The sequence below is a fragment of the Equus caballus genome, chromosome 8, assembly GCF_041296265.1.
Source record: "Equus caballus isolate H_3958 breed thoroughbred chromosome 8, TB-T2T, whole genome shotgun sequence".
Taxonomy (NCBI): domain Eukaryota; kingdom Metazoa; phylum Chordata; class Mammalia; order Perissodactyla; family Equidae; genus Equus; species Equus caballus.
This window is the reverse complement of record NC_091691.1, coordinates 50,526,969-50,671,147: the sequence shown is the minus strand read 5'-3', so window position 1 is coordinate 50,671,147 and position 144,179 is coordinate 50,526,969. Positions and strand designations below refer to the sequence as shown.

The following is a 144,179-nucleotide window of genomic DNA, read 5'->3' as shown; positions in this document are numbered from 1 at the left end:
GATTTACTTTTTGCATATGGAGGTCCAATTGTTCTAGCACCATTTGCTGAAAAGGTAATTCTTTGTCCATTCAATCAGCTTTGCTCCTTTGTCAAAGGTCAGTTTCTTATATCTGTGTGAGTTTATTTTTGGCCTCTCTTTTTGTTCCACTAATCTATATGTCTATTCTTAAACCAATACCACATTGGCTTGATTACTATAGCTTTATAGTAAATTTTGAAATCAGGTATGTGAGTCCTACAACTTTGTTCTTCTGTTTTAGAATTTTGATAGCCATGCTATGTCCTTTGCTTTTCCATATAAACTTTAGACCAGTTTGTCAATATCTATAAATTGGCAGCTGGGATTTTGATTGGAATTGTGTTGGATCTATAGATCAACTTGAGAAGAACTGGCATCTTAACATTATTGAGTCTTCTAACTCACAAACACAAAATAACTATTTATTAGGTCTTCTTTGATGTCTGTCACCAGAGTTTTGTAGTTTTCTGCATAAGGATCTTGTATATGGTTTTTTAGGTTTATCCCTAAGTATATAATTTTTTGGATGCTATGGCAAATTGCACTGTGTTTTTAATTACAAAATTTCAATTATTCATTATTGGTATACAGGAAAGTAACCAAACTTCGTATATTAACCTTGTATTCTGCAACATTACTTGTCCTTACTTATTAGTTTCAGGAGGGTTTTAAAAAATTTATTATTTGGGCTCTTTTAAATAGATAAGCCTGACATCTGTGAACAAGGACAGTTTTATTTCTTCTTTCCCAATCTGTATGTATTTTATTGCCATATTGCATTAGCTAGGATTTCCAGTATCGTGTTAAATAGGAGTGGTGAAAGAGGACATCCTTGAGAAGATCAGGTTAGCCTATCTTAGGAGGAAAACATCCAGTTTGTCATCAATAAGTATGACATTAGCTGTGGGTTTTTTGCAGATGTTCTTTATGAAATAGAGTTCCCCTTTATGAAATAGAGTTGCCCTCTATTCTTAGTTTGTTGACAGTTTTAATCATGAATAAATGTTGGATTTTGTGAAATGCTTTTCTGTGCAAATGACATTATGCTATGATTTTTCTCTTTTAAACTGTTGATGTGATGGATTACATTGATTGATTGTGGAACGTTGAACAAGCTTTGCATACCTGGAATGAATACCAATTGGTTGTAGTGCATGATTCTTCTCATAATTTTTTTGGATTTGATTTGCTAATATTTGTTGAGGATTTTTGTATCTATATCCATGAGAAATAATGGTATGCTGTTTTCCTTTCTTACAATATCTTTATCTGGTTTTGGTACTACAGTAATGTTAAGCTCATATACTGAGTTGGGAAGTATTCTCTTTGCTTTCATTTTCTGTAATAGATCATGGAGAATTGGTATATTTTCTTTATTAAATGATGTTTAGAATTCACCAGTGAAGTCATCTGCGTCTGATGCTTCTTTTTTCAGAAGTTTTTAATTATTGCTAGATTTCTCTAATCTTTATAGCCTATTCAAATTATTTACTTCTCCTTTTATAAGTTTTGGTAGTTTGCATCTTTTAAGAAATTAGCCTGAGTTGGATATTGTTTTTTCATCCACTCTGACAATTTGTGATTTCAAGCCATTCATATTTTAAGTAATTATTGATGTAGTTGGGTTTATATTTGTCACGTTTCCATTTTCTAGTCATTGCATTTGTTCTTTGTCCTTTTCTCCTCTTTTTTTGCTTTCTCTTGTTTTAATTAGGCATTTTATATAATTCCTTTCAATCTCATCTCTTAGACATAAATTATACCTTTTTAAAAAACTTTTATTAGTGGCTAAAATTCTCATTTATGAAAATTCCAAGCTAGTTAGGGTGAAGAAGAAGAGGTAGATTTTTCCTTTCCAAATTTCCTCTCAGATAGCGCTTGGGTTCTTAACTTAAACAAATCACATGCTCCTACCTATAAGCTTGCCGTCTAGAGGAAATAATAAAAAGAAGAAAAAATACTTAGCTCAAAATTCTATCTGAGGTGGTGGCAGTAGCATCTTGTGTCTAGAGGCAGGGATGCTAGCAGTACCATGCAATGAGTCAGAACAGCAGTGTTTCAATGATGGTGGCATAGAAACTCTAATGGAGGTGTTGGCAGTGGTAAGTTCCAGTGTCTTATGTACACACTGGTGGTTATCCTGGCAGCAGTGGTGGTATCTGGTGTCACAGTGGCTGCCATGCCACTGATAGTGGCAGTGGCATTTTCACCAGATTCATCCGATGGCATAATTTCAACTCAAGTTTCAGTTGCTTGGTTTCCATTCCTTCTTCAGGCTTTGTCTTGATTCTGTGAGATTTCTGGTATTCTTTAGTTACCAAAGTAACTGAACCAGAACTCTGACTAGAACAGATGGAAGCAGAATTTAAAAATAAAATCTCACCCAGTGAAATTTCCAAAACAAACGGAGAATAATAGTTTCAAGTAGACCCTGGTCATGCTTCTAATTGAGTTACTCCATATCAATTTTTTTTTAGTTAATTGCCTCCGTAGTTGTTATGAAGTTTGAACAGCACAGAATTAAATCTTTCCAATATTCTTACCTACTCAGAGCAGCAGCTATGGTGCACATCCAGCATCCACAAGTCTGTGTTTATAGGCTTGGAAGGACAAAATTTGGTAGACTATATCTCTGAGCAAAAATAATATACAAGATTCTCTGTAAATTTACAAGTACAAGAGAAACTTAATAAATGTTTTTGGCTGTCAAGATCCATGAGTTGAGGAAAAATAAGTAAAAACTTTAGAATACTTAAGGCATTTAATGGTGGAAAGTTGTTTTAGTGTATTTTAAATATCCAAAAGTTACTGTTTTTTTTTAAACGTCCTCTACTCTTAAACAATTATTTCAAACTTCCCCTCAACTTTCTCCAGTGAGTACTAATTGTGTTCTTCTTGTCAACCGGTTCTTAGTCCTTGTCATTAAAGGTTCAGCAGCTGCAAAGGTGAAATGTTTTGACAAATATTGAATGTCATACATTTTATACTGTGGATCAGCATGGATGTTTTTTAGCTTCTTCAGATGGTTCTGTAATGGAGTTATATTTGGAAGTTTCCCAGTATGGTGCAAAAGCCTCACAGAGAGAGGAAGTTTATAAACTGCAATTCTACGAGAAGAAGAAAGACCAGCTGCTCATTCTGCGTGATTCCTCCTTGAGCTTTTGTATTTTCCCAGCTAGACCTTTCAAGCTTCCTATTTATAAATTTATCTTTAGCATACTGAGCAGTGACAAAGATTCAAATTGGCCAGCATATTTTCACTCAGTGTGGAGAGAAGTTATTTGAAGACTGAGATAACATGTCAAGGAAAAAAATAAAGCCTGACAACAAGGAAAGATGAAGGAAAGGGAGCATCCTTGACTGTGGTTCTGACAGTCACAATGTTTTAACCTATTTACTTTACTGAAAAGATATTCTCATATCCCTGTTTGGTTTCTATAAAAATCTATAGGTTAAAAGAATTGTTAAAAAGTTTCCATATCTGGAACATTTTGAACTTTCTGTGAAAGTTTCACAGAAAATTATAATTTTTTCTCTTGCTGGAAATTAAAAGATAATGTTTGAAGACCTTTTAAAAAATATTTAGCCAATTACTGCCAGATTTGTCTTATGACCCAGTAGTATATCGATAAAATATATACTATAATAATATCAGATAATTACTAAATTATTTAGCTAGAGCAGTCAACATTGGGAGGCAACCAATTTAAAGAAAACGGTACTTCAGATTATTACTTTAAATATATTATGGACTTTTCCATTTCATTGGCAGTTGTAGGGACATTTGCAAACTCTAAAATTGAATTATGCCAACTCTGCCTACATGTTTGGAATGATCCATGGGAAGGATAGCTTGTGGGTGATAAATTCTCCTTCCAGTAGTGGATGGAGTAATATCAAGTGCCATTTCCTATTGAGTTTGTTCTCCTAGTCAAAGAAACATTCTATTTTCTAACCTTAAATGTAGATATTTATGGAAATGAAATATTTTTATTAGTTAGGTATGTTGGTTAATAGCGCTTTCTATTTGCCAGGCGTTACTCTAAGCATTTCACATGTATTTGCTTCCTCACAAAAACTCTAAAGAATAGGTTCGGTAATTATCCTCATGTTATAGATGTGGAAATTAAGGCAAAGAGAAGTGATTTGCCCAAATTTATATAGTAAATGGTAGAGAAAAGATTTGATTTCCAGAATCTGTACTCTTGACCACTATACTTCATTACCTCCAATTTTTAAAATTAACCTCATGAGAGTTTTATTCAATCTTCATGTGTTTCAAATATAGTGGCATGTTTTTATCCAAGAATATTGCTTATTGCAGTTTAACCTCAATTTGCCTCTGTAACTGATGCACAGTTTTGTGACACTCCACTTCACATTAGTGGGAGGCACAGTATAGCAAAGCCAATGTCTAATCCTAGGGCTTTCCTATTAAAGCAAAGGGCCGAGAATTAGGAAAGTCCCATCTCTTTTCCAAACATTATCATTTCCCAGCACCTTTGTAATTTAATACCATTCCCATAGCCTCAATGTCTGAAATCCTGTGACAAGCAAAGAGACAGTGAGACATGATACAGAAAAGAGGATTGTGTGTTGTGAGTGACAGAGAGCTACAAATGACAACGGATTAAACAAAATGCTTACTCTCGCTCATGAGAAAGATGACTTGAGGTTGGCAACCAAGCTATGATATGATGGCTTCACAAAATCTTCAGGGACCCTTCTAGGCTGCTACTCTGCCTTCCTCAGCACATGGCTTCTACTTCATGGTCCAGGATGTTGCCCAGGTTCCAGTCATCATGGGCAAAAGAATTGAAAAAAAGGACAATAAAGAGTATTTTGCAGAAGCTTTACACTCCACTTCTGCTGGCATCCTACTAGTTATAAATCAGTCACATGGACACATCTAGCTTCATGGGAGGCTGGGAAATGTAATATTTATTTACATAGTCATGTTCCCAGCCGGAATTGGAGGTTCTATTATAGGAGAGAGAGGGTGAGTGGAGAGCAGATGTTAAGGGACGTCTATTAGTTTCTGCCACATTCGGGGCATAACTCTGAGTTTCCATTTGTAACTTGGGAAATGGTGTGTTCAACAAACTTCTCTAATAACTAAATTTCATTACCTTAGCATTCTCTTCTCTTATAAATAACCAATTCCTTTGGTTATATCTCCAGCATCCTATGTAAGCCTTTGTGCAGTCGGAAGATAACCCAAGGCAAAAACCCTTCATTGTGGTTACTATCATTCTCCCTCCCAAAGACCACTAGACTCATATCATTTTCCCTGCCAGTCTTTTCCACTGTGCTTTTGAATGAAAGAAACTTTTGCATTCCTTTTCAGTGTTTTCTGCCCTCTCTTACCTGAAGCTAACATGGCCTTGACTCCAAAACATCCCTTAAAGAATTTTCCAGTGAAGGGGCACTCCTTCTTCTCTTCCCACTGATTCACAGAGAGAAGTCAACATATTCCTTCTTTGCTTTTATTCCTTTTGTAGTATCAGATGACTATACCTCCTAGTCCACACAAGCCCGTTGCTGTGCTCCACTCACCTTTCCAGAGAGCCTCCCACCTTCCTCACTGACGTCATCCTGTACTGACTCACTCTCCTGCTCTCCACTCCTCTTCTCTGTATCTCATCTCCTTGCTTGTCATGGGATTTCAGACATTGAGGCCATGGGAATGGTGTTAAACTAGGAAGGTACTAGGAAATGATGATGTTTGGAGAAGAGAGGGGACTTTTGTAAGTCTTGATAAATAATGCCTTTTTTGAACTAGCTTTGAAAATTTGCATGCTCCATCCTGTATATCTATAAAAACTGCATTTGTTCTCTAATAAAAAGACAGGATTTAGTTTTGTGAAGACTAAAACTATAGACTCGGAAACTTCGCTCTTTGAAACCATTTCACTAAGCATGGGACAACCTACTCTTAGATGAATGGAGTCTCTGATGCATAGAAGCAGTCTTGCAGAGTTCAAGACAACCTTCAAGATACAACATTCCATATTTATCTTAAAATTGTAGTTTCTAGGGAAACAGCCCAAAGTTTGCTTTGCAGCCCAGAACTGATATTAACCTTTTCACACAAAGTTCTGCTTCACTTTGAGCCAAGCCCTGCTTAATAAACTTATCTAAACTCCTCACTTCCTTACCCCCATCCCCAAATTCTATGATAAGTTTACCAATTTCTTTGTTGGCAAGAGGCATTCCAAGTTATTCATAGGCTGTTCTCCCTTATTGCAACAAGCCAATAAACACTAATACTTTTAACTACAGGTTGGTCCCAGGAGTCATTGTCAGAAAAGCTGTTATAAGCCCTATCATGGTGCTGAAATCCTGAGGCCAATGAGGTGTCATAGATGTTGTGAGCTAATTCTATTTAGTTAGCCTAAGACCCCTAAGGGGTCAAAGCTAATAATCTGGCAAGTCTCAGTGTGAGTAACAGTTTCCAGGCAAGAATTGTAAATAAAGATGAAAGAGAGTGCAATGGTAAGTACTTAGAGTTTGGAGTTACATACGTACGGATTTCATCTTAGATCTAGCCACTAAAATTATGTGGCATTGGTTATCATTCAATCTCTTAAGCTTTGTTTAATATCTATAAAGCGATAAATAATAACTCTCACAGCACTGTTGTAAGGATAACATTTAACTTATTTACCATAGGCTTGGCATGTGATACACTCTCAATGAGTGATAGGTGGTGGTGTTTAGTGCACTTCATTTATAGTCAAAGAGAAATGAACTCAAATCTCCACATTTCTACTTATACCTTTTTAAAAAGTCTTAGGCAATATACTCCATCTCACTCTGCCTCATATATAAAATGGGAATAAGTATGCAAACTTGACAGAGTTGTGTTATTAAATGTGATAACATAATAAACGTGTCCAGTATGGTAGCTGGTAAGTAGTAAGCATTCCATTAATGTTAGTTTCCTTTTTCTCCTTATCCTTGCTTTCTAGTTAGGTTTTGAGAAATATGATTATTGGAAAGAGAACAGTCTGAAGAGGACAATGTTTTAGTTAATATGCAGATATTGTATATGAGTAGGTCTGATATTCCCGCTCCTTTCCACAAAGTGTTTCTCTAGCTGTCATCTGGGGCAGCTACCATTCCTATAGCTGAGCAGTCATATGTGGATGTGACCCCTTCCTGACCCAGTGTCCACCAGAAAAGTGTGTCTGAGACTTCTGATAACCATACATGTGTGTGTTGGGAGTAGTGGTGATGGTGATATTCTCCTAGCAATTCCAGATACCAGCTTGATCACTATGACCCAAGAGAGGACAGATAAATTAGTCGTTAGAAATATTTAAACAGCTTTTACTCAGGGGCTCTGGTAATAAATATAAATTGCAGAGTCACAGGTAGAAGACTGAACACACTCACCTAGTATAACTACTTTTTCCCTTTGCAACAGCCGGGATTGTTGGCTTTTACCTAGGACATCCCATCTGAATATTCTCTTTCTCTTTTACATCCTTTGCTTCACATATCCTGACTTCTGCTTCCAGTGACCCAAGACGCTTCACTCAGAATTATAACGTCTCGAATGCTCTCTTCTGTCTTATACACACTTTGGCACTGTCTGTGAATCAAAGTTACGTGTATGTGTGTGTGAGTGTGTGTAAAGCCACTAAATATAGCTTGAAATTAAAATTCATTATTATAACGCATCCTTTATGGGATTTTATTTTAAAGTTGGAGCAAATGTATTAACATCTTTTTGCAACCAGATCTTATCTATTTTTTGAGGCTTAAAGTTTCCTTTCCATTTTTAGATTTCTCTATTTTGCTTTGCTTTGTTTTTGAAACCAATAAGCCCTTTAAAAAGCAAGAAAATAAACAAACAATCAAAGACATAAGCCACTGAATAATTTTAGGTCACTCATTCCCAATTTGTAGAGGCAGTTCTGATTCCAAGGTATCTTTCAGATACCAAAGAAATTAAAAAAAAACTTGAGGAAAAAATTGGGCATATTGCCGTATATAAAATACCCACTCTGGTTCAGAATAACAGATGAAGCCTTCAAGTGAGGTTTTATGGATTATTTCACAAAGTAGGAAGCATTTAGTTTATGGAACATCTCCATTTTTATACTCTAGCCTGTGTGATATTGTCCAAAGAGCCATTCTTCATAAATCCAGAGATTCTAGGAATATTTTTATAAGCAATCTTTTGCCAGGAACATACTAGAGACACTCTCAGTCTAGGATCACTTTATTTTTTGTTTTTGTTTTTTTTAATTTTATGATGCAGATGTTTCAAAATTCAAACAATACAAAGGGATAGACCCTGGAAATTCTCTCTCCAATCCTTGTTTCTCAATGTGAGCAACCTTACTAGATCTGAGTCGTGATATCCTTTGGGGCCACTTTAAACTTAATTCCTGGCCTGAGATTCTTCAGAAAATCCAAATAAATTTGAAGTTTGACTGCAAACTTCTCTGAGAGCTAATGAAGATTTTAAGTCTCAGGGGAGGTATATTTTACCTGTAATCAACACCAAGATTTGAGTTCCTCTAGTTGGTGGGTGGTGTTTTCTTCCCCCCGCCCCCCAACAAACTTGCAGTGTAGCCTTTTCTGTTTCTGCCTTTATGGGGAAGCCTGGCTAGGAGGGTGGAGTTGTTTTTGTTGATTTCCCAAGTGTAGGATGCCTCTGTTTTGTCTTCTGTACTTTCAAGATCCACAAGATGAGGAAAAATTAAACTTGACCTTATCTGGTTCAATAAATGGACTACCACCATTATTATATACTTATTTTTAGTTCAATGTCCTTACTTGTTTTTTTCTGCTCACAAATGCATTCAATAATATTAATTTAAAAATATTTCTTTGGCATTATTATTATTATTTTTGTCAGAAAAAGGGATGCCTGGATCTCTGCACTCCAGATTGCTAGAAATGGAAATTTTACCTATTAACTCTTGATGGTCCTTGTACTGGTTCACAAAGGAGGTTTTGCAGATGCAAGTTTTGGAAAAAAAGCAACTCATTCAATTCAATGAGTAGGATTAAGGGCAGTTGTATGATATCTTTATTTGTAATAACTGATAACACTGTTTTTATGTGTGTGAAAGAAAGAGAAATAATTGCTTCAGCTTTTCTATAGCACTTTATCCTTTCTTTTTTCTGCCTTGTTCTTTTCTTCCTCTAAAGATTGAGTTTTAGTACACACGATATCCTTCCACCACTTTTGAAGAATGTTACTCAATGATTTCTATTTTAGAATATTTAAAGATTATTATTGGCCCAAAGTCTTGCTGTTTTATCTACTACTCTTGTCTTATTTTTTAGCATTTAATCCATAATAACTCATGCAATTTTAATTCACATTACTGTTAGTTTATGTCATAGTTTATGAATAGCCTATAATAGCAAACAGGATATAACAAATTTTACAGCCACAGTTTTTACTCTGAAATATATTGCAATGTTATGTTAAGAGGCAACTCATTACCAAGTTATATACATTTTTATTTAATTCTAAAGAAAATAAATGCACATTGAAGCAAATTTATAAAATTGAGATAAACATTAAGAAGGAATAAAAGTATCCCATAAGACTCATCCTAGAGTTAACTATTAAGGATTTTTTTGTTTTATGTGTTTCTTATTTTAAATAAATTTGTGTATTAAAAGTCGGAATCATTTGTACATACTGTTTTTGTTTGCTTTTTTAAAAAAACTAACTATACAGTACTATTGAATATTCTTTACAGCCCTGGTTTAATGGCTGCATATTCTGTTACATGTATGCTACACTTTCATTGTTTGAACCAAATTCCTCTTGTTGAAGATTTATATGGTTTCCTGTATTTAGTGGTTTAGATATTACTGATGCAATACTCACTTTTGTACTTAAATAATTTGTATGTCTCTATTTCCTTAGAGTAATGTTTTAGAACTAGAAATTCTGGGTCAAAGGAAATTTTAAGGTTTTTGAAACATTATTATACCTGTTAATATTCCCAAGGAGTGCAAAATTTGCATTTCCTCTAGTACCTACAGATAACAACTTAAAAATTTTTCGTCTGATAAACCAACTATTAGTATTGTTACTATTATTTTGGTAATTTACCAAAACAAGAAACCATGGTAAAAGTTTCAAACATTTCATAATATCACCTCAAAAGGTTGAGAGAACGACTCATGAGACACATCTTTCTTTTAAGGTAAATAGCATTTGAAAGTGCATTGTTCATCTTTTTAACTCTCCCCAAACTCCTTCATGCTCCTTGTGTGTATTTTCAAATGTATTCAGCCATCACTGTAGAGTCCTTATTCATTCTTTCCATTTGCCTGGACTTCATCAATTCAAAAAGTTAAAAATGTTTGGTATATACTCTGATTTTTTTTATGTTTCATCATCTTAGTACATTTTAGTTGACTCACAATGTAACATTCAAAGAGATCACAATAACATAATGTTTAAAAACTCAGCCTCGAGTCCTGCTTGCATTTATACTTCTGTCTCAAACACTCACTGATTTTGGACCTTGGACAAATTACTGGAATTTTCTGTGCCTCAAAGTCTGTGTATCTAGAATGGATATAATAATAGTAACTTACCACATATGGTTGTTTTGATGAGTGGATTAGTTGATATGTGTAAAATGCTGAAAGGAATACCTAGCATGTGAGCTATTACTGTTAGTGTTGTATATTGGATCAAGAATCTTAATTTTAAATGGAAAATATAGGTATTCCACTCACACTTGACTCTAGGGTTCTGATAATGTGCATGCACAGGAATCACAGACTGCTCATTTTATTAATGTAAGCATCATATACAACAATGGAAAGTACTGGTAAAAGCTGGGTGAAAATATATTGGCTTAGGTTTGAAGATGAAGTGAAACAAGCAATAGATTGGTCTTTGTCATTACATTCTTAGAAGTGTGTAAAGAGATGTGAGAGAGAGAAAGAGAGAGAGAGAGAGAGATGGTCCTTTTCATAGCAGATTCAGGACCATCAGTTACAGTAGTGAGGATGGCACCCACACGGTCACAAATGAAAACATCCAGGATAATAGAGATAGAAAGTTCAAGAAGAAGCTGAGCATGAGAGGTGCCTTTTAGAGAATGGTATCTTAACTGCTAGTGATGTAGTCCAAGAAGATTGGCCACTATAGCCCTGGGAAGGTGCAAGTAAGTGTCCTGACAGAGACGCTAAATCTATTCTCTCCAGTATGGCCTCAAGAAGCTCAGAAAAGTTCTTCCCTCTGTGGTCTGACACTAAAACATAAGAAGGGACTATGTACCTCACTTTCCCTCACTGCGAGAATTTATAATTTCACTTTGAAAGACTATAATCCCATGAAATCTATGGCATAACCATCACAGAGTTTTACTGTTCACAGTGTAGATATATTGACAATTCTTGGTCTGTTCTTTGTGCTGAGACAATACAAAAAGTCATGAATGATGCAAGATTCAGAGTGATGTTGTCCCATGTCTTTGGTGTAGCTTCAAGTTTGCTGGCGTTTAATTTCTGCTGCCATGGAAACTGTCCTGAATAGCACAGGCTTTCGGTGATTTCCTGCAGGCAGAGTGACAACATATCTAAGAAGAGTGATACTGTCTCTATTACCATCAATCAATATTTATTGAACTCCAGCAGCCTGTCTTGAGTCACATTTGGAGCTTGCACTGAGATTTGCCCCCAGCTTGTGCATGGTTGAACTGAGACACAGGAGGTCAGACAGGTGAAGTGAAGTGGCTCCAGAATATAGCAAAGAATTAAGGCTATAAATTCTGTAGAATTAGGGCTTTAGTGGCTGAATCACTAGGGTCTTGGCAAAAATTTAAAAACACTCTAAATGTCAGAGTATGAACCAGAGGAATTTACGTTCCATCAGAAATAGTAACATTGGAATTATGTACTTTTAGAATATACATGTTTGACAGGTTCACTTTTCTTAATGTTCCTTATAGTCTTTTCTACTGTTTGATATTTCAGATTCCAAGTCTATGAATAGTCTTCTGTATTTCTGGTGTCTTTGTTATTTACCAAGTATTTTACAGAACTCCTCAGCTTGAAGCATCTGCAAGCCAGGGTGAAGTTTCTGGAGCAACTCATCCTATTGGAATTCATGTCTTAATTATTTTGTCCTGCACAAGCCACTTCCCTACCTCTTCACCCTCTATTTCTGCACATGGCCAGTTTGCTGGAACAAAGTATTCCTAGGCAGCCTCAGATGTGGCCTTTAGTCTTTCCTTAAGTTTCTCCTTTTCTGAACTTCTATTTTAGCTCTTAGATCACATCTCTTTTCTCTATTGTTTTTTCTGCTGCTTCTCCTATGAGCAATCAAAAGGTAAAGTAAAACAGTATCAAAACCCAAAACCCTCTTCCCACACTGTTCCTCTTGTCTGGATAAACTAACTGTATCTTCTTGGTCCTGACTATTCTGAGTCTATGAGTTAAAATGCCTCCTTCTCAGTGAAGCTTTACTCCTTTTCCTAATGTCTAGTTGTGTGCTCCCTCTCTGTTTCCACTATACTTAAAAAAATAATTCATTTATGGCCTTTAACCTATTACATTGTACTTACTTATTTAAATGTCTGTCTCTGCATTTCCTCGAGAGCTCCTTGATTGAAGTGGCCATATCTCATTTATCCTGGCATCTTCTGCGTTGAGCTCAGTGAGTGGTATCAATACAGATATGTTTATTGAAATGAATGAACAATGGAATATAAATTTAACAAAGAAAACAAACTCACTCTCTGTAAACTTGCTGCTTCATTCCTTTGGAGTAAGGCATTACTGTACAACTATAATCCACTAGAGGACAGGAACTGGAGACAAAAATCTCACTCTTATTGACTCTGTATGTAAGCATGTGAGACATACTGAACCAACATTAGTTTATATTAAGACAGTTTATAATATTGAGTTAAAATTGTTAAATGCTCACTAGTTAATGCCTGGATCTACCAAATGGTTCAAGGTTCAATTCCCAGCAACCAATAGTGACATCTGCAGAAGCTGTGAAATACCACTGTTGCGTTCAGAAAGCTTGATGACAAATATCACACTGCTGCATTTCAGTGTTTTTGGAGAAATATAGGTTTTGGCAGTAGAGTAGAATAGTTAATATGTTGGGGCATTCTGTTAGTGTCTGAAGGATTATACTCGTTGTTCCTCTCCACAATAAACTCATAGGTAGGTTTTTTCAACCTAGCTATCTTCTCCATTTTTCAAATGGGGAAACTGAAGAAACAGGAATGTACATGTGTTCATCAGTGGAAACTGTTATTAACACTTTAATTGTATTATCATATTCTCTACTGTAAGTATTTTGTTGGTATCATGACAATTTTGTTCTTTTTTTAAAAAAAATCACTTTCTTGAGGTATGATTGACATGTAAAGAGCTGTCCATATTTAATGTATACAACTTGATGAGTTCAGGGATATGTACACACCTGTGAAACCATCAACATCATCAAGACCATAAACATATCCATCGTTTCCTCCCATCCCTTTGGTTATTATCATTATTATTTTTTTTGCAGTAAGAACACGAAATAAAATCTATCCTTTTAGAAAATTTTAAGTATGCAATACAGTTGTTAGCTATAGGCACTATGCTGTATAGATCGCCACAACTGATTTATTTTGCATGACTGAAAGTTTGTACCTTTTGATCATCACCTCTGCATATGCCCCACCCCCAACCCCTGGCAACTACCATTCTACTCTGTGCTTCTATGAGTTTCAGTATTTCATGTTCCACTTATAAGTGAATTCATACAGTATTTATCTTCCTGTGTCTGATTATCTCACTTAGCGTAGTGTCTTCCAGGTCCATTCATGTTGTCGCAAATGGCAATATTTCCTTCTTTTTTTTTTAAGGCTGAATAATATTCCATTGTATGTGTATACTACATTTTTTAATCCGTTTGTCTGTCTATATACATTTAGTTTGTTTCCATGTCTTGGCTATTGTGAATAATGCTTCAGTGAACATGGGAGTGCAGGTATCTCTTTGAGATCCTGATTTCATTTCCTTTATCAGCATTTCATTTTGACTAGAAAAGGAAAGGTAGAAAGTTTGAGATCTTTTGCTCAGTTTGAAGTTATATTTTCTTTCCACTTGGGAGTGTTTGAACCAAAGAACCAGACAACACAGAAAAAGGCAGCTTCCTCCATGTAGGTAGGCACTTAGTCAGATAGATGGTGATGTTTCAAGGATGGGTTGAACAGGGTAGTAGAAGAAAAAAACAGTTTTCAAGACGTTGTTACTGCACAAAGGGCGCCATCTGCTCGCCGCGATACAAAAGCCAGTTGTCAAGAGGCAAGATGGTGGCAGAGAAAGGGCACTTTATTATAGCTTGCTAGCAAGAGGGAAGACAGCCAACTAATGTCCAAAAGAACTATTTTAAGGGGGGCACAGAATTTTGAAGCAGTTATATAGGCCAGTGGGTTATAGGGGAGGGGGTTAGGAACGTTGACCCTCTGGTGTTACAGGCTGGGAGTTGCCACATCAGATCTTTCAGTTGTCATTGATGATGGCTATCAGCATAGACTCTCTGTTTGAGGGGTCATCACATTCCTAAGGAACTCAAAAGAACGAAGTTATTGTCTTTTCGCAGCTGGGAGGTATATACACCGCCAGGGGTCATAAAATCTACAGAACAGGTGGATCCCCTGGAGGTCCAAATCCATCTGGGTTAGTCAGAGGTCATTTAAACTTACAACATGTCTTTTTTCTGCAATATGGCTCCCCTTATGTCAACCTTGTCTTGAGCCGGTTTCAAAATCTTACAAGTAATTTCATCATGTATTTGTGAGATGTTGTGATCCCCTAACATAACAACTATATTCAACATATTCTAATGTAAAATTTAAGCAATTTCAAAATTAAATATAGTGGGGAATTATTTGCTATTTTGGCTTATTTGCACCTTTTTTATCCTTTATCTGGATAAGTTAACATGATATTATGTAGCTTGGTGATAAGAAACAAAGCTAGCACCTAGAAAAAAATCAGAATTACATGTTAAAACTCAGTTTCTAATCTGTTGCTTGGTTACTGAGCCATGCTGTTTCCATAGCATATTTGTAATTGTCACAATCATTACCTCTGGCATTTACATTTGTAACCTACCTTTGTTTCAGTTATTTTTCATAATAATGCTAAAATATTCAGACCATTACATTAAGCCAAATGGTATCAAGCTCCTAAAATTTTTATTGTTTATTTAAAAAATCTTTAAGTCATTCCAAAATAATGTTCTAGCAAAATTTACAAGTAGAGAAATCATGTTCCTCGTGTTGCATTTCTTAAATCTTAAAAGGTAGCATTTAAAATATAACTATTATTGTTGACTCATAAACGTAGTCGTTCATATTATTATATCCTCCTGTTAAATATCTTCAAGCAAACATCTTCAATATGTTTGCTGAATGACCATATTTTTTAACATATTGAAAGCACTTGTCACCATATTTTACCAATAGGTTCCACTATGTTTTATTGCCATGAGGATCCAGCTGCTCTTTCTTTGAAATCTGTCAGAAGGTGCATTATGGAGCCCTTTCTTTTAATGCCTTTGTTCTCTTTCTTTCAATTATATAATTCTATAGCATATGCCACCCTCCTGTTGACCTGAGATGGTATTAAGAATTTGATGATTTGAACAAAGGACTGTTATCTTTTCTTTTTTCTTTTTCCTGTTTTCTAAAATGATTTCTAAGCAAGAGTAGCTACATTTTAGGAAGAAGGGAGAATTAATGAAAAAATTACTATTCATCACATAGGCTAAAGGGGGAAAAATATATGACACTTGCACACAGAGAATACTCGAGGTCCAGCATCATCTAGCTGTGACTGGTAAGCAATCGGTGTGATTGACAGAGGGAAAGAGAAAACACTATAATATAAAATGGAAGTTTTTCTCATGGTCAATTTTCAACTGTAAAAATAAGAAAAATTAAGAAAATACTATATTTGTCACTAATATCTCGATACCTTTTAATAAAATTTAATATCATAAAAATATTTGCAGTCAAAGAGGGTAAAATGTATTCATAATCCTTCATTCAGTCAACAAATGCCCAAGAACGCCTATTATGTGTGAAAAATTGTCTCAGATATTGAGTATAAAGTGCTGAGTGAGAGGGACAAAGTCTCTGACTTTGTAAAGTTTAGAGTATATCTATCTTTAACGTTACCTGTTGATTTCCGTGCTTTTGTCAGTATTTAGGTTTTCACTGTTGTTCTGTCTAAAGATGCCTGGAGTCTAAGATTTAAAGGGAAGATTGATCTGCATCCAATTTGCTAATGACTTTTCAATGATCTCTTGTAATCCCTCCTCCATACCAAGAGGGTTTTCCTTTTTATTGCTCAGCAAAGTTTTTCTTCTGGATCTAAGAAGTGAGAAAAAAGAAATCTGAAGAAAAGTAAGAATAAGAAAAGCCTAGTCATGTTTATGTTGAACTTAATATCAAGGTATCTAATAATGTGTCCTCATTGGCCTCTGCTTTAAATTCCTGATAATCAAAGCTATCATTAAATCCTTTCTGAGGGGGCCTGCCCTGCAGTGCAGCAGTTAAGTTCTCATATTCCGCTTTGGTGGCCCAGGGTTTGCAGGTTCGGATCCTGGGTGTGGACCTATGCACTGCTTGTCAAGCCATGCTGTGGCAGATGTCCCACATATAAGGGAAGATGGGCATGGATGCTAGCTCAGGGCCAGTCTTCCTCAGAAAACAACAACAAAAGAAATCTTTCTGAGAAAGAAAACAGCTGTTATCGAACCAGGTTCATTTTTGCCCATGGCCGGAAAGACAAACATTGAGAAGACAAGGTTGCAGCCAAGAGAGGGTTTAATCACAAGGCAAGCAAGTGAGGAAACAGGAGAGCAGGTCTCAAATCTGCCTCCCAGAAAATGGGGACTCAGGGATATTTATGGGGTAAAGGGGCAAGGTGATGTGAAGTGTGGAGATAGATGATAGGAGGTGAGGAGAGATGAGGTAATTGATGATCTGCACAAGCGTCGTCAGATTTCATGACGCGTCATAGGACACGCTCACAAAATGGTGGCGTTAGCATGATCTGAGGGGGGAGTTTTTAGCCTCTTGATGTCAAAAGGTCACTTATGGGACATCTGCATGGGCCCAGTTGATAGGTTGGTGATCTCAACTGGCCTGAAGTGGACAAAGGGTTCTAATTCCTGAAAAACAGTTCAAACACCCTTTACCATGGTGAGCCAGGCGCCAGGGAGATATTATCTCTAGGAACCTAGTGGGAGTCAGAGAGCGTGCTGCCTAAACAGCATAGTAAATAATGGACCGGTAAATGCTAAAAGCTATAATTAGCAACTGCAAAAAGGAAAAAAAACTTTAGTTACTATCTGCTTAGTCATCAATGGCTAACTGTTTACCAGTTCCACAGCCTCCCTCCTTGTACTTCTTTAGGATAAGATTTTTTATCTAAAAGGGAACTTGGAGATGTAGCCTAGACACCAGTGTAAGATCTCTGACAAACGTCCATTCAAGTTTAGTTTTTAAGCATCTCCTGTGATCAAAGATTCATTACTGTTTTCTGTTTTTTGGACATTTTTGGATTCTATTTTTTTGAACAAACCTTCTTCTACTGTGGAAATTATTAAGGGATTTATAGGCAAATAAGGTAATAAATAAAGAAAAATGATAATAACACCACACACAGTTGTCTGTTAGTCTCACAGTGTTTGCTTCGATTACTCAGTAGAATGTCAAAGAAATACCTCTCCTCAAGACATTCTTAATCTTCTTAGAGAACTGAGATATGTTTGTTTTAAAGATAAAAGACCTCACATGTTCTGTGACAGTAGAAAAGTTAACCAGTGCCAGTTACATTGGGTTACTGTGGTCAGGTAATACCTCTCTAAAGACATGAAATGTAACCTAGCTCGTAAGGGCTGGATAAGAATTAAACTGGTAGATTGTTGAGGACAATCAAATTAGGGTGGAAACAGGGGCGTGAGAATACATAATATTTGTTCAAGAGCAATAAGGAGAATGGTATGGCATGTGATCGCATGGCAGGGATTGGAGTGTAGGTTGCAACATCAATTTATAGGTGCTAGTGAACTTAAACCTGTAGATAGTAGAGAAGTGGTGAAAGTTGTTGGAACAGATTGATGAATGATAAATGACAGTGACTTTAGGTCTATGAGATAAACTAGGATAGAGCTACACAGAAGGTTGGGTTGGAGGTAATAAATCTCTAGGAGTGGTTGTGCCAGTAGAAATAGCATATGGGTTTCAGAGACATTAGGAAGGCAAGGAATTGGATGTGATGATGAATTTGGTAAAGGATGAAGTTTAAGACTGGGCAACTGAGCACATTGTATGAATTTACTCAGTCAGCTAGAGGGAAATAGGAAAACGGCAATGAACTGTTATTTCCTTTTAACAGGATTTTAAAAAATGGAATAATAGGAATAACATTATGGGACAAGAAAGATGTTAATTAACATCTCTTTAGTCCTTTCCTGTTTTCTTTACACATGAGCTTTCTTTACCACTTCTTTTAACACAATAAATAGGAATTGGTGAGCTCTACTAAGATTAACATTTCTGACCTTAAGCTGAATGTTACATCAGAAGTCTCTGTTCCAGCCCGTACAATGAGGCAGCTGGACAAACACATGATTTTTAATGTTACTGTTCAAATGGTGTACGCTCTAGCCTTAAAGAATCATTAATTATCTGTTCTGGAGACAGTCCTGACATTGTCTTCAAACAAGTCACTCATTCTAATTAATATGCAAAATGCTTTCTGACATTTGGTAAAAGGCCTATTTAAGTGGACTTTACTCGGCTGCAGCTCAGCCATGTGGGAACTACAAGGTGTCATTTAATTGACACTTTAAATCATACATAAGAGATGAAGACTCAAATGAGGTTTTAAATGACTGTCATTTTATTCCAATCCTAAAATTTGTTTTAAAACTCATCATATAATATCAATTATCTTTCCAGGATTACGAGTGGAAGATAAATTTTCTAAAAGGTGTGTCTAAGTCATACAGACAATATTTGCAAGTGCACTAGAAAACAATGCCTTTCTGTACAGAATTGTGAAATAAGCAGTATCAATTTTTAAGAAGGTGAACAACATTTTGGTGTTTGATTAAATTGCCTCTTTTGAGAAACAGCTTTGTCATGTTGCCTATGGTGTAACTCACAGTATTTTAAATAAAAGGACAGAATCATGTGTAAATATCTTAGAAAGTAAGCCCATAATAAACTGTAGATTTAATTGCACATCATGATAACATATATGATAGGCTTTTTAATATTGTAAAAGTTTCATTTGTTTAGAAAAACATCACTCTTTTACTGATAATTTAAACAATGAAAAAACTTCAATTGCGGAAATGCTGGAATGTAATTTTCAATGATAGTTAATAAAATTTTCTCTTTCATTGTTCTTATTAAACTTTGATATATTACCAATATCTATACATTACCAAGCCCCACTTATAAAATGAATATTTACCTTTATCAAGATAAAAGTCACACAGATTATATGTGGTCTAAACATTAAATCTTAGATATGACGTACTTTATATAATAATAGTAAACATTTCTACAGTATTTACTGTATTAGATACTTCAAAGACATTATTTTGTTTAATTTTTACAACTTGCAAGTTAGGTACAGTCATTATCTCTATTTTGTAGATGAGGGAACTGATATTGACAGAAACTAAGAAAACTGTCGAAGAACACACATGAACTGGGAGAAGCAGAAGTAGAAGCCCACCTCACTGGCCTGGCTGTGGAGTTAATGCTCTGAATATACGGTGTTGTGGCCTGCAGGCTGTGATAGCTTCTTCGAATTCACAGTCCACACTAACGGAGAAGTTGACCTGAATATTCCTTTTGAAATAAATAGTTAAGACATTTTAACCATATCCACATTGATAGGTACTACGTAGTTTTGCCAACTGATTTTTTTTCTTTTTGAAAAGCTGATTGGCAAAACCTAAAAGGCACACCAATGTGGCTACTGAGACAGGAGAACAGATGGGCATAGGAGGTGGGTTTCTGCGAAGGGAAGTCATCCTCCAAACTTACTGGCTTACATGAACACAGAAGGAATCTCGGGCTACAATACATTCCTGTCCTTTGACCTTTTTGTGACTTCTCCAGTAAATGTCTAGGCAAGAACTGGGGCCACTACATGGATCTAAAGATCTAAGATTCTATTTAGGGTAAAAAGCAGAGGTGTGTGAAGGCAAATGGTGTGTGTCTGTGTGCGTGTACGTTGCGGTGAGTAGGTATCTACTAAGTGTTAGGGAGAGGTTGTGCAGATTTTTGCAAACCATATCCATTAACTCCACCACTCAATCTTAAAATGCTTTCACTCCTTTTCATTCTGTCTTTCAAATTTCTTCCTTTGTATGAGCAAGTATATTATGGATTCTAACTCTGAGGCTTTCAAAACCTACTATTTACAAGAATGCAGCCCCAAAAGGAAGTATGTATTTCAAAGAACCAATTACAATCTTTAAAATAGAAAAGAGAAATGTATAATTTATTTATTTTTTTAGTGACTTTTGAAATGAAATGACCGTTAGAGAAAATTGAATTCAGAACTCCATCTCTGAACTAGAATGAAGAAGAATGATTTTGTTTGGTCATGTTCCCATGGAATTGGAATTTTCTCCGTGGAATCATTTTACAGAGATTACAAAATGAACAAATCCATGGGGGATGAGGAATTACTCTGTTTCACAGTATTTTAAAAATCAAAACGTAGCTGTCCCAGAGGTATAACTAGGAATACGGGTATGCATCTTCACTTGTATTTAAGCTACGTGACCCAATTTTAAGGCTTGAAATGTCCTTGAGGTTTTTTTTTTTATGTTTAAGTGTTTAAAAACCCAAACATATTGATTGTGTATACAGATCTCTGACAATAAACAGAAAAAATTAAATCAACTTGGATTCTCTCCCTCTCTTTCCTCTGAGTTCACTCTACTTTTCTCCTGGAATGTTGTCATAGAATTAAATTTGAATGTTCCTTCTAGATATGTCAGAAAACAGAACATGTCCAAGAAGAAGATCTCAGAACCCAGGACTAGCAGTAACAGATGCAAGCACTTTCTAGGAGAAATGGGAGGCTGAAATTCATCTGGAAGGATTAAGAGTTAGTGGAAAGGCCTTAAGTCTTCTTGCGGAGATGATAAACATGAGTGCTTTAAAATTCTCTGCAAAGGTGGAATTAGTAGGGAAGAGGATTTTGCCTGTTGATATGTTTTTGGTGCATGGCATTAAGTGAAGATATGTATGGATGGAGGAGGTAGAAAACTATGCTCTGTCTGGCTTTTTGAATCAGTTTTGAGCCCAATGAGGAGAGCTAGTAGGCCCAAAAGCTGGAGTAACTGTTTCAGGGGAAAATTCCAATTATTCCTTGACCAAGGCCAAATTTCACTGTGAAGTACAGGCTTGAGGCACAGACATGATTCCAACCACTTAAGACTAGAACCTAGAGCCACTCTATCACCTCAAAGTCTGCCCTCTTGTGGAAGGTCTGGAAACAATGCCCTATTTTTGAATTTTCTCAAGGAGCTTCATGGGTGAAAAACAACATCAGGGTGAATCTGTAGCAGAAAAATGAAGGGTGGACACCATGGTTACTTTAACTGATAGACTGAATTGACAGGCTGTGATCACAGGTGAGGCAGCCCTGGGGTCTTCCAGAGGTAACTGAGAGAGCATCTCTTCCCAGGAGGCTGAGGTCCACATAAGCTGATGAGAGCTGGAACAGAACAGGTGATGTGTTAATTTTAATGTAGACTAATTGGAATAAATTCTTCAACTATGCATACTGGGGAAGTTTGTGATACAACTGGATTCCATAGATATATATGCTAAAAATTAAAATTTTATAATTTTGTATACTAGTTTTTATCTTTGGCATTTCCCTTTATCATTTAACTCTTCTCCAAAATTATGATTATTGCTGGTTTCATAATAGTCAATTGCATGCATGTACAATCCTCTTAATCTTGGTTATTAGATTTGGTTTTAATTTCTCTGTTTCTAGTTATATTAATGATATTTATATATTTCATACCTTAAGAAGTACTTTTTGTATATATCTATGTTATTTAAATCTTAATATCTTCCTACCAAGTACAGACACTTATTTTTCCCCTGTGAAAAAACTAGGTGTCCAAAACTTGCTGAAGTCTCACAGCTTGGAGAGTAGAATTGGTCCTGTGGGCTCTGACTTGAGAGACTGTGCTTATTTCTTTAACGGCTTGCCTTCTCTCACATGAATGAACTAAAAGCACATCTTTCTAAATGTAAGAAATCCATACTGGATGCCACCAAGGCCAGACAGATGATGGGCATAAAGCAAGAGGAGCACTAACACTCCAAAGGCATGGGAAATCAGTTGAACATACACACACACACACACACACACACACACGTACACATGTACACATATGTACACAAACACAATCCTGCAATGCAACTTCAGGGTGATGATCTTGTCTTAATGAACAGGTTTAAAATATACACTTACATCTCTCCGTTTATTTGGGCCACTAAGTTAACGTAATATAAATCAACAATTTAATTACATGATTTTCCTCCAACTTTATAGCTGGTATACTTTAGTATTATAGAATTTTGTGAAGAGGTATTTGAAGATGTGTTCACTGTGTTTTATAAATTAATTTTTATGAATTATTATGTAATAAATATTTTTATGACTAATTCTCAGAAAATTTGTTCTGAAAATCAAGTCGTATTCTTTCTTGTAAAAAAAAATAGCTATATAACAAAAATTAGTCTTTCTTTTAATGTTGACTTTTAGGAAAACTAGCCCAGTTCAAGAGGCAATTGTGGTAATCGTTTTATCTCAAATGTCTAGTGGTATTTCTTCCTTTAAGTCCAAAATGTGATTTCTGTGTTGATACTTATGTTCAAATCTTTATTTTTTTAAATAAATAGATACAACACAAATCTTCAAGCAAAGAAAGTAAAATTTGGTTTAGTTTCATATGACTTTTAAATTTTTAGAGGGCTGTAAGTTTCATTGAGACATTTTAGTGCCTGCATTTGCTCTACCTTGATGAATATTTTACTCAAAAAAATGTGTACTCTGTATTGTCGAGTTTAGTGCATTATACATGACAGTTTGGTGCTTTGCATATTGTTCCAGGCTTTTATACACTTACTGATTTTTTGCTTCCTTGTTCCATCAATTACAGAGAGAGTTAAAGTCTCCAAATACATTGTGTTTTTTGCCTGTGTCTGCCTTTAGTCCTATCAATTTTTGTTTTATGCATTTTGAAGCTCTTATTGGTGCGTGAACATTAAGGATTGTTACATTTTCTTGATGACTTGGCTCCTTTGCAATTAAGAAATGTCTCTATTTCTGAAAATTCTGATAATACCTACTTTGTCTGATACTAACATAGCTATACCAATTTCTTATGCATAGTGTTTACATGGAATATCTCTTATTTTCAACTTGTCAGTGCCTTTATATTTAAAGTATTTTTTTAAAAAATCAGTGTATTGTTGAATGTTTCTCTTTTATAGCCTTTAAATTGGAGCATTTAGTCCATTAACATTTAATACAACTATTTATATATCTCAGTTTATCACTGTTTTTTTTTTCTGTTTCTCCTTCCCTACCTTCTTTTATTTACTCTACTGTATTTTAGCTTTAAACTTTGTGTTATTTTTTGATGGTTGTCATAGAGATTGCTATATGTATCTCTATAGCTTATCTGCAAATCATGTTAGTGAGCAATGGAGCTAACTTCGCAACAATATAATTCTATTTACTCTCTCTCTTGCTTTGTGTTCTCATCGTCATACATTTCACTTCCACTTATGTCATAAGTCCCACAATATGTTATTATTGTTGATTTACATAGTCAGGAATCTTTTAAAGAAATTTCAGTGTGTGTGTATAGCTATGTAATTTTTTTATTGAGGTATTGACATACAACATTATATTAGTTTCAGGTGTACAACATAATGATTTGATATTTGTATATATTGTGAAATTATCTTCATGAGTCTAGGTGACATTTGTCACCACACATAGTTACAGAATTTTTCTTTCTTGTGATGAAAGCTTTTAAAATTTACTCTATCAGCAATTTTCAAATATGCAATATGATATTACTAAGTATCGTTGCCATGCTGTGCATTATATAACCATGGCTTATTTATATTATAGCTGGAAGTTTGTGCTTATGACTGTCTTCACCTATTTTTCCCACTCTCTACCCCTTGCCTCTGGAAACCACCAATCTGTTCTCTGTATCTATGAGATTTTTTTTTTTTAGATTTCACACTGACATTTCTTTTACCATAATGCCATCAAGATCCATCCATGTTGTTGCAAATTGCAAGATTTCATTCTTTTTTACAGCTGAAAATATTTCATTATATATATTCCGTTATATATATATATTACATTATATATCCATAATATTCCATTCTATATATATGTATGCACCACATACACAGCATATATACACACCACACCTTCACCTATTGATCAGTCAATGGACCCTTAGGCTGTTTTGTTTTCTTGCCTATTGTAAATAATGCTGCAATGAACATGGAGGTGTGTATATCTTTTTGAATTAGGGTTTTCAATTTTTTTCAGATAAATAGCCAGAAGTGGAATTGCTGGATCATATGGTAGCTCTATTTTTAATTTTTTTTGAGAAACCTCTATATTGTTTTCCATAGTGTTTGCACCAATTTACATTCCCACAAACAGTGCACAAGTGTGCCGTTTTCTTCACATCCTCACCAACACTGGTTATTTCTTATCTTTTGAATAATAGTCGTTTTAACAAGTGTGAGGTGATATCTCATTGATTTGCATTTCCCGGATGATTAGCGATGTTGAGCATCTTTTCATATGGCTGTTGGCTCTTTGGAAAAATGTCTACTCAGATCCTCTGTCTAACGTTTAATTGGAATGTTTGGTTTTTTGTTATAGAGTTGTACAAGTTCTTGCTATATTTTAGGTATTATCCTCTTGTCAGATATATGACTTGCAAATATTTTCTCCCATTCTGTAGGTTGCCTTTTCACTTTGTTGATGGTTCCTTTTGCTGTACAGAAGCTTTTTAGTTTGATGAAGTCTCACTTGTTTATTTTTGCTTTTGTTGCCTTTGCTTTTGGTGTTGGACACTTTTTAAAAATATCTTTTATGCTCAACTACTATGCCGAAGAGAGCCAAAGATCTTGTAAGAGAGTGGTTGTCAACTCTGGTTGTACTTTATATTTATCTCTGTGAGTGGGACACTGGCTTCGCCATTTTTAAATGCTCCTTTTGGTGTTTCTATTGTGTCCATAATTAGCTACCATAAGAGACTTTTAAAGGTACCATCTTTGCTCTATGAGTTTCCAGCAGTCATTGGCAAACTGTTCTCACAACACGTTTTTAAAAGCTTATGTTTCACAAAGTCTCATAGTAAAATAAATGTTTACGATGGAGGGAAATGGTTCTAAACATGTGGTGTTGCTTACCTTATAGAAACTGGAGATTTATTATCCCCTGCTCTCCTTGCTTCACTTTTCCTTTTCTTCTACAAATCCTATGAGCTCTATCTATGGCCCCTACCTTCAAGTTGGAGAGGCAATCCTAATTAGAGAAAGAAATGTGTCAGGAGATTCAGCAACACTCTCTGATGAGTAGCGGAAGTAAGAGTTGCTGCAAATAGGTCAGGCATGACAAAGATGTGCTCTTTGAGGTGTTTGAATAGACTCTGAGTTCCAAGGTTCTCAAATTCAGAATCCTCTCAAGCTCAAAAATTCAAACCGACAGGTTTGCAATAAAGCTGCATTTTGTCTAACTAGCATCCTAATTCCCTGCTTAGTGTGAGAACCCTCATTTGAAGTCCAGCCTTCATGAGAACTCAATCCTTCTGCCAAGAACTTGACCACTCACTGAAGGAATAAGGCTGAATTCTCCTCTTCTTAGCCTCTCCTCTCCTGTCAACTCCCACCCTCAACCCTGACCCCGCCAGCCCTTGGGGTGCAGGTGCCCTAGTGTTATTGGGCAATGTGGTTGTGGAATCAGAATGGCTGCCTGACTTCCAGAATTACTGCTGCCTTTTGCATCTCTTCCTTCGCTGGATTCTGCCTGCTGGATCTCATCTCTCTATGATGTAACCATGACTTAAACCATGACTGAGCCTGCCCAGTTCTTTGAATACCATGAGTTAGTGCATCTGGAACTTTAGTTTGCGTACAAATCATGTGGGAATTATGTTTGCTCAAATGCAGATTATGATTCCATAAGGCCTGTGGGGGAATGAGGGTTGAGAGTCTGCGCGTCTCAGTTAGTAACTGTGCTGCTTGTGTATGGACTAGAGTAGTTGTAGTAACATATTAGATTGCTGATTGCCTTCTCCAGCTTAACGTCTAGTGCCTATCTCAGCTGCCTCCACCCTCCCAGCTCCTTGAAAAAGTGGAGACCTTATGTGAATGGCAGAACTTAGGTATTAATGAATGCACTGCTTTCTCTCATTGTTCCAAGAGCCTTACTACATCTGGCAGGAATTGACATTATTATAATTCTTTTCATTAGGCTCAGGAAAAATTTCTGCAAGATTGGTACAAAAGTCACCTTATTTATCCCTTTCTTCCTGCCAACAGCCACCTCCAAACTGCCAGACTCTCATTGGAGCAGGCTGCCACCTGTGAGACGATTGGTGAAAAAAACTGGGAGTTCCCTCTTCGTGTCCTGCCGCTCCTTCATTTGTGAAAATTACAGCAGGGCATTTCTCTATGTAGGTGCCTCACCCCACCTGCACTCAGTGAAAGAAATTGGCACTTTCAGATAAGAAAAGCCTAATATTCTCCCAATGTTTCAAAAAAACTGTTATATTGGAAAGATTGGCAGCTCGGTGGGGCCACAGGTCACGGAATGCTTAAGCCCTTTTTAGACTATAAGGGTCCTCAAAATCTACAGGTGAGGAGCACAGTGCTTGCTTGCTTCCCAGACACTGGTTACTTCAAACTCTCAAACACTATACAAAGAAAGTTAGATAACTTGGTTTCAGTTTTTTTCCACTGACTTTTTTTCTATTGAAAGAAAAGCACCAGACACTAGCGGGTTAAGAAAACATGGGAGAGCCACAGATCACTCAATGGCCTCAGCTGCTTGTCTTTATGTGTGCACGCTTCTCTTTTCTCCACAGCAGTGAGAGAACTATGCCGTCTGAGATAAAGGCTTTAGCGGAAAGCTAATGCCGTCTGAAGGTGGAGGATTAGCGTCCATGTTTGAGAGAGGTCCCTGAGGCCAATAAGAATTTGCCCAGTTAACAACTCTGAGTTTGCAAGGGACCGTGACAATACTGACAATATCTAAAACTACTTTTTAGCCTTGGAAAAAGTACTCCATTGAAAAGCTATAATTCTACTTTTTCTCATGTTTGATTCAAAAAAGGTAAAAATGCTACTAACCATTTTTCTCCATACTCACCTTGACTGAAGTCTTCCTTCTAACATTCATCTTACTGTTCAGACTAGTTTAGACACTTAATGACATGAAAACTTCTTGTTCTAATTGCCTTCTGCAAACATGTATATCTGCATATAAGTATTCTTCTACCTTCTCTGATATTTCCCACGTTCTAGAACTTCGTACTTCCTAAGCATCTTTCAACACATTGACAAAGCACTGACTAATGACATTTCTCTCCTACCTGATGGCCATCCTTCAACTCTGGGTATATATCTGGAATTAGTGGAAGTCTGACAGAATCTATCCTCACTTAAGATTAATACATCTAAATCACTTAGTTCACATCAATTAATTATTCATTAAGCATTTATCGTGTGTCTTTTATGTCAGTCACTGTGCTGGGGTAAAGGTTGGGGGGGAGGGGTACAAAATAAAAAATAAATTATATCACTTGACTCTCATGACCTCTCAAGCTATTGCTGAAATTAACACACAAATATCAGCCTAGTATAAAGTTTAAGTCTTTGGCATTTCTTGACTATTCTTTTTTATTTTGCTAATATCTATTTTCTTCATGATTTATATTATTATTTCATTTCATTACTTTTTTTCAGCTTTATTGAGGTATAATTGACAAATAAAATTATAAGATATTTAAAGTACAAAACTTGATGAACTTTTTACCACGGTTGAACACTATGGACACAATTACTTAGTTTTAATTTTTTTCTCAAATATTAATGAGATCTCATGCTCTAGTATCTGCTGCAATTTCCTTTATCACACACACACACACATATATATATATATTTTTTAGATATATATACACACATCTTTCAATGTAGAAAATTTAGTTTTCTCAAGATAGTATATATGATTACATTTATACACATGTTACTTCTACTTGACATTTAGCCTTAACTTGTATCTTGCATGAATTTTCAACTTTCAATTTAATTATGAATACTCATATATACCTATAACAGCAGCCACAGTGAAGAAAGTAGTGTGTTTAGGGGGTTGAGCAGCTTTTTGTTTTAAGAAATCTGTATGGGGCCGGCCCGGTGGCACAGCGCTTAAGTGCTGATGTTCTGCTTCCACAGCCTGGGGTTCCCAGTTCAGATCCCGGGTGTGGACATGGCACTGCTTGGCAAACCATACTGTGGTAGGAGTCCCACATATAATGTAGAGGAAGATGGGCACAGATGTTAGCTCAGGGCCAGTCTTCCTCAAAATAAATAAATAAAGCCTGTTAAAAAAAAGAAATCAGTAGTATATATGTGTTTTAAAGAATAGACATAAGGTGAATAAATATGTCCATATGTCTTTTTCATTGAAAAGGAATTCCTTTTCATGGTAAGAAGCATCACCAAGTCTCTCCTCAAGCTTTCTAAGCACCAACAGCACTGTATAGAGGTTGTCCAGTGCAGGTCAGGTGTCTACCTTGGACTCCTACCACTCCTGCTCATACTGAACTTTTCTGGAGCCCCAGTTTCTTCTCTCATTGAATGTAGACAGTAGCGGGTAACTTGCAAGGTTCTAATACAGACTAAGATGTTGAGCTGGACAGGAGTTGGTAAGGCCCCCTTAGAGGGTCGAAAAGTGCTAAGCAGTCAGGATCTCATAAAATTCGTGGGATGGGTTTATAATTGGCCGTGTGGGGGCTTCTCTGCTCTGGTCCTCAGTGTGCTTGGAGAGCGGGTAAAGTTTGGCATGCAAACTAGAACCTGGGCTCTCAGTTCCTGTCAAACCCTCAGCCAGGATGGGGCTTCCAGGTCAGTCCCCTGCACATCCCTTCTGTATCCTTCACCTCTGTGTTTTGATAATTTCCTCCCTGAAGTGTATTTCAATCTCCAATATTGCTCAAGAATTTTAGTTAACTTGTAGTCCATTAACTAATACAGCTATTTTCTTTTCTTTCTTTCTTTCTTTTTTTGAGGAAGATTAGCCCTGAGCTAACATCTGCTGCAAATCCTCCTCTTTTTGCTGAGGAAGACTGGCCCTGAGCTAACATCTGTGCCCATCATCCTTTACTTTATATGTGGGACGCCTACCACAGCACGTCTTGCCAAGCAGTGCCATGTCTGCACCCAGGATCCGAACCAGCGAATCCCAGGCTGCCTGAAGCAGAACGTGAGCACTTAACCGCGCTGCGCCACTGGGCCCAATAATACAACTGTTTTCTAATTCATAATTTTTACACCATCAACTCATATTTTAAAACAGTATAACCACAGCCCTTGTCAAATGAGAAAGGATTATTGAAAATTGAGAAAAAATGCAAATTGCAAATAGGACGGTTTTGTCAGGTTGAGAATTTTTTCCTCAGTGCTGGCCTCCTTGAATCGCTGCTGACATCATTTGCTGTGCAGCAGTCACTCAGATTCCTACACTTTGATGGCCTTAGGTCTGTGGTGGCCACCAGATAACCAGGGAAACTGACCTGCAGCTACTCTCTTTTCATGGCCTTCCTGCTAAATTGTAGAAGCTTTCCTCTTTCCCTGAGTTGGGACGAGTTTGCCGTGGGATGAGCGCAGTAAAGGTTTCCTATTACTCCGGAGTTTCCACTCTCCCTTCTGGGAGGCTACCTGAGGGCAAAGGAGACTTTCTCTCCCTGCCTCCCTCCCTCACTTCCTTCATTTCTTCCTCTGAAATTCTCATTAAAAAAAGGCATAATCAAAGTGACATTTAAGCAACTTTCTGTCACAAGAAACTAAAATATGTATAAAATGAGAAGGAAGCTATTTAGAAAGCTGTACAAGCCGTGACTTTACAGACAAAAATTTGAAATGCTGTTTTGTCCCTGCATAGAAAAATTAATTACGTAGATGTAAAGACACGCTTTTCTCTTTCTTTCTCCAATCTTCCCTAACCCTTTTCCCTCTCTACACCTTTAGAAAGAAAAATAATGGCTAGAGATAGATAAGCCAGGCAGTTAGCACTGAAATACAAGAATTTCTGGAGGTGTTGCAAGTGGGTCTCTGTCATCAGAGAATTCTGAAGAACAACATAGCTGATGAGGTTTTTCTCTGACAAGGTGAGGGGGAGGAACCCAGCGTATCCCAGAGCCCTGGTGTCCTTATGTGCCCTTATTTGCTCATAAGTGGACAGCATCTGGAAAACAGAAAGGAGAAACCAGCATGTGTTACCGGCATCCTGATGGTAACAGTTTCAGTAACTAAATAAGATCATCTGAGAAATGCGATTTTCTAAACAAGACTATTAAAATTGAAGAAAGTACTCTAATTTGGGGTCTATGAGTGAATACTAAGGCTAATTGGCAGTAGCACTTAAATTACATTTTTGTGGTTTACTTCTAATCTACACAAGAAACCAGTGAAAATAATTGATGTCAGGAATTGAATCCACATTAATATTTAAAAACTCAAACATGATCATGCATATCTGAAATTAACCAAATAAAATTTGAGGTAGAATGAGGTGAATTTTCGTATAAAGAAACAATGCTTTTACTCAAAAATCTTAAAAATACTTCATGTATATTTTCTTTATAAATGAAGCAAACAAACCTAAAGATATAGAAGCACTTTTCATATGGATGTAGAGGTTTATGTTTATTAGCTGAAATAAGAGAAAGAATATTTTTTTTTAACCTGGATGAATGAAATCTCTAAGCCTGGAGTGTTTATAACAATGCAATGTGTTTGTACTACCTGTTGCCATGGATACAACCATTGTCCCTGATGGGAACTGTAAAAACGCCCAATCATGCTGAGAGACTATACACTATTACTGACCAGTACCTATACAGTGTTTGTAAGTTATACATTTTCATATACATGATTTGGTTTTATGTAAAAATGCCTTAACTTAAATAGCTAGAGGTTTTTACTACTCTGGCTTTTGCAGCATAGAATAAAAAATTTCTACCCAAAGCAACCTTCTTAGCATATAATTTTTGCTGAACTAGTCTTTATTATTTTCTGATTTTGCTCATAGAATGGTGATTTCAATGTATTTGTTTTACAAATGACATTTATTTTCAAGTGAGATGACATCATCCTAATGTCTGAAATGCTAAATGTATGATTTAACCCAGTGGCTCTGTGAATCAATAGTGTGCCCTCAATATACTTTTGCCTGTAGAGTCTTAGACAAGTTACTTAGTCTCTGAGCCTCCTTTCCACAATAAATAAGGTGGGGATAATAATATTACCCAACTCATAAATCTTTTGTGAGCATTAAATGAGATAATCCATGTAAGTGCTTAACATAGTCCCTGGCTCAGGGCAAAATTCAATAACTGTTAGCTAGTAGTATACAGGGAGAATCATTGGCAATCAACTTTGCAACACTTTAAGGCAAGCTAAGTAGCAAGCCAAGAAAATCCATTGGAGACTATGCATATGAAACATTAAGTCAGCCCTGGAAATAGAGATGTCAATATTTATGGCCTTAAATATTAGTCATCTGACTTCAATATTTCTCCCGTCACCAATCAATTTCGGCTAATTAACCACTCATTCTCACCAAAATGTTTGAGGCAACTTTATTAGTAGCACAATCTAAATACATAGACTCCACTTCCTTTTCCTGCTATATTTGTGACTCAGACTAAAGTCATTATGTCTGAAGGCTAGAGGCACCATCAATCTTAGCATGAATTTAGCTGGAGCTATGGAATAAAGATGGTGAAAGTAGAAGAGCAGAAATGGACCTGCGTCTGCATCTTGCCTCTGATTTTCCATCTCTGTGCGACCTTGGCCTCGAGACTTGCTCTCCCTAAAGGTCAGTTCACCCATCCATACAATGAAATAATACCTTCCTTGCTAGTTGTGACAAGAAACCTAACAAACATAAAGCTCCTAGTAAATAGCAGATACTTTACAAATTCTAATTATTATGTCTAACATTTGAGAATGCTGGACTTCTTGATGTTTTCTTTATTCTCCTCTATTTCCTTACTTTTCCCTGTAGTAATATTTTTAACTCAGCTTTAATATTCTCTAACTGTAATCCAATTAAGTAAGTCTCAACTTTCTGTGGCCAATGAGTGACCACATCCAGTTTTGATTCATTTAAGATTTTTTTCTTCTCCATTCTAAAGAGTACTTCATTTCGTTCCCAAGTACTGTATATATATCTGCACTTCCTCTCATATTAATTTTCTGATAGTTACTAGGGACCACTTCTTCCCCAGCAATAGGGAAAAACAAAGATTTATCAGAAAAAAGATTGGGTTTGGTAGGTAGTGGTTAGGTTAGCAAATATTGATGTTTTTCCTTGAAGAATACGGTCTCATATACTCCCTCCATCTCCACTGGCCATTGAGAATCATTGTTCTTACACAAAAGGAAGCTTAATAAGCTTACTATGTGCTATTGGGAGCAATAGTTGCACAGAACCAAGACTTGAAGATCTCTGATGTCCAGGATACTATGCATCCCACTGTCAGGCAAATGGTGTCTGGGAGAGGAAACACTACAAAGGAGGGAATGTTCTTAGGATAGAGGGAAGTGGGAAATAACATAAGACCTCAGAGAAATGGAATTCTCATAAAGGAACCAGAGTATTAACTAGAGAACAGAATGGTTTAGTAGAAAATTTGTGATTTATTAAACAAGGGTGAAAGCTTGAAGAAGGAAGAGGAAATAATGTGACCATGCACACTGTAGAAGGTATACTCTATTAAGAAATTAGAGATGAGAAATAGAAGATTACTGTATAAACAGGCTATAGTAATCAGGGAATAGGCAGGCAATCCTTAGGGAAAAAGTAGATGACATGTTTTACATTCATACACTCATTCATTTATCATTATTGCTGTTATTATTGATTTAATTCTAGAGAACATGAAGAGATAAGACATTCCTTACTCTAGAGAAGCTGTATGGTTGGGAAAAAATACACGAGTACACTTTAGGCTGTGCTGTGCTGTATTTTTAAAGCTGGGAGCAAAAAATAGCTTCACAAAGAAGACCACATTTGAGTTTGGCTTTGACTTTCATGTTTATTTTATTTTTTTTTCAAGTGAAAATAGTGAGAAATGTTTTTTAGGCCAAGAAAACAATATGATTAAAGTTACAAAGCTATGCAAGTATATGACATGCTCAGAAAACCACAAAACTCCAATGTTTCTGTGGAATAAAATTTATTGGAAAAGATGGTGAGAGCTCACTCTGGACATGTAGCTTGGAGCCAGACGGTGAAAGGCATTATATGACATCTAAGGAGTTCCGATTTTACCTTGTATAGTAAGAGAGACCTTTGAGGTTGTATTTGCTTGTTTAACCCAAATCAAAAATTTTCTTTCTAATGATTATGAGAGCAACTTATATTTATTATATACCAGAACGATAACCACTGTTGATATCGGTTTATATTCTCCCAGTGTTTATATTAATTTATACAGAAAGATAGACAGATAGATAACAGCAGATCCCACGTTACGCTCTCTAAGTGCAGACACATTAGAACCATGTGCTTCCACTGCTTCTTATTTGTAACTGAATAAGTGGGGTAAACTCTCAAAAATAATATAACATGTGAAAGCATATATAAAATGCAATTGTAGTTTGAAGGAGGGAGATATTACTTCAAGCTGGAAGAATCAGGTCAAGCTTTGGGGAAAAGGAAGCATAAAATTATGGACTGATTCATAAAATTATTTGCGAGGGCTCATGCCAATACATTTTGAATTGCTCCAGTTTCAGTATACGTGCTGAGGAAATGAAGCCTTAATATCCTACGAATGACCATATTTATCCTCTGCAATTGATGCTCTAAAATTTAAGGTAGAAATAAGTCTCAAATTGTACCCATGGGAAGTACTTGTCACTTAGTCTTAGGAATTCACACATGTATGCCATTTATAGATGAGAAGCTATGAGTCACTCAGGGTTACATATGTAGTCAGTGGGGGGACAAGGCTGGAAGTACAGAATTCACTCAATTATGCTACCTTATCCACTTAGAGTCCCTTAGAAAAGGATTGCAAGACCTGTTAAAATAAAGAGAAAGAGTAGTAAGTAAAAAGGGTCTAACCATTGTTAAAGGATAATTTTTCAAAAGATTAAAAAACATGATTTTCATACAATATAACATGAACATATGTCCAAGACTGTATTGAACTCACTACATTAACAAGGCAGTAAGGTGGTAAAATGAGACTAAAGAGCCTTTGAGAAGCTAGATATTTATAGGCAGATTAGTAAAGTAATGTTAAAATAGGGTAGCTGAGTTTGATAGAAAACTGGTTACAATAAACTGTAATTTGAGGGTTTATCTGTTCCACCATAAAGAAATTATTTGCATGTCTACTAGATAAAAATTTCCAAATTAACCTCTGCTCTGATGGAGTTGTAAAATAGTTATTCAAAGTACGAGCCAAGCACTGAGAGAATAACCAGTAATCTTTTCTTATTTTCAAGTTCCAGATAATTTTTCTCACAGTAATCCTTAAAGCTCCCTAACTTTGACCCCAGCTATCCTTTCTGAAGATTATATGAATATGTTGATTTCTCTCTTATACAAAACCTTTCAAATATAAATAGGCATCATTCTGGAAATAAATAATATTGAAAGGCCACAGACTCAAGTTTCATTTTCTCAGATTTTAATGTTGTTATAAGAATCACAGCTCTAGCAAAATGTGTTTGAGAACTTGTTAGAATAAATTCCTTATTCTGCATTTATATTTAGTCAGAAGGCCGAAGATAGATCCCTAACAAACAACTAAGGAATAAGATGGAACTGGTTGAGCTTCCTTTAAACAAGAATTATATTACTATTTCTCAGTGGACCAAGGAAGAGGGGATGAGTCGCTTGCACTGAAATATGCACTTTTGAAACTCATGATTCCTTTCACCTCATTCATTCACGAGTATATTTATCTATTAAACATTTTTAGAAAACTTCTAAAAGATACTTGCTGTGGAAAATGTAAACATTTATATGAGATTTTATCATTCCTTAATGAGAATGTTTCAAAATGGTGGTAAATGGTATTCACTGTGTATTTGAGACCATCAGTCACCTACTTGGTGGCATTTCCTTATTTGAATCTCTTCAGCTTTCCTCAGAAGAAGATGAAGCCGTCTTCTCCTGTCAGATGTGGAGGCACATCAAAATGACTAATGAAATAATTGGGGATGAGTGGTTTTGAACAGTACTGTTGTTCCTCTGTAACTGATGTCCTAAAATTTTAGTTACCAAGTCTCAAATTCTACCCATGGAAAGCTACTTATGACTTATACTAAGAAATACTCCTACACAGCAATGAGTACAGTCTCATCATTTATGGATAGGGAGTTATGAGTTACTCAGGGTCACGTACGAGATCACAGATTATACTTTAAAAGAACACCATTCAGGAAAAAATATAAATGACTATAATGTAAGCTCAACGAGGCCATGGATTTTTGTCTATTTACTTCCCCGCTGTAACCCTAGCACCTAAAACACTTAAATGAGAATTATTTTATTGTTTCTCAAATGCCAGGCACATAGAAAACACTCTAAAAATATTTTTTAAAATACATTACATCACATCAAGACCCAGATTCATTCATGTGAAATTCAAAGTGAAAATATACTAGGTCAACATGCAGAATATAGAATGGTAAATGTCATTCAGGACCTGAAATAAAATAATAGGCATCTAATTTCAGATTATAACATGCATATGTAACTTCATTTTATTTTAATGTAGTTAAATTAATATATTTAATGCCACTTTAATGATTAGTGGCTCCATTGTAGTAATCACAGTAAACATATTTTGCTTGGGTTATTTCACAGTGAAAGTGAATGAATTATTAGATCTCCAATCAGTGCAGTTATAATAAGGTCTTCAAGATGTAGGATGCTCTGTCAGACTATTTTCTTTTTCTTGCCAGGAAGAAGTAAGCTAAAAAAAAATCCCCTTGGAATCCCTGAGTGATGAACACAATCTTTCCCAGAGGTGCTGAGTTTGCTTTCATTCAGAGAGTTATTTGGAAGCCTCATCTTCCAAGTGAGAAGGAAGTAATCAGATCCTTAATATGTAAAAGTTGAAAAAGAAAATGCTCCTGACCTATAGTGGTGGATGTCTTGAAAGGGAATCATCTGAAAACAGCCTTGATTAGTAAGCCGCTGGGGCCACGCTGCAAGGTGGCAGCATATAAGGATTAGAGTCCAAATATGGAGCCCTGTGGCCAAAATTAGCACCCAGAGAATGTGGTTTTGCTTTTATAGAGGTGTATACTCATTCATGCCAAGATTTAGATCAAGGAATTCTAGACTTAGGAAAGGACAGTATCACTTGTGGGAGAGTGAGTGAACCACTGAGTAGCAACTACAGCTGGTACTGACCTGTCTTCTCTAAGCTCGGACGTGGAGGCTGAACCCACGGTGAGAACACGCCTTAGTCCTCAGGATTCTTAAAAAGTCAGGACTGTGGGACCATCAAAGGAGAATGTTAGAGACATTTTGGTTAATAAGGTAGGTGAGAGCTTGAGTCAACAATTGAAACACTTCTCAAAAATTTAAGCATTTGCATCTTGAGTTGGTAGAGCAGTACATCCAGGCTGCACCTAGCCGTAGTAGGTTTAGGTTATACAATACAAGACGCAATCAAGAAAGAGCAAGTAGTTGAATAACATTTGAAAACGCAAGACACAGGATAGAACTCCAGTTGTATGATTTTCGAAATCTAAAGCATTTAGGTAACTGAAATTCCCTTTGATCACAAACACTTTCACTGAACCCACATACATGTTAAATTGTTTTCTTTTTAAATAATTTTTATTCTCAAATATTCTACTTTCTACTGCTTTCCATAGCATTGAAGAAAGAGTAGTTCCACAGATTTACGTGGAAACAAACAACAATGGAAGAGACAAAGAAGAAGGAATTTTAGTCGAAATTTCTTTACTTTAGAAGACTTGGAAGTATGCTAATTTGAATGAAGAATTCACGACTATTTAGTACCAACCTGCCAACAAGCGTCTGACTTTGATTTCATACGTGAAAAGGCTAGACCTTTTCAAGGCATGGATTACTGAGGTTAACACAAGCATCCACAGTAAGTTAGCTTTCTATAATATATAAATTTTCATTAGTTTATAGATCTAAATAATGTTTATTTGTAAGACTACAGTGTGCCATTGGTCCCTGCTTAATTTAGCTCTAATTTCCCATTTTATTTTGACCAGAAGTTCTGTACCTTTTTTCTTTTTGACATATCCTTCGTGTCCCAAAACTCCAGAAATCCCAGTTGAGGGCTGGTAGCTTTTTTCTATGGTCATTTAACTAAGCGTGGCGGAGACTTGGACTCATCAGGCTGCCAGCGATCAGGCACTTTTTCTTTTCCAGCTGTTGTATTGTGATTTCCAAGAGGTCTGTGACTCTCTCTTACTGCTTCACTTTATCATTAACATTGAGCTGGACAAAGAACAGAGCTAATTAATAAATGGGAAAATAATTTTACATTATATAAGAACTTGTGTATCTTTGCAAAGTCTTCCCTACTCTCAAGATTAATTTACCTTACTTATTCTTCCTCAGAAAACAGCAAAAAAACCATAAAAGCACAAGCAGTGTATTTATTTGCAGAAAACCCATGATTCTCTCTCTCTCTTATTTTAATCAATCAGTAGAGGGTTCTATGGCCAAAGTCACTCATCCATTTCCCTAAAATAAACTGCAGAATCTGTTTAAAATCCATTTAGAATTATTAGTAGTCATATAATAACCATATAATTTGCTTATCAAATCCCAGCTTCTTAAGATGATTGATTCAATGAAATTTTAAGATGAAATATTTTTTCTTCTTTCAGCATTTTAATCATATTTGAAAAATAGAGCCCAACTTTTACATGAAGTTGAGATACATCAATTTCCTAAAGGATGACCATGAAGATTTATGATTTCTTAACTTCTTAAAGCATTTTTAAAAAGAGATGGAGAGTGCAAGAAAAGGGAGATTTTATATATTTGATGCATTTTATATCTTAAAATATTCAATTTAAGTCATGTTTATATTTCAGTTCAGTTTACTTTGTATTTTAGGAATTGATGGCCAGAGATAAGGGGAAAAACTCCCCTTTATTCACTGTGTGGGCCTTAGGTAATTCGTTATAAGGCAGTGAATTTACATTTCAGATTCAAGAGATGGAAATCAGTCTAAAAGGTTGCTCTGTTCGTAATAACATTCATAAAGATTCTGATACTCCCTCATTGCTTTTTCAGCAGCAGCAAGTATAGTTTCTTTTGTTTCAAAAGTCTGTATAATAAAGATCACTCAGCTACTTAAGAGGGGTGGACAAAAAAAGGCTCACCCATAGTCCAATTTGGTCCCTGCTTTCTAGGGTCAAGATGATCACATTCTCTCTTTTGTGACTGAGACAACTGACAGTGATTACACCTAGTCCTATGTGTTTGTTTTTTAATTTGGGGAACTAAGAAGTATCTCTGTTCTAGAAATGAACTATGAAAGAGAATGCAAAGACAACTTTTACAGATAAAGAAAAGGATAAAATGACATACTCTTGCTGTTGATGTAAATTATTTTGGGGGTAGGGATGAAATGGACAAGACTCCAAGGCCCATAGAACCATGATTCTTGCTGTACGAAAAACTCAAGACAATTTAGCAAACCCATCCGTTCCACTAAGAATGATACACTTGAAAGTAACACATGGCCAAAAAGATCTGTGGCTTGAAAATGCAATATTCTTCAATGGTCTACTGGCATCTTCACATTCTTTACTTAGATTAGTTCCATAATACTCTGCAAACTTATGCTATTGAAATTATCCTCAATTTTTATTAGAAACATTTGAAATTTTAATTAAAAATTGAGTTAGTTCATTCTAAGGGTACAACTCGATTTTAGTAAGATCCATGCTCATTTTAGTTAGGTTTATAAATATTTACTTATTTATTTATTGACTTACTTAAAAAAGACAACCAACAAAAACGAAAACAAACCAATCACCCTTCATTTGAATATTCGTTCATTACTTTTGTATGGAGGAGCAGCACGTGGGTAATCTAGAAAACTCCCTATTTTTTCTTTCCATCATAATGCTGGGAATTTTTTCCCTTTGTTTTTATTTTCTTTTATACATTGTCAATACTTATCACAAATACAGATAATTATCAGACTGGTCTTTGTGCTACTAGCCAAAACTCATTCTGTCATTATATGTAAAACATTACTAAATTTCTGTGCAGCAATTTCCCTCCTTTATCATCAGCTATTGTTGCAGCCAAGAATAAAATCAAAGTATCAACCCTTTTTTCGCCTTATTTGAATATATTTAAAAGAAAACTCCATTTATCTTAGAGTGATATCTAAAACCAATCTGTCCATGATCATGAAAATTCATGTTTGGTTTACTGAAAAAACATATTTCCAAGGCTAAATTGCAAAAATTTCGTATTTTGTCCAAGTCGTGTAACCTGGAGTCATGGAGACACAGCCTATGAGAAAGCATTGTTACTTTGCAAGTTTACATACACTTTATCTGATGCATGCTCAGATTGAAGAATAGAACCAGTGGCCAAGATTACCTTGTAATCATAACCTTTCTGGGAAGAACAGAATTGTAAGACGACCAGCAAGCAAACATTAGTTTAATTAATCTTTACATAGAAAAAGGGCAAATAACACCTCTATTAGTACGTTTTATATAAAAGTTATGGTGGAAGGAGAAAGAAAAGGACATAGGGTAGGCTTTCTGTTAGTTATAATAGAAGTAATATAAGAGAAATAGAGGTGGATGACAATGGTATAAACATCTTTAAAACTCATATTTCATACTATATCCTTATGCTCTTAATGAACAAGCAAAATGCTCATCTGATCAATGAAAATGGAATGTCAGTTTCCAGTTCCGGATAAGAGGGAGTAAAATGCTTTACCCTCTCTCACCCATTGATAACAATGATACAACCTGGGCAAAATGACTTATCAACTATTGAACAAGTCTGAGAAGTCCATATTAGTAAACAGATCAGGGAAGAATACCAGAATTTGAAGTACTATCCAATCAGCAGTGAGTTTACCATTTTATTTTTCTCCAGTATTCCCCAGTTTGAACACAGGCTGAAACTAAGAAGTAAGCACTGTGGCATAGACAGAGAGAGTTCCAGGAGAAGCCCTCTAACTCCGGCTTAGGGAACTGGAAAGAGAAATCCTAAAAAGCAGAGTGTGGAAATCTCCCATTTTATTCCTCCCTCTCTTTTCCATTCTATCATGTCCTAGCCCCCAAGAAATCTTGGAAATGTGCAGTAAAGGCGGATAACCACAGGTTACTGACTGGAGGAGAGAAAAAGGCTATCCCAAGGAACCAGACAGTGATGGGGAGGGTACAGAGAAGGAGAAGCTCAGGAAAGTAACCCTGTAAAGTTATTTATGAACTTCAGGACTCAACCTGAAGCCATACATGTATGCATCTGATCCTAATTAGCCTAAAAAACGTACTGAGAACTAAACTAAGGGATAGACCACCACTTGTGTGCCAATTAACCAGTAGGCTGCACCACAGGGACACATCCAAAGAACTCTAAAAAGACTATGAAAACTGAATTGACATCGGAAACAGGGCCTACAGAAGGCATGTTGGATCTTGCAACCTAAACCTAAGTCAGTAGCGTATGAAATAAAAAATATCAACATTTTCCTTAAGACTTAAATTAGAAACAGAATTTCATAACATAGTATTAAAACTGCCGAAAATAATTCAAAATTACTCTGAGTACAAAGAACCATGGAGATTTCAACTGCATGGGAAAACACAATCATCAGATGCAAAATCTGGGGTCTACTGCTTATCACCTATGACCCCAAGGAAGTTACTGAACCCCACTAATCCCAGTTTGCTTACCAGTGAAGGGAAAATAATAGAAAATGTTCTATGGTTGTTCTGACAATCAAATGAGATCATATAAGCAAAAATATGTTCACAGTTTATCAAGTTGCACACCTGAAATATGTGGAGCTTATTATATGTCAATTATACCTCAATGAAGCTGTAAAACAATGGAATATGATTGTCATTTGACTTTATACCTAACATATTTCAAGTTTTTAGTTACTTATATTTTTATATTCATAACAGATAATACAATGCTATAAAAGCTAGAACTTGATCTGTCATGGACCAGTTGCCCTGAGGAACTCAAGGATGCCTTTGGAAGCATTTAACTGTTTTTCCAATATTTTTTTCCCTTTTGTTATGTTAAGGAGATGCCATCACCAACCATGCTGAACCACACCAAGCCTCACCACATGAGCTATGCCTATGACCTTTGCCTTACTTTTAATGCTAAGATCTCTCCAGGAGGAGCTTAGGCCTTATCACCATAACCTGCAGTGTATGTGGAAGCATGTTTTCCAACTGAGACTGTGCAAGTGAATACCCTCCTCTCTCTTTCGAATATTCATTCCCCATCCAAAATAAATGTCCCCTCTTCCCTTTGTTTGAGGAGACCATGACTTTGGAATGATTCCTTATGGTCTCCTATTTGCCTCAAATATCCATTACTTTGGGAGACAATGGACTTCTTGTGGAGAGTCTGATTTAACTCACCAGGAGGGAACCCACTTTGGTTAGGTAACAGAACTACCTAAAAGCTTAAAGAAAGAGGATGCATAGATATACTTAATTCTCTGAAATATATGTTGTTGTTCGCTTTGAGTGCAGATAAGAGATTACCTACTTCCCTATTGATGTAAAAGTATTTTCAAAATATTTGTTGAGGTATAATTGACAACTGCATATACTGGAAGAGTACAATTTGATGTTATGACATATGTATACATGTGTAAAACCAACAGCATAATCAAGATAAAGAACACATATATTGCTCCCAAAGGTTTCCTCACGACACTTTTTAAAACTTCCTGTCATTCCACCTCCTGCATCCCCTCTCCATCCCCAGGGAATCACTGCTTTCTGATAATGCTCTGTGTCATTATACTTTGGTTTGCATTTTCTAGAACTTTATATAAATAGAATCATACATTTTGAACTGCTTTTTCTGTCTGACATCTTTCACTCAACATGGTATTATAAGATTCTTCCATGTTGTTGCATATATCAATAGTTCATTCCTCTTTATTGCTGAGTAGTGTTTCATTGAATGGATGTACCAAAATTTGTTTCTCCATTTACCTGCTGATGGCATTTAGGTTATTTCCATTTTTAGCAACTACATATAAAACTGATATGAATACTTGCTTACACATAATTTTCACAAACATGTGTTTCTCTTCTCATGGTTGAGTACCTAGGATTAGAATAGCTAAGTTTTTAAGAAATTGCCGAAGTGTTTTCTAGAGTCACTGTACCAGTTTACGTTCCTGTTAGCAGTGTGTGAGGATTCCAGTTCTTTCACATCTTCACCAACACTTGGTATAGTCAGCCTTTTTAACTAACTATTCTAGTAGATGTGCAGTGGTATCTCATGGTTGTTTTTTTTTTTTTAAACTATGTTAAATGTTTTAAAAAATTGTCAGACAATAAAATTGACTTTTAAAAAATTTTGTGTACAGTTTTATCACCTTGAACGCATGTATAAAATCATGTAAGCACCATCACAATCAGGATACAGAATAGTTCTATCACTCTAAAAAGCTCCCTCTTGCTTTCCCTTTGTAGTGACAACCTCCTCCTACTCAAAACCCCTGGCAGTCATGGATCATTTTCTTTCAGTAAAGTTTTGTGTTTCTGAGATTATCAAAAAAGTAGAATTATATAGGATATAACCCTTAGAGATTGGCTTTTACTCAGCATGTCTTTGAGATTCATTTAAGTTTTGTGCATATTAATAATTTGTTATTTTTTACTGCTAAGTAATATCCCATTCATGATGCTTTTAATTTGCCTTTTCCAAGTGACTAATGATGACCAAATTTTCATGTTTCTTTGACATCTGCACATCTTATTTGTTCAAGTATTGTCTGAAATTTTTGCCCATATTTTTATTGGCTTGTCTCATTGAATTTTTAGTGTTCTGTATATCATTTGTATAAAAGTCATTCATCAGATATATGCTTGGCAAATATATTTAACCAGTTGATGGCTTGTCTTTTCATTTTCCAAATCGTATATTTGGAGAGAGAAAGTTTTAAATTTTAATGAAATCCAGTTTATCATTGTTTTCTTTTATGAAACAGCATATGTAAGAAATTTCTGTCTAATTCAAAGTCATAAAATTTTCTCTGTTTTCTTATAAAAGTTTTATAGTTTTAGGATTTACATTTAGTTATGTGATCCCTTTTGCATTTATTTTTGTTTGTACTTAACAGCATGGATTAAAATTCTAATTGTTCCAGAAATATTTGTTGAAGATTCTGTATTCTCTCCAATGAATTGTCTTTGTATCTTCATCAGAAATCAGTTGCTTGTGTATATATATGCATCTATTTCTGGATCTTTTATTCTGTTGTATTATCTATTTGTTTATTGACTTCACCACCACACTATCTCAATTATTTTAGTTTTATAATAAGCTTTGAAATCAGATAGTGTTAGTCCTCCAACATAGCTCGTCTTTTTCAAAGTTGTTCTGGCTATTTTAGATCCTTTGTATTTCCATATGAAAGTGATAAATAACTTGACAATTTATAGCCTACAATAAACCTGCTGGGATTTTGACAGGCATTGCATTTAATCTATAGATTGTTTTGGGGAGAATTTACATTTTTACTATGTTGAGTGTCCACCCGGGCACATAGTATGACTCTCCAATTATTTAAACCTTATTTTATTGCATTCATAAGTAGTTTGTATACAGCACGCAGATTTTTAAATTTATAACTGTTTCATTACATTCATTTTGTCAGGATTATCAAGAATGTTAACAATATTGAATCTTCTGACCTATGAACAAAATGTATTTCTCCATTTTTAGGTCTTTAATTTCTCTCAACCCTATTTTGTAAGTTTCATTATATTTGTTTTGCACATTTTTTGTCAGACCTCTAAGTATTTCATATTTTTATGTTATTACAAATGGGATTTAAAATTTTTAGTTTCTAATTATTTATTGGTAGCATATAAATACAATTAATTTTTGCTATAATCACTTATTAGTTCTAGTTGCTTAAAAAAATTTCATCAGATTTTCTCTTAAGAAATCCTACTTTCTTCTAATAAAATAATTTGATTTCCTCTTTTCCTATTCTTCCAATTTTATTTTCTTGCCCAATTGCACTGGCTAGAAGTATCAGTATAATGATGAATAAAAGTCACAAGATGAAATCCTTGAATTCTTTCCTACCTTAGGGGAGAAAGCAGTAAGTCTTTGATCATTAAGTATGATTTAGCAGAAGGATTTTTATAGATGTTCTTTATCATGTTAATGCCCTTTCTCAATTTTTTAAATTCCTATTTTGCTGAGAGGTTTTAGCATAAAATAGTGTTGGGTTTTGTCAAATGTTGTTTTTGAATCTAATGAGATGATCATATGATCTTTCCTTTTGAGTTTTTAAATATCGTGAATTACATTAATTGATATGAGATGATAAACTAACCTTGTATGCCTGGGGTAAACCACACCTGACCATGATATATTTAACCTTTTCATTTTAACCTTGGATTTAATTTTCCATAGGACTCACTCCCTTTGTTTCCCATCTCTCAGGGTTTGCTGTCTTTTGTTGCCTAATGTTCAGTCTCTTGAAAACCGTTGGTTTGTATGTTTCTCTCTCTCTGTCTCTCTATTTGTGTCTCTCTCCCTTGCTCTCTGTTTTGTTTTTATGAGGGAAGGTAAACACTGCTATTCCATCTTGGCCACAGTAGAAGTTTCTTTCGAAGTAAGCAGGACTTTTAAATAACATAAGGAAAAGAAGATGGCTTAAACACCCTGAGGCAAAAGAGACTTTCTGTAGCATTCTATTGTAAATAATAAATGTGGTCAGGGAATGGCCTCTTAGAGAATGAAGAGGTTTACTGCTAATGTACTTAATAGAATACTGCTGCTTTTGTAGAGTATGAGAAAGTGGCATAAATAGAGTTACTTAACATCAATGGATAGATTATTTTATAAATAAAGTAAAAGAATTAGGCTAAATGGTCACTGAGTACTTTTTAATGTTTATATCAATAAACTGTGTTCTTTATTGTGAGTTCCTTTTGTCCAAATTTTTGGTATCACATAATTTCACAAATATGTATATTAAAATGTTAGAGGATATAACCATCGTCTATTTCCTCACTGATTTTACCACCATATACTAAATAACATTGGTATTTACTGACTACTCAGAAATCTCTTATCTTCTGTGCCTATGTGTTGAACACACACGATTCTTAACATTGAAATCAGACCATTTCAAATATAGAATTCTGCAAACATGAACTGTCTTGAGGCTGGCAGAAAAATAAATGCAAAAACTCCATTCAGAGCCCAACTGACCTTTGCTGTTACTGATTTAACAAAATATTTCAAAGAAATTCAAGACTGACCTTTCTGCGTCACATCTCAGGGCTGTGTTTCTGCTCCAGTTGCTAATCAGCACAAGGCTCATTGTTCGGGAACCTGGGGAGGAAGAAAGAAAGAAAAACTTTATAGAGCAAAGACTGTAAATACACAGAATAAGAATTAAAAAAAGTCAGTATCAGGCAAATAGCTACCTGAAAACAGACATTTTTATTAGAATCTTTTTAACACCGATCCCACTCAAACTTTCCAATCGTTTTTTCTCCTCTCCAAGTGTGAGCATGGCACTGGCGAGGTTATTTTGGTATGCTTTTGAAGTCAGAAGAGAATGAAACGATCAAACTTGACAAAAATGAAGTTGCAAAAAAGTCAACATTAAATAACAGTGCAGGAAAGCTTGCAGTTAAAAAGTGAACATTAAATAAGATTTTTTGGAAGTGGAGAAGTTGAATCATTTTACCTGTTCTTATCTAGCTCTTTTTTCCTTCTATTCTCATGATTCATGAATAATAAAGCAAATAGAATAATTCATTATTCACCATAAATAATGAATGCGATTATTCTTTATTTTCCCTCTTGGTCCTTTTATACACCAGAACCAAGCGATCACATTAGATTCATCATGTGAACTAATTTAAGGAGAATTAGTTACCTAATAAGTCTCACAAATCATCAAACTTCCTGGGAGCAGGAAAATCCCATTGTTTTCTGGCTTGGTCTCTCTTGGCTTCACCGCAGTCACCAGAAACTACTCTGCCTTTTTCCTTTCAAATTATGTTTATTTATGTTGGTGTTTGCATGATTTTATCACTCCATATTTCCTGATTTTAAACATTAAATGCTTAGATACTCAATAAAATAGAAAAAAGGTTTACTTATGCCATCAATTTGGACCACAAACATATTTTCATTTGAGAAATTTACAAACAGCCGTAAAACTACATTTTTTTAAGAACATGGTGATTTTCTTCTGGTTGTAATGTCTTATTATGTTTGCTTAACCATGTTGGAAATTTGGAAACTTGCAAGTATATTCTTTCCTGGCTTTTTAGTGTTCTGTATGTCAAAGTGATTAGTCAATTAATTAAATCTTTAAATATATATATGTGTCAGACATTGTCCAAGGTGCTGGGATATGTAAAAAGAGCAATATTTAATTCTTACCCGTTAGGGAATATTAGTCTAGTAGTCAACAATAATAATTAATTTGAGTCAATAATTGAGTTGTTTTGTGGCTATTCCTGACGGGATGGAGAGATTGGGAGGGGACGGGCAGGGCATTCCAAGCAGCATAAGAGAAGGTACAAGCCTGCAAGAACTGGCAGGGTGCGTAGGAACGGAGGTAAAACCTGGCGAGTCTGAAAAGATGCTAGAGAGGTAGGAGCCATATGAGAGAGAACTTTCAATAACACACTATAGAGTTATGATTCTTGCCAGATAATTGAGACTGATAAAGGGTCACAGATAGGTGGAAATCAATTAGAATGAAGTTAAAAAATATTAATCCAGGGCTGGCCCTATGGCCGAGTGGGTAAGCTTGGCACACTCCACTTTGGTGGCCCAGGTTTGTGGGTTCCTGGGCACTGATCTATGCCGCTTGTCAGCTATGCTGTGGTGACAACCCATGTATAAAGTGGAGGAAGATTGGCATAGTTGTTAGCTCAGGACTAATCTTCTTCAGCAAAAAATAAATAAATAAAGGGAATGTCACATTGTAACATTGTATGTCAACTGTATCATAATAAGGTTGCTTTTTAAAAAAATATTAATCCAATATATTGGCTGATTGGCTATGGGGTGCGGGGAGAGAGAGAGGTGTGGGACAATTCCCAGGTATATGGTATGATCAAGAGAACGATGATGTCATTGAAGGAATTATGAATTAAAAGAGGAAAACCTCATTTTCGGGGAAGATGTTGACTTCAGTTTTGGACATGTTCAAGTTGAGTTTTCCATAAGACTTACAAGCGAAAATGCCCCACAGATGTTTGACCAAAAATGTATGCTCTTGAGTGAGATACGTGAACTCTTGGATTCAGAGACAGCCCAGCAGAGTTCTAACTCCTTCTCTGTTTCCTGATAGTTGACTAAGTCAGTGTTGCTCTCTGGGCTTCAGTTTCTCCTTCTGCAAAGAGGGATACAAAGATGGCCTGTATATTTCCTCTTCCTCTGCTCTATAATTATAAAGTTAGTTGTTGGAAATGACTGTACAGGGCTTTTCTTTGCACCATCTTTATGGAATGAAAAAATTATATTAATCCCATTCTCAAGATATAAAAAGACTAAACTGATGTCTGTAGTAAGAGATACTGATTCAGTTCACAAATCTGCTCTGTGAAAAGCAGATCATGATGAGGTCTGCAAGAAAAAATAACCATCGGTGGGTCTAGCTTCTTCGTCTAGATGTGTTTAATTTACCAGTATCACTCAAGTAGTCCTAATAAAAGCAGGGTTTATAGTTAGGGTTTTCAATATAGTTTTTATGAATCTTGCTGCTACATAATTTATCAATATTTGATATTTCGCCAGTGCATTTTACATGTACAACTTGATCAATTATATCATTGAATTTACTGATAAATACAGTCAAACTATTAGCCATCTAAATTTGAATGTTATTTTGATTTAACTAGCTGACTGGTGAAATCAAATTACTCATAACAATAAGTCAGGAGAAGAAATTTGTGTTGAGAAGAAACAAGGAACAGTGAAACTGAGAAGCAAGAGGCTGTGATATGATTGTATTCCAGGATATCTAAGAGATTCACCTAAAATGTTAGGAACAAAATAATTCAATCATTTGACTAGCTACATAGGTAGTATAAAAATAGCTTTCAGGGGCTGGCTCTGTAGTGTAGTGGTTAAGTTTGGCATGCTCCACTTCGGTGGCCTGTGTTTGCGGGTTCAGATCCTGGGTGCAGACCTACACCACTCATCAGCTGTACTGTGGCAGCAACTCACATCCAAAATAGAGGAAGATTGGCACAGATGTTAGCTCAGGGCTAATCTTCCTCAGCAAAAAATAAAAATAAAAAAATAAAAAGCTTTGAATTACAATGCACAATGTAAATATAATGTGATCACAAATTATAAAAAAAGGAAGAAAATATCCTTTTATCATAAAAACAAAACTTAAAAACAAATCCAAGAATATATTTATAGGAAAGATGTAATAAGCTATATTAGGAAATGTTTATTCAACAAATATTTATTGAGGATCCATGGATATTGTTATAGGTTCTGGGGATAGAGCAGTAAACAAACAAAAAAGTCCCTGCTATCACAGAATCTATAATTTCATCAAAGGAGATAGATGATAAACAGTAAATGACTATTAATTGTGTCAGGAGTGATAAATGCTTTGAAGGAAAAAAGCAAAGTGAAGAGTCTGGATAATGATGGTTGGACGGAGATTTCATGTGGGATCATCAAAGACCTCCCTGATGTGAAGATAATTGAGTAGAGACCTGAAGGAAGGAGGGAGCAGGCTACGCAGGTATTGAGGAAAGGTGTTCTAGATGGAGGAAACAGCAAGTGCGAAGACCTGGAGGGGGTCATTGTTATTTTGAATTTTAGTCTAAGTGAAATGAGAGTCATCAGAAAGTCAAGACGAGTGACGTAATCTGCCTTGAGTTTTAACTAACTTATTCTAGTGTCTCTGCAGCTCACGGACCACAGGGCGGCAAGGATGTTAGCGTCTCTGTGGCTCATAGACTACAGGGTGGCAAGGATGTAGCCAGGAGAGCAGTGTGGAGTGTCTTCCAATAGTCCAGGTGAAAAAGGAGTTTGGTCCAGAGTGGAAATGGTGAAATAAAGAGGCTTCAGGATATATGTTAAAGATAAAGGGTACACGATTTTCTGATTAAATTGACATTGGGTCTGAGAGAAAAAGAAGAATCAACCACGAGTCCAAGATTTATGGCCGAAGCAACAGAGTTCAGAGCGGTGGCTATTATGGAGTTGGGGAGGTGAGAGGAGAAGCAGCTTTGGGCGGGGTGGATTATTGTGTTTGGGAAGTTTGAGATGTCTACTTGTTAAACAAATAAAGATGCTGTACAGTTGGATATGAGCCTGGAATTCAGAGAAATAAACAAGGCTGGGCATACAAATCCAAGGTGCATCAGTGTTGTTGAAGGCATACAAGGGCATGAGACACGGAGATGCATATTTTAAAATTCTACTGAGAAATCAAGAGAAAGCCTTGAATAAATGTAAAGATATACCTTGTTCCTAGAGAGGAGGATACACTATGATAACCTTATTTTTCTTCTAGATTAAAAAACATGTTTAATGTGATTACAAGCAAAAAACTAAAAAGACTTTTCTTTTTTCTTTTTTTTTTTACTATAGGAGGAGACAGTGGAAAAAACAAAACATGCAAACTTTTGCTTTTCCTACTATTCTCAGCTTTTTTTTTTACTTTCCCCCCTCCCATTACACCAAAAGAAAAAAATTGACAGAAAGAAGGAACAGACCAAAAAAAATCCCAATTTAATGAAATAAGTAAATTACTATTACCTCCAAATTTAAACTATAGCAAATGCCTGTGAAATACAGCACAACTCTGACAGAGACAAGGAAACATTCTGAGTACTACAAATATCACTTCAGGCCTGAGAAAGAGAGATTTTCCCAGAGGTCAATCTCAGAATACTGAATGTGCAAGAATATAAAAAAAATCAGGAGACAAATTATAAAACAAGAAAAAATATTTGCAATACAATCACAATTTATCTAATATGAAAAAAGCTCTTACAAATCAACAAGAAATCCAAAGAATGGGACAAAAATGGAAAAAGGAAGCAATCATTTGTTGAAGAAATTAAAGAATAAAAGTGACTTAGAAGCACATAAAATATGTTTGAGATAACGTAAAGGTTAAAAGTTTGATACACACAATGTTGAATGGAGTATGGAATGTAGGTACTTTCATCCACTGTTGTAAGTTTAAAATGATCTTAAGTTGCTTTTTTTTTTCTGCTTTATCTTCCCAAATCCCCCCCTGGTACATAGTTGTATATCTTAGTTGAAGGTCCTTCTGGTTGTGGCATATGGGACGCTGCCTCAACGTGGCCTGACGAGCGGTGCCATGTACGCGTCCAGGATCCAAACCCTGGGCTGCCGCAGTGGAGCACGTGAACTTAACCACTTGGCGACAGGGCCGGCCCTTGATCCTAAGTTTTGAAGGACAATTTGGCAAAACTGTATTTGCTGTTATACAATGTGCTGATGTATGACACATATCCCAGTTTAACACTCTACTAATGTGAAATTAAACCTTTGCCTCCGTGTTTTGTTTTGCTGCACTCTTCCTATAAGAGTAGCACAGAACAACGGGCTCAACTCTAATATTCAGTGTGGACACAAAATTTATGTAATGATTTTCTATTGTGAGTTTAGTAGATAGAAAGTAAAAATAAGGAGAGAATTTTTTTAAATGATTGCTTAGCTAGGTCAGCAAATGTCATGACAGTTAAGAATGACCACATGTTTCAAACAGTAATTCCTAAAGCAATCCCAAACTATAACTGGCAGCTGGCATGATCAGTGGCACTCCAGAACAAAGAGCTCAGCTTGGGACATGACTGGCTTTTCATTCAGTCACCCTAAAGCAAGCCCCACTCAGCGACTTAGAACTTGGAAAAGCAGATATCTTAAAGATAGAAATACCATGAAGGATCTCTAGATATTTACAGAAAGCAAAGAATATGAATGAGAAAGATAAACATAAATTAGCAGGAAAAAAATGGGCACCAAAGAAAGATTTCATTCAGGAAACAGAAGAGCAATTAAAAAGAAAGCATGAAAATATATCCTTAGATTCAAGAAACTATTGTATTCTTAATAATAGCATCTCATGATGCTATGGGAAGGAAAATTAAAACCAAGATCACTGAAAATTAAAAGTGGCTTTGCAAAATAACACTGTAGCAGGGTAGAAAAATTAGGAGGTTCTATACGTGACCAGTAGAGAGATCAGAGAACATAAGGGTGGGTGGGGATTATGAATGAGAAAGAGCAGATGAATTCCCCCAGAGAAGAAGTAAAAAGTTCCAAAAAGCTTCCAGAAAGAAAAACAGATGTCTTACAAAGGATCAAGAATCGCACTGATGTCTGACTTGTCATTATCTGTGTCAGGATAACAGAGGGCACTGTAATAAGCTTTCTTAATTCTGAGGAGAGAAAAATTTAATTAGAGGTTTATATCCACACAAACTACCGTCAAATGTGAGGGAGCAAATGGCATTTCAGACATGGAAAAACTAAAACCAAACTAAAATAAACCAAAATAAATTCCTCCCATTGACATTTCTTTCATTATTTAACTGAGAATAAACTCTTGGAAAAGAAGAAATAAATCAAGAAAGAGGACAGTCATGGGATCCACAAACACACTAGGTGGACTGTGAGTGTAGTTGGTTCCCGCCCCAGTAAGATAGTAGAACTAGGAGAATCCAGTTCAGACCAGCAGTGGAAAGTGGACATCTCTACGTGGAAAGTATTCAGCAAAGAAAAGGAACTACCACCATATGCAAAGTGATTGAATACGTGACGAAGTATTCAAGACATTAGTTGGAGGGTTAAAAAACGTATGATTACTTTCCGACTTGACATTGTGTGACATTGAAATTGTAGAAAAGGTTGTAATGTTAGTACTTGGCTTGGATCTGTGGGAAATAACATATCATCATAAAAATGTAAACACTGTTTATTGTTTTTATTCTTAGAATCAACCTATGGTTAAATGGTAAAATACAGTATTATCGACCACGTCAATTCAAAGGAAATGGACAGATGATGGCTTGGAAGACAAAATCAAAGAGTTTGTCCGTAGCTGATGGGAAAAAATATTAAGGTTTAAGAATTGTTTTTAAAATTGCAAAGCTCACTGGTGATGGAGGTGATAATTGTAATTGAATTTGACTAGTTAAAGGTGGGCTTCAGAGAGTGAAGGTACAATGGAATATAAATGATCAAATCTTTATCCATCTCAGGAGAAAATGGGCAATGTAAAAGTTTGATCAATACATATCAGTGTGAGCATGATACCGAACGATATAAAAATGAATATTGGAAAAATTAAAAACAGAAATGCCCCAGATTGTTGTTGCTGGGATTTAGGACTAGAGGAGTCAGGCAGAGGACTCTCTCTTTTCGTTATAAATCTAATTCATTTAGTTGTTCCTTCACTGTTCCACCATTCATTCAACAAATGTTTTTTGAATGCTTGCCACGTACTAAGTATTTTAGGAGCTGAGGATATAGCAAAAAACAAAACAGGTAAGGTTCCTATAGAGCTTACATTCTAGAGACAATAAGCAAGAAAGCAAAACAAAAAATTAAAAGGGATAGAGAGAAAAGAAAAAGGAGTTTTCAAATAACACATGCTATCAAGAAAACCAGTTAAGATTGGGATGATGAAGGTTTCATTTTGGATTTGGTGATGATAGAAGGGTTCACTAAGGATACGGCCTTAGGTTTGAACCTGAATTAGAAGAACCAGCTAGTGAAATGAACACCAAGGAGAAGAACTCACTGAGAGCAGGTATATATATAGTTTTTATCTCCTGTTATATAATTACTAAAGGAAATATGTTATTTATCCCATAGTATATCCGAATACACATAAATGTATCTCTTTACATTTAAGTAGATGTTGTTCTCACATGATAAAAGATATTAATAAATAAAATGACTGAATATGACGTTGAAGGAAGCCTACCCTACACACACACAAAATCACCCACATTATGATGCAGCTCCATGGTCATACATAAAATGTAGCCAAAAATTAGATGAATGGCTCATTTTTTTTTTTTAAAGATTGGCACCTGGGCTAACAACTGTTGCCAATCTTTTTTTTTTTTTTCTGCTTTATCTCCCCAAACCCCCCCTGCACACAGTTGTGTATCTTAGTTGCAGGTCCTTCTAGTTGTGGGATGTGGGACACCGCCTGAATGTGGCCTGACGAGCGGTGCCATGTCCGCGCCCAGGATCCGAACCCTGGGCCACCACAGCGGAGCGCGTGAACTTACCCACTCAGCCACGGAGCTGGCCCCTAGATTAATGGTTCTTGATGTGTTAATGACATGTAGAATGTTTAAGAATAAGTCTTGTAAAAATTTGCCCATGATGTAAATATTCTTCCAATGCTTTGAATTCCAGAATATCTTTATCTTAAAATAAAAAGAAATCTGCATTATTATGACTATCAGTCTGCCAAGAAACTGTAAGATGGTTTGGCAAGTTATCTAGATTAAAGGCAGATGTCAATATTTTATGTTGATCATTCAAAAATTGATCAAAAGTAAATTTTATCTGAGTGTAGAGTGAATGTGAAACATTTTAGATTGCTCTTTTCCTTTTTTGGTATCATTATGTTATTTTGGATTTGGATGACTTGTTAATTTTTACACTCAGATATAGGGCATTGTGTTTATTAACTCCTCATTTCATAGCACAGTATGACTATTGTCCATGTAGCTTCTTTCTTGTTTTGTGCAGGTATGGATGTCTATTTTCATATGCCTATGTATGTATGTATGCATGCAGGTGTGAATGCATGGCAGTATGCATGAATGTTTGTATTCCTATTTTATCCCCATTCCTCAGGTCCATTTTTTTACCTTCCATAGGGAGCCATTATAATATACTTGATGTGTTATTTTTATATATTATCATAAAATTTTCATTGAACTTTTACATGAATCTACTTTAATTGATGTATGTATAATTGTGCTATAGAACTTATTCTTTTTCTTACTTATTTACTCAGGGATATATTTGAAGATCTATATATGTGGTATATTTAGTCCATTGCTTCTAACACCTACCCAATATTCCATGATGGGCATCTACTAAAACTTATCTCCATTTGCTAATTATAGTTAACAAGACTGACTCTAAGCTCTCACTACCACAAATAACCCTCATAAGTACCCCTTTTGACTGGTGTGAGAATTTCTCAAGGCTAGATATTCAAGAATGGAAAGCTGGATTATAGAGTATACACATATTTAATATCACTTTAAACTCCAGTATTTGGCATTATAAAAGTTTCTACTTCTTTTCCAATCCGATGGGTGCAAACTAATACTTCCTTATTTTTTAAATTTGCATTTCTCTAATTACTAATGAGTTTAAATATCTGATCATATGCTATTAACTTTTTGGGATTCAGCTTTTGTGAACTGCCTATTGACATAATTTGTCTATTTTTCTATTAGGGGTTCTTGGCTTGTTGATTTCTAGACATTTCTTCTATATCCTAAATGTTACTCCTGTTTGTTTTGCATATGGTGAATATCTTTTCTAATCTGTCATTTAAAAAAAATTTGCTCATTGAATCACTCATTGAAAAGAAATTCTTAACTTTTATGATTTTTATCCTTAGACATTTTGCCTTATGGTTTGTACTTTGGGGGTTTTATTTAGAATTCTTGTATTGAAGGACATTCTTCTATGTAGACAATTAAATCTATAATCTATCTGGAGTCCACTTTTCTATGTGGTGTAGTTAGAATTTTCTTCATACTGGGAACCCATATTCCCAGTAAATTTTACTCAAAATTATTTCTTTCCCTATTGATTCAGATGCTATACTTCTTATATATTAGATTTGCATATATTTTTGTGGAATCTATTATATTCCATTGGATTACTTGTCTGGTATTCCCCAAGTATCATGCAGTTTTAAATATGGTGGGATTTTAACGTGCTATCTGCTGTGGTCAGTCCTTGTTCTCTGCTCTTCTTTTTCAGAGTTTAGTTAGTTATCCAGGAATCTTTCTTCTTTCATATGTGTTAGCATGGGCCTAACAAATTGCTTAAAAAGATCCAGATGTATTTCTGTTGAAGGTTACATTTAATTTTATATTAATTTGCAGAGATCTAACATTTTATTTATTGAATTGTTCCCACCCCTGAACATGTAATTTCTCTCAGTGTATTCAGATATTCTTTATCCATTAATAGAATTTTTAAAATCTTATCACAGAAGCCTGAAGTCATTTTTGTTAAATACATTCTTAGATGTACTAGAGTTTTGTTGCTACTGTAAATGGTATACATTCATCATCTAGATGATTAAAGCGATTGTAGAGAAATAATACTAATTTTTGTAAATTGATTTTGTACCCCATAACCTTGTCTATTTTATGAGTTCTAATAACGTCTATTATTTTTACAGTTTTTTGCAGGATATAATTATAGGACTTATAAATAATAATGGCTTCTTCTCTTTTGTTCCTATCCTTATATCTCTCTTTTTTTTTCTTTCCCTACAACATTGGGCAGACGTTCTGGTGTTAGTGACAGGGTAGATCTTCATCTTGTTCCAGACTTAAAGTGACTATTTCTAAAATTTCTTCATTGAAGATATTATTTGCTATAGATTTTTCTTGAACAAATAAACTTGTTGTAAGGAAGTTAACTTCTAATCCTAGTTTGATAATAGAGATATTTTAATCATGTATAAATTAAATTTTATCAAATATTTTCTCTAGCTATTGAGAAAATTATGTGCAAATATTATTTTATGTATTTGAGAAATGTATCTAGTTTACCTAGGCTTTCAAATATTAACATATGGTTATTTGTAATACTTCTTTATTATTTTTCAATTTACTGCAGTGTCTGAAGTAATTTCTCCATTTTCATTCTGCATTTTGTTTATTTGGAAACTTTTTCTTAGTTTGTGCTTACCCTTTGCTCAATAGAAAGTTTCAAAATTTCCAGATGGAAATTTTCAGATAGAAGTATGTTTTTCATTGCTGTTTTTAAATAAGTTATAGTGTTATTGCATTGTGATCTGAGGGATCACAATATTTGCAGTATTACTATTTTATGGAAGTTACTGATGGTTTCACAAGTGACAGCTAAATGACAAGCATTGGACTTTATTGGTGGGATGTGTTTCTTCTATTTTCCTTCTCCCCCAAATCCTAGTACATGGTTGGATGTCATAGTTGTAAGCCCTTCTAGTTCTCTGTGTGAGCTGCCGCCACAGCACAGCAACTGACAGACGGGTGATGTGATATAGTCCAGGGCCGCAGGGGTGAGAGTGCAGAACTTTAACGGCCAGACCATCAGGGCTGGCCTGGGATGGGTTTCTAAAGGAAATTTCAAGCTGTATGAAAATAGTAAGGTGATAAACTAAAGATAAACCAAAAAGTCATTTATTTTTATGAATTCAAATGTATTTGTTCTGGTATACTAAGTTTGCTGAACAAATCGTCTCTCCAAATATGTAATGAAATTCACACAATGAAATTCCTGCCTCACTCACTCAGGTCCAAAGTAGTTATCTCTGGCTGTGGGTGTCTCTCCTCTCTCAGGTAATTCAGAGGAGTGGCAGCGATCACAACAAGCCAACAGGGCAGGAGGAGGTGTGTTGCTGGACATGTGGTATCAGAGTCCAAAGCCATTTCCTAATGGAAATCATATTTTGTGAAAGAGGAAAACAAATTTTGGTGAGCAGGTAGCCGTTTTCACCTCATCAAATGCTCTAATCTCTCAAAGCCTTTGTTTTTTGCTTTTAATTACTTTTGAGGAGAGAGACACTTTAGATTTTTTACATCACCCTTCATAAACAGTGTGCCTGTGCTCTTTCTATGTATTTCTCAAATACAGACAAACACACACATACACACACTTAAAATAACTGCTAACCTTTCGAGCAAAGCAATAAAATGATAGGACATTTTTCTTTGGAATTGGGAAAAGCATGGTCTCCCAGTTATCTAATGCTATACAAAAAATATCTTCCCCCCAAGATGAGTGGTATAACACAATCATTTCTTCTGATCATGGATATGGTGGGTCAGGAATGCAGAAAAGGCACTGTGAGAGTTTATTACTTGGAGGTCTCTCAAGCAATTGTAGTTAGATGTTGCTGGGGCTATGTCATCCAAGGGTTTGAATGAGTCTGGAGGATCCACTTTTGAGGAGCCTCACTCATAAGGCTGGAAAGTTGGTACTGACTGTTGGCTAGGCATATTGGTTCTTTCCAGCTTGGTCCTATAATGGGACTCATTCCATTTCCTCACAGCCTGGTGGCAGGCTGCCCTCAGCATAGGAGATCCAAGAGATCAAAGCAGAAGCTACAGTGCATTGTATTTTATAACTGATCTTCAGGAATCATACATCCTCACTTCTGCCATATTCTATTGGTTACACAAAGACAGAAACAACACTGATTCAATATGGCATTTGCAAGGGCATGAATCAACAGGGGCCATCTTGGAGCTAGCTACTAGATCTAAGCAAGGTGAATCAATCATCTTTTGGCACAGCGACTCTCAGAAATACTGGGACCAATGTATTTATGACTTTCATTTGAGATGAGGAGTCTAGCTGTTAACAAAAAGCCTGTTTGTAAAAAGGACACGTGGCACATCAAATGTTGAGAAAGATTTCTGAGAATCCTGAGAAATCTTGAGGCCAGCACTGAAATATCCTTGAGATCAAAGGCATTCTCTTTTATAGGTAACAAAACTAGTCGTTTTTCTTGAATGGCTTAGGGGTTACAAATAGTATGTTCTACTGACTTGTCATGTTACTAGTAAGGTTTAACCTGATAAATCTTATTTATCAAGATTTGTGTGGACCTTTCCTGAAAGTTTTAATTACTCTAAATATGACCAGCAATTATCTAAAAATCAGAATAGAATTTCTATTTATCATATTTTTCCCTAAAATTTTAAAATTCAGGTCAGGCTCACCTTGCCTTGTTCACAAATTTCTGTTCAATACCTAAACTGCGTCAATCAAACGTGTGTGTGATAGTTATTTGTTAATTAACTTATAACCATCTGCCAATTCATCCTTGCCTCTAGCTGGACAAAAGGAAATTCACAATTTGATTGCATAAAGTAAAATTTGTCACCCCCTCTGTTCCTTTCACATTTGATGGAGCATAGTGATGATGATATGATATCATCATGTTTCGTGACAAGAATGGTGATGATGATGGTGATCATGTGACAGAAATAGTGATGAAAGTGATCTCAATACAACTGTGTAAGATTTCTAGAACACGAAGTGCTTATTACAGGTATTATCTCTTCATTATAATTCTGTGAGATAGATATTCACCCCATTTTACATATGAAAATAAAAATATAGCTCATAAAGATTAAGTAATTCACCCAGCTTCACATATGACTCAAACATTTCTTTTAAATGAAAAATTAGTTTCTTCAGGCAATTGTTATGTATCAGTAATAGGTTCATCATTTATAACAAATGCCCCACTCTGGTAGGGGATGTTGATAATGGGGGAGGCTGTGCATGTAGGTGGGAAGGGGATGTATGGAAACTAATCTGTATCTTCCTCTTAATTTTGCTGTGAACCTAAAACTGCTCTAAAAATATAAAGTCTTAAAAAAAATAGTTTCTAGCTTTATATCACACTTACAGAGTTATCCAGCTGTCAACGTTATGAAGTATCTAAAGTATCACTCCTACAATCACTTTACTTTTGTTTGTTGCTATTCAAGTTTCAGTTCACATTTATGTTCTCATTTTGATTACCCAATAGGAGAAGAGAGGTTGGCATTATCATAATCTCAGTGGTATAGACGAAGAAACAGAAACAAAGAGGAGAGAATTAAGTCACTTGCTTACTGTCACTAAATCAAATAACGTACAAGTATAATTTAGTGTTCCATGACTTAGTAGCAGTGATAGTAATAATAAACCAGCTTCAAATTCGTTTTCACTGTAACAATTCAGTCATTTTGATATATAACTCAATGGTTCAATTCCCACAGAGTACTGCTTAAGATTCTTGCCTACACAAATTTATCACACTGCAATAATTTAGTTTGTGTAGCCAAAGAGATTGTTTAATAGCAGTTTCCTCACTAATCACTTTCTAATGACAAATTACTTTAATACAATAATTCACCCTCTACCTTAAGCAGTGAATAAATTACTATTTGCATACCACTTTTGAGTTTTTAGTATTACTTTTCAGTTCCAAATATTTATAATTCTCAATAAAATTTTATGTGTTTTGACTTATTGGGATCATTGTATTATAAAAATGCTCCCAAATGATTTAATTGTTTATTATTCAACAAAGGTAGACCTTTTACAGTGTGGATTTGTTTTTCTTTTTAATTATCTTTCTGGTTGCTCAGCGTTTAAGTACTTATTGCACCAAGGGATTAGAGAATCAACTGTAGGTTGTTAGGATCATAAATCCTAGTGACACATTTTGATTAAGAAGAGCAACAGAGACTATACTGTATGCTATGGTACGTTGGCCAAGTCCTCTAACTTTATAAATGAGGTATTTATTTCTCCAGCTGCAGGTTAGGCTCCTGACAGTTCTCAGATCAGCCCCTCTCCAGGACTTGCTCTCTGCCAAGGGAGCTTCCTTACCCAAGTCTATGCCTATTCCCGGGGTAACCTGCATCCAATCACGAGTTGCCTTGAGAGTACAAAAGCCCAGACCCAGTCTCAATTTGAGAGATCTCTGAAAGGCGGTCATAGCTTCAGAGCTTGCCATGGATATTCTGAGGGCCCTGTCGCAACTGTGTCACAATTTGACTTCTCCCTCTGTTCCCAAGACCACATCTCAATAAATCTGCACATAGGAGTGAGGCATGAATATTCTTTCCCAGCTTGAAGAATGACACTGGAGCTTGGCTTCTCCAGCTATGCCCCCTGTCAGGGAGATACAAGACTGTCTTTAACCTCCAAGGTCCCTAGTGGTTTCAAAGTCTCCAGCTGGAGGGCAGCTGTCTTTCCTAGAAAACTCCTTAAAGTGTTGGGCATCACAAATCCAGACTTGCAAGCACCAAACACTGTGTATTTCTCCACTGATAAGGCGACTTACTCATATTCCTGGAAGGAAGACACTCAGTGGAAAAGTGGGGGACTTTCAAATCAAAACCTACTGCAGAATTCTTGTCTATGACGTACGGTAAGGGGAAGATTGGGGAACCATACGATCTCTGCCTAGTGACCTTTGGTTATGTCAACTAACCTTCCCCTCATAAAAGCTATTCCCTACCCCATATCATGTGACATGGAATCTATCTGACCCATTGTACTGAGAGGACCCACCTGGCATGACCCCTTCCTCATGGGGTTATTTTGAAAATGAAATAAAATACATGAAAAAGTTTTTAGTACATTGACCTGGCAAATATAAACTATTCAATAAATAATTTCTATTACAATCATTATCATTAATATTGAATATGTTATCCTTTTATTTCTTATTGTGCTGGGCAATTAATTCAAACATTTAATAAATTTTTTAAAAAATCACTGTAGATCAGGCAGCCTTCTAGATCATAGCAGTGAATGAAAAAGACAAAAATCTTTGTCCCTATAGAGCTTCTATTGCATGGGAGATGATAAACAATATATTATATAAAATATATAAAATAAATGGAGACAAGTTCAAATGAAAAAATAAAATGTGCTTAGGCTTGGGGCAAGGGGGATAAAGGACTGTTTTTAAGAAGAGGTCATGGAAAGACTCACTGTAATATGAGAGCACAAATCTAAAGGCGATGAGGGGTAAGCACTGAGGATGTGGATGAGGGTTACAAGTGTTCCGTTTAGAAGGAGCAGAATGGTCCACTTTTCTCACTTGGATGGCTTCTGATGAAAAATCTGCTGTGTTCCTATCTTTGTTTCTCTATAACTAAGGGTTTTTTTTTTTTTCGTTTTTGCTTCTTTTGTGTTCTTTTGTCTTTGGTTTTCTGCAGTTAGAACATGATATGCCTAGATGTTGCTCACTCTCTCTCTTTCTCTTTGTTATCATACTTAGTTTCTCTGACTTTCCTGGATCTGTGATTTGGTGTCTGCATTAATTTTGGAACGTTCTCTGTCATTACATTTCTCTTGCTCTCCTCCTGGAATTCCAGTTATGCATGTGTTAAACATTTTGATGGTGTCTCACATTTCTTGGACAATTACTCTCTTGGTTTATTTTCATTTCTTTTTTCTTGTTGCATATCAGTTTGAAAAATTTCTGTTGACCTACCTTCAAGCTCACTGTTTCTTTCCTTAGCCATGTCCAGAGCTGATGAGCTCTTGAAGGCCTTCTTTATTTCTATTGCTATATTTTTTAATTTTTTTTGGTCTTTTGATTCTTTCTTAGTTTCCATCTCTGTGCTTACATTAATCATTTGTACTTGCAAGATAATCTACTTTTCCATTAGAGTACTTCATATATTCATCATGGTTGTTTCAAGTTCTCTGTCTGATAATTCCAAAATCTATGTCATATCTGAGTCTCGTTCTGATGCTTGATTTGTCTCTTCAATCTTTGTTTTTTCTTACCTTTTTGTATGCCTTGTAATTTTTGTTGAAAGTTGGATATAATGTAGTAGAGATTGAGACAAATAGGTCTTTAGCGTGAGGATTTTTGTTAATCTGACTAGAAACTAGGTTGTATTTAATGTTTGCTGTAACTGTAGGTGCCAGAGGCTTCAAATTCCTCTAGTATCATTTTTTTTTCTTGTCTCCTGACTTTGGTTATTCCTAAGTACTCTCCTCAGAGAGATGGGGTTTTATAGCTATCACAGCTATAGCTCACTGCTATTACATCAGGTCCCTCCTGGTGTGCTGGTGAAGGGTCGGGGAGAGAAAACTTCCTATTATCTTATGGTTAAATCTCAGCTTTTTAGTTGGCCTATGTCTCCGGGCAATGACCTCACAAGTGTTTCTCCAGTGGTACAGCTTCCCCAGTCCTTACATAATACAGGAAGTTTTACAGGTGCTGAAATTGGGAGGAAATCCCAAGTGAGAAACTGTGGTCAAGACTAACCCTGAAGAATAGGACTTGATTATAGATAACATTTTGGGTCTATTTCACAATAATCTCTCTTTTCTCCTCCTGCCAGAGCCAAAGGGAGATCTTTTGCAGATCTTCACTGTGAGAAACTGGTGGTAAAACCTGTAAAAGTGTATGTCTTTCATGTGTCCCTCACTCTCATACTACTCAACACTTGGTCTCCAGCCATTTGCCAAAATTATTGTTTAAGTGTTTTTACCAGTGTATGGTTCTAGTGGCTTCTGCTCCAGGTAAGCAGATATAAGCCGGGACTGTGGATTTATCTGTCTGTCTAGATTTCAAGGTGACAGTTTGCCCTGCAATCTCAGTTCTCTGATGGGTCCAGAAAAAATCATTGATTTTTAGTTTGTTCAGCGTTTCCTTGTTGGAATGATGACTTCCATGTCTGGAGTTAAAACTGGAAGTCCATCCAGGACTTTTCCTTTTATTCATCTCCATCTTAATTTTCTTGTGTTCAGATTTCTATGCCTTTAGAATTTGTTGAAACTTGCTTGGTGACCAAGCTTGTGATTAGTTTCGGTAAATGTCTTCTCTATTTGTTGGGGACAATATTCTACAAAGATCAAATAGGCCAAGAATTGTAATTGTGCTTTCTAGATTTTATATATGCTTATTCATTTCTGGTCTTCTTTTTCAATCAGCTATTTTGAGAGATTTGTTATAATATGCCACTCTCATTGTGGGTTTGTTATTTCTCCTTTAGTTCAGTCAAGTTTTATTTCATATATTTTGAAGCTATACTGTTGGGTACATATATCTCTAGAAATAGTATATTTTGCTAGTTGATTTACTCTTTTATCATGTTGAAAATTTTTATTTTTTATTAATGCTTCTTGCCTTAAATTCTACTTGGTCTAATATTGGTATAACTATACCAGTTTTCTTTTAGTTTGAGTTCATATGGTATATTTTTCCATCTTTTACTTTTCACTATTCTTATTTATTTATTTACTTTTTGTTTGAGGAAGATTGTCCCTGAGCTAACATCTGTGCCAATCTTCCTCAATTTTGTATGTGGGACGCCACCACAGCATGGCCTGATGAGCAGTGTGTAGGTCCATGCTGGGAATCTGAAACTGCAAACTCCAGGCCGCAGAAGCAGAGAGTGCACACTTAACCACTACACCACCAGGCCAGCCCCTTCACTGTTCTTATTTTTGAGGTGCCTCTTATAAGAATCATATAGTTGAGATTTTATTTTTATCCAGGCTGATAATTTTTTATTCTATTTTGAGACTCTATTCCTTTACATTTAATATGATTACTGATATATTTGGAATTATTTCTACCATCTTACTACTTGCTCATTGAATTATCTATTTTATGTTCCTTTTCCTCTCCTTTCTTTCTCCAATTTAGGTAAATCAATTATCTTATTATTATTCAATATCTTCTCTCTATTAGCATGCTAGTTATTCCTTCTTTTCCTATTCTGTTACTGATTACTCTAGATTACAAGAATTTAAGAATCTTTAACTCATTCCATTCTAATTGCTGGTTTTTGCTTTACCATATCTAAGTAAATGGTAGGATGTTTGAATACTTTAACTCCATTCACCACTCTTTAATCTTTTTTGTAGTATCATCATGCATTTTACTTCTCATGATCCCTAGTTTTATGTGTCAGCTTGGCTAGGCTTTAGTACTTACTTATTCAATCAAACACTAATATAGGTGTTGTTGTGAAGGTATTTTGTAGAGGTAATTAACATCTATAATCAGCTAACTATAAGAAAAGCAGATTGTCCTCCATAATTTCTTCCTGGGCCTCATCTAATCAGTTAAAAGACCTTAAGAGCAAAACTGGAGTTTCCCTGAGGAAGAAGAAATTCCACCTGTGGACTGCAGCTCCAGCTTCTGCCCAGCAGTTTTCAGCCTGCTGGCCTGCCCTGCAGATGTTAGACTTGCCAGGCTGCACAAGTTTGTAAGCCAATTCCTTACAGTAACTCTCTCTCTCTCTCCCTCTCTCTCTCAATATCTATCTATCTATCTATCTATCTATCTATCTATCTATCTAGGAATTGTCTGAATTGGTTCTGCGTTTTCTGGAATTGGTTCTTTAATCTGATTAGATTTAAAGACACTAATAATTCTATTTCCAGTGGTAAAGGAGGCACTGGTAGTCCATGGTTAGGCAATAGATATATACAAAATAGTGCCGTTGAATACTCCTAATTAAATACTTATAAAAGGCAAAGTTCTGATTGACTATGAATTTGATACCTTAGAACATTTTTTTTCTAACTAATCAGTGTAATGAAATTGGCTGGTTGCTTTTAACTGTGTTGGAGAAAGTGATGAAAGGAAAGGATGATTTTGGAGGCAACTTATTTCTTATTGAGTGTCCTATTGTGGCCCATTACCAAGTGACCCAAAAAAGCACTAGTCTGAGTGGGGCCCAGAACGAGAGAAGGCTCTGCCACTTGCACCACATGATCTAGCTTATTCAATGGTGCTTGGAGTGTCTGTGGCACATAGGGATGTTGTTTGGAGACTTTGGCAAGCCCCTGTAGGTAAATCAAAGTGTAGACTCAGGATTTTGGAGCAAATATCTGCCATTTCCTGTAGATAACTACTCTCCTTTTGAGAAAAACCTTTTGACTGCTTGCTTCTGGGCCTCAGTAGAGACTGGACACTTAGCAATGAGCCACCAAGTTAACATGAAACCTGATCTGAGGTAACCTCACTCCTAAATCCCCTGGTTTATGATCCAGCTCCTCACATACGTACTTCACCAAACTTGATTCCCCAGTACCAAGAGACTTACTGATTCAATTTCTACAAAGAATTTAATTCTATTCGCTTCTAGGGATGGGGGGGGGGGGCGGGTTACAATTATCTGGCTCCCTATAGTGCAGGTCGGGACCATGAATGTCTCAGCTTTTTCTATATGAATTTTTAACCGATTCCACTTTTTCCCATTACCTTTCTTCACCTCTTTTTTCAGGAATTCTAAGAACATGATTTTCGCTGGAAATCTATGACAAATACTTAGCCTTTAACTTCCTCTGACTTTTTTATGACTACTCCATCCATTCTCTATCTTCTGAAAATTATTTGAAATCTTCCTATGCTCTTGCCTCATCTCTCATTGCCTTTGTCTTGAGTACTTAATTTTCTTTTTCATTCTTCTACACCATTTTATGGGTTTGAAGAAGAAGAGAAGAGAAGTTCAGGTAGTCAGTCCATCTTATTTAAACATATCTCTTTGCTGGCTTTTTAAAGTGAGATTCTAGTGCCATTTTTGAAGTTTCAAAAAAAGTTTATAATGGGATAATAGAATAGGAAGACGAATTAAAAAGTTATTAGATTTTTGGACTAGTATAGGTATCATTAATATCAGTTAAATAGGAAAAGAAAAGAATTTTCAGTTTCATCAGTGACCTGGAATGAGCAGCATAATAAAACATTCTGGGTCTTTTTCTTTGAGATTTGTGACATTTGGACAAAATTTCCCCTTGAAGTTAGGCTGCTTTGCTTCTCTTTCAGAATGAAAGCCTGACGTTTGCCTTCGCAATCAATTCCTATTTCTTTCAATTTGGAGCTGATAAATCTTTACTGCAAATGGCAAATGAGGTCAAAAGACATCCCAGGAGACATGTCTTCAGTCTTCCAGCAGATGCTCTTTGACACTCAGGGACCTGGTGAGAATGGTCAGGAGGGAGACAGCGAAGAAAGGGTAATCACCTGCTAAAAGTTGCTTGGCTGTTTGGTTTAAGATATTGGTGATTTATCAAGCCCTTGTCAGTTACAAATCTCTGGGAGTCTGAAAGAATAAACAGCCATCTAGATAGAAGCCTAAATTCAGAGTCTACTCCTAGCCTGGAGGAGAGTTTCTATTCTATTACAAATTTCTGTTTCTGAGACCTGCCCAGTTCTATATTTTTATAAGTAACTCAGAAAAAAACATAAGAGGCATATTTAGGTAACATGGAAATAGAAACAATGATAAATATGTTCCAGGAAAGAATAAAAAAAGTAATATCTCAATAAGCTGAATAACAGGAATTATCTAAAAATAACAAACATACGTGTTGTCCTTTACATTTTCAAAGTTCAAGTTAATAATAATATCTACCACTTATTGAGAGTAAAAGTATTGCGCCAATCCAGGGTATTATGCTAAACACACACATAAAACATCTAATTGTAGTAATCCACTCAAAAATTCTTTTTTGAACACTTACTATGGACAAAACTTCCTGCTACATTGATTTATGTCTGTGTCTGTCTGACATATATCAATGAACAAAACAGATAAATATCTTGGCCCTCATACCAGCCGAGAGGTAATATCAATACTATTATTTCCATTTTTTGAGTGGAGAGACAAGGTGAGAGATACTCTGTAAATCAAAGCTCTTAGAGCAAGTGAAGTGGCAGGAAATGGATTCAATCCACTTTCTCAGTATCAGGCAAATTAAATTTCAACAAAACAAAATAATTGCATAAAGGAAAGAGGAATGTACAACACTTGTGAAATAGACAAATATAATTGACAGAAAATTCAACGTGTCAATGTTTTAATGAAGTTGCCAAGGATATACAAGGACTGTAAGTATAAAATAATGGTTAAAAGCATGAGCTTTGAGATTAGACAAACTTGGTTTCAAATCTTGGTGCCCCTATAACTAATTGTGTGTCCTCGGGCACATGTTTTGTTTCTCTGGCCTCGGTTTCTCCAAGTGTAAAATAAATACATGCTACCATCTCCCAAAATCAGGGTGAAGATTAAATGAGGTACTATGTGACGTATGTATCACAGTTCCAAGTACATTATAAGTGCGCAATACAGTGTCGCTATGAATCCTATGCCACACTAATATATGTATATTACTGAAAAAAGGGAGATTTTAAAACCTCCTTTTCTGAGGTCCACAACTGAAAAAGTCTTAAGGCCAATTTGGCATACCTAAAGGAGAGACTATGGTATTGAAGGAATTCAAATCCAATTATCAATTGATTAATTACACAATAATCATAGAATGTATTTCAGGCATTGTGCTCAAGACTGTCACATGAGAAATGTTGTTAAAGGAGCAAAGGATAAACAGCCTTGAAGTTCCCTATAAGTGGACATGATCAATGCTTTCAAACAACTGTGGGAGCAGTCCTGTGAAAGATTTACTCCTTATCATCCTAGGAGAATTAATTAGGTATAAGGTAATGAAACCACAGGTAAGCAGACAATAGAAGGCCGAATTTATATATGTTAAATTATCTAAGGATGGAAGATGATATCCAAGAAGCACATCCTATGTGACTTCTTGGGAGGGCAAGTGAACGCAAGCATCAGATATATGGTAGGAGAGATCACAGGACCTCTTCCAGGTCTGAGATGCTGTGCTTCTAGTGAAACAATTGAAATTTATACGTGTGATCAAATCTGGCATTTCAACTATGATCAGATTCTCACGGGCTAGTACTTCCTGCTCTCATTGCACTCTCTACTTACTCATAACCCCAGCATTGTTCAATTCTTCTGAAATGCAGATGCTGAAATGGAGTTAGGAATGCAAGAGGTTTGTCAAGAAGCAAAGTAAATATCAAAGAGGAGGAAGCAGGATTGAACAGATAAAACTGTTTGCCAGCAGTAAAAATCTGTAAACTATGGAAATAGAAGAGGAGAGGAAAGAAAAATGAGCAGGAAGAGTCTCAGCCAGTGAATATCTGATAAGGCCTCAGCCAATGCAAAGGAGATGCCTAGAATAAACGTTAGGAGAATCCGTGTTGTGCAGAAATGGCCAGACCTTACTACCCCCATCCCCTCCACCGTCCATGCTCAGTCATTGGCTGCTCTTGCCTGGAAAGAGTGTATGGGCTTCAGATTGAGTACAGATTGAGGCAAATCCCAAACGCTCTGTACCTGGAGGCTGTGAGCTATGTGCATTCCTCATTGGGAATCCAAGTCACTTACCTTCACGTTATCCACATCCTTATTACACCAACTTGAAAATTTTCTGTTTATTTTCCTGTTTTCCTAGATAGGTTACAGGATATTTGAAGTAATGACTGCCTTTTAATCATCATTATATCTCCAGCACACGCAATAATGTCTGTAGATGCTCTATAGTGATTGAATCAATTCATGACTATAGACTGAGGTATTTAGAGAGCTATGAAAGGATCTAAAAATTCACCCTACTCAAAAATAGCAACCAATAAACCCATCAATCTTAACAGCCTCCTGGTAATATATAATTTTAATCAAATTGGGTAACATTTTAGCAGCCAGAATTTGCTTATATGTTTAGCTGAGTAAAATCCTTTTTACAATTATCATCTCCTAGTAGAAAGTGAAGACTTAAAGTAAAAAGAAAAATGGAGGTAAGTGGCAATGGAGACAGGGAATTGAGAAAAGATTGATAATGTGGCTGCCAGAGATGATGAGAGGGCTGGATTGGGAGCATTGATGGAGGGTGTAGGATAGAGAATGCCATACAGGATTTGTACCAGGTATTTTTTTAATCCACCCAAATCACTCCTGCACTCTGTTCTTTGTCCCCAGAGGATGAGCTGTATGAATTATAGCAGTAAGTGCCTCTGTCTTCTGATTTCAGGTTGAGGATCCCAACAGAAAACTGGAGGGAGGGAAGAGAGCTAGTTCAGGGGATTTATTCCCTGGTTCTATCCTTGTAAAACTGCCCTTCTCTCAAGGTGGCCAACTCTATTCTCTCTTCTTCTGGGTTTTGATGGCTATTCCTTTTCCTTGTGCATTTAGGCCTACAATCATAACAGCCTTGTTGCTGCTAGCCCTGGGTTCCTATACTTCTGGGTCACCTATATCCCACCCATTCCTTATAGTATACAACCATGACCCTCACTGATACACAAGTTATTCATCAACCTTTTTGCCCACAGATCCGACCTTCGTGCACTACAAACAAGACTAAAGAACTTTATGATCTATTCCGTCTCCTTTGTTCTTGACCTAAGAGATCTGATGGGTCCATCCCTGGGCCACATTGACTTCTCCCACATGAATAGACTTGGCAATCTGTAAGTCAAGAGCAGATTGTTATCAGAGTATAATTGTCTATGTAAAAGTTTAGGTAGCTCAAATGGCTTGGGCAAAGGCCACAACTCACCTGCATGCACAGGGAAGTTCTGACTGCTCACAGTACAATTACCTTCCCATGACCAAACTTTCCAGAGTTCAGTGCTTCCTTTTTGCAGTAACATCTCTAATGGAATTCAGTGACATCTTTTCACAGTATAAGCACACATCCTTTCCACTCACATGGATAAAAAGAGAGCCTTAACTTTAAAGGTTAGTCTGGAGTTGCATACTCTTTGATATGTGATCCCTAAACCCGGTATTATATTTCCTTTTACTACACTGAAAAAAGTACACTCTAATTTCCCTAAAAATCATGACAAATCATTAACATTTCAGAATGGCTCAAACTCTTTAAAATCATCTGCTGTCCCTTGTTAATTTAGATGACAGCTCAGTCTAAACTGTTACACGAATAAACAAACAAACAAAAAACGCCCACAGATTATAGCTGAACGTACATTTATTTTCCTGCTTCTACCTTTTCTCATTTATTTTAGACCATACTCATGGCTGTGGAGGTCAACACTGTATGACTTTACCTTTATGCTAAAGTATTTTTTTGTTACTCCCTAAACTAATTTATAAAGGACATCTATTAAGTTCTGACTGCTACTAAAAAGTTACTGATTTAAAAATAAAATAACCAATTTCAAGTCTCAATGTGAAATTCCAAGTGTTCTTCATAGACTGAATATCAATAGAAATAAGTGACAGAAATTACAATAATGACTGCCTGGTGTATTCCCACCCTGCTTGATACCTGGGGCATTGATTAGCAAACTAAGAGCAGTAGAACTTAGTAGATGAGCCATCTCAAAATTGAAGCTTATTTGGTCTCCCAGACTGTTATATACCTGTGATGTTAGAAAAACATCTTCTTAAAAACTCTTTTTCTATTGATCAAATGTCATTGAGAGGGTTTTTATAAATTATTCATTAGAGAAGAAAGAACATCTTATTCCTTTAGTAAAGCACATTTAAAAAGAAGTTCTGTGATAATTTTCAGTAAAAGGAAAGAAAATAAAGAGGAAAAATGATCCTTCTACACTAATGCAATCTTAGCTACAATATTTACGAACAAAAGACAGTTTAAGAAGAAACAGTGAGCCCTCCCTGAGGCTGAGAGGTTAAGTTCGCGGGCTCCGTTTCGGTGGCCCAGGGTTTTGCCGGTTCGGATCCTGGGCGTGGATGTGGCACCGCACATCAGACCACGCTGAGGTGACATCAGACATGCCACAATTAGAAGGACCCACAACTAAAAATATACAACTATGTACTGGGGGATTTGGGGAAGAAAGAGCAGAAGAAAAAAAAAAAAGAAGATTGGCAACAGTTAACTCAGGTGCCAATCTCTAAAAAAAAGAAGAAACAATGAAATATCTGCCTTCTATCTACTAATCTAGGTGTATAACAGTATTTCCCAAACTACTTTTCCAGACCACAGTGGTCCCAAAGCTATTGTTAGCCTCCATCAACTATCTTCAAAGTTTAAATACCTTAAAGGAAATGGTATATTAGCCTACCATAATGCTATTGAGTGGCTTCAGATAATTGGAACAGAAATGATACTTAGAAGTGTGTTGCAGTCATAACACATTCCTAAAACACGTCCTTGTCTTGGAACCTAGCAGTGAGCAGAACCTGAGGATGAGTTTAAGATGGAAGAAAGGGAGGCTGTTGTTCTGGGGGGGCTGTCAAAGAAGCAACACTTACAATGTTGTGACAGAAAGTTTGGCCAGACTGTCACTTGCAGTAACACAGAAAATTGAAAGAGATTGTGGATCTGGCTAAAGAGATTTCCAGAATATTTAAAGTGTCAAATGTTTCCTCTAGCTGCCTATGATTAAACCTGTAGAGAGAAAGATATCCCAAAGAAAATTGTTCAAATTTTAAGCATAATTTACAGGATATACAAATGGGCTGGTTCAAAATGTTTTTTTCTTAACTGTAGTCCCTTCTCATAAAGAATCTCAAATTTAGAAATGGCCTAGGCCACTATCAGTAAAGCATGGCTTCTGGATAAAGATTGTGGGGCTGTGGATGAAAGACTATTGAGATGTCTGAAAGATTTAAGTCATGCCTATTTGGGCTTCTAAGAACACTAAGGGTGAGCCTCTCAGACATGTGTGATAGAAAAAAAAGAGATTTTCTAAAAATGATAAAAATTTCAATCACAGACATTTTAGCCTAGACAAAGAGTTTTTTAAGAATCTCAAGGATGTTTTCTCACAAAACTCTAAATTGATATTAGACACAATCCAGAAAGGGGCTGTCTTGAAGATTTTGTGGGGGATACCCTTTGTCTAAGAGAGTACGACCCCATAAGATGTATGGTAGAAACCCAAAATATTTTCTGAGGATTGTATTGGGAAAAGACCATCAATTAAAACTAAAATAAATATTTTACCCAAAAGAGCCCTCAGAACCCCCTGACTGTTACAGGAGGGATCAATCTGAGAACATCACTCAGATGCAAGTACAGCTGTAGTTTCCGTGAGAAAGGAAAGATGACTTTGAGCGCAGAGAAAGAGTCTAGAGAAAGGAACTAAAAGCAATGGCGATGGAGAAGGACTTCCAGGGAGCAAGACTGGGTCCTAATCAAGGAACTGGTAACGGCAATGTGTGCTAAGCTGGATTTCAAAACTGCTACAGTTCCTTCATCTGATCTTTTTTGAGCTAGAGTACTTATTTTTGTTATCTTACCCATGTATCACCTTTGTACGTTGGGGGTGTTTGGGTGTATATAAGGGGGAGATTGTTTGTCTCTTCAGTTGATAGACTCTTCATAGCAAGGGGACTCATACTTGAGGAGCTGCACCTGAACAACTCACCTGAGGAGTTTCACCTTTATCTAGACTTTATTTAGATAACACAGTCCTGGGCTTTGGGCTTATGCCATAACTGGGTGAGATCTAAGGGGCCTTGGGAGAGGGTGAGTGTATTTTTTTATGTAGGAGGAACATAAATTATTTTTGACTCGAAAGTAAAGATTAAAAATGGTTGTAAATTCCTTGCTACCTCTCCCATTGAGAGGTGAAGTCTAATTCCTTTAGCATGAATCTGTGATGGCCGTAATGACTTTTTTGGATAATAGACTATAGAAGAAAGAACAACCTGGAAGTATTGGGGCTGGATCATAAGATGCCTCACACCTTGTCCAGTTGGAATATTTGCTCCTAGGGCACTTCATTTCTGAATCCACCCACCATAATGAGAGAGGCTTAAGCCACATGGAGAGGCCACCAGATGTAGGTGCTCTGGTCAACAGTCCTAGCTGAGCTGCCAGTGAATAACCAGCATCAATTACCAGCCATGTGAGAGAGCTATTCTGTGTGTCCAGCCTTGGGGGTCTTTCATATGACTCAAGCCATGACTGCCATTTAATAGCAACTACATAAAAAATCCCAAAGAAAACCACCCAGTTGAGCCAAGTCAACCCACGAGGCTATGGGAGAGAATAAATTGTTGTTTTAAGTCACTAAATTTGGAAGTTGTTAGTTATGTGGCAATAGATAGAATATAGAAACACAAAGAGAATTATAGCATAACACATTGAGTTTGCTTTTTAAGGAAAATCTTTCAAAACATGGGGCAATGGGAAGACTGATAAGAAAGGGTTGATATAACTCTGTGCCCTTCTGTATATAAAGAAAACATATACAACAGTTCATAGATTCTTGGGCATCATTGATTGTAAATGCTCCCTTCTTTTATATCCCACAAAGAAAGAAAATCATGCTTTAAACTATGACACATGCTTCCTTATGAATTAGAATTTTACTTTCTGCTCTTAAAAATGTTTTATACTCTTTTGGATATAAAATGTTTAACCATTTATTACTTCTATGCATATATAAAAATGAAAATCTAAGCAAAATAAATTAAGCTTTTTCTTAAAACGAATGTATGTTGAGTCTTACATTTCTGCATCACTTTCCAACTCAGTCATTGACATTAGTGTTTTTCTGTATATTTTCCTAAGTTTCATCAAGAGCACCCATGAAGCAGTATTTCTAAAAAATGTTCTCCACTAGTGTTTCCAGGAATTCCTTGTAAGTCGTTTATCCTCATTAGGCAGATTTTGATATAGAACCTTTCTTGACTTTTACCAAAGGTTATAAATAGAAGGCATTCCACGTAGTAACCAGAACCTATATTCCTTCTTGAGATTACTCTAAAATGGTTTTATTGACTGAAATATTAAGAAGTTGCTCTTGTCCATCAGGGTTAACAACCATGTCACCATATTTTTCAGCGGTTTTATTCTTCAGTTGTTTAAATAAATGTTCCCAAAATACAACATGAACAAGAATCTCGCGAATTATATCAGGTTCTTGGCTGTCTAACTCAGATAGCTTAGCCAGTCCCTCTTTCTCTTCTCCTGAGCACTGGGGGAATCTCTGTCTTGTTTGAGGGAAAGCATTCTCCCTTCATGTTTATAAACTTATCTCCCTATATATTTATTTGAGAGGGTCTGCCATGCCTGTGAATCCCATTCCTAGGACTGAAGCTTTTCTTGTGGAAACAATGTGTATAATTCAATTGAATTGCTGGCTATGTGAACAGCTACGCCCAAGTTTAGACATGTGCAAGCAATGACATTTATAATATGACGACCACTGGACTAACAGTGATTGTAAATTGCTATTGTTGTACTTTTAAACTTCAGAGGTGTTAAACTGCAGAAAAATGTGCATCTTAAGATTGACAAAATATACTATATGAGTATTTTTTATATATGCAATATATTTGTATATGTGTATCTATATATTATATATACATACATATACATGTATAATATATACATGTAAATACATATATACACATATGCAGTATATATTATATACATATGTATACTATATATACACACATAAGTATTACACAAATACACACATACTAAAAACTGGTACTACTGATATCACTTTCAGAGGATACATAGCATTAAGAAAAAACTCTCATAACAACAATTCAGAAAGTATTTAGAAAGCACACCAATCACGATTTCAAGAATCTTTGATTTGGAAAGAATTTTAGGGAAGCATCAATTCAGGTACTTTGAGTTACAGATGACAACATTGAGCTCTAGTAAGCAAAGTGATTAGTTGAATATCACACAGCTTATGAATGTCAAAGCTGAAACTAATTTGTTCTGGTTTCTAGTTCAGTGTTCTTTTCATTACATCAGTGATCCTTTGGTGATACATAGAAATAGTCCAGGTGAATTTTTTATAGCAATTACTTGGTTTGATCTGAGTCCGCCAATGTCCCTTTAACTAAAAGGAAGCTTTTATGGGTAGAAATCCTTTAATAAAGTATTTGATGGGCCTTAAGATAGATATAAGGTTGGCAATACGCCACATTAAACCTTATTATATTTTTTGATGTTATTACTTTTCTTCAGCCAGTTTTTTCTAAATTGGTTCAGAATTGCAAATTGAACCAGTTCACCATTGTATTTAGAAAAAGGAAGATAACTCTACTAAATTATTGCAGATACAAATCAAGACTCTAAAGTAATGTGATTGCAATTTTTAGACAACTATTTCCATGTTTATATTTTCAAATCTGTGTTAACTCTTTCGAAGCAGTCCCCTTGAAAGACTATGCTTTTTCCCTATTTATGTTGTTCTAGTCAAAGTCAGGTTTGGAATTCCTTCTTGACCTTTTGAAGCCTGTGGCATATTTTCCTAAATATTCCTGGTGGTGATAAAGTTCCATCCTCTGAGGCTAGATGTATCATTTTACTTTTCTTCCATAATAGGTCATCCCAAAGTTTACTGGTTTACTTAAATGATGATTCTGTGGGTCAGAAATTTGGACTGGGCTCAGTTGGCCAGTTATTCTGGTCTTAGTTTGGTCTACTTGTATGTCTATAGTCATTTCCTGGGTTGGCTAGGGTTGTAATATATATATATATATATTTTTAAATAATGCTGTCTTGCCCAAGTTTTGAGGTTCTAGCTAAAGGCTGGTCAGTCCCCTTTTGAGCAGTTAATTAAGTCCACACCCCAACTACTTCCCTTATATGGGTGCTTATACTCCAGGCTACTCTACACGAGTCCTACCTGTCCCAGGGCCAGGTACCACACAACTAGGGATAGCCGCAGTGCCCAGGAGCCCAGGAAATTATTCAAATTAGCCAATCCACAGGAAGCCTATGAAACCTAGGTAAGTCCATCCCACTTGCCCTCTCCACCTCCAGTTTGCTGTTACCCTGTCCTTTGGTGGAACCTTCTGTCTGGCCCTGCATGGCAGCCTTTACTTGTTTGGAGCCATAAGTAACAAAAGATTCTGTCTTATCTAACTGAGTGTCACGGTGTTGTGTCCTGCCATCAAAAGGATCTTTAAATCTTATAAAAATGGGGATCTGGCTGCCTTAGTGTGGCTTCATCTAGGATGGCCTGCCTCTGTTCTATGTGGTCTTCCATTCTCCACTGAGCTGGTCTGAGCTTGTTCACATTACAGTGGCAGGATTACGAGAGAGAGAAGCAATGCCTCTTGAAAGCTAGACTTGAAACTGGCTTATTGTACTTCCCCTGCTTTCTATTGGTTAAAAAAGTCATGAGATCACCTGATCTCAGAGGTCAGGAAAATGACTCCACCTGTGCTGGAAGAAAGCTGCAAAGTCACATTTCAAAAATCATGGATACAGGGAGAGTTGAAGAATTAGAGCATTTTTACAATCAATCAACAATAGAGATTTTGATTTTAATAATTATCAAAACCTCATTTAGAGGCATGTGTGATGAATAAGATAGTTTATCAGTTTAGACAATGCCCTTCCAAATTAACAAACTTTCTGGTTTTCTATCTTCTGTACTCACCTTCTATTGCCCATAATTGAGACAATTTCAAAACATAAGTTTTAAATATGTTTTGAGATCTAGCTATCTTGGTTTAATGAATACTTTTTCAAAAATCTACTTTGCTTTTCACTCATATGCTTCATAAATTTTTTGCATATATGAATTGTTGTGGGGCTATATCTCATTGAAAATTAAAAAATTACAACAGAAAAATCAAATAACAATTGTTAAGATATTGATCTCCTATACTCAGAAATGCATTCCAAGGGGGTTAAAGGTACATTAGCAATAAATCAACAAATTTTACTAAAAACTTACTCTTTTAATTCACTTTTCATGTTTCTAATAATATTTAACACTTGGTATAAAACTAAGCATTTATTCTTTTTATTTGTGGAGGTGGGGCCAAGGTACATAGAACTGAATGAATCACTGTCTATTCAGCTCACAGTAATGCTTGTCTCTTTTGAGGATTATTTTATTATTTTTCATCCATTGTTCCCATCTCTTCCTATAGTATAACATTGTGTGTATGTGTATGTGCATGTGTAGATAGATAGAAAAATAGATACTATGTTCCTAGTGATTTTTTGGCTGTATGACTTTTAATTTATAATAATGATATCATGCTATAAATTCTATGTTTATTTTTTCACTCATCATTTTGTTTTTGAGATGTTCTCGTGTTTCTATATGTAAATTTAACTCAGAATTTGTGATAGCTTGTCCCAAACAATGTTACGATGAATAATAAATCACGTATCTTGTAATGGACTAGAGAAGAATTTCACAAAAATATATACCCAGGGCCATGACTGCTGGGTAGTGCGATATATATGGGGCTGTCATGTTCACTCTTATTTTTCACTCTTGACTTAGTCTACTCAGGCTGCCATAACAAAACACCATAGACTTGGTGACTTAAACAAAAGAAAAACAAAAGAGAAAACAAAATTTGCTTTCTCTTATTCTGGAGACTGGAAGTTCAAGATCAAGTGGCTGACAGAGTTGGTGTCTGTGAGAACTCTCCCTTTGGGTAGCAGATGTCCATTTTTTCTCTCTCTGCTCACATGACCTTTCCATTGTGCATGCACAGAGAGAGAGTGAGAGAGCTCTCTATGTCTCTTCTTATAAGGACACTAATCCTATAGGTTCAGGGCTCCACCCTTATGACCTTATTTAACCTTAGTTACTTCCTTAGAGGCCCCATCTCCAAATACAGATCCTCCTTGACTTACAATGGGGTTACATCCTGATAAACCCATCTTAACTTGAAAATATCCTGAGTTGAAAATGCATTTAATACTTAAGTTATATATTATATACATAACATTATAGCTTAGTCTGGTCTACCTTAAATGTGCTCAGAACAATTACATTAGCCTACAGTTGGGCAAAACCATCTAACACAAAGCCTGTTTTATAATAAAGTGTTGACTATCTCATGTAATTTACTGAATACTGTACTGAAAGTGAAAACCGGAATGGTCGTCTGGCTACAGAATTGTTATAAGTGTCTCAGTTGTTTGCCCTTGTGACCACGGGGCTGATGGGGAGCTGCGGCTCACTGCCTCTGCCCAGCATGGGGAGAGCGTAGGTATTGTACTTCACATCACTACCCAGGGAAAGATCAAAATTCAAATTCGAAGTACAGTTTCTACTGAAGGCATATCACTCTCATATCATCATAAGCCAAGCGATCCTAAGTCAGGGATGGTTTGTACAACCACGCTGTGGGCTAAGGCTTTGACATGTGAATTTGGTGGGGACACAAACATTCAGTCCATGACAACTATTATTTTGTATTATGTTTTCTTTCCTTCTAAAAGAGAGTGTCAGTTTTGACGATAAATTACGTGGTCACTTTAGGTATATGCATACTTAAATGCTCTAAGCCTTGTTGAATTTCTCACTAAATAGACTATCAAATCTTCCACTCCTACCAAAAGGGCCCTTGTTTCTCCACATTTCATAAGGAATTTTTATTATCTGATTTTTGATTTTTGCCACTCTTATAGATTATAATAGGCACATTTGGAACTAAATATTATGTTCTTTAATTTATAGTATAGTCCTTTGTGACAATTTCTATTTAGAGTTGAGAAGTAATGGTGTAGTAATATTAACAGCTTATTGTCTCGGATATTAATATGAGCTCTCATGTATTAAATTATTATACTACACCAAATTAACATTTGGTAAGTGAGAACTATTATTATTGTGTAAAATAGAAGAAGACTGCATTTAAGTGGAACCAATATCTTATAGTTGCATGATTTTGAGCAAGATACTTAACTACTCTAAGCCTGTGATTTTGTACTCATGTGAGAAATACTAACAAGTACCTGGTAGAGGGCGTTAAGTGAAGTCATGTACAAAGTGCCAATGGGCTATACGGTAAGTCGTCCATAAATGTGGATTCTCTTCCCTCTGTCTGGAAAGTCTCTTCTCAACGGCAGGACAATGAATGACTTAACCTTTCACATTTTACTTCTTGTTCTGAGTTCTCTAATCTTCTTTTCCAGATTGTTTTTTCTTCCTTGCTAGAAATTTTACTTAATTTTCTTGAAAGACATGGCTTTGATTCACATTTGTTTCTTCAATTGCAAAGCAACTTAAGGGGCTTAAATCTCTTACAGCTGGGAACTGATGAAACAATAAGAAAACAACTGTGTTAACTGCTCTTGACTAGAGCTTATCCTGGGGCAGAACCCTCTCTCAGACTCAGTTTGATGTCCCCATTGCTGCTTAGAAAAGCAGCGGGATCAAGCCTTCTTTGGCCACCGTCAAAAAGACATGGCTTTTCAGGGAGTCAGATGCTCTTAGCAGAGAAACGATCTGTGTCCCAGGAATAAGGACAGGAGGAAAGGACACGTGGGATTTGGAAGGGAACAAGGATGCTGAGGGGGTGGCTAACTGGAAGGGTTTGCTGGGGCATCATCTGCCACGTGCAGGTTAGGCTGTGGACAGATCCTTGCGAAATGCCTTCCACCCACCTGAAGTCTTGGATCAGGCCAGATTATCACTGAAGTCTTACCATCTCTGGCAAGTGCCTCTCAGGAATCTTTGGCATAATGTCTATTTTCTTTTGTCAATTTTCATACTAATAAAGGACTTCCGGAATGAAAAGGCATGGTTGAAAATTGACAGATGTCGATTTACATAAGCTCTCAGTTTTAGAAAAGAAAAATTGATTGCTTCCCTGCAGATGTATGCAGGTGGCCGAATCTAGTAATATGGGCTTTAATGGATATTGATTTCAACACTACTAACTGCTTTGCATGCCTCAGTTTACTCAGTTCATCTTCAGGAACTGCCACGCCAACTATACCAACTATCAAATCTTCTGGCGTAAAACTCTTTGCCAGCTTCTGAAAACTCAACAGTATAGAAAAATGATGGTTACTTCTAACAACACGTACATTCGAAGACTTTTTGCTTTTACTCTGTCAGAATAGAACACATTTATAACTGGAGGAGTTTAGGTAATGGTTTAATGTATATACCCAAAAAGCCTCTGTCCATGTTATATATACTTTTAACAATGAATTAATAAAAGACCACTTACGTAGTCAAGCTGGTGTAACAAGGTGGATTGACATTAATTACTTTGGGGACCAATTATGAGGTTACAGTAAAAAAAGACTACATAGATGTCCTGGATAGTTATAATTTGGGATTTCTCTATTTAATTCTGTTCTTGCACATATTTCTTATAGCTCCTATTAAAAATCAGTAACTTTTAATAATTGTAGAAACAGAGCTAGACAACATTACTATGAAAGAATCACTTAATTAAACTGTCTTGTGTGTTCCTCCACATACATTGTGTGTTTTGAAACATTGAATGAATCAGCAGAGACGAGGTTAAAAAAATACTATAGTGTTAATTTCCTTCTTCTTTTTACTTTAACCAGTTTCGGTCTGTTTATTGGAACTGATTAATTTGAATTGATGAGTTTTATTGACTTTTGTCATGCACAGTTTAATTCAATCAAATTGCCTTATTCCAAGTTGTGAAAATGAGCTTTATTTTCTAATCCAATTAGGGGGAGCCTATAGGATGTTGTTCACATAAGAACTTGGGAATAACTAAGTTGTTTGCTAGCAGCTGAAGCCAGAAATATGTAGAATCCTCATGTATAATCCTAAATGGTAGAAACATTTGTGTATACAAGTCTCTGAAATACTACTATCTTTGGGAGATGGTGCATCATAGCAAACAACCAGCTAAAGTTACATATATTAAGGGCTTTACTCTACTGTAGACCCCGGCATCAGAGCAGCGACCAAGATACAAGGCTCAATCAATCTGAGCCTCAAAGTCAGAAAATCAACCCTCGTACTCTCAATGCTTCCAAACACATAACCTGGAGGCAATCTTCCCCTCCTCCTGCTCTGCACTCCAGGACAAACCCCTCTCTAAAGCTGACCACAATGTCCACTTTAACCTGATTTTGCCCTTAGAGAAATGTCAAGTATTACAGGGCTTGTGGGAAATCCCGTTATGATAAAATCTATTACAGCATCTCATATGTGTCATTTTTATCTGGAGATTACAAGACGGCCTTTCTCTGGATGGTGTCAAATGTCTCTGAAAATATCTTTTCAGATTTGGCTCACCTAGGTTGTTGGGTAAAGCAGTGAGTTTACTTTCCAACTTGCCCTGATTTGTATGCTATTTTTAGTTAAAGCCACACATAACTATGTGGGATAAAGATAATTTTACTGGATTTAGTGTGAAGGCACTCTTACATAGTAGGTCAGTAAATCACATGGAAACATCCTGAGTGTAAATACTTTTTCTCTAAATAAATAGATCTTTATTATTGTGTAATAGCTTTCTCTTTTACTTAATTCTCAAAATAAAAGTACTCAGAAAGAGTATTATTCACCTAATGTTGTTAGAGATGTTCAATATAGGTGTATATCACTTCGTTTAAGCATCCCTTAAAAATTTTTAAACACTTTTAATCCACTGGAAAATGCCAGGTGATTAAATTGTATTTTTTACTAGTAACTACAGTGATTTCTCATTAGGCCCTGAAATCTTCAAAACGATAGTCAACGTGAACAAGATAGAAAGAAGGTAAAATGACACACAAGAATAATGCATTCCTAATAGTTTTGTGTGAGTCATTTGAAGTAGAGGGTGAGATTGTATTATGCTCTGACAACTGAATTTCTTGGCATTAAAGCAAAAAATGAATCAAACTATATTGCAGTCAAGAGGTCCAAATTAGACTTCAATAATGCCACACAACTCTATATTCCTAAAGAGAAAAATGTATGTAGAGATGCTTCTCGCTTTCTTTAAATATTATCAATGAATTTCTTTGAAATTATTTTCTTAATTGGCTTAAGGTTTATTCACTGAATCAAAAATATTATTTATACATTTTGGTTTATACATACTGCGTCATACACAGCTCTGCTCATTTTCCTGCTTTCTGACTAGCGCTGTGAAATTTTCCTTTCAGTGTATGTTCTCTTGATCAACTTCTAACTTTTTATTTATTTCTGAAGTAAACTTATTTTGTTGTATTTTGAGTTCAATTATGCTTTCTTTTCTTTTTCTCCCTGTGTTTTAAAAACCATTTCCTTTCTTAGTTTTTGAATTTCTGATTCCAGGTGGTTTTTAATATCCTCAAATTCATGTTTAGATATATTTAATTCAATGAGAAGTATTGTCTGACCTTTCCTCTCTCTCTCTCTCTCTCACACTTGATTCATGCTTGCTTTTCGGGAGAATTTTCCTTAGTTGACATGAATTTCCTTTTCTGATTTTTTTCTAATACTTCCTTATGGGTCTGCTAATCTTTTGCTTATTCGTTGTTGTGGAATTGGGACATTTTACATGATTTTGTGTAGTTTAATTTTTTTTCTTGCTGTTCCATGTTGATTTAGCAGCTGTTCAAATTTTGAGAAGGATACTTTAGCTAATAAATTTTAAGGCTTTAAGTTTTCAAAGATAAGCGTTTAAAGGCTATTACTGTTTTCCTTCTTGGGACTACTTTTCTTTTATCCCTCATATTTTGATATGGAAGATTTTCTTAATATTTTCATTCAAATATTTTCTAAACACATATGTACCTAAGTCTCATGCATTTTTCCTGCTATGTTGTCTGCATAATTTATCAATTATCAAGAGAAGATATTAAAATACTGTATTATGATATGTTTGTTTATTTCTGATGTTCAGTTGATTTTAGTTTATATATTTTGAGGCTGTTTTCATTACTATTTTTCTTTAACCCATTTGATATTTAGAAATAAATTTTGAAGCTGTCTTATAGTAGCTTATGAAATATATAAGAAAAAAACTGTTAGAAAAAATGTGCAAACTCCAGGAATAGGTAATTGATTCATAAAAGAGGAAACACAAATGATCAATAAAAATATAAAGCATACTTCATCTCACTAGTAGTCAGGTAATTTGGCATTCAAAGCAAGATGAGATTTTATTTCTTACTCATTCAATTGGTAAGACTTAAAGCCGACCAGTTCAAGTGTTGCAGGAGATGTGGAGCAATACGAACTCTGATACATGGCTGGTGAGACTAAATTATACATCATCTTGAGAGAGAGCACAGATTGCTAATCTGTAATAAAGCTGAAGCCATCCATACCTTATGAACACATCCAATTCTACAGGTGTAGCCTAGAGACATGTATAAAAGTGCTTACTGAAACACTGTTTCGAATAGGAAATTTTTTTTAAAAAAGAGCCACTCAATTATCCATTAACAGAAAGACAGATATATACATTGTACTCTGTCCATCTAATGAATAATAGATAGCAGGGATGATGAGTGACCTACAGCTATTTCTATCAACAAAGATAAATCTTACAAACAAAATTTGGAACAAAAATATAAATTGAAAAAAGATACATTCAAGGTGCTATCATGTGAATTTAAAAACATGCAAAACATTAATATATATTGATTATCAATTCATGAGTATGTACTAAATATATAAAAAAATGAGAAACTCCAAATTATGACAATGTTTTCCTCTTTGAAGGAGGAAGGAAAATCTAATTGAAGAAGTGAATTAAAGAGGTTTAATGTGATTTTTAAATTTTTGCTTCTTAATCAGAGTAATGGGAGTGCATATGTATATTTGTATACATGCCTCTTTTTGCTTGAGGAAGACTGCCCCTGAGCTAACATCTGTGCCCATCTTCATCTGTTTTGTATGTGGGATGCTGACACAGCATGGCTTGATGAATAGTGTGTAGGGCTGCTCCCAGGATTCGAACTCGTGAAACCTGGGCCACTGAAGTGGAGTACACCAACTTAACCACTATGCCATGGGGCCAGCCCTGTCATGATATTTTTAACTTACGAAATCGTAGATATTTCAAAAGAATTGGTTTTCTTTTTATTTTCTCTTCCTAAATGTGTCATTTCTTAGATCACTACAATAATCATATACTTTAGGATAACAGACATAATGACCAATGAGTCAATTAAACAAAAAATATTTACTTGCTGATTTTTCTATTTAAAAGTACGAGATAATATTACGTTTTTGTAATGTGCTGGGATTTTAAACTATAACCACAGGAGAAGTTTAAAAGGAAGACACTGCTGACTTATTAAACCATGAGTGTGGAAAAACCCACAAGCTACCTATTCTTATGGTGAAGCTACTATAGATGGATATCAGTGTTGCTCTTAAAGAACCTGGAACATACCCAAGTTTATCCAAATTCACTATTCATCGCTCCCTTTCCAAAGAAACCATTTTATCCAAAAGAGAAGAATAGTGTTATATATTCTGAAACAATAATTTTATATCCATGTTTTTAATCTTTGGTGTAAAATCAAACATATAGGAAGGTTGTTCAAAATACCATAGGCTAAACCCCATGAAGCCCTATTAAATAAAAAATCTGGGTATGAATTTTCCCTATAAATATGTTGAAAAATATATTCCCCAGTGTTTCCAATGTAAAATTCAACTTGTAAATAACTGATTAATGGTATCAGCACCCAATTAAGCAAAAGTAGATTATCTGTAATTAAATTTATCTTTGTATGTACTTCAGGAGAGATTTTTGTTAGACTCAACACCATGTTTAGGTAAAGGGCAATCCTTAGAAGTAAGAGGAGCCTGGAGAAATTCAATATACTCTTTGTATGCTTTTGTTCTTTTTCCTTCATTCCAGCTCTCTGTATTTTTTCATAGCAAAATATGCATAGAACATAGTTCAGAGACTATTTCACCCTAAGAACAGGCGTACTTTAGAATTAATTAAAGAGCTCTTTGGAAATTAATATCTCATTCTGATAATACAACTATTGATTTATTGACCTTTTATTTGTCAGTTTTAGTAGTGATTGATGACCCTGTTTTTAATTTTATAGATTGTAATTGTAGAGCCAGTAATAAAGCACTGATACATAATTTATGGGAAAAAAGAAGAATTAGTAACCTCTACACAATACAACTACATTTCAGCCTCAAAAGATTTAGTTCATTTTCCCAACCAAGAAAAAATTAAGGAATAGAAAATAATACATTTTATCTTCATATTAATAATTTAGAACTAACAGAGGGAGAAAACCCATTGTCCTTTTCATAATTATCTAAGTTCATAGAGTTTCAAAAGAACAGCTGCTTATTCAAAGTCAATCCAGAAGCAGTTTTTATCATAAAGGTAATGGAAGTTTGTGCCTAGTTACACCTTAGCTGGAAAAAAAAAATGACTTCTCCCTTTTACTCCTTTTTGATGTTCTGTGTATCAAAGGCCAAAAAATCCACTTCGCTTAAAGTCTATCTTGTCAGTTAATTTTTATTAATAAATGGTTATGTGTTTAAACAGTGCTTCTTTGGGAGGCAACATGTAAATAAGCCCTTAGGGGTGCCAGAGGCAAAATGACAGCAGATGTGATGATACATAACAAATACTCACCGGGGGCTGGATGTCATTTCTTCCTCCTAGGCACCTTGTTATAATTTTGAATATATTAGCTTTCTGAGGGAGAGACAGGGAAAAAGAAGGAGGCTAAAGACAATATCATGCTTTGGAGACACATACAATTTAGGGTAAATAAAAGAAAGAGATTTCCACAAAACAATGACAACAACAAGAAAAATAGATAAAAGGTAAACTGGCAGAAAGAAAGAAAGAGAAGTAGGAAAGAAAAGTGAGCTAGAATTCAGAGGACATCAACAAACAAGCTGTAGGGGTGGAGATGAAACAGCGTTTACCGCAAGTCTGCTATGTCCCAGGTGTTTTATATGCATTCTATCAATTAATCATTACATCATCTAACTGCCCTTAGGGGTAGGTAATCTTTCTCAATTAATAGATGATAAAATTTTGGTTCAGATAAAACTCTCAAAATCTGTTTAAACAAGAAATCTAATGTGTCATTTCATTTATTCCTTCCATTCATGTGAGAAAAAAGGATGTATCAATGATCAACTTCTGGCTTTTCAAAGAAAATTCCCAAGTATTTGTACCTTTGAGCAAACAGAGATATCCATTTAAATATTATTTCAGGACACTATGATATTAAGTAAAGCAATCAATTGGAATTACACACCTCTTAGAGTTTAAGGGTTAATTTAGTAAGACAACACAATAATATCAGAAGTCTGGGGGTTTTACAAGGTCTCATTATTGAATTTAAACTTCTTAAGAATAATGCTTTGATGCAGAATGTTATATACTTTTCTTGCTGGGGTAATATTTTGTCTTACATTTTGTGAACTTTTTTTTAAAACCAGCAATTGGAAAGTCTTATATTTCAAGACTAAGAACTGGAATTTCATTGGTTAACCTCAAGCAAAAAAGAGGATGCCTGGAAAATTCAACTCCTATAATACGGAAAGGAAAAGGTCAGAAGAGGATAATTAAGAAATGGTAGGTAGAGGGTGTAGTGGTCTAGATCTGTAGTGTTTTGCCTCTATACAAGTAATGCTCAGTCAAACATCCGTAAGTGATAGAACTGCTTGGGGCTCTATGTCTGCCTGAAGCCAAAGCTTCTGCTGGCTCAATTATCCCTTGGCCTCTCACATCCAAGGAGGTAATCAGTGCATATAGCCCAGAGAACGTAAGATGAATGAAAAAGAAAGTGTCATAAGTTTGACATAGAGGAAACAATAGTGGGGAAAGGATTTAGATTCATAATCAAGGGCAAATAAGAAAAGGGTAGAAACTATAGCTTCATCAAAATGGCAGAATACAGTAACCTGAAAACCTATCCACAACCTAAGAAATGCTGGATATCACATGAAAATTAGTTCACAGATGAGCTCACAAGGAAGAAAGGAAAATAGAAAGATGACAGAAATGAAGAAGAAATGAAAACAAAAGTGGAAAGTAAAATGAAATGATACTGTAGCAGCCTGGACTTTATCTTTGGCTCCTTGGGAAACTAGGAGCATGGATTATAACTTCTTTCAGGGGTGGATCTTGAGCCCACATGAGGTGGAGCTTTGAAGCTGGGCTCCCCTTCAATAAAGTTAGGACTTCAAAGGTCTTCATATGCGGTAAAATAATTCACTAGAAAAAATCTAGTCTTCAGCACAGGGTGATAAGAAGCTCCTCTGTCTCTGTGAGGGCTATTGGTGAGAAAGGTTAGTGCCCTAAGGATATATCGAACTCCATCCCTGCATTTATATGGGTCTGCATTCAAATTTCTAATAGATAAGTAGAATGGAAACTCCCCTACCAAGAGAATAATTTAAATATTATTCCTGAGTTTCTGATAGCCCAAGGTTCCTAGAAGAGCTACACATGAAACTCCTCTGAAGTAAAATGTCCATAACTAAGATTGGAAGGAATTCACATGGGAAAAAAATGCCCACTGAAAATGAACACAAAGAAAAAAATGAAGAACCAATTCGCATATGAGAGTTAGCAGACACCAAACAAAATAGAATCCCAGAACTTGAAGCCCTAAAGGGGCGTTCTTGAAAAACAAAGATTTCTGCTAAAAAATTATTGCAGAGTCAAAATCCTCCAGGGTGGGTAACATAAGAAATCAGACACCAGCTGAGGAGGCAGTTATTGAACTAGAAGTTAGACCTGGGAAAAATTCACAGAATTCAGTGTAATGAATCAAAAATATTTTAAAAATATGGAAAAGAGATTACAAATCTGTATGATAGGGTTCATACCGCTAATAATAGTTTTATAAAGAAAAACTAGAGTCTATGACAGAAAGAGAACAAAGAAAGAGAGAGACATATTTGACAAGAAAAGGGATTTTTCAGAACTGATGAAACAAAATACTCCTCAGATTTGAAACTGTATCAATACCAAGTAACAGAAAAGTAAAGAAAGTGAGGAAGATCAAAAACAAGAAAAATATTTTTAAAAGGAACTAAATTAAAAGGAGAACATATCCTTAAAGGAACAATAATTTCATTGAACACAAGCTTCACAGTAGCAAAAACAGGAAAGAAGACAATAATGTTGAGAGAAAATTGTCCAACAAAATCTGAATATCCAACTAAATCGCCATCCAAGAGTAAGGGTATGTAGACAAATAGAGATTGAGATAATTTGACATTTTTAACCCTTGCTGAAAGCATGAAAAATGAACAGTCTCCATGAAGAGGGCATCTGAATCCAGAATGAAGGAGAGAAATGCCAGAAACAATGGTACACAATAAGATGGTGAATATGTTGGTAAATCTAAACAAGCATCGACCGTGTAGAATCACAATACTTGTTACAGAAGGAGTCAATGTATAATACCCCTCTTCTCCACCTGAATTGGAATACCTTGAGAAATATTCTTAAGATCTAGGCAGATGGAGATCAAAACATCAGTTTTCATTAACCAATATCTGTATATTGGGATATATGGTTTAGGTGTAGAGCTAGACTAGTTTGAAAACCTACTGTGAAACAAACTTACTCCTCAAAATAGCAGCCACTCTGAGATTTGCAATTGGCCAAGAGCATGTGTGCACTTTGCAAGCAACCTGATGCCAAAGAGAAGAGAAAGGAGTTTATCAGCCTGTCTTCAACTCCTTCTCCCAAATTCACTAATCAGATTACTTACCACTTCCCTTTTTGGAAGGTATATCAGTTATATTAACATAAAGTATGTGGCTGTTACAAATAATGCAGAAATCTTCTTGGATTACAAGAGAAAAGGTTTATTTCTTGATCACATAAAACCCACCGTTGTTCAGCTGTGACACTACTCAATTACTTCATTCCTGGTCTTATTACCGGCTGAAGGAGAGGTCCCTCTTTGGGACATGCTATTCTTATGGCTAAGAGCGAAATAAATGCAAACCGTATGATGACTCTTCCTTTGGGAAGGTGCACAAGTCACATCTGTTTATATTACATTGGCTAAAATTTCACACAGCAAAGCCTGATCTGAACAAATAATATAACCTCCCAAAGGAGGAATGAGTGAGGGGGTAAGGCAAGAGACACCCCCATAGTGCCACTTTGTCTGTATGAAAAAGAGGAGCCAAAGAAAGGATCTGCCCCCAAAATAATAGTAACCAATTTTGTATGCATGTGGATGTGCAGGGAGACAGGTGATGTAAAGCAAGATAAAATTAATATTCTAGACAATAGAGTAGAATGTTGAGGAGTGATGAAAAATAAGTAGTGTTTTTCAAGAGAAAGAAGTACTAATTTTTGACATTGTTAAGTTTTGCATGCATGTTAAAATTTTAAGTATAATAAAAATTCATAGAAATTAAATATAGGATAATTAAAAGGGGAATAAATTAAATTTGAAAAAACAAATAGAATACAGATATTGAATGGAAGAATAAAGGAAAAGCAGGTTAATTCAAAGCACAACATGAGATGGTAGAAATTAAATCAAATACATTAGTAAGCATAATAAATGTAAATGGACCAAAGTCAGTAGTTAAAATCCAGAAATAGCCAGACTGGAAAAAACAAAAATAACTCATCTATATGTTATTTTCCTGAAATACAAGAACATGGAAAATTTGAAAAGGAAAAAGGAAAAAAAGAAAAACTAACATCAAGCAAATGCTTATCCATGTAAAGATAGGAAGCTATGGTTAATACCAGAGAAAACTGACTTTAAGACTTAAACTACTATTGTGGATACAAAGAAATATTTACTAAATTATCCATTCTGAACTTACGTACGCTAAACATGATTACAAAATATTTAAAGGAAAATTTGACAGAATGGCAAGGAGAAATTAACAAATGTATAATGATTATGGGAGATTTTAACATCTATTTCTCATAATTTTTAGATAAAGTAGACAGCATATACAAGACATCAAAGATTTGAATACAGTTATTTTTACATCTGATGAATGCAGTAACAATTATCTAAAAATCTACTTCCAACGATTAATACACATTCTTCCCTTGGCTGATGAGTGGTGAGCGTCCACGCCAGGGATCCATACCTGCAAACCCAGGCCGCCAAAGCGAGCACGCTGAACTTTTAGCCACTGTGCAGCAGAGCTGGCCCCACAATGAGAAATTTTGTTTCCTTAAATGTTTCAATAAAAATTATTTTTATAACAAAATTTTGTAAAAATTTTAAAAATTTCTTTTAGAAAAAGAGAAAAGACAAACCCGAATGATCTAATGTTTTATTTCTCAACATTTTTTTGGAACATTCAGAAAATAGATCATCTCTTAGGACAAAAGCAATTCTCAGTATTCAAATATTGGTACTATACAGACCATATATTCTCATCATGATGTTATAATGATAGAAACCAATGACAAAAAGTTAAATTTAAAAACATACCTGATAAATTAAAAACATCATTCTAAATAATTCATGGTTCAAAGAATAAATCTTAATAGACATTTTAAATATTCAAAATTGAATAATTCATAGGCTATAGCCTTTATTAGTTTTCCATTGCTGCTGTAACAAGTTGCCAAATCTTAGTAGCTTAAAATAGCATGAATTATTATCTTAGTATTCTGGAGGTCAGAACACTGAAATGGGTCCTCGCTAAATCAAAATGTCAGGAAGGCTGCAGTCCTTCCTGGAGGCTCTGGGCCCAATCTCTTTCCTTGCCTTTTCCAGTTTCTGGAAGCCACCTGCATTCTTTCATCCATGGCTCCCTTCCACCTTCAAAGCCAATAATGATCTGTTGAGTCTTTTTCACATTTCATCATGGGATTCTGACTCTCTCTTTCACTTTAAATGATTCTTGCAATTACACCGAGTCCACCTGGGTTAATCCAGGATATTCTCCCCATCTCAGGATCAGTTGGTTGGCAAACTTAATTCCACACTCAACCTAAACCCTCCCTTGCTATGTAACATAACATATTCCCAGTTTCCAGGGATTAGAATGTGGGCATCTTTGGTGGGGATGGGAGGGCATCATTCTGTCTACCACACAGCTAAAGTATTATTTTGAGGGAAAACTACACACAAATACTATACAGAAAAAAGGCCAAATATTTTAGGGAGGCATCCATTTTAAGAAGACAGAAAAAGAAAACCAGGATAAACCAAATAAAAGATGAAGGAAATATTTATGATAAAGAAAAAATATCAATGAACCAGAACACATAAATATTAGAGAAGATCACAAAAGCCAAATCTTCTTCTAGATAAGAATAATAAAAATTAAAATAAACAAATCCTTTGAAAATTCAGTCTAGAAAAATGAACTACTCAAATAAACAACACTAAAAATGACATGAGGAAGAAGACATAATTAAAATTGAGCAGAGATTAAAAACATAGAATAAAATGAAAAATTTAAACAAGTAACTTGAAAATTAGCAGTTTTTATTTAAAAAAAATTAAACCTGTCTCAAGAAAAACAAATTTTAAAGCATAAACCTATAACCATTAAAGAAATGGAATCAGTATTGAGAAATCTATCACCCTCCTGAACACACTGTAATGTTCTACGCCCGCAAGGATTTTAAAAGCAAGTTTTACTAAATCTTCAAGGAACAGACACTTCGGAGAATTGAAAATAGATAATATTCCCCAAACTCATTTTACTAGATGAGTGAATTTTTGGCACTCAAATGAGAGAAGTCTGCAGGAAAAAAAAGAAAATTTAGAGCACAGATCACTTTCTTTCATAATATAGATACAAAATCTGTATCAAGCTAAATCAAGCAAAGTATAAAATCTCAGACTGTACTAAAAATTTTTGTACCTCACAGGAAAGTAATGTTTGTTATGTCGTTAATAGATAAGTAGAAAAAATATAACACTCTTTCGTGATCAAAATTTAGCTAGGAATAGAAGGGAGGTTATTTTAATATGGCAAGTGATGTCCAGCAAACACCTACAGTAAATAACATACTTACAATTTTAAAAGAAGACAGAAAAAGAAAACCAGAATAAACTGTCAATTCTCTTAAATTCTCAAAAGAAAAAAAAATACTCACTACTATTACTTTTATTCAACATATACTGGTGGTTTTTTCAAGTGCAAAAAGACAAGATAAAGAAATATGTAAGTATTTGTAAGAAAGAAAGGTTTATTAAAATTTCTATGTAAAAGTAAATAGCCGAGAAGGTACAAGAAAATTTTGAAGAATATAAAGAATAAAAGAGGATTTGTTCCTCCATATTTAGTCCTTCCCTTTGATATTAACGCAGCAATAGACAAATAGATCAATGGAACAGAATTGACAGCCTGGAAAGAGAAATTCTCTGAAGAAACTCTTGGAAGATGACAGAAGTAGCATTAAAAATCAGCGAGCAGAATGGGCATTTTGACAACTTAAGTAGCTATCCACTTATATAAAAAATAAAATTAGAGTAATACTCAAATGCCCTTCAGAAAACAATAATTTCACCTTGATTAAATACTGGAAAGTTGTATTAGTTTCCTAGGGCTGCTATTATAAAGTACCATAAATTGGATACCTTAACCATTTATTGTCTCATAGTTCTGGAAGCTAGAAGTCTAAGATGAAAGTTATCATCAGGCCATGCTCCCTGTGAAATCTGTAGGGGAACCCTGCCTTGCCTCTTGCTAGCTTCTGGTGTTTTGCCAGCAATGTTTGCCATTCCTTGGCTTGTAGATGCATCCTTCCTATCCTGTCTTCACGTGGCATTCTCCCTGTGTGTCTTCACATTATACTCAGATAAATATTTGTATGCCAATGCTCATTGCAGCGTTTATTCACAAGAGTCAACAAAATCAAATAGCCAAAGGTAGACACTACTCAAGTGTCCATCAACAGAAGAATGATTAATATATATACATACAATAGCATGTTTCTAAGCCTTAAAAAGGAATGAAGTTCTGATATATGTTACAACATGGAAGACCCTTGAAAACATTACACTAAGTAAAATACCACCAGACACAAAAGAACAAACATTGTATGGCTCTGTTCATATGAAATATCTAAAATAGGCAAATTCATAGAGACAGGAGGTAGATTAGAGGTTACCAGGGGCTGGAGAGAGAAGGGAACGGAGAGCTATTGCCTAACGGTTACAGAGTTTCTCTTTGGAGTGATGACAAAGTTTGGAAACAGATAGTGGAGAGGATTGCACAACATTGTAAATGAAAATTAATGCCACTGAACCATACAGTTAAAAATGATTAAAATGGCAAATTTTGTTACATATTTTACCACAATAAAAAAATGAGAACAAAAAAGAAATAGCTACAGCTATGATGACTTATACTCATCCAGTTTCTCTATCTCTTAGGAGATTAGATTTAATTACTGAAAAATAGAATATTAAGAACATGATATAATTTATATTTTACTAAAATATGTTATATCTCTTTACGTTTTTCCTCCTTCCTTCTACTACCCACAATTCTAGGTTTCTTTACAGAAGTAAAAATCTTATACTATGGATTTCTCAAAACATGATACAGCTCCTCAGTAAAGGCAGTGCCATGGAGCACATCCTTTTAAGCTATGAGGCATTTATTTATAATATTTGACTTGAAGTCACCATAAAACCATGTAACAACAAACTATGTTATTACACAATTCGGCCTCCGTAATTCTAAAGATGCTGCTCAGTAAGATCAGCACCTCATGTACCTAATTTCATAATGTGACCAAAGAGGCCAATCTTGTGTGTTCAATGTTGTCCATGTTTAAAAAATCCACTTTAACATCAGATCTTAGAGGGACCCATTTAGAGCTATGGATTTCTTGTGGAAATTGTTCTATTTCCTTGAATAGCAATAGGAAAATCAACTCTCGTTCTTTCTCTAGGAGCTGAAAAAGGAATACACTTGCAGGTGAAACAAACTGTCTTTATTCTGTTGAAATAAAACTCAATCTATGTGCTCAGCAGCATATGTGAATAGCAGATTGAAACTTGGTCGCAGAGAATTTTCTGTTCCTGACAACATCTGTTATACTTGACAGATGCTCCAGTGCCAACATCGCACCAAGCAAAGTGAGACTACAAGAAAGTAGAAACTCCCAGTGTTTTAGCTTCTTTTCTGGAGAAAAACACCATTAACTCAGAAACTAGGTTCTGAACTGAATGAAATACATATAATGTTTGCATCTTGTGGATTACAAGCATATGTGATTTCAGTGATTAAAATATCATATTCCTCACCCCCCTGCTTCCTCATAGACAGAAGGTCTGGCTCCTTAATCTGACATTTGAGTTCATAACATTTCAAAATGTTTTCATTTTTTCCCTATGACTAGCAAAGTAAGAAATAGAATATCAGAAAAACGTGGAATGTTTATTCCCAATAATAAGAACAACATTGTGATGTTAATAAATGCATAGGCAAAGAACATGAACAGTAAAATTACTCAAAAGGAAATGCAGACAATAAACATGTATTAGACATGGTGTGAATTTGCTAGTATTGAAATGAATGCAAATTTAAACAAAAACGAGGTATAATATACAAGGCATGCACTTTAAAATATATAATTTCAAAAGCTACTGCTAGTACAGTATGTCCAGAGTACCGCTGCTTTGATTGTAGAACAGTAAATTTATATGTTCATTTTGGAAAGCATTTTGGCATACCAAAGGTCATTAAAAAACGTTTGTAGAACTCACTTTAGGAGCTGCTGGTTAATTTCATGTTGATAAGCAAGCACCGACTATTGACTTCTTCCACAAAATTCAAGCCTAGGGAAACTGAAGAAACAAAAGGAAAATAAGGATTTCAGAAAGAAGCCAAAAAACTGAGCAAACCATTCAGAGCATGGAGTATGTTTTGAGTTGTTTGCGTCTGGAAGATGAGCGGCTGTAGGCTATGAAGGAAGAGGGTAGATTGAAGGCGCAGTGAGGTTGCAGGTGGGAGTTAAGCTTTAATTCTTAACTTTTTTTGAAGTTTTACATATATATTACACATATAAATCACAAGTGTACAGCTTAGAGACTGATTTTAAATGTAACTACTGCCAGATCAAGACAGAGAATATTATAAGCATCAACATCAATATGTTTATCAACATCCAGAAACCTCCCTGCTGCCCCGACCCAGTCTACTTTCCCTGAAGAGGACGATCAGTTAACTTTGGCTCCTTTTGAACTTTGTATAAGTAGAGCCACACTCTTTTGCATCTGGTATGTATAGCTCAAAATTATAATGGCAAAATTTAATCATTTTATTGCATGTGGTAGTAATTTGTTATATTATTATTGTTAATATTAATTTGCATTATTTTAAATTTTATTTATCATAGTATATTTATTGTGTATATATTACCTATCATTTATTATTATATTAATTATATTATTGAATATAGCAGTAGTTTATGAAATACTATATAGTATTCTGTTGTATGAAAATATCAAACCTTTTTAAGTCATATCTTAATGGGCATTTGGGTTGTTTCTAGTTTTGGCTATTATTAAAAAAAAAGCTGCTAAAACTTCCTTGTAAGTACTTTTTGGTGCCAACACGCATCTATTATATTGAGTCTATACTTAAGAGTATTAAAATTCTTGTGTTTTCACGGAGAAAACAGGGATGATGATAAGTTTAAGAAATCACAGAAGATAAATAAAACAAAAAATATCATAAAACTTTATTTCTATTCATACATACATGTTCAACAACAGAAAACTTGATCACTCAATAGAAAGTGAGAGTGGAGAAAAAAGAGAACATACAAAAAAATAAAGAGTGTGAACTAAGACGTCAAAAATAATTAATAAAATAACAATAAATAAAACAAAAATAGATGAGTCAAACAATTCAAAGACAGTTGTTTTCAGGTTTGATTTAAAAAACTACACAGGATGCAATAAAATTAACAGGATGCATTTATATCAAAAAGTACAGTAAAGGTTGAAAATAAAAATTTGGAAAATTATACCTGGTAAATACGAACGAAAAGACAGTTGGGTTAGCTACTTTAATGTAAGACATAGTAAAATTGAAACCTAGATATGTCATAAGTTTCAAAGGATATATCTCTAGGTAGATATAGATATAGATAGATAGATAGATAACCTAGATAGATGGATGGATAGATATATAGATGGATAGATATATCTATAATAGGTAGATGGAGTAAGAGTCATATATGCATTAAGATATATAGATATAGATGCAGAATAAGAGAACTATATGAAATAAACATCATAAAAATATATACATAAAATAATACATCCACAAAACATATCAAACATCAGCTGACACAATTGCAAGAAGAAATGTATGTCATGTTATAAATTCTATTTGAAAGTTTTAATGCACTCCTCAGAAACTTAAAGTACAAGCAGATCAAGATAAGCAGCACTACCAAACTGTTAAACAATGCAATTAACAATCTATTATATACACACATATCTATATAAAATTCTACATGTAATAGAGAACAACACTTTTAGCAGGATTATAATATCAACAAAAATAGAGTCTGTGTTAAGCCACAAAAGAAGCCTCAATCAACCCCAACTGATGAACAACAAAGCATATGCTCTCCTGAAAAATACGGTAAACTTAGATCCTAAGACAAAAGGAATACTGTGCCAAAGGCCTGATCCATTAAAGGAATCATTGATAAGTTGGACTTCTTTAAAATTAAAGAAACTTCTGTTCTCTGAAAAACAAGAGAAGACAAGCCACAGACTGAGAGCAAATATTTGTAAAACACACATCTGACAATATGATCCAGTAATCCTACTTCTGGGTATATATCCAAAGGAAATGAAAATAGGATAGCCAAGATATGGAAACCCAACCTAAATGTCCATCAATGGATGAATGGATGCAGAAGATATGAGATATACACACACACCCCAACATACACAATGAAATATTATTCGGCCATAAGAAAGAAGGAAATCCTGCCATTTGTGACAACATAGATGGACCTTGGGGGCATTATTCTAAGTGAAATAAGCCAGACAGAGAATGACAAATACTGCATGGTATCATTTATATGTGAAATCTAAATAAAAGGTCAAACCCAGAGAAACAGAGAGTAGAAGAGTATTGCCAGGGGCCGGGGGTGGGAGAAATAGGGAAAAATTGGTAAAAGGATGCAAACTTTTGTCTATAAGATAAGTAAGTTCTGAGGATCAAATGTATGATACAGTGACTATAGCTGATAATACTATATTGTATAATTGAAATTCGATAAGAGAGTAGAACTTAAATATTCTTATGAAAAAACAAGAAAGAAAGAAAAAGATAAATATGTGAGGTCATGGATGTGTTAATTGACTAGGTGGGAGGAATCCTTTCACAATGTATACATATATCAAATCACCTTGATGTGCACTTTAAAGATCTTACAATTTTATTTGTCATTTATAGTTCATTAAAGCTGATAAAGAAAGAAAAAAAGACATCTGATAAAGGAGTGTTATCCAAAACATACAAAGAATTCTTAAAACAACAAGAATAAAACAAGTTGATTAAAAAGTGGGCCAAAAACCCAAACAGGCATCTCATCAAAAAAGCTACACAGATGGCAAGTAAGCATATGAAAGGATATTCCATATCATATGTTATCAGGGAAATGCAAATTTAAACAATGAGATACCACTACAAACCTATTAGAATGACCAAAATCCAGAACAATAACACTATATGCTGGTGAGGATGTGGAGCAACAGAAATTCTCATCCATTGCTGGTAGGAATGCAAAATGGTACAGCCACTTTGGAAGATAGTTTAGCAGTTTCTTACAAAACTAAACATGCTCTTACCATAGTCACACTCTTTGGTATTGACCCAAAACTAAACATGCTCTTACCAGTAGTCACACTCCTTGGTATTGACCCAAAGAGTTGAAAACTTGTGACCATACAAAAGCCTGTACACGGATGTTTACAGCAGCTTTATTCATAATTGCCAAAACTTAGAAGGAACCAAGATACTCTTTAGTAGGTGAATGCATAAATAAACTGTGGTACATCCACACAATGGAATATTATTCAGCCCTAAAAAGAAAAGAGCCATGAAAAGAAAAATAGAGGAAACTTAAAAACATATTACTATGTGAAAGAAGCCAATCTGAAAAGGCTACGTACTGTATAATTCCATCTATATGACAATCTGGAAAAGGCAAAGCTATGAGACAGTAAAAAGATCAGTAGATGCCGAGAGTAGGGGAACAGGAGGATGGATGAACAGGTGGAGCACAGAAGATTTTTAGGGCAATGAAAATACTCTGTCTGATACTATAATGGTGGACACATTTCATTACACATTGTCCAAACCCACAGAACATACAATACCAAGAGTGAACCCTAATGTAAACTAAGGGTTTTGGGTGATCATGATGTGGCCATGTAGGTTCATCAACTTTAACAAATTTGCCACTCTGATGGGGGATGTTGATAACCGGGGAGACTATGTATATATGGAGCAGGGGATATATGGACAATCTCTGTACTTTCCTATTAATTTTACTGTGAACCTAAAATGGCTTTAAAAATGTAAAATCTAAATTAAAAAAATAAACTAAATATATTTTATAAATACACAAGGCACAAAAGACAAAAAAAAAAAAAAACAACCCCAAAACATAAGGATAACTAAAATAGCTCATATGTTTGGCAGCTGGAAAATGTATTAATAGATAGCCAATATGTTAAAATAATTCACAATGGAAATCTTAAAAAACATTTTTAGAAGTCATTGATAATAGAAAACACTACAGATCAGTGTTTATGTGTTACAGTTAAAACAGTAAAAAATCATTATGAAATCCCAATCAAGATATTACTTGACTATGAAAAACTTGATGAACTTTCTCTAAATTAAAAATAAGTATGCTGCAAAAGGAAACACATTAAAGAGTTTAGGATGATGGTCTATGAGACAGAGTTGCAAGAGAGAAAATACAAAGAAAAATAAATACTTTGCTCTTGTAATTTAATTTAAGCAAATGACTTATAAGAAAAATATATATGATATATGTAATTTTATAATTCAGAAAATAATGTATGTATACAAATGGATTTATTACAGTGTTATCTATAGTGAAGATATAGTATCACTCATCTCCATGTCCAACAACAGAGAGAGAACCCAGTGGATTAATACAATGACATATTATGCAGGCCTTAAAATAACAGGGAAGATTATGTGGACGCATCCAATAAGAATTTTTAAAGAAATAATTGTTTTCATTAAAAGTAAGTTTGTTTCATAAACTGCATTTAATATAATTATTGATGTTGGAAACCCCAATTATGTGTAAAGCAGATAATATATGTATGAATAGAAAAATGAATCCGAGACAATATAAACCACTGTTGGAACTTTTGGAAGACGGCAGCATGAGAGGATCCTGATCTCATGTCCTCCCATAGACAGAACAAACTTATGACTACATGTGAAATAATTTTCTCCAAGAGAGATCTGGAAACTGGATGAAAAGAACTGCCACAACAAGGGACAACACCGAGAGGGGTAGAAGAGGTAGATACTGTCCTGCTGAGGAAAAGAACCACACCTGAGCCACTGCACTTCACTGTCAGGAGTGATCTCAAAGGTACAGAACTTCTGGAGAAGTGAGGGATCAAAGCTCCACATTAGGCATCCCAGCCCTTAGATTCAGCACAAGAGAGATGAGGCCCTAAAACACTCGACTTTGAAAGTCAATGAGGAATATGCCCAGAAAAACTGTAGAACTTTAAGGAAAAGAAAACCTGCTCTTAAAGGGCCCATGTATAGACTCTCTCAACCTGAAACCGGCACAAAATGCCAGAAAGAAAATTCATAGTAAAAGATACTCCTTTAGTAAGCTCAGAGCATCTCCTGGTGAGGCAGGAGGTGGCTGGGCCCCTCCACATCAGGAACCGAGACACTGATGTCAGCAATTTTTGTGACCTAGTTCAGTCGCAGTGACACAGATGCTGGCAGACTTCATTTTGGAATTCTCTAGCCTGTTAGTGCAGGAGCCTGCCCTGCCCACTGGAGCTCCTGAGGCAATTAAGTGCAGCCAGGCAGCACAGGCAGCCTGCCCCATAGACCTACCCCACCCACCAGTCAGCCTACAGCAGACTTGTGCCAATAGCCTCTCAACCAGCCACACAGGGGATCTGCCTCGCCCACCAGTGCACGTGAAATGATCACACTGCTGCACGGGGTGAGGGAGGAGGAGGAGGAGGAGGGGGCTAGCTCTGCCACCCAGTACACCTGAGGTGGTTTCATGCCCCTAGGCTATACACCCAGATTCAGTGGGGGCCTGCCCCACCCATCAGTGAGCTCGCAGCAGTCATACACTGCTGAACCCCATGACCAGCCACACTGGAGCTTGACCCACTCACCAGCAAGCCCTTAGCAGTTGTGTGCTATGAGACCTTGCAGTCAGCTGCAACAGGGGCCTGCTCTACTCAATAGTGCATCTGCAGCAGCTGCAGGTGGCCAGGCCTTGCAAACAACAGGCCTGGGGGCCAGCCCCACATACCCATGGGCCTGCAACAATAGTGGTCCTGCCACAAAAGAAGGGCACACACAGCCCACACAAGGGACATCCCTGGAACATTTGGCACAGGTGACAAGAGGGGAGCACACTGCTAGGCCCCATAAGACATCTACATAAGGTCACATTTACAATATTGGAGATGTATCTGATCTACCTAATACACAGAAACAAGCATAGAGAAGTAGGCAAAATGAGGAGACAGAGGAATACATTCCAAATAAAAGAACAGGACAAATACTCAGAAAAAGAACTAAATGAAAGAGAGAGAAATAAAAACCTGATAAAAAGTATGAAGTAATAGTCTTAAGTAATGGTCGTCGAACTCAGAATAAGAATAGATGAACATAATGAGAACTTCAACAAAGAGCTAGAAAATATAAAAAATAATCAGAGCTGAATAATACAATAATTAAAATGAAAAATTCACTAGAGGGAGTCAACAGTATAGTAGATGATACAGGAGAACAGATGAGTGATCTACATGAAAGAATAGAGGAAATCACCCAAGCTGAACAGAAAAAAGCAAAAATAATTGAAAAAATAAAAACAGTCTAAGGGACCTCAGGGACAACATACTAACATTCACAATATAGGTGTCCTAGAAAGAAGAGAGAGACAAAATGACAGAGGACTTATTTGAAGAAATAATATCTGAAAACTTCCATAACCTGAGGAAGGAAACAGACATCCAGGTACAGCAAGCACAGAGAATATCAAACAAGATGAACTCAAAGAGGCCCACATCAAGACGCATTATAATTAAAATGTCAAGAATTGAAGATAAAGAGAATCTCAAAAGTAGCAAGTTACATACAAGGGAAACCCTATAAGTCTATCACCTGACTTCTCAGCAGAAACCTTAGAGGCTAAAAGGGAGTGACATGATATATTCAAAGTGCTGAAAGGAAGAAATCTACAACAAGAATATTCTACCTGCAAGGTTATCATTCAGAAAGGAAGGAGAGATAAAGAGTTTTCCAAGCAAGCAAAAACTACAGGAGTTCATCGCCACCAAACCAACCTTACAAGAAATTTTAAAGGGACTTCTGTAAATAGAAAAGAAAAGGTCACAAATAGAAATTATCAAAGAAAAAAATCACTTGTAAAGGCAAATATATAGTAAAGCTAGTGTGAAGGTCAAAAGACAAAAGTGCTAAAATCATTTATATCTACAATAAGTGGTTAAGGAATACACAAAATTGAAAGAGGTAAAATTTCATGTTAAAAACATAAAAAGTGGGGTAAAGGGAGTAAAAGTGTAGCAGTTTTAGTATGAGATCAAACTTAAAAGACCATCAACTTAATGTAGAATGGTATATACATGTATTGTCATATATGAACCTCATGATAACCACAAACCCAAAACATATAATAAATACACAACAAGTAAAGAGAAAGGAACCCACACATAACACTAAAGAAAATCTTCAAATCACAAGAGAAGAGAGGAAGAGAAGAAGAAAAGAACAGAGAATTACAAAAAATATTCAGAAAAAAGTAACAAACTGTCAATAAGTACATACCTGTCAATAATTGCTTTACATGTAAGTGGACTAAATGCTCCAATCAAAAGACATAGGGTGGCTGAATAGATTAAAAAAACAAGACCCATACATATGCTGCACACAAGAGAAACACTTTAGATTTAAAGACACTCACAGTGAAAGTGAAGTGATGGAAAAAGATATTCCATTCAAATGAAAGTGAAAAGAAAGCTTGGATAGCAATACTTACATCAGACAAAATAGGCTTTAAAACAGAAACTGGAACAAGAGACAAAGAAGGATATTATGTAATGATAAAGAGAACAATCTAGCCAGAGGATATAACATTTGTAAATATCTATAAGCCCAACGTAGGAGGACCTAAATATGTAAAGCAAATATTAACAGTCATAAAAGGAGGAACTGACAGTAACACAATAATAGTCGAGGACTTTAACATCACATTTACATCAATGGATAGATCATAGGGACAGAAGATCAGTAAGGAAATATTTGCCTTAAATGACACATTATGCCAAATGGACTTAATAGACACATACAGAACATTCCATTCAAAAACAGCACAATACACATTCTTTTTGAATGCACACGGAACATTCTGCATAGATCACATGTTAGGGCACAAAAGAAGTCTCAATAAATTTAAGAAGATTGAACTAATACCACATATCTTTTCAGAACACAATAGTATGAAATGAAAAATCAACTACAAGAAGAAAACTAAAAAAGTCACAAATCTGTGGAAATTAAACAAAATGCTACTCAACAAATGTTGGATCAAAGGAGAAATTTTAAAAAAATACCTGGAAATGAGAGAAAATGAAAATACAGCATATCAAAATTTATACAGGAAAAGTGGTACTAAGAGAGAAGTTTATACCAATACAGGCCTATCTTAAATAACAAGAAAAATCTCAAACAATCTAACATTACACCTAAAGGAACTAGAAGAAGAACAAAGGAAGCCAAAAATCAGTAGTATGAAGGAAATAATACAAATCAGAGTGGAAATAAGTGAAAAAAAGACTAAGAGAACAATAGAAAAGATCCATGAAACTAAGAGCTAGTTCTTTGAAAAGCTAAACAAAATTGACAAGCCTTTAATCAGACTCAGGAAAAAAAAAAGAGAGAAGGCTTAAAAGAGGAAAATGTACAATGGACACCACAGAAATACAAAGGATTATAAGAGAATACTATGAAAAGCTATATACCAATGAATTGGAGAATCTAGAAGAAATGGATAAATTCTTAAAACTATACAACTTTCCAAAACTGAATCAAGAAGAAATAGGGACTCTGAATAGACTGATCACTAGTAAGGAGATCGAAACAGTAATCAAAAGCCTCTCAAAAAACAAAAGTCCGGGACCAGACAGCCTCCTCTGTGAATTCTACCCAACATTCAAAGAAGATTGAATACCTACTCTTTTTAAACTCTTCCAAAAAATTTAAGAGGAGGGGATGCTTCCCATCTCATTTTATGAGGCCAATATTATCCTGATACCAAAATCAGACAAGACAACAGAAAAAAAGAAAATTACAGGCCAATATCCCTGATGAACATAGATACAAAAATCCTCAACAAAATATTAGCAAATCAAATACATCAGTACATTGAAAGGATCATACACTATGATCAAGTGGGATTTATTTCAGGGATACAAGACAAGGATGCCCACTTTCACCACTCTTATTCAATATAGTATTGGAAGTCCTAGCCAAAGCAATTAGGCAAGAAAAAGAAATAAAAGGAATCTAAATTGGAAAGTAAGAAGTAAAATTGTCACTATTTACAGATGACATGATTTTATATACATAAAACCCTAAAGACTCCATCAAAAAGCTATTAGAAATAATAAATGAATACAGTAAAATCAACATACAAAAATCAATTGCATTTCTATACACTAACAATGAAATAGCATAAATCAAGACTAAAATCACATTTATAATTACAACAAAAAGAATAAGATACCAAGGAATAAATTTAACCAAGAAGGTGAAAGACCTCTACACTGAAAACTATAAAACATTGTTGAAAGAAATCAAAGACACAAAGAAATGGGAAGATATCTATGCTCATGGGTTGGAAGAATTAACATGTTAAAATGTTCGTAATACCCAAAATAATCTACAGATTCAATGCATTCCCTATTAAAGACGCAATGGTATTTTTCATGGAAATAGAACAAAGACTCCTAAAATTTATATTGTACAACAAAAAACCCTGAACAGCCAAAGCAATCCTGAGAAAAAAGTAAAAGCTGGAGGCATCACACTCCCTGATTTCAAAGTACACTACAAAGCTATAGTAATCAAAACAGGATAATATGGTCAGAAAAACAGGCACACAGATCAATGGAACAGAATTGAGAGCCCAGAAATACACCCAGACATTTATTGGCAGCTAATTTTTGACAAACTTCCAAGAACATACATTGGAGAAAGGAAAGTCTCTTCAATAAATGGCATTAAGAAAACTGGGCAGCCACATACAAGAGAATTAAAGTAGACCACTATCTTACTCCACACACAAAAATTAACTCAAAATGGATTAAAATCTTGGCTGTAAGACCTGAAGTCATAAAATTTCTAGAAGAAAATATAGGTGCACACACTTTGACATTGGTATTAGCAATAACTTTTTTAATACCGTGTCTCCTCAGGCAAGGAAACAAAAGAAAAAATAATTAAATGGGACTACATCAAACTCAAAAGCTTTGCATGGCAAAGGAAACCATCAAAAAGTGAAGACAACCCACCTAGAGAGAGAAAATATTTGCAAATCATGTATCTGATAGGGCGTTAATTTCCAGAATGTATAAAGAACTCATACAACTCAACAGCAAAAAAATGAAAAACCCCATCAAAAAATGGGCACAGGATATGAACAGACATTTTTACAGAGAAAATATACAAATAGCCAACAGGCACATGAGAAGATGTTCAACATCACTAATTATTATGGAAATACAAATCAAAACTATAACGAGATATCACCTTACACTGGTCAGAAGGGCTATTATTGAAAAGACAAGAAATAACAAGTGTTGGAGAGGATGCAGAGAAAAGGGAAACCTCATATACTGCTGGTAGAAATGTAAGCTGGAGCAGCCACTATGGAAAATAGTATGGAAAAATCCTCAAAAAATTAAGAATAGAACTATGATATGATCCAGATATTCCACTTCTAAGTATTTATCCAAAGAATGTGAAAACACTAATTTGAAAAGATATATGCACCCCTATGTTCACACAGCATTGTTCACAATAGTCAAGACTTGGAAACAACCTAAGTGTCCATCAATGGATGAATGGATAAGTAAGATGTGGTATACGTGTATATATATATATATATACACACACACACACACACAATAGAATACTACTCAGCCATGAAAAAAATAAATCTTGCCATTTGCAACAGCATGGATATACCTTGAGGATATTATGCTATAGGAATTAAGACAAAGAAAGCCAAATAATGTATGATTTCACTCAAATGTGGAAGCTAAGACAACAGTGACAAAAAGACACATAGATATGGAGAACAGATTGGTGGTTACCAAGAGAGGAAGGGGGCTTGTGGGAGGGCATAAGAGGTAAAGGAGCACATTTATAGGGTGACAGATGGCAACTAGACTTTCGGTGGTGAATGCCATATAGCCTGTACAGAAGTTGAAATATAATGATGTGCACCTGGACTTTATATAATGTTATAAACCAATGTTACCTAAATAAATAAATTTGCAACAAAAAATATAAAGCACTATGTTACAGTGAGGTTAAGATAATAACCTAACATATCCTTAGTTTCTTTAAATACTTTATAATATTGTCTTGAAAAGAAAAATTTAGAGAAAAGAATTTGCTTTAGTTTGAAATCCTAAAGGTTTGCTTTAAGAGGTTCATGAAAGAAAAGATAAGTTGTACAATTTCAGAGGCAATTTTATTCAGTTGTCAACTATCCATCCTAATGGTGGAATGCCCAAATATGGCCATTGTGTACGTAGAAATTTCAAACTTCATCTTCGTTATACATTGTGTTCATTTATTGATATCAGCCTCATGAACTTTGGTTTATCCTGACCATTCTCTCTTTTTTTCCCTGCCCGTATTCTATAGAATTCAATTCAGTAGGAAATAATCAAGAACCTAGTGAAAAAGGGTTGGATTAATCAAAGAGACAAAATTGCTTTCCCGATGAAACTTTCAATCTATCATTTATTGAATATTTAGTATGTGTCAAGTTACATACACATATTGTACGTGATTTGTTCTTGTTATACTATGTAAAACCAAGCACAGAAGAGCATGGCGTGCACAGTGATGAAGAACATGAAGTTACACATGACTTTTGTACAGCATGCGAGGTGTTATGTTGTTGCATAAATAACACAAGAAGGACCTTGAGTAATGTATTGGCTAATATCGTATCACTGGGTTGTAGTAATAGGCCTCAACTGGTGTGCCGTCAGACACCGGTGAACAAAGAACCTTCAGAGTTTTGTTTGCATATTATTATTAATGCATGAAATTTATTTTGCCACAACTAATACCTATTGCCATGGCAATCAGTCACATGCAATGCTGCTCTGAGCAGGTTATGTGACTTGGTGTATGTAGATCGTGGACTTACAAGAAACTGTGTGAGAGAACTTTGCTTCTTAAAAGATTGAAACTGAATTTGGGCAGTGAACATTCTAGAAAAACAGCAAAAACCAGTCTAACGAGAAATCAAGAAAATTGATTTTCTAGACCTTAGGAGACATTGCTATACTGTGCTATTGATAGTGAGGTCATTATTGCTGACCTGTTAAGGTGGGTTTTTTTCCCCTGTTGATCCTTTCAAGAGTGCTACCAAAATACTAATTTTGAAAGAGTATTGTCAGCTTAAGAGAGATGACACTGGATTAATGAATTCCCTAAATTTATTTTCATTTAATATTGAGCTCCTTGTATGCAAAACAGAGGAAAGGAACTAAAATAAAATCCAACAAAAACCACACCAACAAACAAAATAATCTTTATGAGATGCAATGTCTTCTTCCTCTTATAATTTACTAAGCTCTATCCTTAGTTTCTCAATTACTAGAAAAGCCATCTGTGCCCTGCCTCTCAAGCCCTCGCAGTAGCTTTCTAGGTCTCTAGAAATGTCCCACTACACACTCACACACACATACATGTACACACAGGCTGAGCTAGACTGATGTACATAGGCATTTCAAGAAGTCCTGGTCTGCAACAGCACAGTTCAGAACATCTGCAAACCCAGAGGCAGCCCCAGAATTGTCATGAAGTCAGAGTTTGAGGTGAGCAGCTGGATCAGAAAGTTTGGGTGGGTGAATTGCTTTGTAGTTGGTTGGACTGGCAAGCACACTTAAACTGTGGTTTATTTCAGGTGGCTTGTGGGATGTCTGATGGAGATGGCACAAGGAGCTAAAGCTGCACACTTCCAAGTAACCCATTGGCATTAGAACTAGACAAAATCTCTTTTCCTGCTTTAATACTTGGATGACAGGTGACCCTTTCGAGACCTGAACTTCCGAGAGTATCATGATTTTATGATAGGCTATATATCAAGTAATTAAAGGTAGTTTAATAACATATTTTCTTAGAGAATATTTCAATGTTTCTAGGAGTGGATTTTAGAAGACACACTGAAACCTGGCAAATGGTACATCCTTCAGAAATAAGAAGGAATAGAAGGAAGCCTTATCTCTGCCAGAGAGAAAACTACAGCCCAAAGTCCCCCAAACACCATGAAAACATTATTACTAAAGCCACAAGGCAATATTTGTGCGTAGAACTATGCTGAGAAATATAGATCACACTCTTGCCAAGAAATGCTTAGGATGCCCAAAGCAGAGGCTCTTGTGATAATCTATCACCAACATGAAATCATTAAACAATGAACATCACATATTTTAGATTACATTAGAAATTAATTACTATTCTAAAAATGAAGCATAAACTTTGATTTGACCTTGAGAAATAATTGGACATCTTTGGAGAGCTTCCACATCTGTTTTATAAAGTGGTTGGATTATATTCAGGTTCAACAATATTACTAAGAACATAAGAAATTCAGGTGCTTTTAACATAATGTTTTAAAATGTCTATTTTAATAATGTTTATTAAGTATGCTAGTATGGAAGAATGACCCCAGTTCAGGAGTAGACTGGGTCATATTTCTCCCCTGGTGCCCGCACAGGACAGACAAGCAGCCCAAAGGCCACATTTGATGATACTCATATCAGAAGATGCCAGTGTGGACAGATGTCTCCTCCTAGAGACATAAAGCTACAATAGAAAATGAGTAATGTCAGTCTTGGACTAATATAAGATTTTAATAAAATGACTAAATATTACTTATTTATTTCGCATTAACAATCAGTTAATGCTAGAAATAAGGAAGTGAAAACTGATAAAATACTCAGGATTATTTTTTAATTAAATTTTACATCTTTGTTAAAGAAACTTGTAACATTTCACTCACAGCTATAAAAAAAGAATAAATGATGGTTGAGAAGACTGATAGAACAAAATACAAATTCCTACCACATTAAATTGTAGATTTAACACATTCAAAATCAATATTGCAATAAGTAATTTATACTACAATTCTTAAATTTATTTGGAAGAATAAGCAAATTAATATTATAAAAATTTGTATAAACAAGAGCTGGAATTGTCCCAAATTTTCAATAATTGTCTAAAATATGTCTAAATATACATGGATAGAAAAATAGAACTAAACTGTATCTTAGGAAAAGACCTTTTCTATGTAAGAAATTATTTTATGATAAAGGTATGCAGCAGCATGAGTTATTGGACCAGGGATAGAATTTTCAATAAATCCTGTTATGAAAATTACTTAGTGTACTAGAATCCTTACAGTTTGCAAGTGTCGAAAACTGAATTCAAACTTGTATCAAGAACAATAGGAACTTATCACCTTACATAATAGAAAGTGCAGGGCTCATTGTAGGCGTGACTGAAATCTAGCAGTTCAGATGAGGTCATCATGACTCTGTTACTTCCCATTTTATTGACTCTCCTTTTCTTTGTGATAATTTTATTCTGTTAGGTGTCCCCCATCGATATAATTACAAATCCGACCACAGACAGCTTCGGGCATCCATTCGACCAATACAGCAACCCCAGGGGAAAGGATAAACTATTCCCCAGTGGGTTACACAGAAGTATCTGGTTGACTTTCCCTGGACTGCTCTAAGCATTTTACTCATTTGTTAATAATCACAGCAATTCGTGGATACCCATTCATCAAAGTCCAGGTCACTCGCATACATTTGAAGCCCCTTATGTTATTAGCCATGGAAATGAAGTTCCCCAGAGGAAAATCAGAATGCAGATAACAGAGGAAGAGGGAACTGACTTTGGGACAGATAAGAAACACAGATGTGCACACGATTTAGTCCTTTAAAGACAAACACAGGACAATAAATAATTAAATTTACTGATGCATTTAAAGACTAATTGTGAAAAATCAAATCATAAGAAATACAAAAGAAAATAAACATCAACGTTTGTGAACTTCTTGAAGGGAGAAGAACTGTGCTGAGCTTAAAATGGATAGAGAAATCCAGGAAGAAAAGATGGATATGCAGACTTCCAAATTTCTTTTTCCTGTATTCAAAATGAATGTAGCCACTTTCTGTAGAATTTGCTCTTTTGTTTTTTTCCTGATTTTGATGATATCTTTGACATATTAAAAATTTCTAATTTTTAATTAAATATGTAGGTTTTATGGTATTTATTAAATATGTAGCCTTCTTCCATTGATGTTTATACTTAAGAAGTTTACCACTATTCATAGCTTAAGTGAAATGTTTGCAACAAATTTTTACAACAAAATATGAAACAATATAAACAGAAAAAATAGAGGATGGGCTAAAAATATGATAGATAAAATGACATAATATTATTTATCCATTGTAGATTCATGAACTTTTGGAAAATATTTATTGCAATGTACACTATGAGCTAAGCTTTACTCTAGTCACAGGGTTTAATAAAACGATACTTAAAACTAATGAAAAACATTCCATTCACAAAGCCAATATTCTAGGGGAAGAAACAGATAATAAAGGAAGTAAATACGTAAAGCAAGTAATACGCTGGACAGTGATAAAAACTAAGGATAAAAATAAAGGATGTGGAATTGAGAAAGTGAAATTTGAATGGAAATTTAAACTAAGTGAAGGAGCAAAGCATAATTATAGCTGGGGGAAGAACATTCCAGGTAGAAGAAACTGCAAGTGAGTTGCCTGTATGCCTGATACTTTTGAAGATAGCAAACAGAAAAAGTTTGTAAAAATAAAACAAATTGGGAAACGAGTTTTAAAATTTTAGTAAAAAGAACAAGGTATGTATTTGTGCATAATATATTCTCAATCATTTACAAATATATTTAGAAAATGTCTAGTTGTAAGAACAGAAATGAGTTAAAAGTAAGATTAAGGGTGATTTTTGTTCAATTTTCACTTTTCTGTAACTTTAGTTTTTCTCTACCAACCCTAACATTCTTTCACACCAGAACTCGTATTTTAAAACTCATTGGACAGGGATAGAATAAGCAGCTGGAAGAACTTTACAGTTATAAAATGTGAAGCATAACATCACATACCTGATATTAAATACTAAATTTTCTATGTAAAATCACACCAAGTTCTTAGTCTTATACAATGAGTGATGAATAGAAAGCCCCACCAATAAAATATTTTTCACTCTTTTCCCAGAAGAACTGCTCAGCCAACAAATACCCAGACAAGAAACTTACTGTCTCACAGTGAGCACATCAGCCTTGTGTTTAATTTAATTTATGACTTCATAGCAACTCACCAAATCTGAGATAATGTCTTCACATTCCTTATTAGTTTAGTGAAATATCTAAAAAGGCACCCTTTAACCCTTAGCAGATGGCAAGCTTCAGTCCCTGAAATGGGATTATAGTTCTTTCTTCTCTGGGAGTTGACAAATGGGTATCATCACATACCTCCAGGGCAGGGAATGAATGCACAGACATTGCATGGGGACAAATGTGTTTAAAGAGCCCATTCTAGTTCTGCCAGCTAAATCAATAAGTGACAACAGATGGTGGGAACTATCAAGTCATGGTGGGAAATTGCTCTTTACCTTTGCCTTCATTTGTAGACTGCCAAGTCTGGAGAGAAACATCCAAAATGTGAGTGGATCAGATGGGAAATGGCACAATGGCATTCTGATTAGGCTGCTCTTTTTATAGATGGGTTCCCAGGGTTGTTAGATCTGAAGCTGAATCACTTTCTCTTTACATTGTACCTCCACTATGTTACCCTACAACACAGTAGGTGAAAAATGTGAAATAGGAGCTATTTTTTTCACATGTTAGATGCTTTCAGGTAGCCACAGGCGTGTCCACAGAGAGAACTGCACATGCCAGGAACTCTAAAAGGTCAGCAAAACATTTAGCAGAAACCTAACCTTTATTTCTTGATTAGACTGAGCTGGTGTCTTGCCCTTTGCTGGGCAAATCAGCTTAATTCAACTTGGAATTACATCACCCTCACAGGTTCCTGTGATTCAGCTAAGTGGTCATTTCCACGTGTATAGCAGATATTTTCTTCTTCCAGTTCTGTTTGTTTCTTATTACAATTGGTGATGTTTTAATTAGTTTTGTTGATTTTATGTATCAGTTAGGGTAACATTAGCTGCCATTACTAGCAGAGATTAACACCTTAAAAAGTTTATATTTAGTTCAAGTTTACAGTGCAATACAGAAGTTCCTAGTCAGTAGATGGATTTCCTCCTCATAATAATTTAGAGATTCAGGGTTCTGCCAACTTGTGGATGTGTCAGTTGCTAGAGCCTCTAGAACCTTCTGCATTCAACCTGTGAGAGGAAAATAGCAGAATGAAAATGCCTCAACTAATTCTTACAAACTCAAAGTCGAAACTTATCCCTTCTCTTCCCATTTCATGGGCAAAATTGGTCAAATGGCCATTCTTTGCTCCAAGTGTGACTGGGAAATGTAGCTCCTTGCTGAGTAGTATGTCACTTAGCATTGTCTGGAAGGTGGAGCATGACTTTGGTGAATAGTTCATCATTTTTGCCAGAGAGACTCTGGGTGCTTGTCAGCATCTGGAAATCTTTGAAAGATGGTGTGTCAAAGTTCCAAACTCTTTCCTTCCAGGGTCATAACTTTGTTGGGGTAAAAAGATTGGAAGGAAAAGAATGACTAATGATTTTCTTCCAACAATCTCAAGTCCTAGAGCATATGGCAGACCTATCACTCATCTGCTGACACAGTCTGGGGAGGATCTATTGCTGACTCCCTTAGACAACACCTACTTAGAAACAACAGGCTCTTGACTGTTGGCAGCTTCCCTTGTCATTTTCCTTTACACATATTTCTTACTAGTAATATTCTTAAAATCTTTTACTGAAGTAACCTCAGATACTAGAAAGAGCATGTGCTTAGAGATTAAATAAGGACAATAATAACAACCTGGTTTTGAATCCTGTTCCATTGCTTATGTGTATAGGATCTTGGGTGATTAAATGAAAACAGCCTTAATTCTCCATCTTCAAACTGGCCATGCATCTGATCTCATTGAATCTGACACGTTTTTGGCAGTCAGTAAATGGTCTCTGTTGTCTCACCTAGATAATACTTATAGTGAATTATTCAGAAGCAGAGCATTAGTAAGGTAAGCCTTGAAGTTATCCTTTTGGTGATGAATATACTTAAAGTCAGTATAGGACTCATCATAATCTCAGAAAAAACGTTGACGCTTTGGTCATTTTTTAAAAGGAGAAAATACTTTTAAGGTCCATCTTAGCTCTCTTTAAAATATTTCTAGTAAACCATTTTGAGGGCTGAAATGATGAAGGAATCAAGAACAAGGATGAAAATGGATATTCTCCAACTATGCCATCTAGAAATAAGAGCGACTTTGGAGTCCTATTTCTTCATGGATGGCAAGATCTACTCCTGAGGCAGGGCAACTACTGTCACTTTCACTTTCCCATGGGGTAATGTCAAATTGTGCCATTTACTATTTCTGTACCACCAGTCTAGAGGTATAGATTCCTGGATTAATACAATATGCACTTAAGTATTCTTCTGAGGGGAAGAAGTGTATCATATTGATAGTGTGTGTGGACATTGCATCATAGAATGTGAACTTTATAAATTAAAATTTGATAGAATGCTTCAAAAGCTTCCCATGGCTTTTGGAATGAAATCTAGATTCTTAATGTAGCTTACAAAGCTCTTCATGATCCAAGTCCTCCTAATTCTCTAGATTTATCTTTCATCACTTGTATGCTTTGTGAAATGCACTAATAAAGCTGGATTGTGTTCATTGTTATTATAATAATTGCACTCATTCTTTGGGTCTCAACTTATGTATTATTTGAACCAAGAACTCCCCTGTCTCTTGCCACCAGAAATCATATTATATGTTTTTTCTGGATCCTCCCAAACATATGCTTCCCTGTGCTATTATAGCACTGATTCTACTATATTCCAGTTGCCTACTTTAGTTGCTTGTGTTATCCATATTATTATACCCTTCAGAATTTGGTTAATGGGCCACATTTATCAGAATTACCCAGGGAACTTTCTAACTAGAAGCCAAGGTGATTCTAATACATATTCACATTGAGAACTGCTGGCTAAAGGGTACCTGGAATCTAATAAGCACACAAGAATTCAGTAAATTAGTGGACAAATAAATAATATACTTCATTGAAAATAGTTTTTGTAAGATTTTCATACCCCTGTAGCTGGCTTCTCTCTTAGAACCATAACAGTATCACAATTATCTGGAATAATCAGAGGCATGGAGACATATGAAAATTTGGAGGTTGAACTTTTCCCTGCAGTGTTTTTAACAACAGTAATTTGGTCTGGATTTCTGCATATTACACTGAGTGAAATCACTGAAAAAACAAGGGAAAAAAGGAAATAGTAATATTAATATTCTTACTGTGGTGCCCAGTCAGCAAGCCCACCCAACTTTAGAGCTCAGCCAGTGGCACCATTCATGACCTCAAAACATGGGTAGTGTTCTTGCCCAAATAGGGACCCCAATAACAAGCCTCATCTGCCCACAGATGCTATCAAGTGACCCACACAGAACCTCAAGCTGAGGTAACTGGTGAAGGTCTATCCTTGCCAAAGGGAATCTGTAAAGTCTGGAAGATGACACTCAAATGCTTAGATACCAAAGCAAGGATACAAGGATAATAAAGTGTCAGGTAAACATGTCAACACCAAAGGAAACTAATAAAACTCTAATAATTGACTCCCCAAAAATGGAGATCTATGTGCTGTATGATAAAGAATTCAGAATAATCCTCTTAAAGAAGTTTAGTGAACTACAAAAACACCCAGACAACAACTAAACAAAATTAAGACAATGTGTGAACCAACTGAAAAGTTCAACAAAGAAATAGAAACTATCCAAAAAAAAAGAAAGGAACACAGAAATTCTAGAGCTGAAGAATACAATAACTGAACTAAAGAATTCAATAGAGAACTTCAACAGCAGACACAATCAACCAGAAGAAAGAACCAACAAGGAGAAGATAAGTCATTTGAAATTATCCAGTCAGAGGAACAAAAGGAAAAAAGAATAAAAAAGAGTGAAGAGAGCTGGCCTGGTGGCACAGCAGTCAAGTGTTCATGTTCCGCTTTGGTGGCCTGGGGTTCCCCGATTCCGATCCTGGGTGTGGACATGGCACTGCTAATCAAGCCATGCTGTGGTAGGCATCCCACATATGATGGAGGAGGATAGGCATGGATGTTAGCTCAGGGTCAGTCTTCCTCAGCAAAAACAGGAGGATTGGTAACAGATGTTAGCTCAGAACTAATCTTCCTCAACAAAAAAAGGATGAAGAAAGCCTGTGGGATTTATGGGATACCCTTAAGAAACACAATATACACATTACGGGAATACAAGAAGAAGAGAAAGAAAGGGACAGAGTATATCTAAAGTAATAATGGCTGAACACTTTCCAAAAATAGAGAAATGGACACCCACATTCATGATGACCAACGGACCACAAACAGGTTGAAGCTGAAGAGGGCTACAATGAGACATATTATAGTTAAATTGTCAGAGGTCAAAGACAAAGAGAGAATTTTTAAATTCAGCAAGAGAAAAAGCAATTCATCACATACAAAAGGGAGATTTCATAAGACTATAAGTGGATTTCTCAGCAAAGATTTTGGAGGCCAGGAGAGAGTGAGATAATATATTAAAATATTGAAAGGAAAAAGCTGTCAACCAGAAATATTGTAGCTGGTAAAGGAGCTCCTTTCAGAAATAAAGACTTTTCTGAACAAATAAAAGGTGAAGAAGTTTCTCATCACTGGACCTGGCTTATAAGAAATGCTAAAGGGTGCTCCTCAGGTGGAAATAAAAGGATGCCAATTAACATTGTAAAAACATATGAACATGTAAAACTCATTTGTCGTGGTAAATATAGAGTCAAAGTCAGATTATTTAATATTGTAATAGTGTATAATTCACATACAATTCTAGTGTAAAAGTTCCAAAACAAGGCATTAAAAATAACCATAAATACAATAACTTGTATTTGGATACATATGTTAAAAAGATACAAATTTTAACCTCAATAACCTAAAGTGTGAGGGAGAAAGAAGTAAAAGTATATAATTTCTGTATGCTATTGAAGTTAAGTTAGTATTATCTTAAAATAGGGTGTTATAAATTTAAGATGTTTTAGGTAAGCCTTATGGGAACTACAAAAGAAAATGTGTGGTAAACATACAAAAAGTTATGATAAAAGAGTTAAAGCATACCATCACAAAAAGCCATCAAATCACAAAGACAGCAAAAGAGAAAGCGAGAAACAAAGCATCTACAAAACAGTCAGAAAAAATTAACAAAATGGTAATAGTAAGTTCATGCCTATCAGTAATTACTTTAAATATAAATGGATTAAATTCTCTAATCAAAAGACATAGGATGGCTGAATGGATAAAAAAAAAAAGAGTCAATGATATGCTGCCTATGAACGACTCACTTTAGCCTTAAGGACACACATAGATTGACAGAGAAAGGACGGAAAAGATATTTCAAGCAAATGGCAACCAAAAGAAAGCAGGGGTAGCTATAGTTATAGCAGACAAAATAGAGTTTAAGCTAAAAATGGTTAAAAGAGATAAAGAAGGTCACTATATAATGATAAAGAGACAATCCATCAAGAAGATATAACAATTGTAAATATTTATATACCCAACATAGGAACACCTTCATATATAAAGTAAATATTAACAGAAATAAACAGCAATACAAGAAGATTTGGGGACTTTAAGACCCTACTGTCAACAATAGATATATCATCCATACAGAGAATCAATAAGGAAACAGTGAATTTGAACAACACTATAGACCAAATGACCTAACAGACATATATAGAACATTCCATCTAATATCGACAGAATACGCATTCTTCTCAAGTGCACACAGAACATTTTCTGAGATAGAGTAAGCCACAAAACAAGTCTCAACAAATTCAAAAAGACAGAAATTATATCAAATATCTTTTCTGACCACAATGGTATAAAACTAGAAATCAATAACAGAAAGAAAACTGGAAAATTCAAATATCAATGGAAATTAAACACACTCCTGAAAAACCAATATATCAAAGATATAAAAAGGGAAATAAAAAGTATCTTGAAAGAAAAGAAAATGGAAACACAGCATATGAAAACTTACAACATGCAGCAGCAGCAGTTCTAAGAGGGAAGTTTATTGTTGAAGGAGATCACTGAGAGGATGTGACCACCAGTTGACCCATGAGCTGGACCTAGACATTAGGAGGACACTCATCCCCTCCCCTGTCCTTGGAATCTATGTTCTACCCACTCTTCCCACAGCCAGAGCCATTTTCAAGAGCACAACCTTGAGAGAGCAATGTATTGTTGAGACCATCTGGATGATATACATGACTAAACCCATGTAAGGCCTCTGTATAAACTTTTAAGACTCTTGTGAGTGCAGAGATCTGCTCATCTTGTGGTCCCCCAAGACAGGCCTCAGATGTAAGTTCTTTTACTCATCTAAAGTACCACCTATTGAACTGGAGTGGTCTGCCTCTTTCTTTATTCTATTCTTGCCCTTCATGTATGAGAGACAGTTTGCGAACCAATATTTACAGCAATAAATATACACATTAAGAAAAAAGAAAGATCTCAAATAAAAAACATAACTTTACATCTTGAGGAATTAGAAAAAGAAGAAAAGTCTAGCCCAAAGTTAGCAGAAGAAAAGAAATAAAAATTAGAGCAAAAATAAATAAAATAGAGAATAGGAAAACAATATAAAAGAGTAAGAAAACTAAAAGTTGGCTCTTTGAAAAGATAAACAAAACTGACAAATCTTTAGCTAGACTAATGAAGAAAAAAAAAAGAGTAAATCTAAACAAATAAATTAAAAATGAAAGACTAGACATTAGAACAACTACTAAAGAAATACAAAGGATCATAAGAGACTACTATGGACAATTATATGCAAAAAAAATGGACAACCTAGAATAAATGAATAAATTCCTAGAAATATACAACCTACCAAGACAGATCCATGAAGAAATAGGAAATCTGAACAGACTATTAGATCTAACAGCAAATTAGATTCAACAGCACATTAAAAGTGGTATTCAGAACATGATCAAGAGGGATTCATCACTAGGATAGAAGGATGGTTCCACATATGCAAATTAATGAAAGTGATACATCACATTAATAGAAAGAAAGATAAAAATCCTATGATCATCTTAATAGATGCAGGAAAAGCATTTGATAAAATTCAATATCTATCCATGTTCAAAACTCTCAATAAACTGGATTTAGAAGGAACATACCTCAACATAATAAAGGCCATATAAGACAAGTCCACGGCTAACAGCATACTCAATAGTGAAAGTTTGAAAGCATTTCCTCTAGATTAGGAACAGGAACAAGACGAGGAATAAGACAAAGCTATCCACTCTCATTCCTGCTATTCAATTTAGTTCTGGAAGTCCTAGCCAGAGCATTCAGGCAAGAAAAAGAAATAAAAGGCATCCAAATTAGAAAGAAAGAAGTAAATTTGTCTGTTTGCAGATGACATGATCTTATGTTTAGAAAATCCTGAAGACTTCCCCAAATACTGTTAGAACTAATAAACAAATCCAGCAAAGTTGCAATATACAAAATCAGTATACAAAAATCAGTTGTTTCTATACACACAATGAATTATCCAAAAAAGAAAGAAAGAAAACAATTCCATTTACAATAGCATTGAAAAAATAAAATTCTTAGGGATAAATTTAACGAAGAAAGTGAAAGGCCTGTACACTGAAAACTATTAGATGTTGATGAAAGAAAGTGAAGAAGACACAAACAAATGGCAAGATATCCCATGTTCTTGAATTGGAAGAATTAATATTGTTAAAATGTCCATACTATCTAAAGCCATCTATAGATTTAACACAATCCCTAACAAGATTCTAACAGATTTTTCACATAAACAGAAAAAATAATCCTAAAATTTATATGGAACCATGAAAGACCCTGAACAGTCAGGGCAATCCTGAGAAAGAACAAAGCTAGAGACATCACACTTCCTGGTTTCAGACAATAGGCATATCTTGGAGATATTGTGGGTTCAATACCAGACCACCACAATAAAGCTAACATCACAATGAAGCAAGCCATGGAATGTTTGTGATTTCCCAGGGCATATAAAAGTTATGTTTACACTATACTGGAGTCTATCAAGTGTGCAATGGCATTATGTCTAAAAAAAGCACATACTTTAATTAAAAAATATTTTATCCCTGAAACATGCTAACTACCATCTGAGCCTTCAGTAAGTTGTAATTTTTTGATGTATGGTGTTATAAAAAACTTGATATCTGTGAAGTACAGTAAAGTGCAATGCAATAAAACAAGACATGCATGTATATTAAAAGGTAGAGTAATCAAGACAGTATGGTACTGGCATAAAAAACACATACATAGAGCAATGGAAGAGAATCCAAAGCCCAGAAATAAACTCATACATATATAGTCAAGTAATATTTAATAAGAGAGCAAAGGGTACTCAATGAAGAAAAGAGTTTCTCTTCAATAAATAGTGCTGGGAAAACTGGATATTCACATACAAAAGAATAAAATGGTACCTATGTCTCACTCACAAAAATTAACTTGAAATACATTTAAGATTTAAATATAAGAACTGAAATAATAAAACTACTAGGAAAAAACATTGGAAAAAGAGCAGTGATCCTTGACATTGGTGTTGGCAATGATTTTACAGATATGACACCAAAAGCACAAGCAACAAAAGCAAAACATCAACAAGTGGGACTACATGGAACTAAAAAGCTTTTGAACAGCAAAAGAACTAATTAACAAAATGACAAGAACCTGTGTAATGGGAGAAAATATTTGGAAACTATATATCTGATAAGGGGGTTTATATCCAAAATATGTAAATAACTCATATAATTCAAAATCAAAAACCAAATAGTCCCATCAAAAATTGGGCAAAGGACCTGAAAAGACATTTTTCCAAAGAAGACATTTAAATGGCCGACAGGTACGTGAAAACTTACTTGACATTACTAATCATCAGGGAAATGCAAATCAAAACCACAATGAGATATCACCTCACACCTATCAGAATGTTTTTTTCAGAAAGTTGAGATAAGTGCTGGCGAGAATATGGAGTAAAGGGAATCCTTGTACACTATTGGTGGGAATACAAATTGGCACAGCTCTTATGGAAAACAGTATGGAGGTTCCTCAAAAATTAAAAACAGAACTACCATATGATACAACAATTCCATTTCTGGGTACGTGTCCAAAAGACATGAGATCACTATAGCCAAGACATGGAAACAATCTAAGTGTCTATCAATGGATGGAATAAAGAAACTTTGGTATATAACTAGTGGAATATTATTCATCCATAAAAAAGAGGAAATCCTGACCTTTTCAACAACATGGAAGGCCATCATATTGCAGACTTCCACATCTCTCATTCATAAATGGGCATATCCAGCAGGCAGAAAATCAGTAAGGACAGAGATGAACTCAAAAGCACCATCAATTAACTGGATATAACTGACATCTATAGACTACTTCATCCAATAACAGCAGAATGCACATTTTTCTCAAGCAACATGGAACATTCACCAAGATAACACATTCTGGGCCATAAAACACACCTTAACAAATGAGCTATCAGACCATGAAAAGATATGGAAGAATCTTAAATGCGTATTACTAAGTGAAAGAAGGCAATCTGCAAAGGCTACATACTGTGTGAGTCCAACTATATGATATTTTGGAAAAGGCAAAACTATGGAGACAATAAAAAGATCAGTAGCTGCCAGGGGTTGGAGAGGAGGAGGAAGAGAAGGATGAATAGCTGGAGCACAGAGGATTTTTCGGTCAGTGAAACTATTCTGTATGATACTATAATGGTGGATACACATCATTATACACTTGCCCAAACCCACAGAATGTACAACAGCAAGAGTGAACATTAATGTAAACTAGGGACTTTGGATGATTACAATGCAGGAACTTTGGGTGTCAATGCAGTTTTCTCAAATGAAACAAATGTACCACTCTGGTGGGGGATGTTGATAATGAGGGAGGTTACATATAAGTGGGGCAATGGGTATATGTGAAATCTCTGTACCTTCCTCTCAACTTTGCTGTAAACCTAAAAGTGCTCTAAAAAAAATAAAGTCCTAGAATTAAAAGAATTTCCAATATAAAGAGGCTCATTACCAAGTTATTTGTAAGAAATAAATTCTTAAATAGCCTAAAAATCCCCAAATGGGAGATTAAATAAATTGAACTGCATCGAGGCACCGTATGGAGCACTATGCTGCTGGGTCAGACAGCCATAGCACAAATACTGAATGTTTTCTATATAGACTTGTACACCTTATTTTCACTTTCTAAATTTCAGTAATAGTAATAGATTTACCTTCTGAATTGATGTGCGGGAAGTACTATTACAAAGCAATTAGTACACTGCCAAGCAGATAAAAAATTCTTTAGGAATATTGCTACTTATGAGTACCCTGCAATAATTCAATATTTATTTGATAGCATGAGCAAATGTTCATGGACATTGTAAACAAAAAATATAGTGTCGAAAGAATATATATCTAGAAGCATCCTCATTTCATATTTTAAAAATATCACCTCTCTTTTTCTCTCTCTCTTCTCTAATCACCACAATTTTAGCAGTGTTTATATTTGGATTGTGGAATTATAAGTGATATTTGTCTTCTGTGTGTTTCTATTTTCTGCAATGAGTATATATTGCTTTTGTAAGTAGAAGAGAAAAAGAAAGTAGATAACCAAGAGTGCCTACAATGAATTCTGATTTATCTAGTTCAAGTCTAGGAAACAATACATTACCATGTAGTTCAACTGCAAAAGGTCACGGCCTGCTCAGAGACTGGAGGTTCCCAGATGCGGAGAACTGAGCAGTGAGACTGTTGACACCAAGAGGACGATTCTGAAAGAAGGCTTACATTTTGGAAGACGCAGCACAGCACTTTGTGATAAGAGAGAGAGGAACCCTCAGAACTCCCTGTGGGTCTAGGTCCTCACAGAGATTCACAGGACTGGCATATTACAGACTTCTGGCTCTTCCTTCATACTTTTTTATCGTTCATGTCAGACTATGACTGCTTCAGTTTGGCTGGTGACGCATAACTTATTTAACTTCTCTGCTCCGTCTATAACTCACCTGTAAAATGGAGATGATAAAAGCACTGTCACATAAGCTGGCTTTTAGTATAGTGCCTACTATGTAGTAAACAATAAATGGTATTGGTCTCAATGTGTCTCTCCTTTCTATTATAAGGAGGAAATATTTATTTGCTCCTCTAACTCTTCAGAATTGGACAAAGGAAAACATGAGATTAAATTGCCACAGTAAATATGGCATTAATAGGGACATTGGATATAATTTGTTTGTTTAAGAAATAAACAGCCTGTGACCTAGCAACTACTCTAAAAAAATATCTTATTTGGGAAGGCAATATTCACTTTCTGGATGAAATGAGTTAATGACCTGGAACATTGGTGTCATACCTTAAACTTACATTTAATTGGGGAAGTTTAACAGATTTTCTAGAGTTCACTAAAGGTTTAAGCCCTAATCTTCGCATTCACTTACTCAACAAGTGTTTATTATATATCTGATATTATAGATTCCAGGAACATAAAAATGAGTAACACTGCTCCTCCTTCTTGGAAAAAAAATCCTTGTCTGGTAGGGATAAAATGTATAGATAAATTATTTTAATGCAACAGGGCATACTTGAATAATGCCCAAGATATAGAACTAGTAGAAAAAAATGCTGATTAATTACTTGGCAGTAGTAGAATTCAAGGATGATTTCTTGGAAAAGATGACATCTGAGCTAAATTTTAAAGAATAAATAGAAGTTTATAGGGTGATCAAAGATAAGAGGGAGAACATTCCAGTAAGCTAGAGTAATCTAAAATGTATTGTGGGAGTATGGAATTAAATGGAGCATTTGGGAAGGTATAGAGTCTGGAATAACTGGAATATTAGAATAGGAGAGTGTCAGAAAATGGGGTTAGAGATACTGGCAGGGCCAAATCAATTTAAGTTTTGAATTTCATGCTAAAGTTTTAAAATTCACCACAGTGGTGAAGTGAAGTTTTTGGTCCTTTCAAGTGGGAGTGATATGGTCACATTTGCATTTTAGATAAATAATTTGTCAAATTTGAAGTTCACTTTGAGTAAACTTATCATTTAGACTACACACATATAAGTGACTGGGGTTGTTAATGTGACATTGAATAGTTTAGATAACTTCTATGTGTTTTGTTTTCTTGGTAATAAAATGAAGATAATAGATCCTATCTCAGAGATTAATAGTAAAAATGTGTTAATATGTGTAAGGTGCTGAGACTAGTGCCTGGCATATGTGAGATCTCAATAAATGAAAGCTAATTACATAATTAAGTCTACATGAATTTGTTTCCTAAAGATCCACAATTTGGGGGGAAAAACTAAGATGAAATTAAAGAGACAACTGAGATTACTGGAGGAAACATCTTCCTGAAGATTATAAATGTAGTCATGAAAATTCTAGAGTGAATAGTATTGTACAATCTATGGTTTTATTTCTTAGCCAACTATGTAAACTTTGCATTTGGCAAGAAGACACAAAAAAGTTCTGCAAACTCTTCGGTAGAAAAACATAAACAATTTTTTAATCAGAGTTTGACCTTCATGCTCATCCATTTGCGTGCCAGAGTGCAGCTTCACCTTTATCTAAACACCAAATGACTGTTTGCTCAACAGCTTGGAAGTCATCAGGTAGAGGAACAAAGCACATTTCAGCCTCAGAGAAACTAGGAAAAGGGAAAATGAACTTTGTGTGAATTCTCCAGCTCTCATGATACTTTCTCTGGCCTCCTCAGGATGCTCCATCCTAAAAAGAAAGAAAAAAACAGACAAACTCTCACACCTACCCCATGCATATTGGAATCAAAGCACTGAGCAAAAAGAAATTTGTTTTCAATATGGTGAGTTACTCATCTATGAAATAAAATTTTGAAAGCTACACAATTTCAGAAAATTCTTAACGAATAAACAAATTTTTATGGACTTAAAAAATAATACTATGTGTATTTACCACATTATATTCTATATGTATATAAAAACAAGAAATTGGCAATAAATATATTCAATATAAATATAAACATGATTAAATTTCACCATGTTAAAATTAGTTCTGGTGTTTCATGTTAATTTTATTTAAAAAGAACATATAATTTAATACTTACAAAATACTCAGAAAAGTGCACAATGATCGCCATATTTAAATAGTTTTAGACAACTGAAAGAAAGCATTCAACTAAATCAGGATGTGCAAGATGTTAATAGTTTTATATGGTGCCATATTTCTATGTTTCTCTATTTCACAAAGGAAAATATTGCAATTTGCATTTTAAGAGCTAGAATTATACTTTCAAAAATGGAAATGCAATGCAAAGAATTATTTATGGAGAATCTATTTTAAATCCAAAGATATAAGCATTCCAATTATTACAGGAATTGATTTAAATTTCAATGAGTTAAAGAGATGTCTAAAATTATGGCGTGATTCCTCTCCCATTTCAAGAATGAAAACTCTAGTAACTGTATGTTTTACAGTCATGCAAATTCTGGAAACATGAGCACCGTGCTGAGAAACTACGTGAGAAATATCAGATTCTGTTTCTGAACACGTCAAAAATCTGTAATTCCATATAGTTATTAAAATGTGAGCAAGCAGCAACTTTTATTTTCTTTGTATGTTGTTCTAGTTTCTATTGCTGTGTAACAAATCACCCTGAAATTTAACAGCTTAAAAACTACCACTTTATTGTGCTAGCGGATTTAGGGGGTCAGGAATTTAGTAAAGCACAACCAGGAATGGCTTTCCTTTGCTCCATATTGTCTGCAGGAGCAGATGGGAAGACTTGGAGGCTGGAGGGAACTCGATGGCTTGGGCTTCTCTGGCGTACAATCACCAACACCCAACACAAATGTGAGAAATAAATGAGTTAGTACATGTAAAGTCTTAGAACAGTAAAAGGTATGTGGCATACAGTCAGTAAGTATTAGGTATTATTATTACAATACAATTTAGGGAGGTGGAAGAAAACTTCACTAAGTAAAATTTTATTTCACAGATGCATCATCCTGTTGAAAATAAAATGCATGTGATTGTAATTGTAATCCTTTCTTGACTTTTATTACTCTACATTGTTGAACCATCCTTCCAATGCTTTTCATGGATTTCTTGACAGTGTTCTTGACATAAGGTGGGTGGAGGGGAGAGACTTCCAAATACTTCTGTTTTCTATACTTAGAGGTCTTTTAGCCTTAATTCTTATAAAAACATTTATTGATTACACATAATATTGTAAACTTGGTGACAGCCCTGGGAGATAATATAGTGAAGACACAGTCTATTCTCTCAATGTAGTCTCAGTCTTGGGGAGAGAAGGGTGTGTAAAAAGACAACAATTTGCTATCGTGATGTTCTGTGACTTGAGAATGAGCATAATGCTCTGGGAATTTTTTTTTTTTTTCGCTTCTCTGGCTGTGTATTTCTATTTCTTGACTTTACATATAGTCTTCATTATTCGCAATGGCCACTCCCCAGCCTGTCCAAGCAATTCTTCTTTTCTTTAATACTTGACTCAATTGTCACCTTTCTTTGTAGAACTTTTCTGACATCTCTAAACAGTAAAGTTTCTTGTATTCTCAAGACAGAACTTTTTATATAAGAATGGAGATGAATTTACAAGTATTTGTAATCACAATTTTAAGAAGGATATAATTTGGGCCAGCCCTGGTGGCCTAGTGGTTAAGATTGACATGCTATGCTTTGGTGACCTGGGTTTCGTTCCCAGGTGTGGACCTACCCCACTCTTTGGCACCCATGCTGCGGTGGCAACCCACATACAAAATAGAGGAAGACTAGCACAGATGTTAGCTCAGGACAAACCTTCCTCAGCAAAAGAAAAGAAAAAGATAAAATTTAGAAAACTTCCTGAAACATTTTTTATCATAATGTCTCTTTGTTTCTGACTTTCAAAATGAATCTGTAAGGAGTTTTAAAACCTAATGTATCATTTTTGAGTTGTACCACAAATTCTCTAAATTGACAAAGATGAATTTTGGAGAACATTATTTACAGAGTTTTAGCTTATGCCAACTAGTTTTCAGATAACAAAAAGTCATCTCCCCACATTTGTGTATTAATATTTTGAAATCTCAAAACCAAAAATAGGTTTTTATTACTTCCATTTTGTAATATCATTTGTGACTGAAGCTTAATTAGGAGCAATTCACAGCTCCGTGTTTAGAAACGTGTGCCTATGTCTTCACCTAATGAATATGAGTTCTAAATACAGTGTTGCTCTTCCAAGGAATTTAAATCCTACTTGTAAAATCAATTCATAAACTCGTACCAGACCCTTAGACCTACTCACAAAATATATTAATAAATAAAAGTAATGATCACAGAGTATATTTATTGAAACACTTTAGGTATATGTGGCTTGATTAATAGCATTTTGTTTCACATAGAGGCATAAATATTTCATGATAATTTATTCTACTTTGCTTCTTTCAAACTTCAGCATGCAGCCCCAATCACTTCCTTAATCTCGTAAGTTTTACATGACTCACATTTCCACAGAGAACATCTTAAATACCTCAGCGTGCATCTCCTGAAATGCCTATCCCATAAGCTTAGAAACTGAAATACATATGAACATCTTAAGAATCCTTATAGAGAGTGCCTGTTTTCATAGCTGTTATAAAATAAAGCACTGTGCGTGTTTAGTGGGTAGAGTCACCGTTTGGAATGACAAAAACGTTGTAGAGAAGGATGGTGGTGATGGCTGCACAACACTGTGACTGTATTTAACACTACTGAAGAGTGGACTTAAAAATGGTTAAAATGGTAAATTTTATGTTAAGTATGTCTTACCACAATAAAAAAATAAAATGAAGCTGTGTGTTTTAGCCCTCGGTAACATTTAAACAAATAGAAAATTGTAGAAAATATGTATATAGGTCTACAAATTTGTATGTATAAAAGTTGTTTATATCTCTTCATCAATGCTTTTGCTCAGGTGCATACATTCTTTCATTCTAACTTGAACCATTGTTAATGCATTATTGCAAGTTCAAGTGGACGAGGCATTGTGAAGAATACAGGCAAAATATGCCCTACTTATTGTTAAGGATGTTACTGTAAAGAAGCAATAGAAATACTAAAATAAAGGACAGGATAAAGGAATGATTATGATCAAATATAAAAAAATAATCTGGGCAAGGCGCAGTTAGTTTTGACTTGAGGAGATTGAGCGAGGTCATAGTACAGAAGTGGTAGGGGAGCCTAGATGTAAATGATTAATAGGATTTATAAGCAACAGGTTTAGGATGATAGTTAGAAAGAAGGAGCAGAACAAAGAAAGACACAGTGTCAGGAAAGTGAAAGGTCAGAAGTACGAGATAGCTAGAGCACGTGCTGTGTAGAACAATATACTGAGATGTTAAACTGGACACGTCAGAGAGAGCCAGATCGCTGAAAGGACTTGATAATTTATTGGATTTTCTGCAAGTGATAATGTTGAGCCTGGAAGGATGAGTTGAGCCATTATGCCAGAGAATTGATCTGACCGCTTTTATTGAAGCAATTTTTGTGTTATTAACACATGAATATAGTAAAAAGGAAACTGGAACTTAAAACATGTATCCAGTGATTTACAAGATGAAGAGACCAGTCTGAACATTGCTATGTGCCAGGCACTGTGTGAGGCACTTTGGATATCACGCCCTACATCTTAGGATAGTTCCAGACTTAAAGTCAGTCAGGCCATTTATTTAGCAGTCTGGTCTCCACATTCTAGTAAAGGCACATTGTAGGAAAATAAACTTTTAGGCAGAATTTCTACAGGTGCTAGTTATGACACCTACTCTCTATTTTGAAAATTAAAAAACTATTCAGGTTAACCTACAGGGCTCTAGATAATATTCCAATTTCCATCTTAGGTTATTCAATTCTAACAACACAAAACTATAAATTTTATTTTAGAAAGCCATATTCTTATCATCATAAATTCTATGAATTTTGAGTATTCTATTAGATGTACATGTATATAGATTTATAATTTACTCTTCATCACTAATTACTGTCACAAATTCCAGAATTAAAAATTTTTGATAGAAATGCCTGCATGTTATGGATTTTTATACCACACCCATTTTCACATTGAATTTATATTATAAATTTGGAGATATGTTTCTTTCAAAATATTTAGGAACAAATTATGATAAAGGGTCAAATTATTATTTCTGATAAAATGTTCAGTGAACTTAGAATCTAAAATACCAAAAAGAGGGGCTAGCCCCACGGCTTAGTAGTTGGGTTTGGCAGGTTCTGCTTTGGTGGCCCTGGCTTGTGGGTTTGGATCCTAGGCACCGACATGCACTGCTCATCAGCTGTGCTGTGGTGGCAACCCACATATAAAATGGAGGAAGATTGGCACAGATGTTAGCTCAGGGCTAATCTTCCTCAGCAAAAAAAAAAAAGAGAGAGAGAGAGAAAAATACATTAAAATATCAAAAAGAATATCTTCTTTCTTTCTGCTTTAATGATGTTTAGATCTTTAAAGGTTTCCAATAAATGTTGAAATAATGCATGCTTTATAAAGGAACTGTAAGTGTCTTACTGCAGAGAGTGACTAGGAAATACGACAGATGGTGAAAAGTAAGGCAATGATCTTGCGCTTTAAGTCAGGAAAGGCTGCCAATATTGAAATATGTCTATGGGTGGTTAAAATGCAATTTGCTGGTTGAGCTTTCATAAAACCAAATAACACTTACGTAATCTATCTAGTTAAAATGTGAATTTGTTTTCTCAATTAAAATTACTCTCACGCTAAAAGTACATCAATTTTCAAAACTGCAATTTTTCGCATTGAACACCTCATTTGTGAGAGTTGGCGAGCACAGTGGCTGATAATGTGGAGAGAAAAAAAAATTTTTACCTTCTGCTGTCAGAGAAAATAGAAAACTTCCTGCCATGGGGCCTAGCAAAGTGTAGTAAACAATGCTGGAAGGAACGTAAGTGAAAGAGCCTTCTGGGCCCCTGGAACATCTCTCTGCACAGCTCCTGTTCTTCAGTACGATGCTAAGCCAGAGAAGGGGGCCACGGCAATTAATCTTGATAAATTGACAGGAGAGCCAGAAATAGCCCATTGTTGTGCACATATGTGAACGTGCTCATGATCCACGTCAGAATTCGGCAGTGGTTTTATCAGACTGAATTTGATCCACTTTCTCATGCCATCCAAGACTGGAAAAAAGAAACCATCTGTTGGATTACCAAGGTAGAAATCGCATTATAATGTGAGAAATAACCATAAGGTCTGAGTCAGTTGGACCGTTACGGCAGATCTGTCACAGGCAGAAAATAAACTCTGACAAATGTGCTCCATCCTCAGGATAACAAGGTACCTCAGCCCAAATAGCTTCACTTCAGCATATGAACTTAACAAAATTAAGCCCTTTCTCTGATAACATCTGAAATTGTCTGTTGTCAAATCAATGTTGAAGCAATAGTTGCTGCTTACGCTAACTAAAGTCCTTGAGGTCACCCTGAAGCTAGAGCCATCATTTCTCTGTGTACTGCTTTGGGGAAAAATGTGTGCAATGATTGTGCTCCCTAGTACGCTTAGATCTGCAAACTGATATCTAAATGAAAATAAAGTATGAGTATTTCAAGTAAAAGAGGTATGACTTTATGGTTCAATACAAACTAGACACAGGTGTGGATTCCGATGGGCGCTGAAAGAGTGCTGTGAGTACAGAAATGGAAATATTGATGAACACTTTCATCCTTCTTTTCTCCGCACACACACCTCTGCTCCAGCTCCCTGTGCTCAAAAAACTTTGCGGAAACATCTGCCACTCTTTTCTATGCCATTCAGGTCCCCACTATTCTTTAAGACTCGCCTCTTCTATCTATAAATGAAGCCCTTGCTCACTGTCTCAGCTGTGCTCATCTCTGACATTCCCAACAGTAAACAGTGCTTACTGCCTACAGTATACATTTCTGAATTGATTATGTTCTATAATATATTTGATCATCTCAAGTACTACCAGTTTTTGAAAACATCCTCTGATCTACCTCCCTCAGGGATAAGTGCTGGTCCTCAGTATTCTCAGAGTACATAGCGACTTTTTTTTTCCTGATAGCACATATTGTGCTGCATTTTAATAACATTGTGAGTTCCCTAAGGAAATGGACTGTGGCTTTCTCTTCCCTGTATCCTCAGTGTCTAGCAGAGTATCTGGCACAGAATTGCTGCTCGGTAAATGTTTGCTGAATGAAGCAGCACACCTTTCCCAGACTCGAGAAGTCCTAAAGATGAGCAAGGGCAAAAGTGTTGTCAAGTTAAAAACAAATCCAGATTTAAGTAAAGAGAGATTTTATGCAAAAGGATTATTGTGATCTGGGAGGGAGACTATAACAATACGAGGCGGGATCTTTGCAAGAGGGAGAAAGGGTAGGGACAGGGTTTTTATGCTCTGACCATAAGCACCATGTGACTGGTAAGCCATTCAAGGATCAGACAGAAAAAGGCTTTTCCTTTATAGAAAGGAATAAACAAGTCAAGAAAGCATCAGGGCTGGGGAAGTGAGATGAGCAAAGCTCTGATCTGACAGTTGAGCTTTTCCCTGAGGTATGCAGACAGATTCAGAAGGGGCTGTAACCTAGGGATTGTTCTGAGTTCCATGTTTGCTTAGGGGTGAGTCAAATTTCAGGGACCTGGGAGAAGGAGAGAGGCTTAACTGAAGTTTGGTCCTGTCAGGTTAGCAAGTATTTTATCTAGATTCGTTAGTGGGTAGAAATAATTCAGCTAATTGTTTATAAGGCAAAGAGGAAATTTGGAGCATCTTTATTTGGTCCAGACATATTTAAGAAAGGGGGGCATTCGAGTGTCTTTTCTAAGTCATATGGGTAAGGGTAGCTCTTTGCATTAAACAATTTCCTGAAACAGAACATTAGGGAGATTTCTTACCAAGAGCCTTCAGGTAAAATTTAACACTGTCAATGTAAAGTGATTATTTGGCTCCAAGAGCACAATAGCTCTTACCACTTGCAGGCACTGTGCTTATTTTTAAACACAAGATCTCTGACTTGTTAGAGAACTAAAGGATAGCTTTGATTTGGTTGAGCTTATAATTGGGAGACAGCTGTCCAGATAGAAGGAAAAGCAAGAGTGCAGGTCTGAGAACTGAAAGGAATCCAGTCGAATGAGAAATATGAAAAAAAAACCCTAAAAGTATAAGAAAAAGTTTTATATGATCTCTGGGTGAAGAAGTTATTTTAAAGATGAAATTGGAAACTAATTGAAAAAAAAGAGCATTAGTTTTGATTGTATGAAAAATAGAAACTTCCATAAATCAAAAAACTTTTGTGGATCAAGTCTTGGCTATTCTCTACCTATCTGTGTGTCCCAGAGACTGACCTCTATTCATTGCAATATTGGGCTCCCACTGCTTTCTGGCTTCTGGATTATGTGGGCCTGTGGGTGGCACCAGTAGGAGTTCAGAGATCCTCTTCCGTGGTTCCAGTTTTGGTTGGACTCTGGCAACATGGACCCCTCCTGTCACTTCCAGGCCTAGGGAGGGTAACAGTTCCCGGCTGTTGCTAATCCTTGGGTGTTTCATTATCCCTTGTTTGGTCTCTTAACCATGCCCATACCTTTGTAAACTCTTAAATTAAACCCCTTGGGTGTGCCATCTGTTTTCTGCAGTGATCTCAACTGAAACATCACAACCAAAAGAGCAAGTGACAAACTTGGAAAGGAAATGCAAACTGTATTACAGAAAAAGAGCTTATACCAATTTTAAAGGTGCCGTGTTACAGAGTCCTTAAAATATTATGAAAATTAAAGATGAATATCTCAATAAAAGTGACGAAGTGACCAAAACAAATTTAAAAAATTAGCATCACTAGATAACTATGAAACAGATATTTGGATGCTTGAAGTTTGGTGGAATTTTATTTTATGTGAACTGCTATATTTCCTGAATTTTCTACCAAGAATGGCTTTTACTTACATGATAAAATTGACACATATGATATAAAAAGTAAATCTTATACATTCTTTACTTTACTAAAATACTTTAGACATTTTTAATAAGGTTGGATTTAGGAGTCGTGAGTCACTGATCTGCCCAACTTGGGCACAGAGCAGTTCCAATAGAATGGTGGGAGAGGAAGAATGAAGGATGTAGACCAGCCTTTAATCTCCTATAAAGGCTCCTTTGAAAAACTGACTCCTTGTAGATTTAGTCATTCCCTGTTAGTGGATCTATAGCGCGTTGCGTAATGTTCTTTGTCAGTTCATTTTTCCATTGTATGACTGCTCTTCTATTGTGAATCCCTTGAGGCCATTTGTTTATAATATCTGGAACAAAATATGTGTTCAGTAAATGTTTCTTGAATGAATAAGTAAATGAATATGGACAGTAAAACAGAAGAGAAGGATGGGAGACCGCCCCTGAGGGTTCCAGTAGCATTTTAAAAAGTAATTGATTCTGGAAGAAATCTGGAGCCCTACTGCATACAAGTTAGAAATTCGGAGTCAGAGTCACAGAATGATGAAGGAAATAGGCTTATGAGCAGCACTCAATGTACTCAATTCTCATTACTTGAGTCATGTCTTAGTTAAATTCACTTGTATTATTGACCTTTATGTGTGTGTGTGTGTGTGTGTTTAAAAGAAAAACAAAATCCTGCCCAAAAAACCCCTAGGAAAACATGTTTTCTTGATAATTGTACACTTGACTGTGAAGATGTGCAGGAGCGTTATGAGTGTGTGAGTGAGCAACAGAGAGAGAGAAAAAGAGAGCACTCCAGGGTTCAGTCAGGGGAACAGAGTAGTATGAATGATGTGGAACAAGGGATTCATTTTCATATTTAAGACTTACACAGTTGTCAGAGGGGCCAGGAAAATGAATGATCAGAATGGAGAATAGATGTTTAGAGAAAAATAATTGCTTGCAGTGAAACCTGAAGAACTAAGTCCAGTTGCCTAAGTGGGACTGTTGACAGGAAAGATAAGAGAACCTGTGGGAAGCTCTTGCCTCTGTGTCGCTGATGCTTCTGTAGGTCCACAGTGAGGAGTTTGGTGATGCACCTGACTATTGGTTAGAAGGAAGACGAGTTAGATAAAAAGCAGAGGCAAGAAAAGAAAGCTGGAACCCTCCACAAACTTCTGTGTTTGACCTAAAAGACCTTCAGAGAGAGATGGCTACTACTTCACTTCTCTCTTTCCTTTTGGCCAACTCAAACCTGGACCCATACAAGGAAGGGCATTCATGGAAATTCAATTCTCATTTTAACCAAGCTGGCAATAGGACAACCTGGCACAGGGTGTATATAAGGTGCCTGACATCTAGCACAATCACTGTTAGCCATTATTGTTGTCATTATGCAGGAGGGCCTTCTCCAAGGGAGAGAAGATTTTAACAACTACATTGGAATATGTTGCATGGTAAAGTAGACACTCACTTTCTGACTGTGTTCTCTACCTCTGGTTGTAGATAATTATTTGTTTTCTGTAAGATAAATCACTTTGCCTATTATAGAATTTCATATAAGAAGAATTATATTGTATATACTATTTTGTGCCTGGCTTCTTTTGGTCAGTACAATATCTTGAAATTCACCCAAGTTTTTGCATTTAGCAGCTCTTTCTTTTTATTTTGAGTAGTAATTTATGTATGAATATAACCCAATTTGTTTATTGATTCAGCTATTATAAATAAAAAGCCTAAGAATACTTCTGTAAAATCTTCTGTGGACATATGTTTTCACGTCTTTTAGTTAAATACTTAGGAGTGGGATTGCTGGGTTACGTGGAAATTATATGTTTAACTTTATAAGAAACTGAAACACAATTTCCCAAGATGCTTATATCATTTTATGCTAGCAAGATTTAAGATATCCAGTTGCTCCATATCTTCACTAACATTTGGTAATATAAGGATTTTTTTTTCAATTTTAAACTTTCTAGTGTGTGTAAGGTGGTATCTCATTTCTCTGATGACTAATGATGTTGAATATCTTTTTATCTGTTTATTGATCATTCATATGTCTTCTCCTGTGGAGTATTTTTTGCCCATTTTTAAGTTTTCTTTGTTTCCTTATTATTGAGTTTTAATAATACTTTATATAATCTGGATACAATTCCTTTGTCAAACATATGGATTTTGAGTATTTTCTCCAGCCTATGCTTTTCCTTTTCATTTACTTAGTAGAGCTTTCTAAATTGCAGAGTTTTCAGTTTGATAAAGGACGATTGAGCATTCTCCTCTGGCTAAGATTTAGGCTGTGTTCAATGTTTGCTGTGGGTATAGGTACCAAAGGTTGCAGTTTCCCCAATGCTCTTGGTTTTGTCTCTTCTGTTGTTTTTCGGTTCCCCCAAGAATTCTTTCTTAAATAGAGTCTGTACCTTGCAGCTCTTTCATTTGTATCCACTGCTATTATACTGGGGCACTGCTGATGTGGTGGGATGTGGGGATATGAAATTTTCTAGAAGCCTATAATTAAATTTCAGTCTTCAGTGAGCCTGTGTACCCAGACTGTGACCTTCCCAAGCGCTTCTTAGCACTTTTCCACCCTTCTTAGGAGAGACAGAGGAGCTAGAGCATGCTGGCTTCACATCATCCGTCTACCTCCAGATTGGATAAGGCTCTGTGATGTCCTTTTTCCTGCAGAGCAGACCTTTGTTAACATTATGGAGAATGCCCTGGTCATATTTCAAAGTGTTTACCTTCTCCCTCCTGGCTGTGATTCTCTCTGTTTTCTTTTCTCTCCAGGTTTCCAAGGGACAGTGTGCACTGTGACCTCAATTCGCTGAAAACATTTTGGACACATAAATAAATGTCACTGCCCTCCTGTCTGTTGAAAAATCTATACTCCAACTGATATTAAGAAAATCAAATAGCATTTTTGCCTTTAAAAAATTTGTCATTCCTAAAACCTGGGAATCTACCAATGTTTCCTTGGAAAAAGTCAAAGATACTTTAAGAATGACTACATATTTTTCACAATTAGTTTTAATTTTTATATTAGTGCTGCATTTTTTTCTATATAGGTAAATATATAGATCCAGACTTTGCAATGCCTTTTTATTATGCATTAGAAAAATCAATCTGAATTACTGGTGTAATTTATCTTGTTTAACATGTACAAGCCCATGACAGAAATTATTGCTATAAATGTCTGTTAATATGTAAATGAGGATTCTATTGCTTCAAGCATCATATGGTAATTACTCAGCTCCTTTTAAAGTATGATTTATTGATCAGCAGTTTGTAAAGATGGAAAGATGCTAGCTTATTTTCTTTTTTTTTTTAATTTTTATTTTTTTCAGTTGTACATCATATTTCAAATTTTGGATACATTACATCATGTTCACCACCCGAACACTAATTATAGTGCATCCCCTCACATGTGACCCTAATCACCCCTTTTGCCCTCCCCCTCCCATCTTCCCCAATGGTAACCACCAGTCCAATCTCCAATGCTATGTGGGTTTTTTTTTTTTTTGGTCGTTTTTATCTTCTACTTATGAGTGACATCATATGGTATTTGACTTTCTCCCTCTAACTTATTTCACTCAGCATAATACCCTCAAGGTCCATCCATGTTGTCACAAATGGCTGGATTTCGTCATTTCTTATGGCTGAGTAGTAGTCCATTGTGTATAACTACCACATCTTCTTTATCCATTCGTCCCTTGATGGGCACCTAGGTTGCTTCCAAGTCTTGGCTATTGTGTAAAATGCCGCAATGAACATAGGGGTGCAAGTATCTTTATGCCTTTGTGTTTTCAAGTTCTTTGGATAAATACCCAGCAGTGGAATAGCTGGATCATATGGTAGATCTATACTTAATTTTCTGAGGATACTCCAAACTGCTTTCCATACTGGCTGCACCAGTTTGCACTGCCACCAGCAGTGAACAAGGGTTCCCTTCTCTCCACACCCTCTCCAAAATTTGTTGTTTCCTGTCCTGTTAATTATAGCCATTCTGACCGGAGTGAGGTGATAGCTCATTGTAGTTTTGATTTGCATTTCCCTGATAGCTAATGATGTTGAGCATCTTTTTATATGCCTGTTGGCCATCTGTATATCTTCTTTGGAGAAATCCCTGTTCAGATCTTTTGCCCATTTTCTAATTGGATTGTTGGTTTTTTGTTGTTGAGCTGTATGAGTTTTTTGTATATTTTGGATATTAACCCTTATCTGATATGTGGTTTGCAAATATCTTCTCTCAATTGTTAGGTTGTCTTTTCATTTTGTTGATGGTTTCCTTTCTTGTGCAGAAGCTTTTTAGTTTGATGTAGTCTCATTTGTTCATTTTTTCTTTTGTTTCCCTTGCCTGGTCAGACTTGGGACTTGAAAATATGCTGCTCAGACCAATGTCATAGAGTGTACTGCCTATGTTTTCTTCTAGAAGTCTCATTGTTTTGGGTCTTACATTCAAGTCTCTAATCCATTTTGAGTTGATTTTTGTGCATGGTGTAAGGGAATGGTCTACTTTCATTCTTTTGGATGTGGCTGTCCAGTTTTCCCAACACCATTTATTGAAGAGACTTTCCTTTCTCCATCAGATGGTCTTGGCTCCCTGTCGAAGACTAGCTGTCCATAAATGTGCAGGTTTACTTCTGGGCTCTCAATTTTGTTCCATTGATCTGTGTGTCTGTTTTTGTGCCAGTACCGTGCTGCTTTGGTTACTATGGCTTTGTAGTATAATTTGAAATCAGGGAGTGTGATACCTCCAGCTTTGTTCTTTTTTCTCAGGAATCCTTTGGCTATTCGGGGTCTTTTGTTGTTCTATATAAATTTTAGGATTCTTTGTTCTATTTCTGTAAAAAATGTTGTTGGAACTTTGATAGGGATTGCCTTGAATCTATAGATTGCTTTAGGAAGTATGGACATTTTAACAATGTTAATTCTTCCAATCCAAGAGCACAGAATATCTTTGCATTTCTTTGTGTCTTCTTCGATTTCTTTCAACAATGTTTTATAGTTTTCGGTGTACAGATCTTTCACCTCTTTGGTTAAGTTTATTCCTAGGTATTTTATTCTTTTTGTTGCAATTGTAAATGGGATTGTAGTCTTGATTTCTCTTTCTACTACTTCATTGTTAGTGTATAGAAATGCAATGGATTTCTGTACATTGATTTTGTATCCCGCAACTTGACTGTATTCCTTTATTATTTCTAAAGATTTTTTAGTGGACTCTTTAGGGTTTTCTAGATATAAAATCATCTCATCTGCAGAGAGTGACAGTTTCACTTCTTCTTTTCCAATGTGGATATCTTTTATTTCCTTTTCTTGCCTGATTGCTCTGGCTAGGACTTTCAATACTATGTTAAATAAGAGTGGTGACAGTGGGCATCCTTGTCTGGTTCCTGTTCTTAGAGGGATAGCTTTCAGTTTTTCTCCATTGAGAATGATATTTGCTATGGGTTTGTCATATATGGCCTTTATTATGTTGAGGTACTTTCCTTCTATACCCAATTTATTTAGAGTTTTTATCATAGATGGATGCTGTACCATGTCAAATGCTTTCTCTGCATCTATTGAGATGATCATGTGATTTTTATTCTTCATTTTGTTAATGTGGTGTATCACGTTGATAGATTTGCGGATGTTGAACCATCCCTGCATCCCTGGAAGGAAGCCCACTTGATCATGATGTATGATCTTTTTAATGTATTGTTGTATTCGATTTGCTAGTATTTTGTTGAGGATTTTTGCATCGATGTTCATCAGTGATATTGGCCTGTAATTTTCTTTTTTGTGTTGTTCTTGTCTGGTTTTGGTATCAGGATAATGTTTGCTTTGTAGAAGGAGTTAGGAAGCCTCCCTTCCTCTTCAATTTTTTGGCAGAGTTTGACAAGGATAGGTATTAAGTCTTCTTTGAATGTTTGGTAGAATTCACCACGGAAGCCATCTGGTCCTGGACTTTTATTTTTTGGGAGGTTTTTAATTGCTGTTTCGATCTCTGTCAGTGTCGCAATCCAATGTACACATCAGGATACATGCGGAGAGGGCTGATGGCCACTCTGAGTTTATTATAACCAGCATTTCAATATATACATAGCTTACATCTGTTAAACATATACAGGTGTTCTGGATGAAGTAATTAGCGAATGCCAAGAATTCTTAGTGATTTCTCAAGGTTCCTTCCCTTGGCCTCTGTTTTGATATTATCATGTTATTGCTGTGCTCCTATATTTTTATCTCGGAGCAGGCAAGGTATCTTAGGCAACGGTCCCTCCTGCTACCGATATCGATATCGTTTCTCCATCTGTGCCCCTGGGCGGCCACCGCCTGGCTTAGGTTGCCCCCGTGGGGCTCTTACCAGTCATTGGCTAACCGGCCTTCTCACCTCCGGGTCACAGTTTGTTGGCAAGCCTTTTCCAGTGATTATTAACCCTTCCTGTGTCAGGGGCGGCTACAATCTCCTTACTGGTCATCAGTCTATTCAAATTTTCTACATCTCCTTGGTCCAGTTTTGGAAGGTTGTATGTTTGTAAGAATTTATCCATTTCTTCTAGATTATCCAATTTTTTGGCATATAGCTTTTCATAGCATTCTATTATCTTTTGTATTTCTGAGGTGTCCGTTGTAACCTCTCCTCTTTCGTTTCTGATTTTATTTATTTGAGCCTTCTCTCTTTTTTTCTTGGTGACTCTAGCTAAGGGTTTGTCAATTTTGTTTATCTTTTCGAAGAACCAGCTCTTAGTTTCATTAATTTTTTATATATTTTTTTGTCTCTATTTCATTTATTTCTGCTCTGATTTTTATTTATTTCCTTCCTTCTGTGATTTTGGGCTTTGTTTGTTGTTCTTTTTCCAGTACCTTTAGGTGCACTTTTTTCTTCTTTGTTGAGGTAGGCCGGAATTGCTATAAACTTCCCTCGTAGAACCACTTTTGCTGTATCCCACAGATTTTGGCATGTCGTGTTTTCATTTTCATTTGTCTCCAGGAATTTTTTATTTCTTCGTTGATTTCTTCATTGACCCAATCATTGTTCAGTAGCATTCTGCTTAATCTCCACATTTTTGTGGCTTTTCTGGTTTTCTTTCTGTAGTTGATTTCCAGTTTCATACCTTTGTGGTCAGAAAAGATGCATAGTATTATTTCGATCTTCTTAAATTTATTGAGACTTGCTTTGTGGCCTAATATGTGATCAATCCTGGAGAATGTTCCATAGGCATTTGAAAAGAATGTGTATTCTGTGGTTTTTGGATGGAATGTTCTGTATATATCTACTAAGTCCATCTGGTCTAATGTGTCCTTTAAGGCGAGTGTTTCCTTATTGATCTTCTGTTTGGATGATCTATCCATTGGTGTAGGTGGAGTGTTAAAGTCCCCTACTATTATTGTGTTACTGTGTATTTCTCCTCTTATGTCTGTTAATAATTGCTTTATATATTTAGGTGCTCCTATGTTGGGTGCATAGGTGTTTACAAGTGTTATATTTTCTTGTTGGATTGTTCCCTTTATCATTATGTAGTGCCCGTCTTTGTCTCTTATTACAATTTTTGATTTAAAGTCTATTTTGTCTGATATAAGTATTGTTACTCCCGCTTTCTTTTCTTTGCCATTTGCATGGAATATCTTTTTCCATCCTTTCACTTTCAGTTTGTGAGTGTCTGTAGGTCTGAAGTGTGTCTCTTGTATGCAGCATATACATGGATCTTGTTTTTTTATCCAGTTGGCTACCCTATGGCAGTTGATTGGAGAATTTAATCCATTGACGTTTAAAGTAGCTATTGATAAATATGTATTTATTGCCATTTAGTCACTTTTTCTTTTTTTGGGGTGTTTTAGTAGTTCTTCTCAATTCCTTTCTTTTTCTCTTGCTCTCTTCCCTTGTGGTTTGATGACTATCTTTAGTAATATGTTTGATTTCTTTTGTCTTACTTTTTTTTCCTGCTTGTTATAGGTTTCTCGTTTGTGGTTACCATGAGGATCCTATTTAATATACTATGCATGTAACAGTCTATATTGAGTAGATAGACTCTTTAGCTTGACCTCTTTCTAAAAGCTCTACTTTTTCACTCCTCTCCTCCCACATTATATGTTTTTCACATCATATATAGTCTTTTGTTTAGTGTGTGTCTATCCATTACCCTCTTATTATTGAAATAGCTAATTTTAGTACATTTGTCTTTTAACCTTCATATTACCTTCACAGGTAGTTGATCTGCTGCCTTTACTATATTTGTACCTTACAAGTGATTTTATTCCCTGTTTTTTCTTGTTGTTGTTTTGGGTTTTTTTGATAATTTTTTTTCTTTTATCTCTATTTGTGGTCATTACTTTCCCACTTAAATAAGTCCCTTCAGCATTTCTTGTAGAATTGGTTTCTTAGTGATAAACTCCTTTAATTTTTGCTTGTCTGGGAAGCTCTTTATCTCTCCTTCCATTCTGAATGACAGCCTTGATGGATAGAGCATTCTTGGTTGTAGGCTTTTTCCTTTTAGCACTTCAAATATTTATTGCCATTCTCTTCTCACCTGTAGAGTCTCGGCTGAGAAGTCTGCTGACAGCCTGATGGGCTTCCCTTTATATGTCACTTGTGGTCTTTCTCTTGCTGCTTTTAGGATTCTCTCTTTGTCTTTAATTTTAGACATTTTGATTATAATATGTCTTGGTGTGGGCCTCTTTGGGCTTCTCTTGTTTGGAGCTCTCTGTGCTTCCTGAACTTGGATGTCTGTTTCCTTCCTCAGGTGAGGAAAACTTTCCTCTATTATTTTGACAAATAAATTTTCTGCCCCTTTGTTTCTCTCTTCTCCTTCTGGGACACCTATAATCCGAACGTTAGCACACTTGATATTGTCCCAAAGTTCCCTTACACTGTTCTCATTCTATTTCTTTTTTCTCTTTTCTGTTCTGCTTGGGTGATTTCCTCTAATCTTTTGTCTAGCTTGTTGATCCGTTTTTCTGAATCCTCTACTCTGCTATTGAGTCCCTCTAGTGAATTTCTCATTTCAAGTATTGTATTCTTCATTTCTGATTGGTTCTTTTTTATATCTTCCAATTCTTTTCTGATGTGCTCACTGTGTTCATCCATTCTTCTCTACATATCTGTGAACATCCTCATTACATTTTGTTTGAACTCTTTGTCGAGTAGGTCGCTAGTTTCTGTTTCACCAAGTTCTTTTTCTGGTGTTTTGTACTGTTCCCTTGCATGGAAAGTATTCTTTTGCCTCCTCATTATGCCTCTTTCTCTGTGCTATTTTCTTTATACTAGGTGAGTCGGCTATGTCTCCTGATCTTGGAGAAGTGGCCTTATGTATGAGATGCCTTATGAGGCCCAGCAGTGTGCTTCCCTCTCGTCACCAGACCATAAGAACCAGCAGTGACCCCTTTGTGGGCTACTTGTGTTCTTCTGATGTAGCAGGGTTGCTCCCACTGCAGGTACCCAGGGAGTCTGATCTTTCCTTCCCTGGCCAGCTGTTTGTAAATCTGGTTTGGAGGGGCCTCAGCACCGTTGGCTACAAAGTCTATCAGCCCACTCTTATTGCAAATGTTCTCTTAATTGGGTTGGTACCCAGTGTAGCTGGTTGCTAGGCTCAGGGGCGTACAGTTGTGATAGGCCTGAGGCCAACAAAGCTGATGTCAGTTCTCTTAGGAGTGCAGCTGAGTGGGGCTAGCCCTTGGCATGGAGGCACTCGGTTGTTTCAGGCTTTGGAAGGTGGGGCTGATCCTTTTTATGGCTATTTGTGAAGCACAAGTCTTCTGCCACTGATAAGCCTCACCCCCCTCTGGACCACATACACTGTCAACTTGGTCCTGGTCTGTGCACACTTCTCAACCCGCTGGAGCGTACCCCACTGCCACACTGCAGAGGCCCCCACCTCTGCCCTAATGCCCCCCACAGTTCACCTGGTCCTCACACAATCCCTGCCCCACAGAGGCAGACACCCTTGCCTGCCTGTAGAGGATCAAGGCACTCAGTCAATACAGGCTGAAAAGTAGCCCGAGGGCTTGCTGTTAGGTGGGGCCAGTCCCTAGGGCGGGTTGCCTGCCCTGGCTGAATTGGATTAAATCTGTGCTCTAGTGGGTGTGGCAGACCCCTGGGCTAACAGCCCAAGGGACACACCTCAAGGGCCCCCACCAGTGTCCATATCAGCACGCCTGGACCAGCTCAGAACAACGGCCCCCACCAATGTCTCAGTCTCAGGAGAGGATCCTCCTCTCACCAAGATGCCCCCAGAGCCCACCAGGTGAGTCTTGTTTCACCAAAGGACAGTCAGCCTTCTTTCTGGTGATTTTAGGTTGCTGCAATGAGTGAGTTTGTGCATGGGCCCTTTAAGACCCGGATCTTTTAGGCTTTCGGCCAATAGCTTTTCTGGGGTGTCCTTGCTGCAGTTAATAGCCAGCAAAGCCAGATAGTAAGACCCCCATCTCAGTTGAGCTGAGTCAGAAGGATGGTTATAGCAGTATTGCCCCCGTTCCAGACCTCACTCTTCCAGGGAGGGCTGCTTACCTTAGGTTGGCTCCCGCCTGGACAGCTGAGAAGCTCCGCTGCTCCCAAAGGTGGCTTTTTTCCTCTCTAGCTGGAGTTACTGCCTCTTCTGCTTTCGTCAGGACTGTCCCTTGTCGTGGGGGTTCTTTTTATCCAGTTTTCAGTTTTCAATCCAGGGTGATTCTTCCCAAAATTGTTGTAACCTGGTTGTGTTTGTGGGAGGAGGCAAGTTCAATGTCTGCTCACAGTGCCATCTTGACGAGAACTCGCTTATTTTGGCTTGTAGGTTATTCCATTCCATTGGTTGAAGTTTCAAAATATGCTTTCTCTTTTTTATAGCTGTGTTAGCCATACAGTGTAATATGTCATTGACTTCCTCTCTGTGAAGTTGCATTCATAATATTGTAGATTCCTGGGGTTTTTTCCAACAGTTACGTATTGAAACATTGTACTTATCTTTTAAAAATCTGTCCTCAAAAGTAAGCAATCAGACTAAATACCAACAGATGGTATGAAGCTAAAAGTTATTGATTGATGTAACTCTACCTTAGGAATTGGAGTAATTATAAAATAATTAGTTTTGTTGATTTCTCTCTTTAATTGTCAAAAATGTTTAAAATGTGTGGGCATGCAGAATTTTGGGCAAGTTAGGAGGACTAGAGAAAGCAACATATTTCTAAATATTAAAAAAAAAATTAGTAAGAAAAACAAAAAATGCAATAAGCTACTTCATAGAAACTATTGAGGAGATTACAAAAATTGTTTTATAGGTCAGTCATAGAGCCAATGAGGAATAAGTTTATTTTCAAACCCAGTACAATTTAATCATGGAAAGGAGGTTAATCTTTACCATATAAAAGAGGCAGTATTTTTTGATACCCCAAAGCATTCTCTCAAACAATAAACTGATTCCAAAGCTCCCTGAAGAAAAACCTGTCATCTAGGTTTTCAGCACATGCAATACAATCTTAAAAATTCAAATGAAAACAAATATGATACTAATACAAAAATGTGATCTGTATTCTGTAATCTCATCTTAAAGGTATTTGCCTGTCTAAGTTTAAGTCCAAAAAATAAAAGAAATGGCTACAGAAATTAGGTAGATTCTTACCACTATCAATGAAGAATTTTTTTCTTGATCTTAATTTCTTGAAGAAATTAGAATAGATGACAGTACAGGTCTCCTAAGCAGGGAAGTATAAAAGAGAATTTTCTCATCTATGCAGTGATGTGTAAACAAGAACTAATTGAAGGGAATAATGAACAATGATAGTGGAAGGCCAATGGTACCTAAAGTAACCTTTTCCACCTTTCTTCCTTTTCTTTAGAAATGCTTCTGAAAGGAAAACTGCTTATCAATGAGCTACCAAGCACTGGAGAATTTCCACTCACCACATCTATATGAAGCTAGAGAGATATTAACTGCCCTTGTAAAATGGCGATCTACCTTATTGCATTATCTTACTGCATAGGTATAGATTTTTCACCATCCAGAAAGTAAAGCCTTAAAACACACACACACACACACACACACAGATTTATGGGACTTATTTTCAAAGATAAGTAGCCATTTCTTAATGCAATTTCCTGTATTAATCCCTCTTTTTGTTAGAGTTACTCAAGGGATTATCAGATTATATAAGCAACAATAAGGAGTGAGAGGAAGATGAAATATAGGAGGCAATTTATACTGGATAATGGAGTTGGAAGAGTATATAGGGGAGGAAGAATGTTCCTTTACCCTCTAGGTTCTTCTGACTGGTCTAAGAATTAAATTGACATGAGACACAATAACAGGAGAAAATCAAACAAATTTGATGACATGTATACATGGGAGAAACCCAGGAAAACTGAGTAACTTGCCAAAATGGCTGAAGTCACCACCTTAAATTCCATCATCAGCTAAAGATAAAGGAAGATGTTGGAGGCAGTGATTTGGAACTTCAAAGGGGAAGAAGGCTGTACACATGAAGATGGAGAAGCAAATGTTAGGTAAACTAGTGTTTTCTGTACCTTGCAAAAACAATGGGTCATTGAGAGGACTTTGATTAAATGGGCTTTGCTAGATTCCTCCCTGTGCGCTACACCTACTTTGTTTTATATTATAGTT

General features: G+C 35.6%; 1 long non-coding RNA gene across 1 annotated transcript; it reads left to right on the top strand.

The window, feature by feature from the left end:
* The first annotated feature begins 31,192 nt into the window (after nucleotides 1–31,192).
* On the top strand, nucleotides 31,193–95,103 carry LOC111774713 (uncharacterized). The gene is made up of 4 exons (XR_011420966.1): nucleotides 31,193–31,266; nucleotides 37,272–37,513; nucleotides 86,312–86,447; nucleotides 93,735–95,103. It is a non-coding gene; the product is annotated as an uncharacterized lncRNA (long non-coding RNA).
* The last annotated feature ends 49,076 nt before the right edge of the window (nucleotides 95,104–144,179 follow it).